The following is a 144,179-nucleotide window of genomic DNA, read 5'->3' on the forward strand; positions in this document are numbered from 1 at the left end:
ATAAGCTCTGAGATTGTCGTACTCCCGGCTAACTGTTTTGGGTAATCAGTATTTTGCATTTTCCTCGATACCAAACTGAAATCGTGATATCACAGCATAATTTCACGCATTTCCTACCCATATGCGTCTATTCCAGTGCAAAAGTCGACAGTTCCTACAAACGTACGAACAGAATCTCCACTACGGGTAGGTTTTAAATCCAGACTGCACACTTGCAGGAAAATTCCAAAAAGGTGATTTCCGACAATCAATAAACACAAACATGTGAAGATAATTTAATGCAGCAGGTGATATACTTGAATCATATCACTTTGAGGTAACTATCATATTAAGAGGTGATGTAAGTCACTATCACCATGGTCACTACAGAACTAAATCGGAAGCAATGTACAGAACTGGACACACCTTTTACTGAAAGAAACAGAGCGAACAAAGTCAGCACTACTTTGCTGCCAACAGCCTTCAAATACATCTTGTAGACGTCAAAATTCACAACACCCTGTCCCTTCTGTTCCTCCTCCACCAGTTTGCCGCTGCTCTTCTTTTCCTGGTCGCCTGCCCCGGCAGACCTGTCCCCATTACTGTTCGTGGTTGCCGATTCCTTGAATTGGAGTTCGGCAGTGTTTTGTGACCGGCTGAGAACACTGCCAGGTGGACCTGTGATAGGGATTGGCAGTAACTTAGAACACGTGTACAGATTACTCTCGCTTTGTCCAAAGCACTTTATCTACTAAACAAATATTAATAGTCGAACTCCACGTGGCTTAACTTCGTTTTGTCCACAACCTGTTCTACGACAAACTATGTGAACTGTTTGGTATGAATGCTATTCTCATCTAACCATGTCCCATAATTTGTGAAGAACACCTTAACGGAAACCAGGAAAAAAAAAAGTGAAAAACATCTGTATCCAATGTATCCGTACATGGCATGGTACTATGCGAATGATAAAAAAAACAATCACATGAGCACCAGGATAAAACAAATGAAAGAGTAGGTTGATATTAAAACGTAGCTTGCTAAAGATGAAACTGTACAAATTTCAGTAACTATGAACAGCATTAAGAAATACTATGCATACATGTGTAGAAGAAAAGGAAAACATTAGGGAAACATTACAGATTTCTCTCATTACTAGTTCCAAATTAAAATTACGAATAAGAAAAATGACACTGCAGGTTTTCCTTGATTTAAGAAGACAAATGTAGTTGAATGTGACAGGTTTGTATCTGCAAAATTGTGCTGGAGACCCTTCTATTTAACCAGAATCGCAATTTCAGCCAAAACAAGTTTCACCATGCGTGCAGTGATAGAGAGGTATCATATCAGAGCACACTCCTTCCTGTTCTCTCTTTGTTTTCCTGTGCAAGAAACCGCACTACTTCCTTCTCCCATTGTTTTTTTTTTTTATCTGTATGTTTTCTCTCTCTCAATCCAGGAAGCAGACCTTCTGGAAATTAAGAAAGGGGAACCAGAATTGTTTAGCCCAAATAAAGACAGTTCTGGAAATTGGACCAAGCGGGTTGAGTCCACATGCGCACTTTAAGGTCTACATATCGGCTCACCTGTACAATTGATCTACACATTTACCGTATAATATCGTAGTGTGTCTCCAAGAAGACTGTGCACAATTAGTCCCACCAAACATAATAAAAAAGAGACAATGAATAACAGTATTACCGAATATAATTATGAGGGGTTATTCCACGATATCGACAGCCCCGAGTTAGTCCACGAGACCGATATAACAAATAGGTCCATGAGTCATACAGCCCACGAGTTATACGACCCATGAATCATACAGTCCATGAGTTCGACACTACACAGAAAAGGCTCACGAGACCAACACTAGGTAAAGAAAACCGATGAGATCGACACTAGGCAAAGAAGACTCACGAGACTGACACTACGCAAAGAAGGCTCACGAGACCGATATGATGAGCAGCGCCATCAACATGTCAATGACAAACATGTATACCTCTACAGAGTCTTCCATGAAAATAAAATTATGTACTGGCGGGTGCAATTTCGACACGCAACCTGTTATCGAGCGAGAGATTGTAACTAATCAAGCATGTCCATCTAAATATCAACGGCATTAAGCATGGTTTTCTATATGCGTAACTTTTATGGTCAGTTCTGTCACGACATTGTTACCGATTTTTTTTTCAGATAAAATAACTTCTTCATGGGACCTCCGCCCCTTCCCCCAACCCAATGTATATATATATATATATATATATATATATATATATATATATATATATAGATATGTATAGATATAGATATATATATATATATATATATATATATATATATATATACTATGAAGACCTGCATATAAGAACGACCCAAGTCCAATTTTTGGCCAAATTCAGTTTGACATTAGAAATTGTACCGTATGCACGGACTCATCTTGTATATAAATGATAAATCCTAATTACCCCGGAAGCGTGTTTTTTTTAGACGGCACAGATTGGGGAAACTAAAAATCTATCGGGTACCCTATCCCTAAACCTAACCCTAATCCTAATCCTAACCCTAACCATCAAACCCTAACCCTAACCCTAACCCTAACCCTAACCCCAACCCTAACCCTAACCCTAACCATAACCATAACCAAAAACCCTAACCCAACGTTTTTCCCATAGGTTTAACACGCGCCATGCCCCAATCTGTGCCGTCTTAAAAAAAAACGCACCCCGGAAGTGCCTGAAATGAATGAGTTAAATCTGATATGAATGTAAGAATGAAGGACTTGGGTCATTCTTACATTCATATTATTGCGCCCTCTCTCATCCCTCTCTCATCTCTATAACAGAATATCATGTATATGATTCAAAGAACGACCCAAGTCCATATGATTCAAAGAACGACCCAAGTCCATCACACAAAATGGCCTCTCCACAATTACTGTAAATGTTAATTGTCTTAATAATAATATATGTTCTAATTTGTATATACAATGTTGCCTTCCCATCACATTTAAATAGAATATTATTGGACAAAGAAAAAAGATATGAAGTTTTTTTTTAAGTTTACTCGAAATGGTCTTCCATGGACTTGGGTCGTTCTTATATTCAGATACTCATATATATATATATATATATATATATATATATATGTATATATATGTATATATAAATAAATAAATAAATAAATATATATATGTATATATACATATATATATGTATATATAAATATAAATTATGTGTGTGTGTGTGTGTGTGTGTGTGTGTGTGTGTGTATTATATAATACCCGTGGTATAATTTAAGATCTTTGATAGTACCACTTTAATAGGCTTTTCTAATTTCTAGCTAGAAGATGAACAGGATTGAAGTTCTTCCCCTTTTTGTTTTTCGGTCTTTTTTTTTCACAAACACGCACGCAAACACAATTAAGGATCTTCAACCAGGAGGTGAGGGAGGGCAAATCGGCGGGCAACACCCTAGCAACTCTCCTTTTCCATTTCTCATATCTTCCTTATGGCGTTATCTCGACACCTATAGTCAAGTGGTCTACACATGGCGGTGTTCATCCTGTGGGTCTCTCTTTTTTTTTTTCCTAGTGTCGGTCTTGTGATCCTCTTTTCTGTAGTGTCGGTCTTCGTGAGCTTTGTTTGCGTAGTGTCGGTTTCGGGAGCCTTTTTATGGTTAGTGTCGACCTAATGGGCTGTACAACTCGTGGGCCATTTTTCTTGATATCGAACTCGTGGGTTGTATAACTAGTAGGTTGTATGAATTGTGAGCTGTGTGAATCGTGGGCTGTATAACTCGTGGGTGCCAGGTCTCTTCACGGTGGCGTGCATCCGTTTATAGAGTTGCTGATAAATTTTCCAATCCAATCCACTCCACCTGATTGCTCATAATCATTATCAAATTGTGATGTTATTAGGCAAAATCACATTAGGCTTTGCTATGGAGTTCAGTTCAGTTCAGTTCAGTTTTTATTTCTGCATTTCAAAATCAATACAAATCCACAAATCAACAAAATACTTACATAGTCATTTACACAGCTAATATTCGTAACGTTTGGATCTTGCATACATTTTTTTTTCAAGAACGAATATCATATATGAAAGGAAGCAATAGGAAATGATAAAAATGAAATGCAGGGGACCATCATCATAAGCTAAGCTTGACGAGGAAGATGGCCCCAGGTAAAGAGATACATAAAGAAAATCTTGCCACTCACTGAGTGGGGGGTAATTGTGCAAAGGGCACAACGAAGAGATACATAAAGAAAATCTTGCCACTCACTGAGTGGGAAGTAATTGTGCGAAGGACGTGCGGTGCAGTGCGGTGTGCATTGTGTTGGGATGAATCTTGGCTTGTACGTTGAGTGTTATTTTGTGTATCAGTGTGATGAGGTGAATGTTGCTTCAGTTATGGCCGTGAACTCATTGTTTAGGGTGTTTGTTGACCAGGTGGTATGAATATTTATGTGTCAGAAGTATACTGGATTATGAGGGTGTTTTTTAGTTCTCGTTTGAAAATGTTCAACGACGTACGTTGTTTTAAATTAGGGGGTAAAGAATTCCAAATATCTGGTCCATTGGGCTTTAATGATTTTTGAGCTAAAATGATTCTGGGGTTTTCGAGATGGTAATCGGACGACTGACGTGTTGGATATGAATGAACGGTGAAATTTGGAGTGAAGAAGCCTTCAAAAATTTTTGGAAGACAATTAAATGTATATTTATACATAAAAACAGCAGTTTGAAAGGTGTGAAGATCCTCAATGTTCAATGTTTTTTGTTGACGAAATAGGGGATTGGATGGGGATAAGTAACGGGAATTGGTTATCAAACGTACAGCACGTTTTTGGAGAGTAAGAATTGGATTAATTTTAGTTGAGCCACAGTTTCCCCAAACGATATTGCAGTATGTGATATGTGGTAAGATCAATGCATTGTATAGAATAGTCAGGGAATTTTGAGAAATGAAGTTTTTCAGTCGATATAAAATTCCTACAGTTCTTGAGACAGACGTGTGGATATTATGAAAGTGATCGTTCCAAGTTAAACTCGAGTCAATTGTAATTCCTAAAAATTTAGTAGATCTTACTTCAGTTAAAGATAATCCATCAATATTGATATTATAACTGCTGTTAATGTTCTGTGAAGCAGAGTTGGCTCGGATATTCATGTCAAAAATTAATGGCCATACTCGTCCCCATTTGGACAGACAGGGCCAATCCATCATTGTTTGACGTATCTCACTCATTTTGACGGTGCGTCACACTCACCAATATTGGTGACCTTGCAGCCGTCCATGACCACCACCATATCCGCCTCAGTGAGATACTTGGTGTGGTGGGTGCAGAGAATGCGGGTCTTGTGTCGCAGAAGTCCCATGATACACTTGGAGAAGATGTGATGCCCGACGTGGACGTCCACGGCGGCCAGAGGATCGTCAAGGAGGTAGATGTCGCTGTCCTGGATTTGGCCAGACACACGTCGGAATACATCATGTAATACTTTTATAACCCCATCTTACTAGGAAAACGATCGTGACGACCGTGGTGACTTGTGACAAATTCACAAATAGCGCACAGTCGCTCTCCATCTCCATTTTTTGGCCTGCAAGATAATTTTATACTACTGTTTCTCTACACTCAACCTGAAGGCGATAGAGCCATGACGACGGTGGGACTCTGTCACGTTGTTGCCGCTTTTCTAGGCCGACGCGACACGCTACGGTTGAACCGATCGTATTGCGATATTCGTATGCTTATTAACACATTGAAGACTAGTCCTGGGAATTCTCGGGAAGGTGTCTATGAGAAATGCAATTAAAGCCAAAACAGCCCGTCTTCAATGGGTTAAGACCTCGTTAAAACGGTGATACGATCAGAGCGACTGTGATACGGTAAAGCCGGAGCAATGCTACGATCTCAAGCGATCAGGGTATAAGTTGGGATACATGATTGAACTTTTTCAGTCAGATGTCAGTGTCAAACGAACATGGATGTCCAGAATATGCTTTCACTCCTAAATCTTGGTATTCTACATCTACACCTGTTAGAACCCGGTGTGAAATCGCAATGTTTGTTAAGTCATCCATCAAAGGGTTAAATGTGAATACACCTGTATACTACAAAACAGGCCTACGAGCAAAGTACACATCGTTTTGGGCGAATGGCGAAGTTTTTGAAGATAATGAAATGCTTTCAAGTTAAACTACTTGCATTGAGTAACTGTTGTAAATGAAAAGAAAAAAATAAGAAGTAAAGTTTCATACTGCGTGTACGTGGGGAAAACAATTGAAGACCTGAATAAAAGAACGACCCAAGTCCAATAATTGGCCAAATTCAGTTTGACATGGGAAATTGTAGCTTATGCATGGACTCATCTTGTGTATAATTGATAAATCCTAATTACCCCTGGAAGTGCCTGAAATAAATGAGTTAAATCTTATATGAATGTTAGAATGAAGGACTTGGGTCATTCTTACATTCATATTATTGCGCCCTCTCTCGTCCTTCTCTCATCTCTCTAGCAGAATATCATGTATATGAATCAAAGAACGACCCAAGTCCATCACACAAAATGGCCTCTCCACAATTAATGTAAATGTTAATTGTCATAATACTATATGTTCTAATTTGTATATACAGTGTTGCCTTCCCATCACAGTTAAATAGAATATTATTGGACAAATAAAAAAGATATGAAGTTTTTTTAAGTTTACTCGAAATGGTCTTCCATGGACTTGGGTCGTTCTTATATTCATATACTCAATTTTAAACGCTTTTCTCCATTTTCACCTCCCTGGCCTGGTACAATAAGTTCTTTTGTTCATAGTCGGTTCCTGGTATGTAATACAGGTACTGTAAAAGTGGACATTTCCATGGGCGATGGGGCGCTTAAAGCCCGGTCACACAGCGCTTTACGGATTAATCACGGCAAAAACACGTCAAAAAGTGGTCTCCCGTAAAGCAGACAATGTTGTTCGCGTTGATGTCGAGTTTAAGACGAGCTACGGTCGATTTATAGACTTGGCAGGACGCGGGGAAAATCGGAACGGCGTCGGACGTAGTAAAACGTTTTGAACTGCTCAAAATTTTATTCCGCGGACAACCACGGACGGCACACGTGGTAAAGACGTGCAACACACGTGAAAATCACGTGATAATCCGTGTTCCGGCAGTGATTAAAACTTCGTGAGACGCGGTAAGACGTGAGTAAGACGCGAAAGTTTAGCGGTCTGTCACGGGCAGAGCATGGTCATCTCACGCGCGCTACGCGTTGGTATCACGGGAAATAGCGTGGGTTTAACGGCTTATCACTGACAAATGGATTTTTCCGCGTACATACACGTGACTGGACGTGGTTAGCCGTGCTTAGGCAGTGCTTCAGCAGTGGAACAGCCGCCAAGGGCCATACCCCGTACAAAGCACGGCCAAACCAAAATTGGCCAAAAAATTGCCACTTAGACCGCGTCCACCAGATTTTCATAACTTTTTGTACGTGATTTAGACGTGGAGTGCTGTGTGACCGGGGCTTTACAATGTGCTTGAGTTACCTTGTCCGCGTTGCTACCACGTTGCAGCTACAAACTACCCGCTTTTAATATGCTAACTAGAACCACCATGCTCTCGCTACAGAAGTGCTGGACATGTTCAAAACTTGGAGATGGGAGATGGGAGATGGGGGCATCAACTGAGGGGGTCGGTGCAATATAGTGCTAACCCACACAATCGTCATTTTGAGATAATCGCTGTTGAATGTTTGCTAGTCTATACATTGTACATTAATAAAACATGAATGCACGCATTTTTTTACCATCTTATTGGTTGAATTCAAATATGACACTTTCATGCTCTGTTCAGTGCCAACACTTCTTTTTTTTCACACTGTTTGTAAATGCCATGGGTTGGACTGTAATGATGTTTCACCAGAGCAGACTGTCCTTATTTTCACTAATGTAGCAAGATGGAGCAAATAAATGTTAATGACAATAAGTTTATTCCACAAGCTATATAGTTAAGATTGGGAGCAAGCTCAGTCACATTGTTCATTACCTCATTAGTTATCGGAGGAGTGTCGTGCGGTTGTGTTGAAGAGTGCTGTATTAATCGGTTTCATTTTTTTTCCTTGCTTTCAGACTGTGCCGGATGATTATCCATTTACAGAAATGATCCTGCCTAATGGTCACTTATGTAAATTTGGGGTGGCAAGGGCAAAAAAGGGTCAAAGTTATAATTATATTCTTGGCTATCTTTGACTTTGTGAAGGAAAGTCTACGTTCTAAGAATGCAATTATTCCGGATGTTAATCTTCAAACTGAATATGAAACATTATGGTCATTGTTGTATTTTAAATGAATTCATGTAAAAGGTCAATATTTTGGTTACCAAAAAGTACCCGAAACGGAGATAAGTAAATGTATTGCAGCTTTTCAACTTTTTCAATCAAGAACTGTAGTACTGTACAACATGGCTGAAACGTGATCGTTGCAGTATGTGATCGTCTGGAAAGCTCAATAGAGTAAACTGGGACGGTAGAACTTCTATGACTGCAAGAGAGAACTTATTCCCTCTCTTAAAGGGACTGCACAGTACTGTTTGAGGAGGGGATTCATGTTTTGAACATTCCTAAGTGAGATAATGAGAAACCTCTTATGAAATATGAAAGAGCAAGTAATTTTGAGAAGGATTAAATGTTTATTTGATGAAAATTGGTTTTCAAATAGCTTAGATATCCAAATAGTGATGATAATAAAAGGCGACAGGCCACACCTTTTATTAGGATCTCTTTGTTTCACCTTGTTTTTTGGATATCTCAGCCATTTCAAACCCGATTTTCATCAAATAAACTTTTGAGACCCTTTATAGAATTGCATGCTCTTTGACATCTCGTACAGTGGTTTCTGAATATCTCGCAAAACATTAAAAGCTAAATCCTCACCTCGATCAGAACTACATGTATACACACCCTTTAACGTGTGAAAAAGCGATATGACTGAGCACGTGTTGAGTGGGCTCTCGTTGTGAGTTCCTGCAGAAACTCATGAAATAAAATTGTTGCTGTTGATATCTGACCTGAGATTTTAAAGAAATGTTTGATCCTGACATGACCATGGGAGGGCAACCTAATCTTAATACAATCAATGGTATAACATACCAAATTACGGGGCTGAGGATGTGTTTTGTAATCTGCCCTCTACTCCCGTGAGCATTATGATGGAGCATTTACCTGATAGACCGCCCTTGCTAGGGACACTCTCGCCTTCTGACCTCCGCTGAGTGTGGCCCCGCTTTCTCCTATCTCTGTCTCGTCTCCAGAGGGCAATATCTGTGACACATCGTGGAAAGGATCATCTCGATGAAGTACACAACTATTACTACAGCAGTTATACAAATACCCACTTGACAATTATGTAATCATCCCGCTCGGCCACTTATAATCCCCATATTTTTATAGATGAGGTAATGATGAGCAATTAGTTAATATTATTCCAAATGTTTTATCTATAATAGAATATGAAGAGTTTGTTCGCAAAAAACGATAAGTCCATTTTTCATGAAAATCAATCGACATATAGTACGGCTTATTCTTCTTAAGCAAATTCAAGGCGTATGTTGTTGTTGCCGTTTTCTGTGTTGTCATCGTCCATACCTCCGTAGTTTTGTTGTGTAATGATTACATTGTTTGGACTTGTTTTGTTTTGTCAACTCAACTGACATTTTTTTTTTTAATCTGTCAAAGGTATGTATGTTACATCAGATGGTTCAGATACTGACAAGGGCTTTTTTCTTTCTTGCTGCTTCCCCCACCAATGGCATTGTCATTGTATGTAGTCATAATGCCACATTATTTTCAATTGTATGTTGTATGTCCCATGGATTTTTCTCTATTTGTATCTCATTTTATATTTTCATGTTTTATTGTATGCTCTGTATATTTTTAATGCTTGGTGCAAAATAAACTAAACTGAAACTGAAACTGATTTAAGGAACTGTTGGACCAATCTAAAGATATAATCAGTTTATAACAAAACGCAATATAACTCGGACTATTTCAGTGTGAATTTAGGGTTTTGCAATAAAAACCGATAAGTCCACTTCTCCTTGTGTTGCAAAAGCAGATAAATCCTGATTAACCAATCAGCATGTCGTACATGTGTCAGTTGACTTCATTGATTATGCTGTGTAATGCATGCTGTACAGTAACTATGTAGGACTACATACGGAGAGTTTGTTCGCAAAAACCGATAAGTCCATATTTGCTAAATGGAGATATTTGCGATTGAAGGTCAAGAAAAAACAAAAGAATAATAAGAAAAAATGTGCTTCTTTTGACCATAACTTTAATAATGTGTCTTTATATGTAGTGACCAAGATATCATTTAAAAGGTATTATTTTGTACCTTATGACAGAGACCGTAATTCAAAATCTTCAAAAATGGACTTATCGATTTTTGCGAACAAACTCTTCAGTTATTACACTCATGATACATGATAAAAAGCATGCAAGCTGCTGCGCCAGCGTCGCTGCTACGCGTGTACTGCGTGCTGATCTAAATAACCGTGTATGTCGACAGTAAGCTTCTAGAGGCTACCCAGCTTTCGTCTAACCCGGGACGAAAACGGGAGCGCAAGAAATGAAATATATCGTTGCTATGGCAACGCACTTTCCAGACATTCGAAACATGGTGTCCTGCTTCCCTTGTTCCAAAGAACAGCATGTGTGCCGAATTGTATGAGCACTGCTACAAAGCATGAGGAAGTACTTTGATCGAAATATTTTGTCCTGATTTATTTTCATGATATTTGGTTGTCATAGCAACGCAGTTTCCATCACATTCAATGTGTGTGTACCAAAGTTCGTGACCATTTTGCTTGAGAAAATGAGGAAAAATATTTTCCCGATTTATTGTCAGAACATGTCGTTTACATATATTACCATAATGTGTTGTTATCATGGCAACGCAGTTTCCAACACGTTCGAAAAAAAAAAAAAATGTCCTGCACATCTTCATCCCGACACTAATATTTGTGTACCAAGCTTCGTAAGCATTTGCTTGAAAAATGATGACCTTTTTTAATCCCTAATATTTTCCCGATCAATCGCTGTAATATGCTGTTACCGTGGCAACGCAGTGTTTGAGCCATGAAAGAATGTGACTTGTACATTTACCAGAGGCCAATGTGCTCGCCAAATTCCATGATCATTGCTCGAAAAAAATGCGGAAGTACTGTGATTACAAAAAGCCATTCAGTGATATATGACCATTGTATGCCGTCACCATGGCAACGCAATTTCCAGTACATTCGACAAGAATAAAATGTCTTGCACATATCCATCCCAAAAACAGTGTGTGTATGTGTGCTAAACTTAATGAGCATTGCTAAAAACTTGAGAAGACTGGCAACGCACCTGTTTTATACTGCGAGCGGTGGACTTATCGGCTTTTGCAACAAAACGAGAAGTGGACTTATCGGCTTTTGCCGCAAAGGTACAAGATAAAAAAAAAAAAATCCCTTTGTGTAGATTTCTAAAAATTAAACCTTCTATTACGCAGGTAACCGACATTGATTTTTACATCATTGGCGTTCTACGCCAACAGAGTGAAACGAAAAATAGTGATTTAAAAGAATTGAACAAAATGGACTTATCTGTCTTTGCGAAAAAAAAAAACTCTTCATATGTCCCCTCCTCAATATAAGCCATTTTCATTCAGTCATCTGCACAGTAAATATCAGCTTTGACCTTCAGGATGGGGCTTAGATTAAGGCCTACCGATTCCTAATTCTAACCTAGTCAATGAATTAATGATAGAAACGAATTGAAATAACATGAAATGATATGAAGTGATTGGCGTGTCATGGTTTTCATTGTACCGAGCACATTTAGATGAATGTTCCCTTAGACTCACTTTGAGGTCATCCGTCAGCGCACAGGCCTCGATGACACGGTCGTACCACTGGGCGTTGAAGGCTTTCCCAAAGAGAATGTTTTCTTTGAGTGTTGCCTGCTGTAACCAGGGTTCCTGGGTGACCAGACCAAAGCCCTGGTCAAGGTGTGCCACTGCAATGCTGCCGCCCTCCATCACCATGTCAGCCGTGATAGCCGCAAAGAGGGAGCTCTTGCCTGACCCAACCTGACCCACGATGCCAACAAACTGACCCTTTACGATCCACGAGAAAGCACAGATGTTAGAAATTAGAATTTCCGATGACAGATTACAGTCTTACAAAAGTGCTGTTGTCAATTCCTGCAAATAAGAAACTACTATGGAGCTCGCAGTGATAATTATTTCCAATTCTTTCTTGAACCGACACTGTTCACAGGTGATACTTGCACAAAGAATTTCTAACACTAAATTGCCCGTATCAAGACCTGTATTATGAAGTTAGCACCAGGTATCTATCCATATTGTGGTGATAAACCAAGCAACATACAAACCAATTACAACAGAGATGACGTTAGTAAATAGACTCTGTAAATCATTGTCATGTACGTTTTCAGTCGATTTCTTGGGACATTTCACAAAGATGTTTGCAACTACTGTGAACATCTATGATTGTAGTTGCCATGAAAAGGACTTAAATGCTCACGCAGCTGATTGAGTATTTGCCTACTGCTGCCACGGTAACTACAAATCTGGCATTTCTGAAATAATTGCAAACCCTTTTATGAGAGCGGTCCTGGGTCATACCTTGTAAATGTTTAGATCAATGTCTTCCAACCTCACAATGTGATTCCCTCCTTTAACGTCTGAGTCGTTTACATTAGGAGCTTTTTCCTGTGTGCTATTGCTGTCGTCATTAGTCCTCTCCTTGGCCCGCTTTGGCCGCTCCCAGTGGAAGTTTCCTCCTGCAATCTTCATGCATTCACCTTCAGCAAGGCCTTCTTCTGATTTACGGTAAAAATTCACCAATGATTATGGACTGGTTTGCAAAAAAAAAAATAAATGCAGCAGGCTCTTTTCTGTTCTTTAAATCAAAGTTTTCGAATGCCTTTGGTTATGAAATCACATCAAAAGAGAAAATTTCAAAATGTAATGTGAAAGTATGTGGCACAATATGTATGAAAAACACAAACAAATAATATTTATGACCGTGCATCTTTAAAAAAAACAAACAAACAAATAGAATTATCACTGAAGGTGATCAATACCCCCGCCCCTAGTGTTGCTTTATAGTATGTGATGTCATGAGGGCAATGACGTTAATACCAAGTTTGTGCACTTGTCGAATTGGAAACAAGAATAATTTTAGTTTACTGTACAATTGCAAAGTTGACACTGAGTATAATACAGCAAATGAAAACATGCTTTCTCCCAGCATCACTACACTTAAAGACCATCGTACACACCAAATTTGACCTTCATAGCTTGAATGGTCTATTTTGATACAAAAATGAGTGGTTACCATGGCAACACATTTTACTTATACTAACACATTGGTGTCTTGCAAAACTACACTTCTAGATCATGATACATACTAAATTTGACTTTAATTGCTTGAATGATGGAAAAGTTATTCGATCTGCAAGGTTTTGGTAAAATTGTGGTTACCATGGCAACGGTTTGTGTGACAAACACAGAAATTATGTGTTCCTTATCTATACCTCAGGGCCATAATGCCTACCATTTTTGTTTTCAATTGCTTGAAAACTGTGTAAGAAGTTCACTCCACAGGATTAAAAACAAAAACAAAAACAAACAAAAAACATGCGGTTACCAGGGCCACGCATTGTCCGATACAAATACAAAGGACATTTTGTAAAACTACACTTAAAGAGCATCATTCACACCAAATTTCACCTTCATAGATTAAATGTTCAATTTGATGCAAAAATTAGTGGTTACAATGGCAACACATTTTTCTTATATTAACACATTGGTGTCTTCCATGATTACATCTCCCGATCATCATACATACTAAATTTGACCTTAATTGCTTGAATGATATAGAAGTTATTCAATCCACAAGGTTTTGGTAAATCTATGGTTACCATGGCAACGCTTTGTCCGACAAACACAAAAATTATGTGTTCCACATCTAAGCCTCAAGGCCATAATGCCTACCAAATTTGATTTCAAGTGCTTCAAAACTGTGGAAGTTGTTCACTCCACAGGATTTCGAAGAAAAGATGCGATAACTATGGCAACGCTTTGTCAAGTACAAACACAAAGAGTGTCTTGCATAACTACACCTATAGATCATCAAAGATACCAATTTTGAAATTGATTGCATAAATACTAGGGATCCACAAGGTTTTGGTAAAATTATGGTTACCATGGCAACGCATTGTTCAACAAACACAAAAAACATATCTTGCACATCTATACCTCAATATCATCATTCACCCTAAGTTTCATTTCAATTGCTTCAAAACTGTGGAAGGAGTTCTCGACGCAAGATTTTGAAACAGACCGACCGACCGACCGCCCGACCAACATCACAGTGGTTCCGATATACCCCCTTCACACTAAGTGTGGCGGGGGTAAAAAAAAAACGAAACAAAACAACAACAACAACAGGAAGTCGTGCCCAATCTTGAGTTTTTCATATTTTCTGAAGAGTAGTTGTTTTTTTTTTATATCATACTGGAGATTTGAATCGTGAAACAGGAAATTGTGTTTTTAGCAGTTTTTCACGAACATTGTTAGTAGAATAGTGTCATTAGGTGTGTCTTATAGAGTCCCCTTTTCATTTCTTCTGTCCATACTCTTCACTTTCAACTCTAATGACTTAAGGAAGGATGATGCTACTTCTTTGAAAGTTGACATAAATCATTTACAGAATGTGTTTATATACGTCTAATTGCAGCTTAATCTGATAATCCCTTCATTGTTGTTGCTCAGGTGGTTTACATCCTGTTGTTCCAGTCATCGCACGGCCAGCCTGGCTTGGTAAAGATTAAGCGATTGATTAGACCCTGTACGTCACACTTTCCAGTGTGCTTTCTTCCCAATATTGAAATAGGTTAGAAGAGCCCAATTGAATTGAATTATACATCATTTCAAAGCTAACAATCTGTTCTTTTAGAATCTGCTCTGAACTAAAAATCTATGTCTGGCGCGACTATTTGTGACCGTGCACCTCAAAATGAACATAAAGTCGCACACACCGATTTTGCGTGAGGACTGAAAATAAGTGAAATGGGTCAACTTAAATAGCTGATCTTGACTTTTTCATATTTTCTGAAAGAGCGGGTCTTCTTTTACATTATGCTAAAATTTGGTATCGTAAAACGGGCAGGAAAGTGTATTTTTTTAGCAGTTTATCTCCAACATTTTTGGTAGAATAGTGTGATTAGGTGTGTCTTTAGAATCCCTTTTTCATTTCTGAAAAAAAACCTTTTCACTTTTTCACTTTCAACTCTAATAACTTTTGAAAGGATAGTGCTACTGCTTTGAACGTTGGCATTGATTATGGACAGAATGTGTTAATGAGGCATGCTTAATTTCAGTTTAATCTAATAATCCCTTCATTGTTGTTACTCTGGTGGTTTACTTCCTGTTTTTTGTCCCATTCATCGCACAGCCAGCACGGTTTGGTAAAGATTAAGCGCTTGAATAGACACTGTACTTCAGAGCCTCTTTTCTCAGTTCACACTTTTCCTGAGTCTGCGCTTTCTTTCCAATATTTAGATTGGAAAGATTTGAGTTATACATCATTTTAAAGCTTAAAGGGTGTGTACAGTTCTGGTCGAGGTGAAGATTTAGCTTTTAACATTTTGCGAGATATTCAGAAACCACTCTATGAGATGTCAAAGAGCATGCAGTTCTAAGAGGTATCAAAAGTTTATTTGATGAAAATCGGTTTTGAAATGGCCGAGATATCCAAAAACAAGGTAAAGCAAAGAGATCCTAATAAAGTTGTGGCATGTCGCCTTTTATTATTAGCACTTTTTTTGGATATCTCAGCCATTTGAAAACCAATTTTCATCAAATAAACGTTGAATCCTTCTTGAAATTACATGCTCTTTCATATTTTTCAAGAGGCTTTTAATTATCTCATTTAGGAATATTCAAAACATGAATCCCTATCTCAACCAGAACTGTACAGTCACTTTAAAGTCTGCTCTTTCAGATTATGGTCATAACTAAAAATTCATGTCTGGCGACTTTTTGTTTGTTTTGAGGTGCAGGGTCACATTTGCTGGTTTTGTGATGCAGGGTCAAATTTGTTGTATTACATGCACACAATTCAAACTTATATGACAACTAGGACTTGGAATTTGTCAACACTGACAAATTAGGTGATCCGATATATTCGGAAATAAATGCAATGACATTTGACCCTACTTTACCTAGAAAAAGCAGTGTCTGATGAAGTAGTTGTTATTTTATGAAAAGATGTACTTCACCTGGACTAAACATGAGCAGAATGTGGGGGTGAAAGGGGGTGTTTTTCTTGAGCTATTGCAAAGAAAATCACCGAAAGAAAGACATCTCCCGACATTAAAGCTAAGCGTCAATTTCAACCAGAATATGGATCACATTAACGATAGCCCAAAGTTTCATCTACATCATATTAAAATCTGAGAGAAACTCACTGAACGATAAATTAGTTAGTGCTCGATAAAGACAGTCATGTGATTTTTCATTTCCTGGAAAAATGTACTCCCATAGAGATAATACCTCATTTGCACAGCCAAAATGGCGTCCGTCCAAAGCGTCGTTATTTTACAAAATGACCCATCTTTCGAGGTCCATGTGTGTGCAAAATATGACGGTGATACCCTATACAGTAATACACTAATGAGATTACAGAATGAAGTATATTTGACCTTTGACCCCACTTTACACAGCCAAGATGGCAATTGAACAAAATGTGGTTATTTTGTGAAATGATTCTTGCAACATGTTCCTTACGTGTGCAAAATGTGGGAAAGAAAGGACGTGTATTTACAAAGATACAGGATTAAACACCTTGGACCTTTGACACTAATTTACCTACCCAAGATGGTGTCGGAGGAAGAAGATGTTATTTTACGAAATGACGCTCGTGACATGAAATTAACATGTGCAAAATATGGGGTTGATAGCCGTTGTTGTTTTTGATCTATTGCTCAGAAAGTGGAAGACAGAAAGAAAAATAAAGAAAATGTTAGGGTACTGTATAGAAACTTGGAGAAGAATAAACAAAAAATCAGAAAGAGAAAAAGTTAGGAAGGGAGAATAATACTTACTAAAGATAAAGAAGAAAAAAGTGTTTTAAAAAAGCAAAAAGAAGGGGTGAGGCTCGAACCTGGGACCTTTTAATTAAAAGTCCGATGGGCTATGCACTGGCCTATTTCATCCCCCATAGGCTCTGTGTATTAAGCAAAATGACCCTACATCGAAGCCAAGTGCCAATTCTAACCAAGTTTTTCGACGTAATTCCGACGGCGTTATGAGAAAAAAAAAGCTGCATTATCGATAGCCCAAAGTCTCAGCTAGAACATATTAAAATTTGGGAGAAATTCACCGAAGGATAAGTGAGCTAGTGCTCGAAAAAGATAGTCATGTCAATTTTCATTTCCAGAAAAACTGCACTCCCATAGAGATAACACGTAAACTGGTCAAATTTAAAAAGGTTACTTTCAATCCATTTTCTAGGAGGTGATGCCGTCATCCGATCAATTTTTTTTTGATTAACATTTATGAAAGAGTATTTTATAAGCTACAACATACTGAAATCTAGGTGAAAATCGGCAAAGGATAAGTGAGATACGCTCGAGTGAACTTGAAATTTGATGACGTCATTTTGAAAATTTACTGTTTTAATTTTATTAAAAAGTTTGATATCTTTTAATCATTTTTCCAGCATCGCCAACCCATGAATTGACATGTACAACTCATCAGCTTTCAGAATATGTAAAGAAATTGGAGGGGGGGGGGGGGGGGGGGTCATCGTCCATCCTGATGAGCAAAATCGGATTTAAAATTGGCGGTTTTTGGGGCATAGTTGCACTGTTTATCGCCATTGACGCGCGCTCGGAATTTCAAATTTGACGGGCCCATATGACGTTATATTGTGTCAGATTGACTTGAAACTTGGTAGAATTATTCCATGACATTTCAGACATCCGATCCATGTGAAAAAAAATGGGACATTTCTATTGCATACGAGCTGTGCGTGCGTAAATGCGCGAGCGTACGCATCCGTCAATTTTGTTTTCATTTTTTTTTTGAAAAATGCTCACACTTTTCCAGTGTGTTTTTATTTGTCTTTTTTTTTAGTATTTAGATAGCTTAGGGGAGTCAATTTGAATTGAGGTATAAATACATTTAAAGTTTAGACTCTATCTTTCAGAATCTGCCTTGTTGAGCCCACTAATGTCAAGATTGACCACTGATGTCATAACAACCACTATTGTCATAACACGTCGACGACAGATGTCATAACGCCCACTAATTTCGTAACACGTCGACGACAAATGTGAAAATCGGATTAACCACAAATGTCATAACACATCGACGCCATACGTCAAAATTGTCATTTTTATTGCAAATGTCATAACACGTTTGCAACAAAATTAATGTGAAAATCGAATAAACCACAAAATGTCATAACACTTCGACCACATGTCAAAATTTCCAAATTTCCACGAACTCCGTAAAGGGGAGGCTCCTTTACAAAATTAAAGGCTGGTGCACCCCCCCCCCCCATGTTCTTCTTTTTATTTATGTTGTTTTAACAAAATATAGAGAGGGGGCACCAGAGGGGGATGCGCCCCCTCTCGATCCGCGATTGCGTAAACCACAAATGAAGAGTTCGGTTTCAAAAGACCCTACTACATCCATAATTTCAAGTTCTGAGAAAACGTGATTTTTTAATTATCATATTTAGGAAGCTCAGACTGGAATGATATTTCCCCCTATTATACTGCTAGATGATACAACACTAAAACCACTCTCTAAGAAAATCCAGGTCCATTTATTATTTTTTTTAATGAATTAAACATTTTTATATTTTTGTGGATGTAGTACCTTTTGTAACCGAAAGTGGATGTAGTACCTTTTGAAACCGAAATTTCACATGCCATAGATGTATTTAGTGTGATATTATGACATGTTACGCGGATTTATTTTTTTCAGCAATGGTGTTGATGGGGATGGGATACGAGGTCAAGGGGGCCTAGGTAATTGGCAATGCCCTGCCCTATTTAGCATCAAGAATAACAAACCAATGTGCATCGCTAATGCACCACTTCTCCCTAGCTGACTAATATTTTGAATGAATGACTGTCATTGGTCATAAGCATTGGGGGGGGGGGGGGGGTCCATTATGCGTAAACGGTTATATTTGGGGAGGGGTCACAATATCTCACCAGGTAATTTCTCTCTTCCCTTTTCTTTTGTTTTTCTCTCACGAGCTTTATCTCATAATTTATGTTTTTCCTCTATGTATTACATTTTTGGCTATTTTTCTCTCTGTGAATTCTCCCTTCACGTGTCTAAAGAATACTGTATTCAATATCTTTTCTTCATTTTTTTCCCATGTAACTTCTAAGGGAAAAGGTGGAAAAGCAGCATCTTAATGTGCTGTATTTTCTCAACACTGTAATTACATTCATTACATGAATTTCATTCTTGTATGTTCTTCATCAGGTAAGAGAAATCTGATAATCTAATAGCTGATAAAAATCAAGACCGTCGATGAGTAATATGACCACCACGTCGATGAGTAATAAACGCACATTTGGTATTACCTTTGTGACATTGTATAAGTAAAAGGTGTCATTTACAAGAATGAATATAAATCTAGTGTTCAAAGCAGCTGCTGTATGTCACTATGTACTTTCAAGCCCTGGTACTTGACATCATGCACGTATAGAATAGAACAGCATACCCACAGGTAAAGCACTGTTGGTAGGGATGTCAGAATTTCATGCAATTGTATGCATTTAACAAAGTAACTTTGCTTTCAGACTAGTTGTCAAACACTTATTAGCTGTGAAGCTATTTATGTAAGAAATAGATCATACCTACAAAGTGTCTGTACTTTATTCTGGGGACAATTTATGGCTCAAACTCAACACCCTAGCAGTAACGCACGGTACCGGTAACTAACAGTTAATGCAGTACGTGGGACTACATGAGAGTCGCATAATTTCTCCAGTTTCTCCGCCGTTTCTCCTTTACTCTTGTAGACTGCTTTTGATTCACAATCCTTCTCCTGGGATGGTTTGCTTTATCAATGAGTTCTCCCTCATTTTCCTACATTGCTTGATCGAAATGTGATGAGTTTTTCAAGATATTGGTCAGATTTGCGTGGTGATTTTAACAGAAAGCCAACAAGCCAAAAGCCAACTTCTATTGTTTACGGATTAAAGTCAGTAGACAATGGTAGAGGGTGAAGTCAATGCTGCTCTTTGATTGGTCAATTTTCCGATGATGTCATTGGAGTGAATGTAGTACCTTTTGCAACCCAAATAAAATGGATGTATAGTACCTTTTGAAACCGAACTGATTTTTAAATGTAATTTTAAACACTTTCTGGTTGGAAATTCAGCTTTTCATTAATATTGTAGGTGTAAAGAGGTCCTAAAAATGAGTAGACTAATGCCAAAAAGTGGATTTTGATGGAAAATTGATGTAGTACCTTTTGCAATTGAGCTCTTCCAATGTCAAAAGCGGATATCCACAAATGTCATAACACGTTGACCACAAATGTTGACATTTCCTAATTTACTGCAAATGTAATAACGCGTCACAGGGGTGGATCCAGAAATTCCGTAAAGGGGAGGCCCCCTTAGAAAATGAAAAGCTGGCGCAACCCCCTCCCATTTTTTTTTTATTTCATTTCTTGTGTTTAAACAACAATAGAGACGGGGAGGGGGCGCCGCGCCCCCTGTAGATCCGCGACTGCGTCAACCACAAATTCATAGCAAAACCCATTGCTTGCATTACAGGGGCGGATCTAGGAATTTCGCAAGGGGGGGGGGGGGCATCTTTTTTCTTTTGATATCTTTTGTTTTGACACAAAATGGACAGGGGCACCAGAGGGGAGTACGCCCCCTTTTGGTTCCGTAATTGCGTCAACTACAAATGTCAAAAACTCATTGCTTGTTTGTTTGTTTTTTTAAGAAAAAAAATAGAAAGGGGCACATCAGAGAGAGAGATGCGCCCCCTCTCGACCCGCGATTGCGTAAACCACAAATGTCAACAACCATTGCTTGCATTACGGGGGCGGATCCAGGAATTCTGTAAAGGGGAGGCCCTTAACAAAATTGATAGGCTGGCGCACACCCCCCCTCCCATTTCTTTTCTTTATATTTTTTGTTTTGATAAAAAATAATAAAAATGGGGCCACCAGAGGGCGATGCGCCCCCCTCTCGATTAATTAAAGGCTTAAAATCAAAGACTTGCGCATACCCCCTTTTTTCCTTGATATTTTTTTTTGTTTTTAAGAAAAAAAAATAGAAAGGTGCACACTAGAGTGGGATGCCCCCCCCCTTTCGACCCGCGATTGCGTCAACTACAAATGAGTATCTGAACATAAGAACGACCCAAGTCCATGGAAGACCATTTCGAGAAAAAAAAAAAAAAAAAAAAAAAAAAAAAAAAAAAAAAAAAAAAAAAAAAAAAAAAAAAAAAACTTCATATTCTTTTTTCTATTTGTCCTATAATATTCTATTTAACTGTGATGGGAAGGCAACATTGTATAATACGTAATGTGACCCTGCATCAAAAAACAAACAAAAAGTCGCCAGACATGAACTTATAGTCAGTCTTGCGTTACCTGCTGACCTGCTATATTTGTGGAGATAAGGCCTGGGAGACGTATTTTGCCTCCAGAGAATTAATTTGCCTACATTGCCTACATTGCTTACATTTGCCTCCATTTTTATGTCAGTGGACATTGGAATGGCAAAGCTGTGACGGGCCGGATTCCTAGCTGGACATTATTGCGTGAATCATCATTCACCGCATCGACTGGACGCGGTCGTCATAACGCCCGGATTTTGCACGCTTCGCTGTGAACGTATACCCTGGATTTTACCTTGGATTGATACCGTGGAATATTGTAACCTGAGCCTCTAGATTTACATCGGAGGAATCATTCATCGGTGCGCCAAGGATCATTCATCTGTGCATCGAACATCAATTTCCAGGGGATTACATGGACCTTGTGATTTAAGATTTGGCTGTATGCCTGTAAGTGATTCCATTACTGATTTCTAATTGTTTCTATTGGTCATTACTGTACTAATGTGAAAACTGATTACGAGTTTGTACCCACAATATCACTGTTAATAAACCGCCTGAACATTAGTTGATTGTTTCTTTTGTGCGATAATTCTCAGAGTGATTTTGGTCGTAGCATTTGCATGGAATTATAATTTCATGTTACGGAGAGTATTTCTAAGAAATTGAAAGTCGATCCGACTTGATATGACGCCATATGGGGAAGCCAAAGTTGAAATTGCGTGCCTGCGTGAGTATGAATGTGCGAAATTGTAGATCTATACGATGGACGATGACCCCTCCCCAATTTTTTTTCACGTTCTGAAAGCTGATAATTGGTATATCATAGCTTATATCTTTACAAGTGTTACAAAATAACTTAACGTTATAAAAATTCTGCATGAAGTCAAGATTTTGTAATGACGTCATCAGATTTGAAATTCATTCGAACATTTCTCGCTTATCATTGGAACAACTTATAGCCCATTTTCAATATGTTGCAGCTTATTAAATTCTCTTTCGAATCTTTGTCATTAGTTATTCTAGTAAATGACGTCACTTTATGGTGAACCCCCCCCCCCGAAAAAAAAAGAAACAAAAAAGAAAACGTATATGACACTATTCATTGAGCAGTGAACAGGCTAACTCATCCCTACTTAGATTTTTCCGAGAGTTCAATATTTGCAGCTGGCACTGTCGGCTGTCATTTCGTGATTATCCTTTGCTTTTCGCAAGATGAATTCATTTCTCAGACTATGGTCGAATTTCAAACTTGGGCTCCATTTAACATTGAAATGTTGTGCAGTACTAATTGCATGTGACAGGAACTTTAAGCTAGTCCCAAGATGCCAAGTTCGAAAATCGGTTCTCTTATTAACACACCAAAAGTTAAACGGATCACCTTATTCGCATTTTTTTTAAAACAAATGTGTAAGTCTAGTTCATTCTTATTAAACGTTTTTGTTTTCATTTTGTTCTCACTCAATTTTGTCTGTACATGCTGCGTTACATTCACAACATGCTTTTCTTTTGAAGATGATGGCTTCTCCCTTAAAATATTTTTTTTCTGTTGCTAACAAGAACTAAATAGCACATACAATTTTACGTGTAATTTTCATATTAAAAGGCAACGACTGCACACACTTAAACAAGAAAAAAAAAGAACATCTTATAGTATAGGACGAATATTGTTGGCAAACCTCCTCTTCACCCTTTAATAGCAAATGCGCCTAATAAATGACTGACTGATGCCAACTCCTCATAGTGCCACTGGAACTTACCAAACAGGTAGTATTCTTCAAAATCTGATTCCTTGAGGTCAAGAAACTTCTGGACACGTTTTAGTGCGACCCATGATTCTATGGTTTCATTTAGCTTTGTCGGGATGTCGAGGGATTCAGTCAGAATCTGGAATAGCGGCAAACACGTGAACACCTGCGCAGGGGGGGGGGGGGGGAGTGTAAATCAAAACCGTCATGTATGGAATACTTCTGGCTCTAACCACTTAGGAAAGAGCGATATGGGGGTCAGTGTGCAATTCGACATATACATAGGTCTCCTCTGTGTGCATGCTCCTTTTAATACAAGTTTTAACATTCTTCTCCCTGGCTACCTACATTGCACTTTGCATCCACATGTAATCATTACAGTTTGTTGTAATTGGACTCAAGGTGGAATAAAATTTTAACTATGAATATGCAGCATAAATGCAACAATAAATGCAATAATAAATGCAACAATAAATGCAACAATAAATGTAACAAATTGAATAGAGGTTTGAATGTTAAATGTGCAATTATCTGAAGAATTACCTTTAGGAACATTGATCACGAAATAGGTCAATAATTAATTCTTACCGTAAAGACTGCACGTAAACAATTGCACTGATCGCTGATATATATATATATATATTTTTTTTTTCTAAATACATGTGTTGTTTGAAAAGAAATGACACTTGATAAATAAAGGTGAAAAGTGAAGTGAAATTGAAACTGCTTCTTCATGATTTGAAGTACATTACGAGCTCTTGTGGTAACAGGTATATTGTAAGTCAACGTGGGTAATATCACCTTGGTACAATACACTTTAATGAACTAAAAATGAAGCAAAAGTGGCTACGTAAAAAAAAAAATAGTAATAATAATTTTGAAGCAAGTCTATAAAAATCTAAAACATATTCTCAGCTTTGTTTCCTAGTGGAAATTTTAGTGAATGGAACGGTTCCCAGAATAATAACTACTGATTTTGCAAATTGGTTTCTACGTGAAAATATTCTTACATTACTTTCAATCTTGAGAAAACTATCATGACCAACATAACTCACCTTTGTAGCGGTGAGTTCATTGCCAAGGAGAGTGTACATGGAGAAGGTGAGGAATGGGAGGAGGATGGGAATAGTGCCCCAGATAAAGCCTAAGAGGGCCTGCAGGTATTTCACTGTCTGAAGGCTGCACAGCTCCTTGGACCGCCAATTCCCCACGTGGGTCTTGAAGTGGGCCTCCCAGGTAGAGAACTTGATGATCCGGATACCTTTAAGGATCTCTGTCATTACCTACAGGAGCCAGGCGGGGAAAAAACAAACAAACAACAACAACAATTGTAATAATTTTTGTAGCGCGGAACATCACCACACTCTGTGATTGAAGCACATGCCATTTTTATTAATGAAATCTGATGCATGAACGTGGTCTCCATTTTAATCGATCAAGGTTTCCGTTCTTCTTTGTCACAACTGCAATGTTTTGTAAAAAAATTATGAAGAACTTTGATTTTTTCTTGCATTTTTTGCACTTTTCATGGTTAAGCAACTGTCATTTTGTGCAATTTCGAAGCAACTATGAATGTGAGGTATTATTTCTCTTTCGGGGAAGCACTGCTGTCCATCCTCTCCCAAGTATGGCATTCAGACAACTACATCAGAAATAATCCTGCCTCTCCTTTATATTGTTGGTTGAGATCCATATGAGGAGTTTGTTTCCAAAAACCGATAAGTCCATTTTTGAAGATTTTGAAGTACGGTCTCTGTTATAAAGTACAAAATAATACCTTTTAAATGATATATTGGTCACTACGAATAAAGGTACATTTTTGAAGTTATGGTCCAAAGAAGCAAACATTTTCTTATTATTCTCCTTATTTTTCTTGACCTTTAATCGCAAATATCTCCATTTGGCAAATATGGACTTATCGGTTTTTGCGAACAAACCCTTCATATGCTAACGTATCTTTCATTTGCTGCCAGCCCAGAAACCAAATGCGTGAGCAATCAGTACTGGTCAGAGTAACTAGTGTAGAGCCCAATAACTATATTTCCTTTTCTAGCATAACGAAAGAGCACTTGGCTAACCTCTTCAAGAAAAGAGCGGGAATATTATTAACATAGCAGACGACGGTATAACCAGTGGCTTGTGCCGAAAGGGTGGGTTGGGTGATGGCGCGTCGCGTTAATGGGAACACCACCCTTCGTCCAAAGCCCCCCCTTTTTCTCATGTAATATTAAAAGACGAGTTTTGAATTTATATTTAACCTTCAAACAACCATTTCAAAGAGGCTATCGTCCGGATCGGTTTACACTCTATTACCACTTAGTCTACAGCCAGTTGGTCTGATAGACTGTTTAATATTAGTTGGTCTAATAACCGGTTGGTCTAGTAATCATTTCGTCCAATTACTGTTTGGTCTAATTGTTATTTGATTTAATTACTATTTGGTCTACAGTCAATTCGTCTAATAATTTCATATCACTTATTTTCAGTCCTCACGCGAACTCAGTGTGTGCGACTTTTTGTTCGTTTTGTGATGCACGGTCACATATATATATAATATATATATATATATATATATATATATATATATATATATATGTGTGTGACCGTGCACCTCAAAACGAACATAAAGTCGCACACACTGATTTTGCGTGAGGACTGAAAATAAGTGAAATAGGTCAACCTAGCCGAACTTGACTTTTTCATATTTTCTGAAAGAGTGGGTCTTCTTTTACATTATGCTAAAATTTTGTATCATAAAACGGGCAGGAAAGTGTATTTTTTTAGCAGTTTATATTGAACATTTTTGGTAGAATAGTGTGATTAGGTGTGTCTTTAGAATCCCTTTTTCATTTCTGAAAAAAAACCTTTTCCACACTCTTCACTTTCAATTCTAATAACCTTTGAAAGGATAGCGCTACTGCTTTGAGAGTTGGCATTAATCATGGACAGAAAGTGTTAATGAGGCATGCTTAATTTCAGTTTAATCTGATAATCCCTTCATTGTTGTTACTCTGGTGGTTTACTTCCTGTTTTTTTGTCCCATTCATCGCACAGCCAGCACGGTTTGGTAAAGATTAAGGGCTTGAATAGACACTGTACTTCAGAACCTCTTTTCTCAGTTCACACTTCTCCTGAGTTTGTGCTTTCTTTCCAATATTTAGCTAGGTTAGGAGAGTCCATTTGATTTGAGTTATACATCATTTTAAAGCTTAAAGTCTGCTCTTTCAGAATATGGTCTTCACTAGAAATTCATGTATGGCGACTTTTTGTTTGTTTTGAGGTGCAGGGTCATATTTATTGTCATGTATAAAATAAAAATACATACAATTTGTTTTTGGACATACATAAAGATAAAGGTGCATAAATGAAGAATATAAATAATGAAAATAACTTAACCTGAGTTTTATACCATACATACATAAAATACATACATTTTATACAAAAAAATTAAAATATTGCATTGAAATTACAATGAAGAGGGAAGAGAAAGGCTAGGAGGACAGGAGAAGAATAAACGTATAGTGTATGCATTTTTTTTCCTTCGCCCCATCGCCACACCCAGGCACTTCCATGTGGTATGCCGGAGCACTCCTCCAGTTGAGACTTTGACACATGTTCTACACACCACCACTACCCCCCCCCCCCCTCCCCACTCTCACAGAGTACACTTTCACACACACACACACACACACACACACACACACACATACACGCACATACCCCACACTCGCGAGTTACACCCATATAAACTTACACATGCACACACACACACACACACACACCAGAACTATCACCTGATCAACGTAAAAGAGCGCTCCAGCACACAAAAAGCCTGGGCAAGGATAGGAGACAGTAAATTATCTCAAAGAGAATTTGCTGCGCGACAAAGGCTATAAAAAGACAGAGACATTCGTACAACATACTAAAATATAGCAGGCAGTGTGACATATTACAAATGCTCAATAATGTTATCATATTTGTATTTTGTTTAAAAGTTCTCTTAATTCTTTTTCCTTCTTTCCTTTTCTGCATATGTTCCAGTAACAAATACAATATACAATATATAATACATTAAAAATATTTCGTCGCAAAATCTAAAACATTCAAGTCAGTCATAGGTCATAGGATTGGCAAGACATGCGGCTCAAAACTTCCCAGGTCTACTGTTATCTCATCCACAATTACACTGCTGCTGTTTACAAATTTGTGTACAATTACTTTGCAATGAGTCAAAAATATGTAGCAATTCAACATAACTAACGAACAATACAATTATCATCAAGTGCACACATACTGGACTTTCACACCACAAATACATTGCACAAGGGGTAGTTAAGCTCAACACGTACAGTGCATGTAGGTAGGTCAAAGCCCTGCTTGGGCCGAGTCATCTGGCACTTGTCTTAAGATACGACTCATGAATCATGAATCATTAAAACAGTTCACATATTTTAAACATATAGCATGTACTGTAAATAAACAAAAAAACATAACCTCATCATATTAAATCTGCTTTTGAAAGCTTTACATGCTGCGATCAGAAATGACCGTCTGAACCTCTCCGTCTTTACTTTTAGAAGTCTAATTCTACCTGATCTGTTTACAGTCACCTCATCATGAAGCGGATGTGATTCATCTTTCATTACAATATCAAGTCTAGACAAAAGAGCAGATTGTACAATGTCCTCTAGATGTTGCACAGGCATTCCTATAATTTTACTGGCTTGTGATACAACCCTTTCCAATTTGGATATATTTTTCTCTGTTAGACTACTGAATCATGCTACTGAAGAGAAGCACATAGCAGACTGTATTACACTTTGATAGAACAGAACAAGTGTTTGACTCTTCACATTAAATGACCCGAGTTTTCTAAGGAAATAAAATCCCTGGTTTCCTTTTGACTGAATTTTCTTAGTATTTGCATCCCACTTTAGTTTATTATCTATAATTGTTCCAAGTTATTTGTACTCTGACATCTGTTCTATGGTATCTCCCCCAATGGAAATCCTCTCATGATTGTCTTTACCAGTTTTACCAAAATCAAAAATCATCTCTTTAGTTTTCCTAGTGTTTAAAATCAGTGATGTTTGTTTACACCATTCCACAAACTTCTCAACACTTCTCCTATAAACTGTTTCTTCATTGTTACGTATCGATCCTACAATCACGACAATACATGTGTCATCTGCGTATTTCACAGTATGACAAGATGGAATTACTGGGCTATCACTTGATATTTTAGTTAAGAACATATTCTGAAAGAGCAGACTTTTAGCTTTAAAATGATGTATAACTCAAATCAAATGGACTCTCCTAACCTATCTTAATATTGTAAAGAAGGCACACACTCAGGAAAAGTGTTAACTGAGAAACGAGGCTCTGAAGTACAGTGTCTATGCAAGCGCTTAATCTTTACCAAGCCGTGCTGGCTGTGCAATGAATGTGACAAAAAACAGGATGTAAACCACCGGAGTAACAATAATGAAGGGATTATCAGATTAAATTGAAAATTGATTATGCCTTATCAACACACTCTGCCCTTAATTAATGCCAACTTTCAAAGCAGTAGCGCCACCCTTCCAAAAGTTATAGGACTTGAAAGTGAAGAATGTGTACAAGGTTTTTAAGAAATGAAAACGGGACTCTAAAGACAGACCTAATCACACTATTCTGCCAAATAATGTTCCAGAAAAACGGCTAAAAAGCACACTTTTATGCCCGTTTTATGATCCCAAATTTTAGCATAATGTAAAAGAAGGCTTGCTCTTTCAGAAAATATGATAAAGTCAACATTAGCTGGGTTGACTCATTTCACCTATTTTCAGTTCTGACACAAAGTCAGTGTGTGCGACTTTTTGTTCGTTTTGTGGTGCACGGTCACATATGTATATCACTTTCCTGCAGCGACGTAAAAAAAAAAAAGTAGTAGTCTTCCCATGCAGCAATGGCAGCACCAAAACTTTTAACATTCATAACTTTTCAACAGATTACTGTCACATGTCTTATGACGTCTTACCTTGACTGTACTGTCTAGTTGTTTGCTCTTGAGCTGATGTGCTTCTATCATCCTCGCGCTGACATACCTGGTGATGGGTATGAGTATCATCATCAATCCTGGGCCAATCAGAAATAGCACGCCCACCTTCAAAACAAATTTAATGATTAAAAAAAAATGTGAGATAACTTCATAAGGAGGATAGATTAATATCATGGATACATTGTTCTCTAAACACATTCAATTGTTGTATTTACCTGTGACAGTTTTGACGACGGGCTGTCGTATTTTTCAAACGATGACTGGTCGGCGACTGATGTTTTGGCGCCAATAAACAATCACATAGGTGTACTATCCCAATGATATATCACCATCGTAAATGTTAGACAATTGGTATTCTCATCTCAATCCCGGTCCATGTTACCTCCAGTGAACTTATCACTCTTCATTCCAAGGATTTATTAGGTGTGTTGTAATTGTTATATTTCAGTTCAGTTCAAATTTATTTCATAAATCCATTTTCTCAATGATGAGATAACATAATTATTGACAATAAAACAAGAATACAAAATATATACAATCATGTCTTGTTGATTGAAGAAGAAAAGAAAAGAAAAACATTCTTGACACAAATGTACATGGTTATATCATGAAGATGTCACAAATAAGTATCAGAAATATGATGGGGCCTACATAAAAGCTTCAACGCTTGTAAAACTGTATAGGTTCCCAAATTCATAGGCATATCATTATACGGAGAACGGATACGTTTGTTTTTACCTACTAAAATTATATCAGTACAAAAATCGATAAAGAATAAAGTAATGAACCACATAGATATCGCACAAACCAGACTGTATACGGATCTCGCGGTGTTTGAAAAATAATGCTATGTGTTAAAAGATGTATCGGTACCATTAAATAACTTGAATAACTTGGTGCTGCGGACAATGACAAAAGACTGGGAGTATAAAAAAGTTGCTGCACACTTGGAAGTGTGTATCCATTAAGTAATAACTGTTTTAATTTGCGTTTGAAGGTGAATAAAGACAAAGAAGAAGTAATATCTTGAGGGAGGTCATTCCAATAACTGGGTCCAGTAAATATAATTGTTTTCTTTGCAAAAATAGTGCGAGTACGGGGAAGGTGATAGGCGTCACTCTGGCGAGTGGGATAACAGTGGATAGAGCGATTCCTTTTAAACATGTGGATAAAAGCAGAGGGTAATTCATTAGTTTTTAGTTTATACATGAAAATTCTGAGATTGTAATAAAATAGGTCAGGAATTTTCAGAATTCTATTTTGATGAAAAAAAAAAGACAGTTGGTATGAGCAAAATATCCGGCGTGGTTTATGATTCTTATTGCACGCTTTTGAACACGGAGAAGGGAATCTAATAATGAATGAATTGCATTTCCCCACACCAAAATTCCATGATTAAAGTGTGGAGATATTAAAGAAGAATATATACTCTGCAAAATATAAACAGGAAAAAAAATGTTTAAGCTTATTCAAAACTCCAATATTTCTAGACAAAATTTTACTTACAAAATGAATGTCAGTTTTCCAGGATAATTTTCGGTCAATTCAAAGCCCTAAAAACTTTGTGTTATTAACCTGCTTTAAACATAAATAATTTATTTTGATATCATTTGGGACAACAATCAAAGAATTACTGAATACCATATAATGAGTTTTTTCTATGTTCAAGGATAATTTGTTCGCATAAATCCAGGATTGCACAGACATGAGCTCAGTATTCATTATATCAATTAATGCATTAGGGTCTCGATGTGAAAACAAAAAAAACAAGCTTGTGTCATTGGCAAAACAAATGAATGATAACATTTGCGATGATTTTGGAAGATCGTTTATGTATAAAATAAATAAAAGTGGGCCCAAGAAGGAACCCTGCGGGACTCCACATGAAATAGGTTTTAATTGCGAATCATGGCCGTTAATATTAACACATTGCTTTCTTTCTGTTAAATAACTCTTAAACCATTCCAGGGGCGTCCCGCGGATTCTATAATGACACAATTTATAAAACAAAATTTCGTGATCTATCGTATCGAAAGCTTCAGAAAAATCAAGAAAAACTCCAATTGTATGTTAAAAACTATCTATAGCATGAGCTACCTTATCTGTAAAAGTAATTAAAAACATAAGTTGTGTTGTAGTGTTTTCTGAAACCAAACTGAGAATCCGACAAAATGTTATAATTTGTGAGAAATGTTAATAATCGTGTGTAAACCACCCTTTCAAGAATTTTAGAGATTGAAGTCAACAAAGAAATTGGTCGGTAATTATTCACCAAATATTTCTGTCCCTTCTTAAAAATGGGGACGACTTTGGCAACTTTCATCTTATTGGGGACTTTGCCATTAAATAAAGATTCATTAAGAATATATGTACGAGGAGCAATGATTTCACTTAAAACATTCTTTAAAAGAAAATTTGTAATTCCATCATATCCTGAACTTTTTTTTATCATTCAAATTCTCGATGATATCTATAATTTCTTCTACAGCAATAGGTTAAGAAAATATTGATCGAGCATTTCTATTACCTAAGTATGCATAAAATTCAGTTGATGATTTCGGGATTTTACTGGCAAAATGTGGACCAAGACTTGCAATATAATCATTGAAAGATTCCGCCATAATGACCGGGTCGTTAAACTGGCGGCCGTCCGCTAAAATATTATTTTGGAGGATTGGTATTAGTTTTGTGTTTGAGCGCCTCATTAATCACCTTCCACGTACTCTTCACATCAGATTTATATTTAACAAACTGCCGCGAAAAAAAAAAATAATTTCGCTTGACTATACGTATTAAAGATGTCAATATGTTCCGATAACGAGTACATCTTAATTTATTTAAAGCGGATGGATCTTTACGATACTTGTGAAAAAAGTTTATTCTTGCGGATAATGGACCTGAGAAGATATTTTGTAACCCATGGTTGTCTTGGTACTTTTTTATAATTAAAATGGTGAGGTCTTCGGAGAGGAACACAAAAATCATAATTAACAATTAAAATATTCATGAAATTTTCAAAGGCTAAATCAATGTCGCTTTGACTGTATACCGTGGACCAATCCTCTGAACATAATTTCTCCCGAAGTTTATTAAGGTTGGATTCAGACATTAAACGAATACCCGTATTGTGGGTGTGAGAAACATTAGCAGTCATAAAATTGGACACTAGGGCGTAAATTTGGAAATGATCAGTGACGTCAGAAACTATTATGCCAGATGTGATGTCAGAAAATGAGTCATTTACAGAAATGTGGTCAATAAGAGTAGATACATTATCAGTTATTCGAGTCGGTTTTCGTGTGAGGGGAATAAATGATTTCGACAACATAAGGTTAAGAAAATCTGCGCATATGGGATTATCACTGTAATCAAAGAGATTGAGATTAAATCACCCTTGACAAAATATGTCTTATTATCAAAATAACTGTTCCTGATAAGGCCGCAAAATAACTCTAAAAATTCAGCAGGGTTTGAGCTTGGGGGTCGATAAATCTCCCAATTATAATATTAAGTTTGTTTAAAGTTTTGACCTCGATAAATACACTCTCAAAAGTATCTGACATCACGCTGTATTTTTCCAAGAAGACACAGTCTTAATTCTGTGACACATAAAATCCTCCTCCTTTCTTTCATGTTCTATTATTTGCTATGAGTCTAAAACCGTCTATTGTAAGCATTATGTGACTATGCATCACAAAACCAACACAACGTCGCACGCACTTATCTTATCTTATTTTATTTTTATTTTTCGTGAGGACTAAAAATATAGGTTAATGGGTCAACTTAGCCAATATTGAGTTTTTCGTAATTTCCAAAGGAACAAGTATTCTTCTACATCATGATGAAGTATTGAATCACAGAACGAACCGAATATTACATGTGACCCTGCACCACAAAACAAACAAAAAGTCGCCAGACATGAATGTTTAGTTAAGACCATATTCTGAAAGAGCAGACTTTAAGCTTTAAAATATGTATAACTCAAATCAAATGGACTCTCCTAACCTATCTAAATATTGGAAAGAAAGCACAGACTCTGGAAAAGTGTGAACTGAGAAAATAGGCTTTGAATTACAGTGTCTTTTCAAGCGCTTAATCTTTACCAAACCGTGCTGGCTGTGCGATGAATGGGACAAAAAACAGGAAGTAAACCACCAGCGTAACAACAATGAAGGGATTATCAGATCAACTGAAATTAAGCATGCCTCATCAACACTTTCTGTCCATAATTAATGCCAACTTTCAGAGCAGTAGCACTATCCTTTCAAAAGTTATTAGAGTTGAAAGTGAAGAGTGTGTACAAGGTGTTTTTAGAAATGAAAAAGGGACTCTAAAGACACACCTAATCACCCTATTCTACCAAAAATGTTCGAGATAAACTGCTAAGAAACACACTTTCCCGCCCGTTTTATGATACCACATTCTAGCATAATGTAAAAGAAGACCGGCTCTTTCGGAATATATGAAAAAAAAATCAAGATCGGCTAGGTTGACCCATTTCACTTATTTTCAGTCCTCTCGCAAAATCAGTGTGTGCGACTTTATGTTCGTTTTGTGGTGCACGGTCATATATATATATATATATATATATATATATATATATGAGTATATGAATATAAGAACGACCCAAGTCCATGGAAGACCATTTCGAGTAAACTTAAAAAAAAACTTCATATCTTTTTTATTTGTCCAATAATATTCTATTTAACTGTGATGGGAAGGCAACATTGTATATACAAATTAGAACATATATTATTATGACAATTAATATTTACATTAATTGTGGTGAGGCCATGTTGTGTGATGGACTTGGGTCGTTCTTTGATTCATATACATGGTATTCTGCTATAGAGATGAGAGAAGGACGAGAGAGGGCGCTATAATATGAATGTAAGAATGACCCAAGTCCTTCATTCTTACATTCATATAAGATTTAACTAATTTATTTCAGGCACTTCCGGGGGTAATTAGGACTTATCATTCATGTGTGTGTGTGTGTGTGTGTGTGACCCGCTACAAGAAAAAGATCCGAAAGTCGGGGAAGGACATTTTTCTAAAATTGCATGACATTATTCCCTTACTCTTCTACTTTGATTTCATATATAGCTTAACTCATAAAAGTACTCGGTTGCGGAAATATCGATGATTTTATTAGCGCATGTCAAGTGGCTGAGGAAATCAGAGTTTCGAGAAAAACGCCTACAAAGTTATCCTTCTAACGCTATCATGATCATGGGGAGGTGAGACAGTTTTCACCGCTTGACAGTAGAAGGTATGCTCCCAGGAACCTCCGCAATGTTCATTCAAGATTAGCGCCAGCAATCTGCGCACGACCAACAAGTAACCAGGATGCCACGCACTGACCAATAAGATAACTCCCTCGTTGCTAGGGGCGGAGTCTAGCTGTGGCGCTAAATCCAAATCTTCGGACACGTTTCTGTTACGTTGAAAGTCGGAAATCATGGCCCAGAAAAACGCTGATTTCTTGCCTTTCCTTTGATCATTTAGCTTCAAAATTTCGGCAGATAGACAAAACATTAGAGTACAGAATTATGCAAAAAACAGATATCCAATTGTTTTGACCAATTTTGATAATGTGACTTCAAACTCAATTTTCTCGGCTCAGCCGTCAGCGACTTTAGGATCCTTTTGTTATAGCGGTTCACATATATACATTTTTTTTTTTTTTTTTAGAATAATGTAATTACGTGAGTTTCATGAAGTCCCCTTTCCATTTCTTACAAGCCTTTTACATTCTTTTCACTTTTAACTCTAATAACTTTTGAAAGGATAATGCTACTACTTTGAAAGTTGACAGTAATCATGGACAGAACGTGCTTATAAACAATGATTTATTTCAACTAGAAAATCCCTTCATTGCTGCTGCTCCGATGTTGCATCCTGTTTTTGTCCCTTTCATAACACAGCTGGTAAGGCACAGTCCTTGGTAAAGATTGAGCGGTTGAATAGACCCTGTACTTCATAGCCTTTTGTCTCAGTTCACATTTTCTACAAAATGTGTTTTCTTTCCAATATTAAAACAGGAGAGTCGATTAGAATTCGGTTATACATCGTTTTAAAGTCTTCTCTTTCAGAATCTATTATTGACTAAAAATCCATGTATGGCGACTTTTTGTTGGTTTTGTGAAGCAAGGCCCTATATTCATTTTATGTCGCGGACATACACTTGTCATGGAATTCCTGGGGAAAGCCACTTTCCCTACAAACTGCCTCAGTATTTGACAAAAGTTAACCTTACAAAAGCAACGATTTATCTGAAATATGCATGATATGGATTACATGGCAAGGAGACCGACACAAATAGTGTTGAATATCTAACAAATCTACTGAGGGACATTTTGCCTTGTTTTTACATTGATATATTCAAGCACTTCGCCTGAGTGTGATGCTGATCTGGAATTCAACGATTTTAGTAAACAAGATGGTAACCGTCATGTTGTCATAAAGTCGGTATGACGACGTTCGACAGTGCCCTCTGTGTAGAAGAACAGCAGCCACTGATAACGATAATTGTTAATTGATAACGATAATTGTGAACAATGTCTTCCCCTTCCGGACATGATTGGGTCCATTCAAAGTGGACTTGAATGTCTGGAATCCTTTCGACGTTCAGAACTGTACAATTGGGCAAATACCCTCCGATATAACTGGACACGATAATGTCAACTGCGCGGGACACGACTACACTGAAAAAAAAAAAAATGTTTAGTTTCTAAACACCTAACTAAACACTTTTTCTGCCAGAGTTTTAAAACACTGCGACGCGTTTTTCATATTGAATATGTTTAGGAGCTAAACATGCTGTGTTTACTTGCATCACACCCTAGGTGTTTATCACACACACACATGTTTATGTTTTAAACGGTTTTGATGTTTAAAAACTAAACACCTGCTCTGTGTATAGCCTAAACACCAAACGTTTACACCATAATCACTCACAGTGTTGAAATACTAAACACCGCACAGTCACATAATCACCCACAATGTTTAAGATCTAAACGCTGAACCAAAAAATAAACATGACGCACTGTTTACGACGTAAACACTGAGACATGTTTATTCGCTGTGACAGATTAAAAACACTGCGACATGTTTATTTGCCATTTTAGTGTTTATTCTTAGAACACGTCTGATTTTTTAGATCGATCACAAATTTGCATTCACTAAACATGTGACATGTTTACATAATACATGGCAATTTCTCAGTGTTTGTATGAGACATGTTTACACATCAGACAGTGATGATGATCTACCTCTCACCCAGTTCATCAGGAAGGATAAGCCAACAGAATCCAATGAACAGAACAACTTACACCAGGGAGAGCAACTAGACAGTGATAACGATTTGTCTCTTGCTCAGTTTACTGAGAAGTGTAAGTTATCTTCAGCCTCATAGGTTATATTCATGTCCCAGTTTATAATGATTTTTATAATAATAATAATAATAATAATAATAATGACACTAATAATAATGATCATAATAATACTAATGACAATAATAATAATAATAATAATAATAATAATAATAATAATAATAAAAACGTGGGTTAAGAAGACCAATCATTGCCACCACCACGAGAATATCAGACTACCCTACTTCAGGAAGCAGGATGTGTTTGCTGGCCTCTCCTCTCCCTGTTAAGTCCAAATTATGCTGCTTGACTTCTGGGACACAAATTGTATTGTTTGCCAGCAGCCTGGAGTTCATGACTGAAATTTTAGCAAAGCATGACAGGGAGCAACCTTGTGGGAGGGTGTCTTCAGTTTTTTTAAAGTGGGAAACATGATAATATTAGCACCTGCAGTGCCACACTATTGCTATTGGAAACCCTTCAGTTCCATTTTAAGCCAAATGTAATGCTTGTATATTAATGTACAAAACTTCTTATGTTTGCTCAGTATCACTGTCTTGTCACTAAGACCCTAGCTAGGAATAATGCATAGAATAGCAGTATATTCTTCAGGGGCAGTTCCCTCAAGGCAAATTCATGTTAAAAGGAACATCAATTCTTTTAGGGCCCTTGTTTACTTTTAGACAGAGATAGCAAGTAGTTTCACATAGATTGCAAGGCTTTCTGTCACAATTCTTAAAGCTGTTTTGAATTATGTAATTTGATTTATTTGTGCTGAAGAAAAGATTTTTCTTTTTTAAATCACAATATCTTTTCCCCTTGAACTTCTACAATTTCCCAACAGCAAAGGGACGTGCAGATTGCCAACAATGACGTATCTGCGTTAGAGAACCAACTGTCTTCAAACCAGAAAATGCCATTTCCAGCATCACAAAACGAACTCTCTGAAACAAATTGTCAGCCTTGAACAACGACACTTCACCAACACTCCTGTGTAAATGATCATTCTTGTGTAGCTAAGCTTCCATCCTTATCTGTGAGAGGTAATTAGCACAATTCTTGTATCTCCATTGTAGATGTGCTTTTTTGTGGTTGTATTGCGCATGTAGCGGAAGCGAAACAGAGGTGTCACTTTTCTGTCGTTGTCATTGTTGTCGTAGGTGTTGTCAGCGTCGTCAACAATTTGATGTAATCTCTCTAACTTTTCGCGGCTTTGATCTATGACCGCCAAACCCTCACCACAGGTACATAACCTGAAAATGCCTGTCAGGTTCAAATATGGGTGCAGTCCTATAAGTTCAAAGGTCAAATGTGACCGTGCATCACAAAACCAACAAAAAATCATACGCCCTGATTTTATGTGAGGACTCAGAAAAGGTGAAATGGGTAATCCTAGTCAATCTTGACTTTTTCATATTTTCTGAAAGAACAGTTCTTCTGCATTATTCTATAGTTTGGGTTCATAAAACAATTGGAAAATTGTGTTTTCAGCAGTTTTTCTTGAGCACTTTTTTGTAGAATGGTGAAATGGGTTTCTCTTACACACTCTTCATATTCAGCTCTAATAACTTTTTGAAAGGATGATGCTACCGCTTTGAAAGTTGACATTGGTCATGATACATGTAGAATGTGTTAATAGAGCACTCTTTATTTCAGTTTAATCTTATAATTCCTTCATTAGCTCACCTGAGCCGAAGGCTTAAGTGAGCTATTGCAATCACCCTTCGGCCGGCATCCGTCGTGCGTCGTGCATAAACCTTGAGAACCCCTTGACCGATCTTCATCAAACTTGGCAGGTAGCATCCCTAGGGGGATAGGATCTCAATTTGTTCAAGTGGGCACGATACCCCACTTGGGGGCCCCCAGAGGGGCCCAACCGCCCCCCCCCCCAAAGTAAGGAATCTCCTTTTCTAGAACCAGAAGTGATAGCGCTACGTTAATACTATGAATTAGTACATTGATGACTGTAGTTTCAAGTTTGTTCATGGCGGAATCAGGGGTACCCCCCTTGGGACCCAGGGGAGGGGGTGGGGAGGGGTCCTTATGGGGCCCCAATCGTACATTTTCATCTTTTTCTTGAAAATGCCATTATGAATTTTCACCCAGGGAGTCCAAACCTCCTGACTCAATAAATATTAAATAATATTTCACTCTAGTTCTAATTAAAAGTGATAGGGCTTTATGTCTTTTTTTTCCAAGCTGCATAATCCAACGTTCTATAAAGTACAGTGTACTCGGCAGGTATTTTTACCAGTGTGATTGAATATGTAAATGACACCATGCCCCCATTCTCAAAGCTACCCCCATTATAAGTTTCCAGTGTTCTCAGGTAAGAGTCTGCAAGAATGCATGGCAAGTGAACTTGCGATACTCAGGTGAGCGCGTGACCCCCGGGTCTCTTGTTGTTGTTGCTATGGAGTTTGGCATCCTGTTTTCTTGTCCCATGCATGCACAGAATACAGGTTGGTAAGATTAAGCGCTTGAATAGATCCCATACCTCAGAGCCTCTTTTCTCAGTACACCCTTTTCGAGAGTGAGTGCTTTCTTTCCAATACTTAGGTAGGTAAGGAGAGTCCATTTAAATTGAGTTACCATACATCATTTTAAAGTTCAAAGTCTGCTCTTACAGGAACTGGTCTTAACTAAAAATTCATGTCTGACGACTTTGTGTTGGTTTTGTGATTCGGGGTCACAAATAGTCAATGAACTTACATTGAAAAACGCTATAATCACAAACTGTGATATGTTAGCAAGTCATTGTTGTTGCATAATGTTTTCAAGATATCTTGATGGAGTCAACAAGTAAAGTAGCCTTGAGAAATTCCAACAGGGATTTTCAAGTGTTGCTTGAATATTTGTGACCCGCTACAACAAAATGATCCTAAAGTCGGGAGAGGTCGATTATTTGAAAATTGCATGGTATAATCCCCAAACTTTCTGCTTTAAATTGATATATAACACATTTTATAAAAATAATCGGCTGCGGAGATATCGATGTTTAAAAGAGAGCATGTCGACACGTCTGGAAAATCACTGTTTCGAGAAAAGCGCCCTAAAAATCTTCCTTTCGACGCAATCGCGATCAAGGGACACGCAAGTCAGTTTTCACCTCTGGACAATAGAAGGTAAGCCCTAGGAACCCCCGAAGAGTTCATTCAAACACATCAGCGTCGGCGGTCTCCTCACCAACCAATCAGTGACCAGGATGTGAGAAGCGGCTGAGCATAGCGCACCCCGCCCGCACGCACCAGTCGACTGGGCAGTGTGCGAGCTTCACGCTTCGGTTAGCAGCAAGCAGCAAACTGACCAATGAGATCACTCTGGTCGTTGTTAGGGGCGGAACCCATCTGTGGCGCTCAATCCAAATTTTCGAACCAGTTTCTGCTTCGTTGAAACGCCAAAAAACATGGCTCAGAAAAACGCAATTTTTTGGTCTTTCCTTTTACCATTTTGCTTCAAAATTTCGACAGATGATAGAAGACATGTTAGACTCCAATAATATATCAAAATCAGAATATCGTAAGTTTTGACCAATTTTAATGCTCTGACTTCAAACTCGATTTCAACGGCTTCGACCGTGCGCGACTTTAGGACATTTTTGTTGTAGCGGGTCACATTTATGCCACATTAATATAAAAACGCGGTTTGACTGTCAATATAATTTTTAATTTTCATATTGAGACATTGAAAACCTGATTAATGGATGCCTTGAACAAGTCTGTGAACACAAGGGCTGCAAGCTGGAGAAAACCAAGGAATGTACAAAGTGTGAGGCTGCTTTGTGTAATTTCCACTCTACCGGAGAAGACCCCTGCAGCAAGCATACACTGCAGTTGGTGAGAAAATATGTCATCTCTTTTGTTGATCAGTTTATTCTTTCTAACCTTGAAAAGTCATTGATATCCTTTTTCCATCTAGAAATCACTGGGAATAAGTTACCTTCTCAAAATTGCTTAGCAATTTTAGTCACTGGGTAAATTCAGAACAAAATAGTACATAATCCTCTGTACATAATATTGCTACGCAGATGAAATTTTGAATAACAGTCATGTCCAAACTGCATAGCTAATTGTTATGTGATACCTGGAAAATTATGCCCTGAATCATGTACTACTTATTACTCCATGCTTTTTAACAATGATTATATCTCGAGAAATGCAGTAAGTGGAATGGAAGTACACTGTAACTTTAGAGGTTATTTTTATTGTAACGATGATTTCTTTACTAAGTTATTTATCTTTCCTTACAAGAGAGCCGCCTTGTGTTTGTCAATGTGCGTTGGTATGTGTTCATGTATGTCTGTCTTTTTTTTTAATCTTTTATTACCGCTTAGGGAAATTGTTGTTGTTGCTTTTGCTACTATATGTCTTTTTTCTGTACAAGGGGACTGAATCCTACAAGCTCTCTTTTTAGCCGTCCCCTCCATTTCCAGCAATATTGTTTATGCAATTACCACATTGGCATAAGTTATTTGTTTGTATCTCTGTTGGAAATTTGCCTGTATCTGTTTTACAATGTCATTTCTGTTCATCGCATTGTGGCACTGATTTTCTGACATCTGTGTATATGAATGTTCATTGTACTTTCAATTATTTTGTTTCCTGGAAATGAAATAAATGAACTTGAACTTGAAGTTTGTCTCCAGAGTATGTCTGGAGATATAGATGACAGTTAAATCAAACTATATCTAGGTAAAACATTGCTCTAAATCGTCAAATGTATTTCGAAAGAAGAATTAATAACTTAATAAGTAAATATTTAATTTTTTTCAGATGATATGTTAAAGGCCCTGATACGCAAAGGTGTGTTATTCAATTAGATTATGTTTTAATTTGTGCTGTTTCCAAATGTAGGATGACATTCTTGAAGGGGATTTGGTGAGTGACACCTCAGAAGGCACACCGGAGGACACACCTGAAACTGCTCCCAGGAATCCAGAATGCAACAAAATGCATCCAAAGTGTCATGTAAGATCACATTTTTCAGAAAGGATTAGAGGTGTGGATGTTCCTAAGCTATCTTTTCCAGTGAAAGTCATTTTGTTGGTTCACTATTTATCACATTTCCTTTCTTAAACAGCTTATCTTTTTCAACATTCTTTCAAACAAGAATATTGTAGAAAGTAGGTATAGTTAACCTGGCATACCTTGAAGTAAAAGGCCCGAATTTTCTTTATGCATTTCCTCTTCTATTTGCGTTCGCATACCTCAAGCCAATTTCGTCATTCCAGACTGATTCGGGGTTTGCGAGGTTGACTGTATATTATTAACTAAACCTCGATTTCCTGATAGCACCATCACCAACTCTACCATGAACCAAGTTTGGAAATTTAGAATATCAACACTTACTCAGTTTTCATTATGATCATAATTTATGGTGATAACTTTGCCAAGTGAAAGGAAGTGATCACACAAATGTGTAAGTTATCGAGATCAGTTTTGTTTAAGGTTTTCTTTGTAATAATGTACATGTGCATTATTTGCTAGTGAATTGTATTAGGAATAATAAAAATAGCTTTTGTAATTGTCATGGTAGTCCAGCATCAGAATGACAGTAGTTTTATGCATCAGAAGGTTTGCTGGGTAACATTGGCATTTTGCAACATTTTGGCCCTGGTTAGTTGACCTTAATATAGATATAGAGGAGTTTTAATATTTCAGTTTTTGTCATCTATACGTTGCACCTTTTTTTTTTCCTATCTGCAGACACCAAGAAAAAGGCGCCGCGGAAATGTCGACAACTGGAAACAAAACATTAGGAAAAAGCAGCGCTGTAGTAGCCAGACATACAGGACAAGATCTGGTCAGGAGGTACCTGCCAAAACACTCGGTCCCTCATGTAGTGAAAGATGCTATCTACATTGTAGTGATAGGTTCAGCGAAGAGAAGTACGGAGAGAAATCTTTAAGATGTATTGGAGTACTGGTGATAGGCCACGGCAAAGAGATTTCCTTATCCACCACACTGAAGTCCCAGTAAAGAAAAAAAAATGAGTAAAAACTACAAGGAAAAGAAAGGCAGAAAGAACCAACTAAAAAAGAGAAACAGAAGGAAGTACTTTTTCCCATTGAATGGTCAGAGGGTCCAGGTTTGCTTCCATTTCTTCACCAATACCCTAGCTGTTGGGGAAAAGGTAATAAGAGGTGCTGTCAAAGAGCATCGCCCTCCTGAAAAGAAAATTCCTTGCCGCCACCATAACCTAACTCCAGATGCTACACTAGATGAGATTAGACAGCACATAATGCGTTTTCCTACAGTTGACTCACATTACTGTAGAAAATCGACCAAGCGACAGTACTTGTCTCCTGACCTAAATGTCGCCAAAATGTATGACATGTTCAAAGAAGAATCAAACGCAAAAGTGTCGTTGAAAATCTACAGAAAGGTTTTTAATGAGGAATTCAATCTAGCATTCCACAAACCTAAAAAAGACCAATGTCAAAGGTGTGTTTCATTTGCTAACCTCTCCAAAGAGGAACTGGCTAAGCAGAAAGAACAGCAGGAAATTCACCTGGCAAATAAAGAACATTGCCGTGCAGAAAAAAGTAGTGATAAGGCAAGAGCTATTGAAGAAGACGATTTTGCCAGCTACACAATGGACTTGCAGCAGGTTCTTCCAACTCCGTCTGGAAATGCTTCCTCACTCTACTACAAGAGGAAGCTTTCATCATATAACTTCACATTGTATGATCAGGGAACTGGCAAAGGTCACTGCTATTTCTGGACTGAAGCCAATGGCAAACGAGGGTCATGTGAAGTAGGATCCTGCATCATGCATCATTTGCAGAATTTGCCTTCCACAATCCACGAAGTATCGTTGTATTCAGGTTGCTGCGGGGGTCAGAATCGAAACAAAAACCTGACGGCTGCACTAAAGTATTTCACTATGACAAGTCCAAATGTCCATGTAGTAGACCACAAATACTTGGAAAGTGGCCATACGCAGATGGAGGTTGAGAACATGCATTCGATGATTGAGAGATCACAGAAGGGAATTACGATTAACCATCCTGATGAGTGGGTTACCGTGATAAAGTTGGCAAGAAGGAAGAATCCCTACGAAGTAGTTCACATGGGCTACTCAGACTTCTATGATCTGCACAGGATGTCAGCTCTCCTGATGAGAAATCCCAAAAGAGACACTGAGGGTGAGACCATTAACTGGATGAAAATAAAGCACATGCGCTATGAAAAGGGCGAAGCCTACGTAAAGTTCCGCTACAACTTCACAGATGACTTCAGGAAGATGAGAGTCGCAGGATGTCGTCGAACCTTTGCGTATGAGACGCTGAAGCTGGAACAGCTGTACAGTGCACCTCTCCGCATCAGTAAGGCCAAGCATGCGGATCTGCTTGACCTTTGCAGGTGTAATGTAATTCCCAGCTGTCACCATAACTTCTATAAGCAGCTTGCTTGTTTGGAGGCTGATGTGTCTGATGAAGAGGAAGTTACACTTGCCGAAGATTAATTTGTTGTTCAACCAACAGTCTGCATAACAGCAATGGTGATGTTGACAACCAGAAAATTATTGTGCAGACAGTGTGATGAAACAAAATACCAACTCATGTGTGGACTCATTTTGCCCTAATCTGATTTCTGTGACTTCTCACATCTCCATCTGTAAGACATGGTCAGTTCAACCTGGTGAATTGCCTCTCATGTAGGAAGTCGGACAATTCAAAAAACCACTGAGAAATAACATGTTAATTCCAAAAACTTACTTCAGACATTTCCAACATACCGAAATAGCTGATTTGTAGCATAAATCCAAACATTTTTAAGCATTTTGTTCAACACACGCCACACATGGTACATTGTGTTTGATTTTGATTTTGGCTATTTCTTTTTAATGACACTCTGGAGTGAAAAATAAAAATGTGTCCCATTTACTACCTGATTAATCTTATTATTTCTTTAGAATATCTGTGCCAAAAGAAAGTCGTGATATACAGATAAATTGAGAAATTATTGTTTAATTGTATCAATGATTTTTGAAAGTAAGAAACCAAACATGTTTGAAAAGATGCATGAACTTGAAACCAGACCAAACTTGTCATGTCAAAGTGTCTATGAGACACTTGTCTGAAATGTGCATTGGACATTTTCATGTTGTTATGCCAACATATTTTGATGTGTAATCCTCTTGAGCAATTTGAGAAATAATTCTTTATCCAGTTGTTCATAAAATATTGGAAGGCTGAATTCAAGGGGAATAAAGCACAACAGTTGTCTAAGGTCACCTGGTCTTCAAAATGACTGTGTACACCTAACAATACATTTTTTCCCATTATTTTGACTAGACATGACTTTTCATATCGTGTTGTTATACCAACATATTTTGATACGTAACCCTCTTGAATACTTTGAGATATTGTATTTTATCCAATAATATTGTTCATGAAATCTTAGAGGGTTGACTTGAAAGGGAATAAAGCACAAACATCTGTGTGCTAGTACAGGTGATGAATGCAGAAAACTAACAAAATAAGGAAAACAGTGAAAGTTGATTGGGTTTGGACAGTGCCGTATAACCGTAAAGATTTTCGGCTCATGAATTTGGACGCCTGTGATTGGTCAAAACTGGTCACGTGATCTTCAAGGAGCCATGTCATTACCAAAGTGTGCTCATATGCAGTGCCCATTGTTAACTACCCCTTATTTGGCTTGGTTATTTTGTTACGTCTGAGCGTACATGCTTACCATGTAAAGCGTACTGTAATCCATGCGATAACGACATGGCGTCCAATTCAGCAGTTGGCCAGACTCTCTTCATATACTGCACTGGGTTTGGATAATCCAGTTTGACATGTCAGTTTACCTTATGCTTTGAGAAAGGCATGCAGCATCATTTATTAGCTCTGACCTAATCAGAATGATGAGCAAGGGAGAATCATGCAAAGGAAAGCAAAGAGAGGCATGAATAATGTACCAAAGTGATACATGTATATTAATGTACTGGCAAAACTTCCAACAGAAATTTCTCTTTTCTCAAGGAAATCTATTCTCCAGGAACCTTGAACCTTGAACCTTAATAATTTGGTAATCCCTCTTGCAGCTCCAAGAAGCTGTACTAGGATGAACTGCACATGTGTCGTGGGGAGGTGCTACAGTGATGATCTCTACTGACAATAAAAGTGTGCACTGTGCGAGTAAAATCTGAATACATGTACAGCCTTCTTTAAAGGATGAGGGAGTCAGGAGAAGGCTGCCAGGTTGTAATACGGGGGAGAGCAGCTTCTCTCAATGTTGTCAGGGTGGTGGCATGTACAACATGACTAGGTAGGCGGTTCCAGATCAAAATTGTCCTTGGAAAGAATGAGTACTTGATTGCATCAGTGGATGTCTTGGGTATGATGAACTGAAGGTCATGATCCTTTCCTACATGGTAGGTTGCAGGGATAACTGCTGAATGCACTGATAGGCTATCTAGTCCATACTGGGTTTTGGAACCTCCGTTCCAAAGGACAGTTCCAAGGAACAACAGTTCCTTGTCTAAAGTCACACTAGTCTTCAGGATGACTGTGTACACCTTGCCATACATGTTTTTCCAAAGTACATGACGTTTTGCCACAAGGACTCAAAATAATTTTGTCTGTGAATTATTTTGACTACATATGAATTTTCAAACTGAACGCTCCGAAGAATTCTTTACCTCTGGTTGTGGGACTTGCATTTTCACTCACCACTAATCGTGAGTTTGAACGATGTAAACATTGTCAAATTTTAGATCCCATCAAAAGTGTTTATAAAATTTGGTGAGAGCATATTGCCCTGGCTAATGATAGTCATTAGTAATGCTGACATATTGTGTTAGAAGAAAGTGTAACTATATTCTTGGCAGATGTAGGGGGTAATGAGAGAGTGGTGCAGATTTTACCCTTTTATTCCAAAGTTTAACTAACACAATTTTGAAATAAGAATCACTTTTGAAAATGGTAACGTGCGACTGACATGTCACTAACTCAAGAGAGAGAGAGAGAGAGAGAGAGAGAGAGAGAAGTAAAACTGCAATGTTTTCTATGCCTCTGACGTCTCGTGGCTATGGAAACACCATGCTTCCTCCATAGCCCGTACACTAGAGCTGCTTCTGAAAACCATTGAGGCAAGGAATACTTTCTTTCATTTCAGTGACTTATTTGAATGTTACCAGTCGTGTTTCACAAGTTGTACAGCTTACCACCCTTTTGGATTTTATATATCATTTATTTATTGTTTATTACATTACTCTTGCCAAAAATGTGTACCAGGTATGTGTTCTGCATTTTTATCTCTGTCTCCTTAGGCAAACATGTAGAAATAGCAGGTAAAAAGATGTGTCCATCATTGTACACAATATTACGATGTCTGTAATTCAATTGATTTCCAATGCGGATAAATTTCAAGTTCTGTTTTCAAACAGGAGAGTTTGAATCTGAATTTGTTTCAAAGAGTTGATTTTCATGTGCCTGTGTATATTTCAAATGTTGAAGAAAGTGTTTGAGATCACTGTATTATGCACTTTCTGATGGTCCTATTGCAATTTGTTGATACAGTGCAAGTCAATAAATTTGTAATTGGGTGACCAAATAACATTGTCTGTTTTTATAATTCATTAAACTGCATCAAGCAAATGTGAATATTGTTTTTTTTTTTCTGGAACAAGAATGAGTGGGATTATTTTCTATATTCATGAAAGAAGGGATTTTTCTCTTTTTCTTGTCTTTTTTTTTTGCAATTAATGCAAAAGATGGGAAAAATGCTCAATTCTTCAGTCCCTTGAAAACAGTTCATAATTATATTTTCTGAATTCATTCATTTCTTCTTCTTTTTTTTTCCACACGGGTACTTGCTTCAGTTAAAGGCTGTTTTTCCACAAGTCTGTGCATCTAAACAGTTACATAACATGATACAGGAACAGTCAGGAACATAAAAAATGAAATAATATATTTTTGTATACAATAAAAAACACAAATCATCATCGACAAGCAACATCAACAAAATCTTTTGAAAATAGTTCAGTACCGGTGTTGCAACAAACTAACCGACAATTCTGCCTCACCTAGTTAGATCAATAAAAATGAGTACATACTATCAGAATTTCAATGGCATCAGACTGATCTTACGGGTCATGTACAGTATGAAGCTGAAAAACCAATTTTGCACCTTGTATTTACGTGCACATTTATTGTATGTCTGTGTATGAGTGTGTCTGCGGCGTGTTGACGCCTGAAGATACATGTATGTTATTCTTCCTGTCTGATCCAAGTACAGTAAAATCCAATAATCAACTTCGAAATTAATCTCACTGCTCACTAAATTCATGGACTATGTTGTTAGTGGCATGTGAATATCCTGCTCATACTGTACACAATTCCTATGCAAACGCCGCTAACGCGTTTTGCTGCATTAGTGGCATTATACGGTAATTGCAGAGCAACGCTTGTGAACCCGTGGACGGCCGTTAACGCTAAATTCACTACTACTCTTTAAATAAAGCAAATTGATTTGCAGTTTTTAGGGAGGATTTGCAGATGTGTAATGTCTTCACGTTCATTGCATTTTTAAGAATGTATACGAGATAATCTGCAAAATAAATAGAGCCAAACTCGCGAATTTTCTTCAAACGCGATTTTCTCGAGATGTACGTTGGTTCTGCGCGTGCACCGCGTTAACGGCCTTTGCATGGTCACTCGACGAAATGATGTATTACTCAGATCAAATGGACTCTCCTAACCTATCTAAATATTGAAAACAATGAAAGCGTTTCTCGCGCTTCCGTTCCTCTCACATATAGCTTGCATTTCATGTAGTGATTGACTATCAAGAGACCTGTGTTCGTTACTGGAGTTGAGAGTAAGTTTCTGTCACTTTTTTGTATGCAAAAGTCATGCCTTTGCCGTAATGTAGCTCCTGGTCATGTGAAAGAAAAACAATCATAGATTTGTCAAACAATCTATACATCAAAGCAAAGCTTGACATTTTCTTTACAACTTTACTCACTATTTGCCCCAGCTCAACAGAAATGTAAAGAAGTTAAAGAGACTTGAAAAACAGAATGTTTTCTCAAAGCATGAAACCCTTAGTGTCTCAGAATAATGTGGCACAAAGGGGGTTTCCACCATGGCACGTGAAGAGCTAAAAGATGAGACTTTAAGGTTTAAAATAATGTATAACTCAAATCAAATGGACTGTATTAACCTATTTAAATAGTGGAAAGAAAGCACACACAGGAAAAGCGTGAACTGAGAAAAGAGGCTCTGAAATACAGTGTCTATTTTATAGCGTTTTAAACTTATTTTAAACTGAAATTGAGCATGCCTTTTTAACACATTCTGTCCATAATTAACGCCAACTATCAAGGAATTATCCTTTCAAAAGTTATTAGATTTGAAAGTGAAGAGTGTGTACAAGGTTTTAGAAATGAAAATGGGACTCTAAAGACACACCTAATCACACTAGTCTACAAAAGAAACAAAAATCATGTTAAAGATCAAGTGGTTAAAAAAATATTGTCCTATGATCCCCAAAGTTAGCATAATGTAGAAGAATTACCCTTTCAGAAAATATGAAAAAGTCAAGATCGGCTAGGTTGATCCATTTCACCTATTTTCAGTCCTAACACAAAATCAGTGTGTGCGACATTTTGTTTGTTTTGTGATGCACGGTCACATATGTCTTACCGTTCTTACCATTAATTGACTCATATATCTAGCCAGTAAAATCTTCAAATAGCTATGAAGCATACCAACAAATCTACATGAATATTTTTATTTATTTTTTTTTTTTTGAGGAATGAATGATCCATTAATGGTTCGGGTGGCTGTGAAAGACAACAAGTGATAATAAGGATGTGTGGAACGCAAACCTGTCGGTAAATCAGGTAGAGAGAGCAAGCCACCGTTACAAGCAGAGCCCACATAAGCTGCATCTGGTAGGGGAGTTCGACTATGACATCAGAGTCCGACCTCATGAAGTTCACGATCTGCCCCCTAGTAAAAGCAGAGAGCGTGGTTGCGCTTACCGCCAAAGACTTGCGATAGATGACGGAGACGATGGCGGGGTGGACTTTGTACACGAGCATCCTCAGCTGGTGGTAGTAGTGACAATTGAGGGTACCAAAGAGGAATATGGCCAGGGTAAATTTAATGGCATAGTAGTAGCCGTGGTGTTTGGGTTCCGTGCCATTCTCTATAAAGAAGACCAATTCACCGAGCATAAGCGGACCAGTAAATCTCAACACAATTATCCCGACCTTGAAGAACGCTAGGAGACACATCTGAGGACCAAACATCTTCATTATTGCCCAGAGGAGAGAGGGTCTGTCGGTCTGTACTTTGGAGATGGTAGCTTCTGAGTGGTCCCCACCTCCTCTGCTGGCACCCAACTCTTTCGCTGCAAACACGTCTTCAACAAATGCAGATGAACTCTGGGGATACACGGTGGCAAAACGAGCTTCTACATGACTAGGTAAAAGTTGGCGTGGCAGGTGGGAAACATCCTCGGGCCGACACAGCTGAACAGCAGCACCCTTTCGCAGCAGTGGAAAGATCCACCAGAATGTCAGTTTGGACAGTAGACTTGCAGAGTCCTCTCCCGCTCCAAGATCCAGCTTGAGTGTTTCATAGGTGGATGGAAATGGCGCCTGCAACGGCTCCTCTTCGCCTGTAGTCTTGCGCGCACTACCAGATGACCCATCATCAGCTCCACTTTCTCTGTAATTTTGGGTGTGTTTCGGGACGGGGAACAGAGAAATCAGGTAGAGAAAGTGGAAAGCTGTGCAAACAAAGACAAGACCATCTTCACTGACTGATATGGCTCTGCTGTTACTCAACACGTGCAAAAGGATAATGATAAGGCGAGAAAACATTGCCAGCAGTGTCAAGAACAACGCAGCGATGACCGGCTTGTGGGCTCTGACAGAATTGGTGCCGTGGTATCGCAGCTTCCACTCGTACAACGCCAGCAAGAACCAGGCCACGAACGCCAATCCGTCAACCCGGTCCTCCACAGAGGGGAAGTCTGCATCCATCGGAAACTGCCTCAGCAACACGTTGAGCAGTTGGAGCAAGGCGTACAGGCTGGCGATGACAAACCTGATGCGCAGAACGGCAGACTGCTTAACACTGGGACTGTTCGGCTCATTGGTGATCTGGATGACGTAGAAGGCACTGACGATGGCCAGCAAACAGTGACTCGGAAGAAATATCATTAGTTTCCAGTAGCAGTGGCTCTCATAAAAATCGTTCTGCCAGGTGTTGTTGCCTGGAGCTCTTCTACACAATCCGTCCATCGAGTTACCCATCATATTTGCTATGATCTGGAAAACAAGCAAACACACAAATATGGAATTATAATATGCATCATTTTAAGTGATAAGAACAGTACAGAACTCTTCATAAGATTTCAAGGAATTAAAGTTTGAGTCATTACGTAATTTCATTTTGTACATTCATTTTTGAGATCTCTTTATAATGATATATTGCACATATGTGACCCGCGACAACGGTTTCAGGCGAAAATCGCACGAGCAAATTCCCTCCTAGGCGGGGTACAAAGATTTTGACCATTTTTTTTTTTTTTGTCGATTTAGGTTTTTGGAAGAAATCGAATCTTTGATATGTTTTCTACATGTACATCTACACTTAATTTCATAGCATAAGACTAAGTTTTTCCTATCGAAAATGGAATTTTAAGCACCTTATGTTGGATCGCTGCATTCGTCAGTTTCGAGCTTCTTTCGAACGCCGCGCCAATATAGTGGGGCAGATATGTGATAAAAATGCTCACATCCGGCGGAAATTATGAAATTTTGCATATAGGGGTATTTTGAGGCGCTGATTTAAAAAACTGCCGGATCCAAGAGATCTGATCACGGGGTCGGCCGCCATTTTGAATTCCAAAATGGCCGCCGTCAAAGATCCCTATCTTCAGTTCTGAATGACATTAGCCATTGGAATTTGATATATAAAAGCATGAAGATATGATGACTTCAATAACAGACTTATTTGATATTTCTGACAAGCTGCACGGCAGCCAATTTGAATTTAATACATATTTGCCATGTTGGAGTGTTGAAAATCTCTAGCTCGGGTTTGTAAATTAGGCTACCTGATTGAGCGCGCGTTTGTAACTGATAGAGTGCGCGCTGATGTATTTACACTAAGACGTCAGTGAAAGGTGCATTATGCTTCCTTTTTGCTGCACTTTTTGACATGCCCGTGAATGTTAGTCGTGATGTTTGTCTTCGTAGCCACATTGGAATTCAAAATAGCAGGCATTGCGTTTGTCAGACACATCACATCAGTTAATAGTTTAACTCAGTATGTTAAAATACTTGTTTACACCTAATTTCAGAGTCACTCACCACTTAGAAATCGAGATAGAGATTTTTAATATTTCGTCGAGGCGGCCATATTGGAATTCAAAATGGCGGCCATTCGATGTTTGTCAGACACTCCGAATCAATCTGTCATCAAATTCAATGTGTCAAAACGCTCATGTGTACCAATTTTTGGTGCCACAGGTCATTCAGAACTGAAGATAGGGATCTTTGAATTTGTTTTGTGCTGGCGGCCATATTGGAATTCAAAATGGCGGCCGACCCCGTGGTCAAATCTCTTGGATCCGGCAATATTTGAAATCAGCGCCCCAAAATACCCCTATATGCAAAATTTCATACTTTCCGCCGGATGTGAGCATTTCGACCAATTTTTGTTACATATCTGCCCTACTAATATTCCCGGTGTTCCTACGGCGCAGGGTCTCGCATGCGATTGGCTGGTGCGTCACATGCATTTACATAATTCGGCTTTCGGAGACACCAGATGCAGCGTTTGGGGAATGCTTTGTCCACGCGTGCACGATTTCATGCTCCATTGTCCTTGCTATATAGACCATGGGATGACATGGAAAAATCAGCCTAGTTTTTGAGTTTCGTAGTCCGTATTTAGGCTCCACCTGAAAATGTGCCAACTTAGGGTAATTTAGGGTGCTGAATCCAAATATCAATGTTGCCAAGTCAGCAACATGCACGTTCTAATGATATTAGTGCTTAATTATGGAAATTTATGCAAGAATGTGATATTTTCAGTTTGTGTTGGTGGGTCTGCATTTGGATCACTCAAAATTAGCAAAGTGGGATGATTTTTGTGTGCTGAGTCCATATATGAATGTCATTTAGTCAGAAATGTGTGCCCTTTTTCATAATAATGCTTAATTATGCAAATTTCAGGCATTCTATGCAAAATTCCTATTATTTCTATTTAATCTTGGTATCATGCGTGTGAACCAATGAAAATTCATACATTGGAGTTATTTGGGATGCTGAGTTCATTTATGAATGGTGAAAAATCATTAGCCATCATGTTAACTTGGTATCAGTGCTTGATTATGCAAATTAGATTAATTTATGTAGAACATAGTATTTTCATTCTTTCAGAGCGAGTCTTCATTTGTGGAGCAATGAAAATTAGCACAGTTGTTAAATTGGGGGTGCTGATTCCAAATATAAATGTGGTAAAATCAGTCACCTGCATGATTGTACTTGATTAGGTAAATTTAATTAATTTATGCAAGATTGAGTAATTTCCTCTTTCTTGATTGGTCTGTGTATTTTGATCACGGGGGGAAAAATGCCCAGTGGGGTTATAAGGGTTAGGGTCTGTATGTACAGGAAATGTTTCCAAGTTAAGCTGCATGTGATCAGAGCTTAATGACACAGAGTACAAACTGCAGTGATGCACTGCATTTGGTTTGCAAATTAAGTGCTTAATTAAAGCTTTTCCACATCCACACATTATCCAGGGGTAAATTACGTGTATACTCAGATCTTGGTCATTGTAATAACAAATAATTAATAATCATATTGCCAGCTGATATGATCTCTTATTATTAAAAAAATTAATCTATTCAATCACACAGTCTCTGTATCTCTGTCTGGCTGTCTGTCTGGCTGTCTGTCTCTGTTTCTCTCTCTCTCTCGATATTTTATATATATATATATATATCGCACATCAGACCTTTGTGCAACACAGGCAAAATAGTGCACAAGGTACTTTAAAGTCAAATGAGAACTTACAAAATGTTTCACATCGGAATACCTATGCTATATTGCATGTTCAGTTTACAAATCACTTTTATTTCACTTTAATTTGATCTAAATTTCAGTCACACAAAGTGGTCCATAAGTATCATTAGATCAATGGACATAAACGTAATGGTGAACCAAGAAATATAAACATACATTGTAGATAGTGCAAACAGAAAAAAAGGCTGTATGGTTGTGTGGTTTCTTTAATCTTTACATTCAAGAACACTCTTTTTTTTTCTTTTCTATTGTTTTTACTCTCTAAAAAAAGTCGAGTGAAAATATTCACTCTTAAAAGAGTGAATTCAAAAAAGAGTGAATTTCGAGTAGAATTGGAGTGAATTTTGAGTGAAAATGCTCTTTTTCACTCGTTTTAGAGTGACGTCAGGGATCACTCCAAAATCTTCGAGTGATCCCTGACGTCACTCCAAAATGAGTGAAAATGAACATTTTCACTCAAAACTTCACTCCAATTTCAATCTCAATTTACTCTTTTTTGTATTCACTCTTTTAAGTGTGAATATTTTCACTCGACTTTTTTTTTTTAGAGAGTACAGATGTACCTTTAATAGAGATTATTTATTTGTGAATATGGGAATCCAAATTTCATATTCTTTTACTGGCATAGGGCAAGTTCAACATCGCAAGAAAGAGGAAATAATTGTCAAGAAAGTAACTGATTCTATTACATATATAAAATGGAAATTACACTTATACCAAATATTATCAATTCATCACCTCTGTGTTCTATTCATTAAATGTATAGGCCTACTTTGCTTTGTAACACAAACTAAAAAGTGTGTTTTCATAGTATCTTCAACAGTATCATAAACAATAACTCTGATTGCTACAAATTTTGATTTATCTTTAAGACTATTTTGCCACAAAAGTCTATCAAGATGCAAATTTTTTACAATGTCACATATGCACGAACTCTTAGTACAAAGTCACTTCTTTGAACCAGTTTAACAGCCGTTTTCTTATTATTATGATGTACATGTACAATGAAAAATATTCAGGGATACAAATCTCATACTCAGTATTGTATGTAAATACGCGATTTACAGGTGAAGGCCTACATGTGTATTTTCACTGCTAAATAATGCGAACATATCTTGACATATTGTTGTAATTAATGTGAAGGAAAAGTTCAATCTTCAGCATATGCTTTCAGCCACTTCTTGTTACAAAAAGATGCACCCACGGTGAGATTATTTGCTGTGCATATCATTAAGTATGAGACAGTGTCCAACCAAATGCATATCTATTTGATGTATATGCATTGTGCAAATACCTAGATTCTGCTCTTTGGAGTTTCCCAACATGACAAAACTTCAGATAACAGCCACGATGGTATCCAGCACTCTTTTTCCTTTCACTAGAGAAACACACTGGTATCGATGTAATGACGTGAATGCCACATTTCTTGGCAAAATTCTTTGCTGCATCTCCTTCTAACGAGTCAGCAATCTTAGCCCAACGAAGACAGCAACCAACAATTTTTGTCCAACTTTTTTCTTGATATGGTATGACTTTTCCTATTTCTTTTGAGGACACATGAATACAACGCTCAGCTGAATTTCCAGAGTCTGAAGAGTCAGAAGATGCATAAACCCCTGTCAAATTAGGCAAAGCTTCCATGATGTGATTGTGTGCATTGTCAACAGTACAATGATACTACCACTGAGCTCTGTTGTATAATGATATTCTATTCCCTTGCTAACTCCTTACATCCATCCCACTATGATGACCAGAACTGTCTCTTTTTCTCCGGCCAGTCATTGACCTCCAGCAATACTCTATCTCCACTTGCAGTGAATCACAGACCTCTTTCATCCCTCGAGTAGAGGCGTACCACTAGAATGTTAGAATGACCCCATTGTACATCAGACAACATCCAGCCATGGTAACTTAGGACAAAGTGTATCAGTTAAACCATGATTTACGACCAGGGTGATTTAATCACCTCCCTGGTCAATCCCAAACATTCTGTCCTTCCATAACTTAGAATTGTTGTTGAGCCAAGAGTTAATGCAGTAGGCCTATGGCTCTATGAATATATACTACCTCCTAGTCACGTCTTTGTTTCCATAGCGACTAAAATTTTGTCTCAACCCCCATTCACCCCGTCATTGTAAGTTTCGTTGTCTTTGAATATAACCCCCTAATACAAACACGCTATTCGAAATAAAATTTCATTTGAATTGAACTGAAAATTGCATGTTTACAAGTTGTGTATCATTGATGTATACAAATGAATTGTGACATGCTGGACGACTTCAGATTCAAATCAAATCAATTCATTTATTTTATTCTTTTCTCTTTTTCAGCATAACGTACCACAGAATAAGTCAGGAATTATAACATAGAAATGAATTCAACTTTTCATGATTGATAATGGTTAACAAATAAAATCATACATGCATACCGGCGAAACAAAAAGTTATGGTTCGAGAAAAAAAAAGGAACTGCATGAGATTGAGAGGCCCACTGAAAAGCATGCTTTTATACTGTCAACCACTCAAAAGGATTCTTCTGAAAATATTTGTTTACAAAGCTGAGAGAACATATATCACACATTACATCAGAAAAGAAGCCTCTTTAAGAGAATACACTACAAAACTACATTCATTGTGCATCAGAAGTCTAGTCCATGATACACAAACTATCCCTGTAGTAATACATACAGTTTATGTGCATGAAGATATGAAACACACTGAAAGAGGATGCGAATCCCATTGACTCCTGTACCTAACACACACACACACAACACACACACACACACACACACACACACACACACATATGTACCGATGCACACGGCTGACCACTCAGGCATGTCACTGCACACACGTCTATGATGACCTCGTTCATGCTGATTCAAAGCCTCTTATTTTGTGGCTTTAAAAATCATTTTTGAAGTAAAATGCAACTTTAGCAAAAAAGCCAACAACTTTTTGGATGCAGTATATTTTAAACTAAATTGTTAAAGAAAAATTAGGTCAAGCTCTCTGACGGACAACGAAAAGTCAGAATTTTGAGGGTCATCCCATGGTCTAATAGTGGTTTATAGCTCGCTCTGTTGTGCGTGCTCTTCGTTTGGCTTCCTATCCAAACTATTCTACCGCAATGTTCGACAACGGAAGTGAAACAAAAATCATGTAGCATGACATAATCGTGTGAAAAGAAAACTAAATATTCTTAAATTTGTCTACTTGTACATGTACTAAAAATTATGACAGCAGACTGACTCAATTGAAGGTAGAGGAGAGGAAATGAGCGGTCACATGTGACCAATTATATTCAAATACTACACGTCAAGATCGCACCAAACTAACGAGTCGTGTTTAATTGTTTGTCTGTTTGTTTGTTTGTTTGTTTGTTTTAATTTAATTAGCACCACCGAACAAAGCAACATATGCATGTCTTGTAAAAGCAAAACAAACAAGAAGCGTGACCCTTGCCAGCACTAGCAATTTTCTGCCTTCAAAAGAGTCGCCAATGATGAAGACAAATCAACACTGAAAACGCGATTTGTAAATGTGTGGATTCGCCACCGCTCCTGTTTCATGCACTTGGTCATGGCGTGTGGATGCCATTGCGTAATGCGTGCCCCATATGCATGTACATGTTGTACACCATACGTGCAATTATCGTATTCGCCATCTTGAAAGACGTACTGGTAAATAAACCCGAGCGAAACGCATTGCTTTTCGGCTCAATACGCTGAGCTCCGAGGAAGGTGCCCTGGAAATTTGACTCTCTCAGTGAGCCAATCAGAAGGCGATGTGGTTGCTAGAGGCGGAGCTTAACATCGATTGGCACCATTGTACGGATGGGTGATTCTCCCCTCGCATCGCCGCTCGGACATTGTCTTTGAGAAAGAGGTGAATCTTAAAAGCCTGGTTTCTCGCAATTTTGTCAGGCTAGCAACTTAAAAAGTGCATTTTATTTCTCTTTTTTATGCCAACTTATGGCGCCGAAGAATAAAAGTGTTTTATATTAGTGCAATGCTTAGGAAATGGGCAATGTGATTCAGTGAAAAAAATGAATTTTCAAAATTCCCGACTTTTGCCTGAAACCGTTGTCGCCGGTCACATATGTTTTCTAACAATTACCTTTGTTGATGGTGCTGTTTTCAGACAATACTGCTAGGAGAGAACTCCCCTCATGAAATCACTCTCATTTACTATCCAAAACTACGACAAAAACAAATAAACAAAAAACAAACACGTGGCTTCTCACACACGGTACCCTTCTGTCCATTACCCTTTTCCACCTGATGTTTATTAGCTCAAATATATACATATAAAAGAATGAAGAAGGAAATTGATTAAAATATATTCAGTGAATGGAGTAAAGATTAGAGAAACACATAAATGAATTTTTAGACAATTTGTAAATCAGACGATCAGATACAAAATTATTGGTTGAACAAAAAACAAAAACAAAAAAACTGTTGGTTGAACCCATGTGGTGTCATGAGAAGGCTGCAATAATTCCTGTTGTCACACTGAAGTGGGAACGAAAATTCTACCCAATTGTATTTTCTATGTGAAATGTACATACTTTTTTGCATTTGTTTCTGACATTTATGTATACATAGTGTCAATTCCCGAACTGTTGGAAGAAGGCAAGTCGAGTGCTTTTTTTATTATGCTAAAACTTGCTGATGCTAAAATGTAACTATGCTGGATTTTAAGCTACACACTCTCTGTACGCTCTATGATGCAACAGCTGAAACTGTCCACCGGTCATGCCAATAAGAAACATCAAGACTATTTCGATGACAATAGGCGCGGTCAGACTGGCAAAAGATCGAGAAGTTTAAGATCGCGAAGTTTGAGCCATTGGTACTTGCGCAAGCAACAGCGCGCCGTCCGATGGCTAGTGATTGTGACGAAACAATGCACATCTGCACATGACCATGGCCTCACGCTTCGGAGGCACCGCCCGCAAACAGATCGAGAAATTTCGCGGGAAGTTTCGCAGGAAGTTTGCAGTCACACTGGCAAAATTTCGACATCTTAAAGATCGCGATCTGAAACTTCTCGATCTTTTGCCAGTCTGACCGCGCCTAATGACTCCTCTCTTCAAAAGGCGCGGTCAGACGTCGTATCAATTCCAGAACTGTTGGAAGAAGGCAAGTCGAGTGCTTTTTTTATTATGCTAAAACTTGCTAATGCTAAAATGTAACTATGCTAGATTTTAAGCTACACACTCTCTGTACGCTCTACGATGCAGCAGCTGAAACTGTCCACCGGTCATGCCAATAAGAAACATCAAGACTATTTCGATGACAATAGGCGCGGTCAGACTGGCAAAAGATCGAGAAGTTTAAGATCGCGAAGTTTGAGCCATTGGTACTTGCGCAAGCAACAGCGCGCTGTCCGATGGCTAGTGATTGTGACGAAACAATGCACATCTGCACATGACAATAATGGCCTCACGCTTCGGAGGCACCGCCCGCAAACAGATCGAGAAGTTTCGCAGGAAGTTTCGCAGGAAGTTTGCAGTCACACTGGCAAAATTTCGACATCTTAAAGATCGCGATCTGAAACTTCTCGATCTTTTGCCAGCTAATGACTCCTCTCTTCAAAAGGCGCGGTCAGACCGGCAAAAGATCGCGAAGTTTAAGATCGCGATCTTTATGATCTCGATGTTTTGCCAGTGTGACCGCAAACTTCCCGCGAAACTTCTCGCGAAACTTCTCGATCTGTTTGCGGGCGGTGTCTCCGAAGCGCGAGGCCATTGTCATGTACAGATATGCATTGTTACATCACAATCACTAGCCATCGGACGGCGTACTCTTTCTTGCGCGCGTAAGAATGGCCCAAACTTCGCGATCTTAAACTTCTCGATCTTTTGCCAGTCTGACCCGCGCCTATTGACAAAGGAGGAAAGAAAGGCCCACATCTAGTTACTAGCTTGTCACGCATCTTCAGAGAACAAGAGGAACTTCTTTAAAAGTATACTTTCTCCGTACAGAAAGACATACGTGAGACGAAGGATTCATGGTGGTTCAAAGAAACTTCAAACATGCAATTAGCTGCAAACAGACATGACGCAAAGGCTCTCTTTGAGGGGATAAAACATGTGCACATAAGGTCCACCATGAAATAATACTCAGGTTTCTCCTTAGCCAGGATGGTACTCCTATCAGCTCGTGTAATGATGTAGAGAATAAAGGGGCTGGACATTTGAGTGGTTTCCTCAAAAAAAAAAAAAAAAAAAAAAAAAAAAAAAAAACGTTCTGTAATAGACGACGAAATAATAAATCAAATACCTCAGCATCCTACCATCAATTCAATGAATCAGACACCATATGTTAACCCTATAAAGCCCTATAAAGCCCAAGCTATTTTGACCCTTTCCAGGCCCAAGGATGGTACATTGCCTCCCCCCCCCCCCCCCATATAACTTTTGTTATTGTCTGATGTTTCATCGTCATATTTGGTACATGGGTAGATCAACTCGATCATACTCTACATGAACGCATACTTGAATTTTTTTAAGGTCACCCGTAGAGGGCGCTATTTACCAAAATATAAAGAATTACAAATTAAATATACCAAAAACATGATTTTTCTGTATAACCTCTTTATCCCCAGTATATTATGTCTTATCATAGACCAATATTTTTCATATTTGCCATAAATGATGTGCAAGTCAAAGCTCATTATTTGTTACGGTTGAAATTTCTTAAGGTCACCATATGGGGGAGCTATTCATAACAATATAAAGACATACATTAATATGAGACCTGTGATTTATTGTTTTGGAAAGATACATGCATAGTTATCATATTTCATATTCCCATAATATTGGAATTTAAAGTTTATAAATTGATAATGTGATAACAACAAATGATATTAGAGGTATAACTTTGGTGAAGGAATCAAAATGACACAAAATAGAATGGCAATCTTTAGAAAATACTGTTATTTTCTAGTATCTCTATTATATCTATTGTTTTATGCCGTTGTCACAGAAAAACAAAGGAAATAATAGGAAAAATATTTCAGGGCTATAATTACTTCACATTTTGCTTCTTCAGCAAATTTCAGCCAAGAAACACCCATTCCATACATTATAATATTGTTAATTGGAATAGGAACAGAAAAATATGCAAAATCTGACTGACATAGTTGTCAGTTTCTGGTTGCCATGGCAACTACTAACATCAAATATAGCTAAATTATATATCAAAATGTTCGGAATAAGATTTCAAGAAAAGTCACCAAATTTGGTTAAATTTGAAGTGAGGGCAAAATAGGGCTTTATATGGTTAATGAAGTGGAAACAGCTATAAAAAAGATGGAACTAGAAATGTCGCCAGGGCGACTGGTATGCCTCTGCCATAATGCATGGTTCTCCTAATTGTACGATGTCTTGACAATGTGTGATGACAGTTTCCCATAATTGGCAAAATATTGGAATGACAGGTTTGTCACAAATGTGTTGAATATTCACCTTCCTTGAACTAGATATAATTGGAGAAATGGCTATATTATTTATTGAGTGCAGGTATTTGGGGATTTGAGGATTTTTACCTGACTTTTGCCCCTTTGATAAGTTTATGCATTAAGTAATTTTCAGAGTATGGAGATAAAAGTGTTCAGTATCAAGTAGTAACATTTTGGCATTCTAACTTGACCTTTGTCCCTTGACCTTTGATTCTATACCATAAATTTTCAATAGAATCACTGTCATGTAGAACATGCATACATATCTAATAAGTTTAATTATGATACCTTGAGTCACTTCTAAAATATGGTGGAAAGAGTGAAATTTAGCACTTTCATTTGACCTTTGAATTTTTTACCTTTAACCTTTCGGCAAGAAACTTCCAAGAGAATCTCTATTAGGTAAGACATGTATATATATATTCTGTTTTAAGAAAATTCCTGCAGGCATTGCATAAATATGAGGGAAATAGTGACATTCTGAGGAGTTGAACTTTACCTTTGACCCATGACAGCAAATTCCCTAGATAATCACTGCCAGTCAGTACATGCATGCATATGTACAAAGTTTCATGGAGATACCTTGAAACCATTGCGATATTTTAACATTTTCACTCGACCTTTGACCTTTGTCCCAAACTCTCTCTGAAAAAAAAATAATCCTTGCTTAGCAGTTCACGTATACACCACGTTTCAAGAAAATATCTTCAGAAAATTGCATAGATATGGGGGAAATAGTTAGGTTTTTAGTATTTGACCTTGACCTTTTGAACTTTGCCCAGGAGCATGTGCACCCAAAAGTTGATAGGCACAACTTCAATTCCTCATACATACACATGCCAAGTTTCATTGGGATACCTCAAATGGTTTTTTAGTTACGCTGTCCACAAAATTGATTACGGCCGGACGGAAGGACGGACAACCCGAAAACATAATGCCTCCGGCGACACTTCGTGGTTGAGGCATAAAAAGAGCGGGAAGTCAACAGGCCCTGTGCCCCGTTGCTAAAAACTTTTCGTTTAGGCGCAACTCCAAAAATCAAACGCAAGTCCTTCAAATCTCACACAACTTTGTGTTACAACGGAAATCTGTTGTTGAAAGGACTTACGTTTAAAAACAAGTTTCCCAAACCAAAAGCAACTCTGCGTTTCGTTGAGATCAAATGCAAAGTTGCGTTTGATTCGTAATGGTCAGTAAAACTGCCTACATTGTAGCTAAAAAAAAAAAAAAAAAACGCATTGTCACCACCGGTATGCTGATATTTTGTTCAACAAAGCGTTATCGAATTGTGCAAAGTAAAATAAGTCCCTACACCCCTGCAGACATTTATATTAAGGTCGTATTTCATTAACTGCAAAAATGTACCCGGTTGATAGCTAACCCTCACCCTGCACTATCTACAGTCCGGAAGCGAACACAGCCGCCCCCCCCCCCCCCCCCCACCCGCCTTGATTGTTCAAAGATAACATTTAGGCGCACGTACGTATTCATGCCTACGTACAGCAATGTATTTAGCTGCATGTAGGCAACCTTGCAATGACACCCCCCCCCCCCCCCCGAAATTAAAAGCATACACTTTCTATCGGAAGTAGCGATTTTTCCCACTGTGGCACAGTATTTTCAATCTTATGTAATAACGATCTCGTAATTCACACATGTCAGAACTATCAGCATTATTCGAAATGTAAACTACACGCTGCAATGAATGCGATCGCAAAAAAAAAAAAAAAAATCCTAAAATCCTTGCCAACGTACTCCCCATAGCTTTGTATGATTCTATAGTCCAACTTATTGATTTCAATGTCACATCGGAGAATGTGCTTTAATGAGATTGAAGTTGGCATGAACGTGAGTTCATTCCTTGTGTAAATTTTGCGCATATTGAGGTATCCTACAGCCATTTAAATTCTTAAGTAGCATTCTGTAAAACTTTATTATTCAAGGTATTTGACACTTATTTGAGTATTTTAGCGTATTTTACAATATTTGCCGCCGTTCCTCGCTGCGATGTATAGACGATGCGCTTGCTATTTAAAAGGATTTATTTCGGCTAATTTCAGAGTATTCTCGTCCACAATAATTGACATCTGAATAATTAACGGAAATTAAACGCAAATTGCGTTCAACCTCAAGAATCTTCTAGCAACGGAATCAAACGCAATTTGCGGGCGACACTTGCGTTCCATGTGAAGTTGCCTTTCAACGAAATTTTAGTTTCTAGCAACGAAGTCTTGATCGACTACCAGGTGAGAACTTTAAATATGGGGGACTTCAACTTTTCCATCAATGGAAAGACATGGGAAGCAGACCATCCCTAATGAATGGAGAGAGACAAACATTGTAACCATCTTCACGAAATGTGACAGAGCAGACTGCACCAACAGAGGAATCTCTCTGCTTGCTGTCACATGAAATATCTTTGCTCGTATCACCCGCCAGCAACTTGTGCAACAGGTACCAAAATGCTATTTTTTTCCCGAATCTTAGTGTGGCTTCCGGCGAGATCGCATAATGACATTATTGAAATTATCTTTGCATGTCCCAAATTTGTGGCAACTTCCTCAGCTGTGATTCAATGGTGCCACGACATTATTGTTCCGTAAATTGTTACTTTTGCTCTGAAAAAAAAAGGCTTCCCGACGTTTGCTCAGCCGATATTTGCTCGGCCAACATTTGCTCCGCAGACAATTGCTCCGCCGACATTTTGCTCTGCCGTCAATTGCTCCAACGTCATTTTTTTTCGAAGGTACATTTGCTCCACCGATATCTGCTTCGTCGAAAATTTACTCCGGCACCTTTGTCAACGGTTGCATTTTCTATTAGACTGTAAAATGCTTTTTTATTTATAGATACGTTTTAATTTCATGAATTATATCTAGTACTATGCTAGTCTACATTATTTTGTTATCGTTTCAAGTTATTTGGCTCGATTGTTTCTTTCTTTAACCCTTTCTGTGCCAATTAGTTAAATTTAAGCAAATTTCACACACGTACCAATTGACAGGAAATAAACGTAGCACATAAAGTGTTAATCAATGTCTTTACAGTTATAAAATACAGACGAGTCAGGAAGCACCGATCCATTCAAAAGACTCATGCTTTCAGTATCCCAGAATGCTATGATAATCATGGTTTTGGTTAGTATTTATCAAGAGAAGAGTACGACAGGGACAGGAGTCTCGTGTCAAGATCCATCCCGAGGAAAAAAACAAAACAACAACAAACAAGCAAAGAAAAAAAAACAGGAGCTGTTCTGTGTTTAAGTCTATTTTCCTCTGATGTAGGGGATGCTACAAACATAACGAACCATCTTTCTACAAAGTCTCCAGCTACCATCACAGCAGATAATTACGTCTTTAGTATGGGTATGGCTTCTGGCCATCTCTTATATCGGTCTATGCACTTTAACAGGTATATGGTCGATTGAGGGGGTAATACCGACTATGTCTAAGTGTACGTGCGTTAAACGCGGGTCATGGTTCCTAATCGTACCAATTGACGCATACACATGTTTGTAAATCTTTGAATTATGGAACAGGAGACATTCTTGTGTCCATTCCATCACCGGGCAAGACAAAGCGAACAGTGATTGCGCGTTGCGTTACAAGGACTCACTAGGTTTGGACAGCTCATAGCATTGAAAAATTGCCTTCCGGTGACCCTTCGGCACGAGCGGACGAGTGCGGCCGTGAGAAATGTCACAAATAATTGTGCTACCTGTGTAGATTCGAAGCACTGCCTTCAATAACATAGGATTTATGAGCTTTGGCCTGAGTGTGAAGTCGACACGTGAGTTGTTGCGAAGAGCGCTAACCTGTAGGCCAATGAAGGGTAGCTGGCACAACGTTCTCTGGAAAATTTGTGTGTCTTTGGTCGGTTCTGAATTACGATATGAAGTCGAGCTGCTTTGTACCGCATGGTCTGTAGGGTTGGTGTCGCTTTTAAATTCATAGATTAACAGCTTAAGGTCAATATTGATTATACGCAAAACGATCTACCCTAGCATGTACATGAAGTGTCTGATCGCGACGAAAACAGCTGAGAGCTTACGTCCGAATGCGCAGTACCTGGTCTCGGCAGGCTTCAGCTTATGCGGATCCCCCCCCCCCCCCCTCTCAAACAACAAAAACAAACAAAAACAAAGTGGAAAACAACGAAGTTGTCATGCGTCGCCTTAGAATTTTTGGACCACTCCACCAACTGCGTCGTCGGATGATTCGACTATCAAGTTCAACGGACAGTAGGCATTAGGGCAAGCCACCATCCTGCTGCCGATCACCTGTCTTTAGTCTTGGTAAACGCAGCGTCGGATCGGAGAGTCCAATTCAACGGTGTTCGCGATCATGGGGCGTGACTATGGAGGTATGCGAGCGGTAGAATTTTAGCGCAGCTGGGGATAAACCTTCGGTAAAATTTCAATAGCTCCACGAATCCTCGTAGTTGCTTTGAGTGAAGCCAGAATTTTGCAGTTGCGTACAACATCTACGGGTTTTTTTTTTTTAAGAAGTTGGCTAACACCGGGTAATGCATGAATATACACCAAGTTTGAAGAAAAATCCTGCAGGCATTGCATATGATGAAGAAAGGAAAATTGAATGAGTTGTCCTTGAGCTTTGACCCCTGATCTTTCATCTCATAACCCCAAAATTCCCTAGATAACCACTGCCAGTCAGTACATGCATATGTACTATGTTCCATGAAGATACCTTGAACCATATCTGAGATATGGAGAAAAAAAGGTGAAATGTCAACGTTTTTACTTCACCTTTTACCTCATGACCATAAACTCTCACTCAAGAATCTTCATCGGGTAATGGATGTATATACCAAGTTTCAAGAAAATACCTTCAGGCATTGCATAGATATGGGGGAACGAGTGACATTTTGAGCATCTGACCTTGACTTTTGACCTTTGACCTTGAGTATCTGCACCGAAAAGTTGATAGAAACTACTTCATCCCCTTATAGGCCTACCTCTCAAGTTTCATTAGGACACCTCAAATGTTTTTTTAGTTACGCTATCCACAAAACTGATTACGGATCAAGCCTCCGGCGACACTTCGTGGTAGAGGCATACAAACGAAAAAAAAAAATCAAACAAACAATAAAAAACAACAACTAAACGAATACCCCCCTCAGAAAAAGACAAAGCCATTTTTATTGTTATTATTTAAGCATCTGAGCATCTGACCTTGACTTTTGACCTTTGACCTTGAGTATCTGCACCGAAAAGTTGATAGAAACTACTTCATCCCCTTGTAGGCCTACCTCTCAAGTTCCATTAGGACACCTCAAATGTTTTTTTAGTTACGCTAACCACAAAACTGATTACGGATCAGGCCTCCGGCGACACTTCGTGGTAGAGGCATACAATTGAAAAAAAAAATCAAACAAACAATAAAAAACAACAACTAAACGAATACCCCCCTCAAAAAAAGACAAAGCCATTTTTATTGTTATTATTAAAAAAAAAAATCAAAGACAGAATCATTGTGTACTTTGAAGTGCCAATTGTCACCGGAAACTCTATTGCGTCGTATACACTGTCCCATTTTACCCTAATCGATCAGTGCGTGCGAATTCGAATACTTATCAGGCACTGCGGGTTTGACGGCATTTTATTTCCGATACTGTACTGCGCGCATGTGTGAGATTTCACGTTAGGATGCGTCTGTGTATGTGTCAACGTGTGTGACGTGCGTCATGAAGCACTTACGGTACGCAAATATTTTTTTCCGTACATGGAAACGCTACAGGACATGAATTATTCATAAGTTTAGCTGAAATTTTGAAGTGCGCAGGCGCGTGGACTTCGCTAAATTTCTATGGCTTGGCCAATTTGTACAGGATGAACGGACTCGCATACTGTACATTATCTACATACATGATCACGTGTAATCACTCGCGGGCGTAAGACCAGGCGTCCACTAGGGCGCGGACAAGACGCGGACAAGACTCGGAATGCAAATTTGGTATTCCGCACTCCTTCGGCAACCTGTCCGCACGTTCCTGAACGTGTCCGCTCACTGTCCTAAACATGTCCGGGCGTTTCCGCACCTTCGGGAGAGAGAAAAATTTCCGCGTCCAAATTTTGATCGAGACCAAAATTTGGACGCGGAAACGAACTTCCTGACACCTTCGGCGACTTGTCCTGACGATGTCCTGATGATGTCCCGCTTGTCCGGAACCCTTCCGCTCCTTCCGCACACGATCCGGAAAGAATCCCGCGGTGTGGGGAAGCTTCGCGAATGAAAGCGGAAGACACCAGGAATGTTTTAGGACAGCGCGGAGCCGATGCAGATCTATATATGCAAGTGTCCGGAACCGATGCGGAAATTTTGTGATCCAGACACGAAAATGTCGACACTTTCCGCGAGCGTCATGCCAATGAAACGCAAAATGAGCAAGAAGGGAGGTAAGGCCCCCATGCAAATATCCCCATCACAGGCACACCTTTCGTCTAGTTATGAAGAACAGGTAAATCTAAGGAATTTCCCGTCCCAGAAGGCAAAGAAGAAGGTAGTAGAGACTGTGCCAAAAGCAACCAGAAAGAAGTGAAATCAGCCCCCTAACTTCCTAGTAAGTTTATGTTGTTTTGTTCTTTTCAGAAATTATTTTTCATCTGAGTGACTTTCCTGGTTCCTATTTCTTATTATGGTACATTTTCCTTCATGTTGTTTTCGTATTTTATTTGCAAACAAACTAGGTTGTCCCATGTGACAGCCCAGCTGAAAAATCACAAAAGTAGGTGGAAGTACACTCAGAAAAAAAAAGCATAATTTTTTTGGCTAAATGTTAATGTATTGTATAAACATTGACAAGTTGTTATTCATACGTAAATGATTGTTAATGATACAACATATTAGAACAAAAGACAAATTCATCACACTAAAAAGCATGAATTCAATTGCCAAGATATACCTGTTGTCTCATTACAATGTAATATCTTTGAAGCCCAAAATAATAATGAAGGCTAAAGATGATGGAGGAAAATGAAGAATTTTCTGTCAATTCAAAATTCAAGCGAAATGGGAGAAAAAGCAATGAATTATGAACTCGAAAAAGTGTTAAATTTCTGTCTTTCTTTTCTTTTCTTTTTTTTTTGCTGAGTGTATATATTAAAGTACACACTAAGCATCACAAATCATTTCACAAATATTCTTTACCTGAATGATTTTCGTAGTTGTTATTACCTAATAATTCTATCTTCTCTTTTTGTTTTAGTTGCAAATAAACTCGATTGTAAAATTTGACAGCCCAGCTGACCCCCCCCCCCCAAAGTAAATTAAAGTAGGTTGAAAATATGTCCCCATTTTTACACTTCATTGACAATAGGCTAGTAAGCTCTAAGCATGAAAAAAAAATCTCGGACTTGAATCATTGCAAAATGTTCAAAAGTGATTAAAATAAGAGAGAGTTAGAGATGCACAAGGGTAAACATGAGAGAAAGAAAAACAAATGTAATGATTAGGATCATTTTGGCATGCTCTGCAGAAGTATCAGACAAAACATGTATATACTTCACGATGGATAAAGCACAGGTCTAGAAAAAGGGAATAAAGAATATATATATATATATATATATATATATATATATATATATAAGTAACAAAAATGCAACAAAGTTCATGCTGTATTCACCAACGGTTTATTTCTTGTGAAGAAATAAACCGTTGGTGAATACAGCATGAACTTTGTTGCAGTTTTGTTACTTATCTTTTAATCTTGCCAACACGTGGACTACCTTATCAACATTTATATCTATCTATCTATGACCATTATATACATATACATATGTATCATGTACATTTTATGTATATATATATATATATATATATATATATGGTTCAAAAAGTTTGCGAACATCATCCATGTGACTGTAGGCAGAGAAAAGATTGTCCTCCCAGATGAGAAAAAAAAAATGAGTCGTCAGCCGACATGCAGACAATCCTATTCTTCGACTTTTGGTGGTCACATTTATAAAATAATATTGACCAATCATATCAATATAATATCAGCAGCTATCCTGCGGAATCACAACAAGGAGCATCAATGACGGCTAGCAGTCAAATGAGGAAAAGTCAAAGTCAGGGCCAAATTTATACCTTTCCATTTTCCTGGTATTGTCCGCAGTTTGTCCGCATGCCTAACTTGTGTTGTCCGGAAGGCATCCTGATTGTCCGCGTTCATTCCTGGTGTAATCCTAGACATTTCCGCGCTGCCCGGCTGCGATTAGCATATTCCGAGGTATTTCGCGCTCTTCCGGAGTGATTCCTAGGAATGTCCGCAGTCAGTCCGCGGACAGTCCGCGGACAATCCTAGGAATGTCCCAGGACAAGCCGATTCACAAAGTTATTCCTCGTCTGTCGCGGACAGGATGCCGAAATGACAAAATTTGCTTCCGCAACCCTTCCGGAGCTTGTCCGCGCCCAAGTGGACGTCCGCCCCAAGTACGTGCTCGCTATTCAGTTTACATTCGATTCGCAGTTCATGAGCGCCCTACGTAACCGAGCTGGAAATATGCGGGGAGCTAGCGGCGCGGCGGAGAGCATCGTGATTGCCAGCCAGGGCAGCTAGCGTGGATAGGAGAGCAGGTACAGGAGAGCAGGATATTGTCAGCGTGATTGTACCAGACGTACAAGGTCATTTTCCTGCATGTTATTCATTGAGATCGGACGAACCTCGATCGTGAGTGTAGTGAAATGTTTACGCTCGAATGTATGTACATGCACAACACACACACATACGTCTACACACACACACACAAACACACACACACACACACACATACACAGGTACTACTACTACTGCATGTGTACACAGAGAGTAGGGCTGTGCGGCGAGTCTCACTAGTCGAGTCCGTTCATTGTGTTCAAGTTGGCCAAGCTGGCGAAGTCCACGCGCCTGCGCACTTCAAAATTTCAGCTAAACTTATGAATAATTCATGTCCTGTAGCGTTTCCACGTATGGAAAAAATATTCGCCTACGGCACGCCACATGGTTGGTCAAACGCTGTTCCAAAGCGCGGCGTGATCGCGATCGAGCGCGAGCAGAGACAAACAGGGTGCTGTGCAGATTTGGCACGGCAACGGAACGCAACGAGTGGTAAACTTTCGTCTTTCATTTATGGTTTTAAATGAATGTATGCTGCGTTATATCTGAACTCTTAACGTGCCATTGTCGCGGAACGGCGACTTTAGTCCTGACGTGCCATGGTCGCTGATCGGCGACCAGGAAACATCAGGAAACTGCCACTGATATGTATTGCTAGCTGATAAGCATACCCATCGTTACCACTAAAAAAAGTATGAGTGCACTTACATCAGAAAATTTTGAGTAAATTCGTGATTTTTCAGCTAAATATTTTTTGTTTTTGTTTGGTTTTTTTTTTTTCGCGTCGGGAAAATCCGCAGACAGCGCACCCTCTGCGAGCTGTGCATAGATCAAATTCTCCTTGATAAACCACGCATGTGTTTGCTACTTAATCTGCGTGTGTTGTCTACGCATTTCCACTGGCATTGTTCTGCTTGGGTGCTCTCCTGCGGGAGCGGCTTTCATTTTGTCCCTCAAAGAGGGTCAAGCTTTCGTTCGTCGGTCAAGTCTTTCATCCTTTTGTCTTGGTGAACTTCACTCATCATCCCCACGCTAGGCACACACAAAAGAAGAATTTGCTTTTGTTCTTGTGATGAATTGGGCGAGCACAATCCCCTCGTGGACAAAGACCTGCCGATTTCAATAGAGCACGCCAGCCCGTAGTATATAGAGACACACACACACAAAAGGATTAGTAGGTACTTGCTTCTCAAGTGGACAAAAGACACTCTACCAGGACATGGGATTATCTTTAGTTTCAAATACAGGATCTGGGGCTAAAGGACTCAGATTTTGGAATGAATTCCCGAGGCAGAAAAAGAAATAAAAAAGACGAATTGAACTGCTAATATCTTTGGAATTATACAACTCTAGAAGACAAAAATTGTTATCATTTAAAAGAGGAAATGAAGCTCTAAACCTTTTTCGTTCTATTGAAGAAGAGTCACGGTTGACTCTTTCTTTTCATACTACACAAAAATTAATAATACTTTTTTAATGATATCGATTATTTCTGCAATATTTCAAGTTCAGAAGATATTACAGCAAACTAACAACATGACACGAAAGAACAATCATTTCTTGATATTTGTTGTGTAGAACTTAAATTCAAAACAGTCAATGGTTTTAAAGATATGGCAGTTTTGAATTACATTGTCAATCCAGTTAGCAAACTTTCTGCATGGCGATTGGTACAAACGTCTGGCACCCTAGGGGTTTTGGGTCTTGCACATTAAGAGTTAAGCAGTGATTACAAATGAACCCAATGCAGATGACATAAATATGTCCATTCGCCGCCTTGGCGAAATTATAATGTGAAATAATAATAATAATAATAATAATAATAATAATAACAATAATAACAATGAAAAATAACAATAACAACAAAAGATGTTATCCCGATTCGTCAGTCTGTTAGCGTCTATAACGTCTACACAGTTATAACGTTTTACTAGCCCAACCATACGCCTTGCAAAGCGCCAAGCACGCACTTGTGTGCAGCGACAGGACAATGTATAGCTACCAATTTACATACAGCTACTACATGGAGAGTCACACACACACACACACACACACACACACACACACACACACAAACACACACAAGCCTCGCCCGCTTGTTTGGTTGGCGCGATTTGTTATGGGGTCGGATCGGGATGGATGAAGGAGGCAAAAATATTCACGTTACTATTGTGCCGAGCAGGCGTGAGCTAGGATGTCAAAAATGGAAATCTATTTATCGGAGAATACTGCCAACATCCTCACAGTTTGCACCATGATCATCGCAATTATCAGCGATGCAACATTGTCACTGTAAAGCTCGATAATTCTGCAGCGGAGAGCAAAAGCACGCGATATTGCGATTGCAGTGTTCAATGTGTCAGCTCCACAGAAGCGCAATGAGAGAGGCGGGCTTTTAGTATTATAGTGACCTTATCACTTGTTAAATGGCTTTCCATATAGAGCAGAAGCTCGCGAGCTGATCAGTGCGTGGTGGTTCATGTGATATCACCTAGGCGTACGGCGAATGAGGTGCCGATGATTTGCCAACGTGAAAGCGCCAAATTGAACACATGGAGCTTTATTCCACCCACAACTGGAAAGTTCATTTGTGACCGTGCAACTCAAAACGAACGTAAAGTCGCACACACTGATTTTGCGTGAGGACTGAAAATAAGTGAAATGGGTCAACCTAGCCGAACTTGACTTTTTCATATTTTCTGAAAGAACGGGTCTTCTTTTACATTATGCTAAAATTTGGTATCATAAAACGGGCAGGAAAGTGTGTTTTTTAGCAGTTTATCTCGAACATTTTTGGTAGAATGGTGTGATTAGGTGTGTCTTTAGAATCCCTTTTTCATTTCTAAAAAACCTTGTCCACACTCTTCACTTTCAACTCTAATAACTTTTGAAAGGATAGTGTTACTGCTTTGAAAGTTGACATTAATTATGGACAGAATGTGTTAATGAGGCATGCTTAATTTCAGTTAATCTGACAATCCTTTCATTGATGTTACTCTGGTGGTTTACTTCCTGTTTTTTGTCCCATTCATCGCACAGCCATCACAGTTTGGTAAAGATTAAGCGCTTGAATAGACACTGTACTTCAGAGCCTCTTTTCTCAGTTCCCACTTTTCCTGAGTTTGTGCTTTCTTTCCAATATTTAGATAGGTTAGGAGAGTCCATTTGATTTGAGTTATACATCATTTTAAAGCTTAAAGTCTGCTCTTTCAGAATATGGTCTTAACTAAAAATTCATGTCTGGCAATTTTTTGTTTGTTTTGAGGTGCAGGGTCACATTTAGTCACGACGCAATTAACCCTTTGTGTGTGTCATTGTTTAATGCCCCTAGGATGCGGGACCACCGCAACCTTCTCAGCGTATAGTCATGCGACAATACCGACACTGATGTGGAAGCTAACGTACACCACAATAACACGGATTTTTGCTTCTACGTTAGTAGCAAATAAAAGAATGTAACATCATAAAGTCTCTCGCTAGCCACAGCGATCGAGCAATGATTTCACCCACTGTCCATCATATTAACAGTGTACAGAATTAAGATTAAGTTAACTACTATCACACAATATTAGTTCAGTGTACATGAAAAGTAATAACTTACAATGTAACATTACCTTTCAGCTCTCTGCACACATAAACCTTAAGTTCAGTGATAATAGTGGGCAATCGCCAGACGTTCGCGTGCACATTTCAGGGGCCTCACGAGACGAGTATATACATGTAGATACATCGCAATGTATTGTAAAATGCGATCTAACGAAAGGGGCTTTCTGCTGGGGATTCACCGCTAAAGCTTCAGATTTCGTCATTGATGGAGCGGCGGGGAGACCTGCGTGCGCAAAGTAACACACTGAAGCAATGTCCTTTGTTGTGTTCCATAATATGTCACCCGTCATGTGTTTAATTTTGCTTTTGATTTCCTCTAAACAATAAGCACGAAACATGTTTTCTCATTATTTCTTGATATCCATACATATTCTTTTATATCGATTACCTCAAAAAGATCAATATGTCTTCCCCGATAGCAGACTGACGTCAATAAGACTTTTGAATTTGGTCGCAACTGGTAAAACTGGTCGTACGTCAAGAGACCACTGAATGACGTAAAACGTCAGTTATGTGACGTATTTTTCACGTCCTGTTAGCGACGTATTAATGTCGTATAATTCACATCAGTTTTGTGACCTGTTTATCACGTCATATAAACGATATACCCATAACGTAAATTTCATGTCAGTTTTGAGACATATTTATCACGTCATGAAAGCGACGTATCATTTATGACGTAAATTTCACGTCATGTAAGCGACGTGTTTTATCACGTCATGTTAGCGATGTATTTATCATGACGTCAGTTTCACGTCAGTTGTATGTGATATGTTCATCACGTCATACTAGCGACGTATCAATGACGTAAATTTCAGGTCATGTTAACGACGTACATATAATGTGAAAGCCACGTCAGCTTCATGACTATTTATGATCACGCATATTTCCGACGTATTTATGTCGTTTTTACGTCAGTTTTGTGACGTGCTCATCAAGTAATAATACACTTAGCGATGAAGTTATGACGTAAAGCACGTTAGTTTTTCGACGAACTTATGACGAAGATTTCACGCCAGTTTTGTCACGTCATATTACCCACGTATCTATGGCGTAATATTTACGTAAGTTTTTCGACATAGGCCTCTATTAGTGCCTTCTTAGATAGCGCAGACTGATGATGTCTTCAATACGTCACAACGGCGTAAATCCGTACTGAGGAGTGGGAAGGATGATAGGCGATAGTTACCTACCATCACCACAATTACAAGTCAATAACTGGACCGGCGCAGCACATACACACCCTTTACTTGGATCAAATATGTGTATCCCCCACTCTTTTGCATGAAATATAACGTGGGATTGTAGTGCAAGTTTGTTTGTTTGTTTGTTTTATTTTGTTTGTTTGTTTGTTTGTTTGTTTTTGCTTGTCAGCCAACTTTCTTCGGAAATTCACACTTTAAAAGTATTAGGACTTTTTTGTTGTTGTTTCTCTTGTCTTTTTCTAATTTCCTTTCTTCTTGACTGACAGGCAATTTTGTGTCGCCCTGAATAATGGCCAAACGAAATCAATACAATCGTAATATGGATCTCCACTAAATGTAGTAGATATTTTCCTGTAGCTATTTTTCAAGTGTATTTAAATCAATGGAGCAATCATCCCCAGGGGTATCGTCCCGTTTTAAAGATGGCGGGTGTTGGAGGGGGAGAGAACTTTTTGCATTTTGATGTTGCTAATGGTGCTTTTTTTGCGTGTTTTATCGAATCGAAACAGTCCCACATGCTTAAAGTAGCAGTACATTTTGATGTAGATCATTATTGGACAATTTTGCCTGTAAAATTATACCATTAAAATAAACTTCTTGTTAAGCGAGGGGTGGGGGATGGGGGTTGGGTGTCCCCCTAACACGGTGAGAACTTTTTGCATTTTGATGTTGTACATGGTGCAATTTGATGCATGTTTTTTGCGCGTTTTGTCGAGTTGAAACAGTCCCACTTGTTTAAGGTAGCAACATATTTTGATGTAGATTATTATCAAACGATTTGGCTATATAAAATGATATTATTTAAATAAACTTCTTGTATTAATTCTTACCCTGGATATCATGAACGCGACAGAACCCGAGCAAGTAGATTGAGCGAGGAGGGAGGAGGAAAGGTGTGGGATGGGGGTTTTCCTCCTCCCACGTAAAAAACTTTTTTGCCTTTTATTCTTACACCGAATATCACAAACGTTATATCATTTCTGACTAATATACGAACAAAATTCTCTTTGGAAACAGTGTGTTAGACAAGGAGCAAAAGCAGAAAGATTTCTTCTTGAGTTCCGCAGGTAAACTTCGTATTTCCATAACGGAGCACATTTTTTTTTTCTTTGTCACTTCTTTGTCATATTCATGTCTGACCGTGTTTGTTATAAGCAGAATTTACATCGTAGACTTTAGATAACAAATTTAGGATCTGAATCTTTACTTCGTTATTGCAAAATTTTGATAAACAAATTCGTTCTCAATGACATGCACTTAATGGCAGTTGCATGGGAGCGTCACATTTTGGAAATCAGTCAACTCTTAAAGCGATCTTCTATGTTTTTGTTTTTTTTTTTCATACGGACTTAATAACCCATCTTCGGTTAAGACATCTTTATAGAGATATAATAAAACATGTTGTCAAAAACATCATAAAATTTATTTGGTTAATGGTAGTGAAAGAAATGTGTGTGGAAAATAGCTTTTTTCCCCAATTTGCAGAGGTTACCGATGGCCTGCTTACAACTGACAAGACATAGCATTTCATTTGATTTTTTAAACCTGAAGTGTAAATTTACAAACGGTAGTCATTATAATTACCGAGTTAACTGATTTGCTTAATGGAAAATATTAACGACAAGGCATAATGGTTCATCAGATGGGCTACGTGAGTTACTACACGTATACGTTTGCACGTTCATCTACGAGAGATCGAAAAAAAGTGTTTTCTTTGATTTCTCAGAATGAAAAGATTAAACAAGCTTGTATGATTGAGAACTGGTAATAACATTTAGGATTTTGCAGAGGAGTTTGTTCTTGACATGAAATCGCTGTTTGTTATTAGTAGAATGCGTTTCCAACTCCAGAGAACTGTATTGTTCAATAGCTTGTTTGTTCCGAACGTCCGTGAGCTATATGCGAACCTCCGTGATGAAAAATATGCAAAGTTTTTTTTAGTTATAGAGACTGCCTAGATCAGATACATCTTAAAAACAGCCTCTTATTATTTGGGAGTATAAAGGCTGAAAGTATGGGATAGTGAAATAAAAGGTCAAAATATTGAGTTTCTTTAAAATGCGCGGAAAGTGGAGAAAGTGTTTAACAAAACAGTAATGTTTCAACAGAAATAACGAATTTGGTTAAATCTTCAGTTGTCCACCATTACGAACAGGTTAAGAGTACAATCTTAACCCGTTCCTTCCGCAATGCTAGATTCTTTTTGCCCGTAGACAGAGAGGCAGACAGGTTGGTAATCCACCTGTGTGAAAGCAGTCAAGCGGTACATTGTATTCCCCTTTCCACGGTCAACTACATGGGCCAATGAACAATGGAAATATCGATCGGGTGCGAGGTATGAATAGAGCGTTCGCTGATGAGCTCACAAACCCTTTGTTCTACACAAAACCAGGTACGTGAAGGAGGTGACTGGGGTCAGCGAACCTAGATATTTAACTGATCTCCGCCTTAATCGCTATGCATGTTCGTGACAGTTTACAGCAGAACAAGCGTAAAACTAAATAAAGAAAAAGGTAAATAATACTGTGAAATACGCATTTTTTTTTTCAAACAGAAGAAGAATGCTGATAGAATAAACTCTGATATTTTTATCAAACCCACTTTTCTGGGCATTTTGACAAAAAGAAACATGAAATCAGGCCACTAAAAAAAAAGGGCACTCTTGTCTTCATTTTGGGAACCTGGACCAGGTTCCCGTATATCATCAGTTGTTCCCACGGGAACCTGGTATACCAGGTTCCCGTAAGGAACAGGTTGATATTCTGCGAACACATACACATATCCCTTAAGATATTTCGTCACGATTATGAACTGAATCAGATCTTTGCAAACTATGTTAAATGGTATTTAATGGTATGTACAGTATTACTCCTCACGGACGTTCGCTGCTCTGGACATGGTAAACTTACGCTGTGAATAAAAATTTGTTCCTCTTGGAAGATCCTTGTATAATTGGGTTCATATTAAAGCTTGAATGATACTCTTTCAAGTAATATAAATGGTTTTGAGTAATTTCTATATTTAACATTTGGTGTTGCTTAGGCTCAATTGTACATCGTTCAAAATTCTGACTACTAAACAGGGTGTCTCTAAAAAAGGTAAACCCAACTTCAACGGCAAATTTTCAGAAAACTATTAAATATTTACACACTATTTTTTCATGATTACATAGTCCAATAAGTCCTCTGTCCAATGATACCACGTAGGTTATATATCTCTCATGCATGACTGAGCATGATTCAACTTAGTGAATGGGTGTGAAATCATCACTGTGGCAAGTTCCGTGGTCAGCATACTTTCTCACATTGTACCAAATGACTCTTTGTGTTGGAGGCTGCCTGTCGGGGAACTGCATACGAAAAGCCTCTTGAACTTTCACGCAACTTCTTGTTTCCTGGTATCGAGTTACCAGGAATACTCTCTGCTCAATTGTCAACTGTACCATGTTTGGAAAGTATGTGAAGTGTGCCTGTGTCAGGAACAACCTTTGCCTACAAAAATTTAACTTCAAATATGCTCTGAATGCATGACAATAGCAAGGAATAACTTGCCACAGTGATGATTTCACACCCATTCACTAAGTTGAATCATGCTCAGTCATGCATGAGAGTTACATAACCTATGTGGTATCATTGGATAGAGGACTTATTGAACTATCTAACCATGAAAAATTAATGTGCAAATATTTTATAGTTTTCTGAAAATTTGCTGTTGAAGTTGGGATTACCTTTTTTAGAGACACACTGTATATATATATATATATATATATATATATATATCTCTTTGAAAATATCATCTTGAATCCACTAAAATATTAATGCAATAAATTTCTTCAAGTAACTCTTCAATCTTAAGTATGTGAATGTTCATAAAGCAAACAATTGACCCTCTCCAATCATTGACCTGATCCATAGATTTTTTTTCTTTTTAACTTTCAAAAGCGATGACTATTGTGTGGGTTAGCACTTTGTTGCACCGACACCCTCAATTAATCTATGTATCTATTCATCACCCCCCCCCCCACACACACACACACACACAACCCCGTGTCTGCGTCTTCGCCTTGCATATATGTACATAAGGGGAGGGTTTGGAAGTAGTTATTTCTTCTCCCTCATTGAGAGTTTTTGCATTTATAGGACTAAAATCAACGATCAGCTAAACACTTCACAGGAAATACCTGGAAAAAATGTATTGAAGCAAATGCAGATAGCCAATAATTTACTCTTACTTGTTTTCATTCTTTCTTTTTTTTTCGTGCGTGTGTCTTCACTGTGAACTAAGCCGGTGGATATTGACCAAACGGGAGAGTGTGAGAGGGGTTATGCCCACACCCCCTACACGAGGGAGACTTTGCACTTCTACAAGTGAAATCTGACGATCTGGTGCACAATTTTCTATGGAATATTTGGGAAGTTGTCAATTAAAAACAAACAAAAAAAAACAAAAAAAAAACAGACAGTTAACTTAAATTTCAAAGAACATCCGATACCAACTGTTGTCTGTATACGTCCTCACTGTTTTTACTAAGTCTGCGGAGATGGTCAAAAACGGAAAGTGGCTTATGCGGCATAGTCACCTCTTTTACTTATCTTTTTTTTTTTCTCAGTGTGTGTGAATTGTCTTCGGATATTAACAAGTTCGAAGTTTTTTGTTTTGTTTTGTTTTGTTTTGTTTTTTTTTTTTCCCGCGTGTGTGACTCCACCGAGTGCACAGCTTATGGAGATTGGCCAAAGTGGGAGGGGATGTCCCCTTTAATGAAGGTAGAGACTATCAGTTTTTCGAGTAAAATTTAACCGATACGATGTGGTGTCCACTTTGGTGGAATTGTAAGAAAAGTTTCAAGTAAAAAATAATAAAAATATTTAGCAAAACAAACACGGCTATTAGGATTGTGTAATCTCTCGCGTCTTCTTTTGTGTGTGTCTTCACTGTGTAGGCCCTACTAAGTCTTTGCATGTCTATGGATGCAATGAAAAAAAAAAAATATGGACGGCAGGAAATGGAGTGGTGACAGATTTTACGATAATATCACGTGTCACGTCACGAAGAAGGATAACGTCATGAGAGCTATGTAATGAAGAAATATAAAGGACATGATTATTTTGTAATATCTGCCCGATTTCTCTAATCTAATGAGCTCGGCACACGGCAAACACTGGCCTTGATACCGACTCTATGCGAAAACAAAAAGAAAAAAGATAAACGGCGTCATATCACGGACGCTGCAGTGCTCGTCTTCATTGTCTAGTGTCGAACTTTCATTTTTTCCTTTGTTTGTTTGTTTCGTATTTCCTTGTTTGAAGGTGGCTGGATAGCCCTTATACATCTGCCCTGGCAGGTCTTCCGTTGAGTCCAGTTGCATGCTTTTATTAATGAGAACACTTCGTCGGATTATACACCAAGCCTGCTCTTTGCAATAAAAAAGTAAAGTGGGATCTTTTACACGCAAGACTTGTGGACACAGGTTCTCTCATATATGGGACCTTTTGTATGTCCTAATTGAGTGACAGAATTGGTCTAATGATCCATGTTTGCCTAGTGTCGATCTGGTGGGCCTACAGTGTTCTTTGTGTCGGGCTGTTGGGCCAGTTGGGTTAATGTCGAACTTGTGGGGTGTATAATGTGGGTGCACGTCAAGAGTTTGACAACCGCATGTTATGCAGCCCTCGACTTACACAGCCCACGAGTAACACAGACGATGAGTCACTCTGTCTATTCATAGCCCGACCAGACGCCGTCAGTACGCTGTGCGAATACAGCGTCTGACAAACGAGGTATGCACCTTCAAAGTGGGGAACCACAACACGACTACAAGGCTTATGGAAATGTATACGTTTCTTATTAAAATGTATACGTTACTCATAAAAATGTATACGTTACTCACGTTAAAGATAATAAAAAGTTCTAGTACCTCAAAAGTTTCCCTGAATTTCCTTGTCTTGGTTTGTGTTTCACGTTAAAGTACATTCTCTGTGAGAATTACTCGCCCCAGAGTGCTCTCATGTCTTAGTAATCATGCAATAATGGTTTCGTACCAGAGCCCGCGCCGTACGGCGTCGATAAATATTGTACGAAACCACTGACTGCGACCAGCAGCGTGCAGCCCATTGTACGCATAGCTAACTGCGACCAGCAGCCCCATACGCATAGTGTAATGGGGCTTCGCATTGTAGCATTCAGGATCACGACAGAATTACTATCGCGGGTAAATGGCAACTTAAAATCCAAAAATTTATTCGATTTGAAGACTTACCAATTAAGTTGAAGTATTGAAAACAGGCTTCGAACAACGTTTGGTTCTGCCAATAGTCCCTTTCTGTTCGAATTGATGACTGAATGTGACTCGGTCGAGAAGACCTTGGGAGAGCTACTACACTGACTACTACGGCCAGCGCATGCGCACACAAACATCTTATCCGTTGATGGATTTGAAATTTGTGCGCATGTGATGTGTTCGCATGCACTGGCTGTAGTATTCAGTGCATGATAGCTCTCCCAAGGTCCTCTCGATCGAGTCACATTGAGTCATCAATTCGAACAGAAAGGGACTATAGGCAGAACCAAACGTTGCCCGAAGCCTGTTTTCAATACTTCACCTTAATAAATGGTAAGTCTTCAAATTGAAGAATTTTTGGGATTTAAGTTGACATTTATCCTGCGATACTAAATCTGTCATGATCCTGAATGCTACAATGCGAAGCCCAATTACGCTATGCGTATGGGACTGCTGGTCGCTATGCGTATGGGGCGGCTGGTCGCAGTTAATTGCATGATTACTAAAACATGAGAGCACTTTGGGGCGAGTAAGTCTCACAGTGTTAATTATATGAAAGGTACTTTAACCTGAGACAAGGACATTCAAGGAAACTTTTGAGGTACCAAAACTTTTTATTATCTTTAAGCGCCAGCTTGTATTACAGAAGACTTTCATAGAGAGTCCTCACGATAAATCCACTGAACAAAAAAAAAAAAAAAAAAAAAAAAAAAAAAAAATGGCACTTTCTGGCACAATAGAACAGTGCAGGTCCGGAGTCCCCGACCGTCGGGGTTCATCGTTGCAGAATTTAAAAATGGCGAGTTGACTACTCAGCAAATTATGCGTGCACGTGCGTGGCTGGAAGTGCAGCGATCTATGCGTGCGTGCGCAGCTCTTTGGTAGCAGCACGCACGGTCGACAGATCGAGTGAACTGCCAATTATCAGATGTACCGTTCGCACATGCTGCATATTGTAGCATCATTTTCGGTAAGTTTTAAAATTTGAATTTCAATATTGATAGCATAGATATGAAGTCTCATTATTGATGATTTGCATTAGATTGAGTTTGAGGTGACAAAAGAAATGATATAAAGTATCAAAAATCAAAGCGATCGCATGCGATCGCTGAACTCTCTTCGTGTTTGTAGGTCCATTGGTACAGCCCTGTCGCGCGACGTACAGCGACTCGGCTGTGTATAGTTACTGTCTATTAGTCATACAACCCGGATCTAGACACTGATGAACCAAGTTCAGTACTTCGACATTAAAAAGGAACCCATGAATTACAATTATGGTCCATCTCTCTCTACTACACAAACTAGGTCTATATAATACGATACCAACACTATGCAAATAAGTCGAATTAGTTTGACACTAAGCCACAACAAAAAAAAAAAAGACGCACGAAACTGGCATTTACCAATAAAAACCAATACCTAGTAATAAACGCCCGATGAGTTCTACAGGATAAACAGCGCCATCTATAAACCAAGTAATCTTGCCTAATTGTGCAGCAATCTAGACACTAATGAACAAGGTTCAGTACTTCGACATTAAGTTAAAGGAACCCATGAATTATAGTTATGGTCCACCTCTCGATACTAGACAAATTAGGTCTACATGATACGATACCAACACTATGCAAACAAGTCCAGTTAGTTTGACACTATGACAAAAAAAAAAAAAAAAAGACGCACGACACTGGCATTTACCAATAAAAACCGGTACTTAGTAATAAAGGCCCTACGAGTTCTACGGGATGAACAGCGCCATCTATAAACCAAGTAATCTTGCCCATAAATTGTGCAGCATATACATAAGTAGTTACACAAAATGACATTTGCATAATTAAACTGCCAAAATATGTTTAACGTGATTGAATTTCAACATTTGACACGTTCGTTCTCATTTCTTAAATTCAATCTTGGATTGTCACTTGGATTGTCAAGCTTGTTTTCGGACTCATGGTACTTTTGGAAAAGTGTCGAGCTTTTGGGTTGTATGAATCATGGGCTGTATGACTCTTGGACCGATATGTATACAGGGAATGAATAATTAGTATTTAGAGTAACTCATATTAATATTGGTTCTTTAGGTCCGGATAAAAGGAAATATGAATCTTCACTCTTATGATATGCTAGGTTTTGTGCTCCACCGGGTTCATATCATCTGTCATGGTTCTTACTTATGCTCATGAAATGTCTTAAAAAGACACAAAGGAAATGGGTTTCAGCGCTTCGATTAATGTTCAATATATAACTTTTCAAACAGAAATATCACGCGGGAAGCACGCTGGATAATATGCTTACTTTTACGCGGCTGCCCTTTCAAAATGCAGACTTTCTGGAGGAACGCTACACAAATAACGCACCGATGACTCCGTGCACCATGATGGGGAAAACCTACAAAACAAGGATATGGTTTAGTTGATAAACCATGCAAAGGAATACATGACGCGTCTGCTCTAGTTTCATTCATTGATCACTTTCATAGAGGAACAATCAATCAGTGTGCAGTTGTAGAAAAAAACAACAACAACATCTAATGACACTACTAGTTGAAGCAGTTGCCGCACCGCTTACCTATTTGTTCCCATATTTGAACATGAGTCGATTATGATATGAACACAGAAAGAAAGGATAAGACTGTAAAAGCAAATAAGATGAATTATTGTGTGAAATTGGTTTGGATTGATAATGATGATAATATGAGATCGGTGATTGCCCCTTGACACCACCCCCCCCCCCCCCCATCGGTCTGATGCACGGTCACCTACTGTGACCATGTTATGAAACCCATTAAAAAGTCGCATGCCCTGATTCTACGTTAGAACTCAAAATAGGTAAACGGTTCAACCTGGTCAACATGTTTTTTTTTTCTTCACATTTTCTGGACGTGTAGTTTGTTTTTCTGCATCATTCTAGTGTTTCGGATTATCGAATAAATGGGAAATCATGTTTAAATCATTTTTTCAAACATTTTTGTTGTAGAACGGTGTAATTAGGTTTGACTTTAGAGACTTTTTTTTCAATTTTCTACAAACCCTAACATACTATTCAATGTTAATAACTCTTAAAATAATGATTCTACTGCTTTGAATGTTGGTAATATTCATGAATAGAATTTGTTGACAGAACATGCTTAATTGCAGCTCATTAACAATGAGAGCGACTGCAATAGCTCGCTTTAGCCTTCTTCTCATGTGAGGTTAAAAAAGAAATAAAAATAAGTATAAAAATGTCTGTCTCTGCTGGCCAATTTGGGCAACTTAAACTTTTAGGATTTGAGTCAACCTCTTCCCTCCCCTAAAAAAGTATAATAAATGAATGAATAAATAAATAAATAAATAAATAAATTTAGAGGACTGAAAAAAGAAAGTAAAATAGCAATCCTACTGAACTAGAAATGCCCAACCGGGCCTCCAAAAGATAGCCTTTTAGAAAATTTGGTGGCCTGACTTTGATAATTAGAGGCCCCGGGTCACTGCTAATGTCGAGCCCTGCAGCCTAACCCGAGGTTGTGCCTTGGAAATTCATCAAAACAATCATTCCATGTATTATAGCATGATACTCTTCACCTGTGTAACATAGGAGGCATATACCTTGCACAAAACACCCTATAACACTGGGTACATGACAATGTGTGTCTTCACGGTATGATGTAGCCTGTACAGATCAGGCATAAATTATTTACCATTTGGGTCTTCTTTTAACAAGCCACAAACCTCAACTTCACACCTTGGTAACAAAACATTTATCATGAAACAAACACATGCATAAATTAGACACAATAGATCCAATCCTTTACAGTGTAACGATATAACCCTTGTTATTAACCATCTTATAATGGTGTGACCCTTAGACATTTCATACTCCCACCCCTTTGACATGTAACACCTTTCTCTAACCTTCTTCTATGCACATGTGCGACTTACAATGCCAAATTGTTCCCTGCTCAATAACGGAAAAAACTGGGATTTTTCACACACACACACACACACCAAACACACGCACAACACACACACACACACACACACACACACACACATACGCATATACATACAGACAAACCACTACCACTGCACAACCACAACACATACACACAAGATTCCACACATATTATCATACTCTAAAACGCATAATACACAACACATACCATGTACCCCCCCCCCCCCCCAACACACACTCATTACACTTCACTTTCATACTGACCCACTCAACACTGGAGTCAAGCATAACACAGAAACACCCACCCAACCACACAATTCGTAGTGCATCTTAGCATGATCTTATGCAGCTTGAAGAAAACCCCGACGACAGTTTGTGCAGCTGCGTTTCATTTACGTGCGCGAAATGTCGCCATTGAGGTCAAACATTGGGAACTGAACGAGCAGCACAATTTGTCGCCGGCGAAAAATATGCAGAGACGACAATTTGTGACGTCACTCCCTTAAAAAAAAATAGTCGCCCACGTAAGCTGGCGCGAGCTAAGATGTTGTTCATGGGATATTACCTCGGCGTACGGCGAATGTGGTACCGATAATATAGAGCGGTTGTAAAGTGCACACTTGCCAACATGATTGCGACAATTTGAGCACACTGAGCTTTATTCCAACCACAACTGCAAAGTTCATTTGCTCGCAACGCAATTAATGTCCCTGGGGTACGGGACCACTGCTGCACCCTTTTCAGCGTATAGTCATGCGACAATACCGACACTCTTATGTGTACGCTAACGTACACCACAATAACATGGATTTCAGCTTCTACGTTAGTAGCAAATACAAGAATATAACATCATAAAGTCTCTCGCTAGTCACAGCGTTCGAGCAATGATTTCACCCGCTGTCCATCATGTTAATAGTGTACAGATTTAGAAATTAGGTTACCTACTATCACACAATACATTAGTTCAGTGTACGTGAAAAAGAAATAATTTGACATTACCTTTCAGATCTCTGCACACATAAACATGAAAGTTCAGTGATAATGGCGGGCAATCGTCAAACGTTCTGATGCACAGCTCGGGGACCTCACGAGTCAAGTATATAGACTGTAGAGACAGCGCAATGCATTGCAAAATGCGATAACGAAAGGGGCTTGGTACTGGGGATTCCCCGCTTTTAGCTTCAGATTTCGTCATTGATGAGCGGCGGAGAGACCTGCGTGCGCAAGGTAGCACACTGAAGCAATGTCCTTCGATCGATCTCTTCCATATTTCACCGGTCATGTGCGTAATCACGCGTTTGATTTCTTCCTATAAATCCCTAGGACCTTAACATGTTTTCTCGTTATTTCTTTCTTTCCGTACATTTTTTTTTATATTGATTATCTCAAAAAGTTCAATGTCTTAACACTTGAAATTTACGTCATTTCTATGTCATGATCGAAGGATGATTTTTTTTCCCTAGTTATCACTCACCGTGAAGTCAGTATGACGTCATTTCTAAAACCAATTCCTCGACCACATCTCCTTAACGGAATCTAAAATAGGCCTACCTGTTAAATTCACGGGTCATTAAAAAAAAAATGGAATTGATCTGGACACTGGTAAAAAACGTGAAAAAGCGCGTTTTGAATGCTCAAATCAAGTTATTATTATTATTATTATTTATTTATTTATTTATCTATTTATTTATTTTTTTTTTTTTTTGGGGGGGGGGCATCCGTTTCAGGCCATTACCAACATATAACACAAAAGTAATTCGCGCTTACGCACGCGCGCAAATGCGCATGCGCAGGTCGTATGCAATCGAAATTTCACCCTTTTTTTGCATGAATCAGATGCGTATGACATTTTGAAATATGTTTACCAAGTTTCAACTTGATATGTCTTCAGGCAGACCATTTAAATTTGAAATGATGCGTGCGTTGTTACTTCGTGACCTCACCGATACAAAGATAGCAGAGCTGAACGAAAACCTACCTAAAATGAGATCCATGACAGGAAACAGAACCTGCTCATTTACGGTGTTCCAACGAAACCAAACGAAATCATTCATGAAACCATCAATGAAGTGTTCAGCAGCTTCCTGAACATTCCCAGGAAGAATGCCTCGTCCATACCGCTTATCAACGTCCATCGCCTACCTACATCGAACCGTGGTAACCTAGACTCGGAGCCCCAGCTGCCTGCAATAATCGTTAGATTCGCTCGCATGCTGGACAGAGACAGGCTTCTGTATGCCTACGACCATCGTCTGCAACAGCACAAGCAACGTTGTAGAGCCCACCCATGTCAAAATTAACTACTGATGCCAAAATACCGCAAATGTCATAGCACGTCAACCACAATGTCAAAATTACCACAAATGTCATAACACGTCAACCACAATGACAAAATTACTACTAATGTCATAATACGTCAACCATATTAAAAGTGTAAAAATTAAAACATTTCATAACACGTCAACCACAAACAAACAAACAAAAAAAAATGTCAAAATTACCACTAATGTCATAACACGTAAATCACAAATCCCCAAATCTGATTAACCACAATGTTATAACACGTCGAGCACAAATTTCAACAGTATTACATGTACCATGCTGCTGGCAGGGAGGTTACCTCCCTGCTATTACATACTGATGGTATACATTGATGAACTCGATGTCAAACGAATCTTTTCATGAACCTTTACCGTGTTTATTTTCTTGCAGGGGTGCCCTTATTAAAAAAGGGGGTAGGGGGAGAAGGGGATTTTCCACGTTTACTGCATCTTCTAAAAAAAAAACAAAAAAAAAACCACAAATCTATGACTGATTTTCACCAAATTTGGCAGAAAGCATTTTTATGGTGATATGATCTTAACTGTTTATGTGCCACGTCCGACTCAGTCGACTGCGTTCCAACTTGGCATATTCTGCTCAAACGCACAATCCCGTCCAAACCGATTGATAAATCGTCAAATGCCGCAATACAATAAAAGCGCTTCTCGTGCTTCAGTTCCTCTCACATATAGCTTACATGTTATGTTGTGATGACTAACATGTGGTGTTCCGTATTTGATTTGCGTGTTAATTCTAAATCTCTGTCACTGTTTTGTGTGCAAAAGCAATGCCTTTACAATAATCTAGTTACTAGTCATGTGAATGAAACACAATCATAGATTTGTCACACAATTTTAATCAAAGGAAAGCTTGGCATTTTCTCTACAACTTTACTCACTGTTTGTCCAGCCCATTAGAAATATGTAGCAGTAATATAGATTTGAAACCAAATAAACAAACAAACAAATAACAAACAAAAAATACCGGTGTGGGGGAGGGGGGGGGGCGGGGGCGAGGGTGAAGCCTCAGAGTCCCTTATGAACTCTGGAATTAGTCAATTATCTTTCGTCGAACAGAATAATTGAGCTAAGTTAGTGCTGTAAAAACATTCAAGATTGAAATTGCATGTTTGATTATGGCGGATTATGCCCGGATAAGGGGGGGGGGGGGGGGGTAGGGGATTTTCCAGATTTTCTCCGTCTTCTTGATAAATGTCATGACCGATTTTCACCAAACTTGGCATATATCATATTTACGGCGATATAATCTTTATTTCTTAAAATGAACCCCACCCCCATCCTCATCGTAAACTGTAGTCTTTTTGTTTTAATCTTCTTGTTGAACCGAAGAAGATTAAGGAAGAGAAGAAGAGCTAATTTAGTGCTCTTAAAGACAGTAATTACTGAAATGTCATGTTTGATTATGGCGGATCCAGGGGTGCCCTGATCGGGTGGGGGCTGAGGGGGAGGAGGGGACTTTCCGCATTTACTGCATCTTCTTGATAAATCTCTGACGGATTTTCACCAAACATGGCAGATAGCATCTTTACTGTGATACAATCTTTATTTGTGACCCTGCATCACAATACCAACAAAAAGCTGCAAGACCTGAATGTTTAGTTAAGGGCAGATTCTGAAAGCGCAGACTCTAAGCTTTAATGATGTATGTCGCGATTCACATGGACTCTCCTAACCTCTTTGAAAGAAAGAACATACTCTGGAAAAGTGTGAACAGAGAACAGAGGCTCTAAAGTTCAGGGTCTATTCAAGCGTTTACTCTTTACCAAGCTGTGTGTGCTAGCAGTGTGATGACTGAGACAAACAACAAGATGTAAACCACCGGAGCAACAACAATGAAGTGATTATCAAATTAAGTCGGAATAAGGTCTGTATGTCAGCACGTTCTGTCTATGATTAATGCCAACTTTCAAAGCAGTAGCATTATGCTTTCAAAAGTTATTCGAGTCAAAATGAAGAATGTCCGAAGAATGTCCGAAAAGAAATTGCATAACAAGTACTGCCAAAATATGTTTAACGTGATTGAATTTAACATTTTACACGTTCAAACTCATTTCTGATATTCAATCTGGAATTATCACTTTTCGTCAAGCTTGCTGTCGGACCCATTGGACTTTTTGAAAAGTGTGGAGGTTATAAGCTTTATGACTCTTGGACTGCCTACTATCGTCATGTACATACAGGGAATGAATAATTAGTTTTAAGAATGACTCATAATATAAGTTCTTTAGGTCCGGGTAAAAGGAAGTATGAAACTTAACCTGTTGGATACATTAGGCTTTGTGCTCCATCAGGTTCATCTCGTCTTTCATGGTTCTTACTTATTGGCTGATGAAATGTCTTAAAAAGGACACAAAAGGGTTACAGCGCTTCGATTGAAGATCAATATATAACTTTTCAAACACAATATGACGCGAGAAGCACGCTAGATATGCTTACTTTGACGCGGCTGCCCTTTCAAAATGCAGACTTTCTGGAGGATCGCTACACAAGTAACGCACCGATGACGCCGTGCACCATGATGGGGAAAACCCACAAAACAAGGACATGGTTACGTTGATAAACCATGCAACGGAATAAATCGCGTTGGCACTAGTTTCATTCATTGATTAATATAAAGAGGAACAAGCAATCAGTGTGTAGCTGCAGAAAAACAAACAAACAAACAAACCTCTAATGACACTACTAGTTAAACAGCTGCCGCAACGCCGACCTATTTGTTCTCATATTTGAACATTGTATTGTCTTGTGGAGATTGCGTGTAGGGCAGTTAAATGAGTCAAGTATGATATGGGCAATTCCGTAAATACGGATGTACATTTCACAGCCTTTAAAGGTAGGGGATACCTTTTACAGACCTCCCAAAATGGAGCAAAACATTAAATATGAACCTCAGGGGACTTGCTTAGGCCACTGCTTAGAAATTTGGAAGTCAACAGTTATCTAAAATTTGAATAATGCACAAAACTCAACTACTCAGTAGTTCTGTGTGTCAGCAACACTTAAGCCTTTTTGTTGCATTCATCTGTATTTGTGATCTATAAACACAAATCTAAAACTACAAGAGCTGATGTAATAACATATAGAGTATGTGGCAAGAATGTATATAGAAATGTTTGCAAGTGTTGATGAACTTTCTTCACAAAATATACATGATGGACATACATGCAGTACATGGGTCTGCAAAGGTAGCCTAGTAATGTACTGGAATTTACGGTGAGCCCCGAAAACAATTCAATTCAAAATCTAACGGTCAAAAAAATGTACTAAATGTTACCTCTCATTTTCAATACTTTATGGGAGTTTCTAAAATGATGCTCTCTTCAACATACCACTGTATTTATACAGCTCTTCATTTAAGGCGTGCAAATGGGATTCCCTACCTTTAATGAAGTTTGAAAAAAAAAATATTATTAAGACAAGTTTTTTCCTACCAAAAGATGTACCTCTATGAAAAGAAAACATTCACATAAAATTTTGGGGCAACACCCTTCCTGTGACCTTCAAAAAGTGGGAAAACACCCTCTGGTTGGACGTACACAAATGGACGCTGTTTTCCAATCTCTTGATTTCAAATAAAAATTTCTGTGATTCATTCAGATTTTTTCTTCAAACTCAGGTATGACTGTAAGAAGGAGATGTCAAATGATAGTAAGGTACTAAAATCAAGCTTTGTTTATTCATTCATATGGAGATATTCTACGTTTTATTATCGTGACGGGCGTACACGGTTGGACGTACAATTTGTCCGTGGTGGACGTACATGTATTATGGAAATTGAGCATTTTTATCATATTGTAACCACAATTAACTATCACTCTCTTAAATATGAGCTGGCATTTATCAAAAAGAAATATACAAGCCAAGGTAATTTTTTCTTTGCATTTCCTTGTTTTTCCATCTTATCATACATTTTTTTTTGTATTGCTATAAATTTTAGAAGCCATCGCTCAATATGTCCTTAACATACCAAAGAAAACTAAGCCAGAGTAAAAATTTTAACAATTCTCCTCATATAGTAACTCATTTAAGGCAATATCTATATTAAAATGGGGGGGGGGGTCAAAAGACAAACAAGTTATCATGATATATGGATTTTATATCTTCGACGACATCATGTACGTACTACATGAGAGTTGCGACATACAAACACTGAGCAAACGGTTGCAAAAGAAAATGAAAAAGAATAGGTAAATGTACATGTATACCTAAAAAGGACTGACAGTGTGACTTAGATTAATACTTTCATATACAATAGTTTTAATTCAAGTCGTGATGTGTATACAAGAATGTACATGTAATCATACACATGAAAAACTATAGTAGGAGTGATGTATACAGTAAGTAAGCAGAATATAAGAGGTAACCCGAGTGTAATATCAGGCTTAAACCTGGAAACAACAGAAAGTTGAAATACTACTAAAAAGTCTTAAACTACAGTTAGAACTAGCATATAAGTATCCAGTGGCGGGTTATTATACAAAAGTAAAGTTCATGTACATTATCACATGTATAACGTACAAAAAGAGCATTTCATATGATAAAAATTAAACAATGTTTCAGAAAAAAAAACACAGTTTAAGCAAAACATACCTTGTTTCTTAAATATTGGAATTACAGCCATGCATGATTGTAATACTCTCCTTAAGAGCAGTTTTTTTTTTTTTTTTTACATGAATGGACTGTATATTGACTTTGTATGATTACTAATACTATGGATAATCACGATTGAATGAATGCATAAAACAGTCTGTTAATTTACCAACAATTAATGTCTGTAAAGAACTTTGCAAAGTCTGGGGAGGAAACACCAAACCATAAGAAGCTGAATGGATTCATACATACATGTAGTTGTTGGAACATTTGAGGAGTTGAGATAATTTGCCTCTTACTTCCATGCATATAAATGTTATTTTCCCCTTGCAAAATCAAAATAAAGTGGTTGAATTAGCCATCATCCAGCAAAGTGTTACAGTATATATTTGACTTCCTCCTGTAATTGGAAACAATAAGCCTAGAATGTGAAACTGAATTGACCCCTACTTCCAGCAACTACAGGTGCTGCTATTTTTGGACATCTTTTTTGAGGTAGAATATCTGATATGGTGGCTCTGGCCATCTCCAGAATCCCCCTGTTGGGTGCATGACAGTGACCTTTACATCAGCATTGTTTGCCCCAAATTCCATGACTTCTCCAGGGAAGGATTCGCCTTGGTAATCTACCAACACCCAGTCTCCAATGTTTATTTCTAGGTCTTTGCTCTCCTCGTCTGATGTTTCAGACAGATCCATATGTATCATTTATACTGTCAAGCGAATCATCTTGCTCGGTCTCTTCTCTTATTCGCACATGTCTGTAGTCTTGCGCGCCTGAAACTTCGCTGACGAGCAAATGAAATGTCAAATAACTTCTTTAAGACAGTTCATCATCCTGCAGTGGCCCATTCATTTGGCCATACACGTTTTTAGTTTTACTCCACTTTTTCTGTCCATTCAAATTCCTTAGTGTATTTTGTGAAACCCTACAAACGTCTCCTTTGTCCCTTCATTGATATACGATCTTGACCACCAAACTCCACCAGCTTATCTGGTGTGTCATTTTTCTTTCATAGAATATCTCGACTTAATTATCATCACATCATCATCCAAACACAATTCAACCAACAACAACACACACACACACACCTTTCATAACAATTTATTTCCCACAATCCCAAACAATGTCACATACATTACCTAAAAAAAAAAAAAAAAAAAAAAAAAAAAAAAAAAAAAAAAAAAACTCTTCCTTTTTTCACTAAAGCCCAAACTTTTATGACTGAAGAAAGTTTAGACAGCTAAATTCCAGTTCCATTCTAATTAGTGACTAATGAACTAATTAATCTGCCCTGTAACAATTTTGACCATCTCTCCAGTCATTGTCAACAAAGGAGAACAATTATACAAGATGCTTAGGCAAATTGAAATGGGGAAATGAGAGCTATATACACCGTGATGGACGTACAAATTAGGTGCGGTTGGACGTACAAAAAAAGTGTACGTCCAACCGCTCATTAATAACTTAATTAACAGGAGTGAAAACAAAATTTTGTGACAAGTATGTAGATACCCTAAAGCTTATTTAGCATTGACATTATAACATCAGTTGAATACTTTGTCTTTCTGAAATCTTAAAACTAGTTTTTTTTTTTTTTTTTTTGTGACGGACGTACACGAACGTATGTGTAATGCAATTAAGTGGCAATTAGTCATTAAAAGAAAATTAAATCAAAAGTGAAATATTGCATTTATAAGAGATGGATATAAACTACTTTTACCATAAAGAAAGAAACAATTCCATGAAGTCAGTTCTGGAAATACAGAAAAAATGTCAGGTATACCTTGTGTTAAAAAAAAAAAATACAATTATCTGAAATGTCTCAATAAACTGAGGCATGATGACCTTGACCTTGGTCATACCTAATTGAAAGTCACAAATTTGGACAATTCATTGTCTCAGCTTTCAAATGATGTGCAACTTAGGTTTAGCCTATGAGTTTTGAAATTTCACCCTGAGGTTGTCACATATGGAATTGCCCATATGCAAACAGAATTATTGTGTGAAATTGGTTTGGATTGATAATAATGATAATATGGGATCGGTGATTGCCCCTTGACACCAACCCCCCCCCCCCCCCAATCGACCTGATCCACGGTCACCTAATGTGACCGTGTTATGAAAACCAAAAAACAAAGTCGCATGCCCTGATTTTACGCTAGAACTCAAAATAGGTAAACGGTTCAACCTGGTCAAAATTTTTTTCACATTTTCTTGACGTGCAATTTGTTTTTCTGCATCAATAGTGTTTCGGGTTATCGAATAAATGGGAAATCATGTTTTTAGCATTTTTTCAAACATTCTTTGTAGAACGGTGTGATTAGGTTTGACTTTAGAGACCTTTTTTTATTTCCTAGAAACCCTTTACACACGCTTCAATGTTAATAACTCTTGAAATAATTATTCTACTGCTTTAAATGTTGGTATTATTAATTAATAGAATTTGTTGACAGAGCATGCTTAATTGTAGTTCAATTGTAGGATGGAGAGCGATTGCAATTGCTCGCTTTAGCCTTCGGCTCATGTGAGGTAAAAAAAATAAAAATTAATACGAAAAAAAAATGATAAAACAAAATGTCTGGCAACATCTTGTTGGTTTCTGGGTGCCGGGTCACATAAACCGTATAGACGTTTAAAGATTGTATTTGGGTTACCTCGCTGCAAAGATATGAGGAAAAGAAAAAAAAAAATGACGGCCAATATTATATTCCAATATTCAAGGAGAACCTTTGGTTTATACACCTACGACCTTCTTGCAAAGTTATGAACAAGAAAACGGGGAATGGCACCACAGACAGTGACTTTTGGACGCTATCTGTGTGTGTGTGTGTTTTTTTTTTTCTCTCTCTCTCTTTTCTTTACATGGATCAGATGCCTATGACATCTCGAAACCGGTTTAGAAACCCTTTACACACTATTCAATGTTAATAACTCTTGAAATAATGATTCTACTGCCTTAAATGTTGGTATTATTAATTAATAGACTTTGTTGACAGAGCATGCTTAATTGCACTTCAATTGTAGGATGGAGAGCGATTGCAATAGCTCGCTTTAGCCTTCGGCTCATGTGAGGTAAAAAAAAATAAAAATTAATAAGAAAAAAAAATAATAAAAAAAAAAAACATGTCTGGCAACATCTTGTTGGTTTCTGGGTGCCTGGTCACATAAACCGTATAGACGTTTGAAGATTGTATTTGGGTTACCTCGCTGCAAAGATATGAGGAAAAGAAAAAAAAAATGACGGCCAATATTATATTCCGATATTCAAGGAGAACCTTTGGTTTATACACCTACGACCTTCTTGCAAAGTTATTAACAAGAAAACGGGGAATGGCACCACTTTTGGACGCTATCTGTGTGTGTGTGTGTGTGTTTTCTCTCTCTCTTTTCCTTGCATGGATCAGATGCCTATGACATCTCGAAACAGGTTTAGCCACTTCCAATTCAATTAGATTTAATGTGTCGTAGTGAGGTGTCGTTGAAGTTGAAATTTCACTTGTGTTAATTGCGAAATACAGCGCAAATATGCTAAAAACCTGTTCATATTAAATCCATTAACCGAGGGCTCAACAGTTGCTACTTAATTCTCTGCTGGCCAATTCGGGCAACTTAAATCTTTACGTTTTGTTGCTCCCCCCCCCCCCCCCCCACCTAAGAAATAATATAAATGAATAAATAAATAAATTAATGTAGTGGCCTGAAACGAGAACCCCCTCCCAAAAAAAAACAAAAACAAAAACAAAAACAAAAACAAAAACAAAAACAAAAACAAAAACAAAAACAAAACAAAACAAAACAAACAAACAAACAAAACAAACAAAAACAAACAAAAACAAACAAAAACAAACAAACAAACAAACAAAACAAAACAACAAGAAAAAAATAAACATAGCAATCCTTCTGAACTAGAAGTGCCCAACCGGGCCTCCAAAATAATATAGCCTTTTAGAAAATTTGGTGGCCGGACTTTGATAATTAGTGGCCCCGGGTCACTGCTAATGTCGAGCAATCATCCCATGTATGAGCATCGTAAATGAGAAGCAAACACAACTCGAGTTACCAAGTAAACAGTCACCTTGAAGGCATTTAATAGAACGCAGCTACGGACCAGATAACCAGCAGTGCCATGCATAGAATAATCCTACAGTCACCACGAGGTGGCGCTATGTAACAAGCTTGAATTGTAACATTGGCAATCATTAACAACACTGGCGTGATTGCCCTTCTTCTTTACTCTTTTGTTTTTCACCTGAATAATAATGAGAATATAAAAGCTCTACAGTACTTGAGCTTAACAAACCATTATCTTTAAAATGAATAAGGGTGTGAACTTTTTTAACATACAAGTAGTTGCACTGTTCATGACCTATGATACTTTCAAGAGTAAACTGCCAAGAACTATAATAGGTTGGCTTATAAAAACACTAAGCTAACACCTGAAAATAATAATTACACTAGCATCTGCCTTAGACACCAAGAGTGTAATCATAAAAAAAACGTATTAGGTACATTTAACAATAACACCAGATACGCATCCCACCATCAGTTCATCTCGTCAACGTTAACGAAAACAAGAACAATCACGAATTGTTACAAGCATATAACCATCACATCATATTAATACCTCTCCCAGACATGCTGACATGTATTTCTCAGACATGCTGACATTTCATATCAATCAGGCCTGAGTCATACAGGCATGATTGATATGAAACATAACGTTCAGCAAAAACAACCGGTTTGACAATCATGTACAACCTGATAGGACAAGCTAGGATGGCATAAAATAAGAAGCTCCTACAAAGGCATTAACTTACACAGCATAAACACAATTATAAAATGATATGAATGTTCATGTGGGGACACAGGAAATACACATATTATCTATGTATCATAAAATAGAATTACATATGCACGTAGCAGAGAACATTGAAAGTTACGAGTAAAGGTGCAATTAGGGACAAGCAGTATGAGTAGCTATTCATAACACTAAAGATGTAAGTATAGAAGGGTAACTGGAAGATATTAAGAAGATGAGGATAAGTGGTAGAGATAAACCTGGTATTACACTCAGAAACAAGAGGGCGTATGCACCCACCAGAAATATAAGCATCACAATGTTATGCATAGCACAAAGGGGCAAATCACTGAGACATAAGCATGCAGGGTGACTTTAAAATAATACACCTATAGAACATATCCACGACTAAATTGTAGTACAGAGAACATACCAAGACAGCCAAGGTAGAGACAAAGATAAACAGGAATGTCATACAAATACGAACTGGTAGAAATGAAGAATAAACATGATACGAGTACAGAGTAAAAAAAAAAAAAAAAACGCCTGTTTGGGACACCTCAGAAAAAAAATAAAATATAGTTAATAGGGACATAATGTAATAAACCAGATAGGGGGAATTGAAATAACATATGTGGCACCGAAATAACATAGCTATACCAGTTTATAAGAGGAGTATGAATACTCGATGAGTGAAGGGGGCCATTAGTCTGAGGTAGCCAGCAGTTCACACACAAAAAAAAAACAAAATATATCATTGATTAATACATCAAATAATCATCAAACCTAAGTGGAAGGCGTCGGGAGCGCTGAGGGCGCCCAGTGGGGGTCACATGTGTGGGGGGACAACCTGGACTGTTAATAGTCGGAGCAGTGGGGGCAGGTTCCTGGGGCAGAGGGGGAAGGGGGGCTTCAAGAGGGGGTTCCTGCAGGGGGACACACGGGACATCTGGCCCAGGAGGCAATGAGAGTTCCTGTGGAATGTCTCTGCAGGTGTCTTGGGGGGAGCAAATCTCGCTCGTCGTCTGGGGGAAGCAAGTCTGTCTCATCGTCGTCAGACATCTGGTGCTGGGGAGGAGCCACAAGGGGAACAGGGACCCTCATGCATTGCAATGTCTTTACACGATATGACGACTTTCTGAGCTGAGAGCCACCTCATAAATGAGAAGCAGACACAAATCGAGTTTCCGAGTAAACAGTCACCTTGAAGGCATTTAATAGAACGCAGCTTCAGACCAGATAACCAGCAGTGCCATGCATAGAATAATCATACAGTCACCACGAGGAGGCGCTAAGTAACAAGCTTGAATTGTAACATTGACAATCATTAACAACACTGGCGCATGATACTCCTCACCTGTGTAACATAGGAGGCATAAACCTCGCACAAAGCACCCGCTATAACACTGGGTACTTGACAATGTGTGTCTTCACGGTATGATGTAGCCTGTACAGATCACGTCTATTCACCTTTTGGGTCTTCTTTTCACAAGCCACAAAGCTCAACTTCACACCTTGGTAACACAACATTTGCTATCATGAAACAAACACATGTATAAATTAGATATAATAGATCTAATCTTTTACAGTGTAACGATATGACCCTTGTTATTAACCATCTTATAATGGTGTGACACTTGACATTTCATACTCCCACCCCTTTCACATGTAACACCTTTCTCTAACCTTCTTCTATGTATACATGTGCGACTTACAATGCCAATTTGCTCTCTGCTCAATAACGAAAAAAAATGCGATTTTTTACACACATACACACCAAACACACATACACACACACAGACAAACCACTACCACTGCACAACCACAACACATAGGCCTACACACAAGATTCCACATATATTATCATACTCTAAACCCATACTCAACACATACCATGTAGCCCCCCCCCCCCCCCAACACACACTCATACACTTCACTTTCATCCTACTGACCCCACTTAACAAGCATAACACAGGAACACCCACCCCAGCCACACAATATCGTAGTGCATCTTAGCATGATCTTATGCAGCTTGAAGAACACGACCGACGACAGTTTGTGCAGCTGCGTTTCATTTTACGTGCGCGAAATGTCGCCATTGAGGTCAACAATTGGGAACTGCACGAGCAGCACAATTTGTCGCCGGCGACAAATATGCAGAGACGACAATCTGTGCCGTCACTCCCTTTAAAAAAAAAAAAAAAAAAAAAAAACCACAAAAAAAAAAAAAAAAAAAACCAAAAAACAAAAAACGTCGCCCACGTAACTGTTGTGGCGAGCTGGCGCGAGCTAGGATGCTGTTCATGGGATATTGCATGTACCTTGGCGTACGGCGAATGAGGTACCGATAATATAGGGCCGTTGTAAGGTGCACACTTGCCAACATGATTGCAGGGGCGGATCCAGGGAGGACCGCAACCGGCACACGCCCCCCCCCCCCCTTTTTTGTTGAAACAAAAGAAATAAAAAGAAAAAATGGGGGGAGGGGTGGGTGCGCCCCCCCCCCCTTTAATTTTTTAAGCGCACCCCCTCTTTACGGAATTCCTGGATCCGCCCCTGTGATTGCGACAATTTGAGCACATGGAGCTTTATTCCAACCACAACTGCAAAGTTAATTTGCTCGCCACGCAATTAATGTCCCTGGGGTACGGGACACTGCTGCACCCTTTTCAGCGTATAGTCATGCGACAATACCGACACTCTTATGTGTACGCTAACGTACACTGCAATAACATGGATTTCAGCTTCTACGTTAGTAGCAAATACAAGAATGTAACATTATGAAGTCTCTCGCTAACCACAGCGTTCGAGCAATGATTTCACCCGCTGTCCATCATATCAATAGTGTACAATATTATAAACTAGGTATAGGCCTGCTACTATCATACAATACGTGATTAGTTCAGTGTACATGAAAAAAAAATAATTTGACATTACCTTTCAGCTCTCTGAACACATAAAAATGAAAGTTCAGTGTAATGGCGGGCAATCGTCAGACAATTGGGTGCACAGCTCAAGGGCCTCACGAGACAAACTGTACACACTGTAGATACAACGCAATGCACTGCAAAATGCGATCCAGCGGAAGGGGATTTCTGCTGGGGATTCCCCGCTGTAGCTTGAGATTTCTTCATTGATGAAGCGGCGGAGAGACCTGAGTGCGCAAAGTAGCACACTGAAGCAATGTCCTTCGTGCTGTTTCATATTATTTTGTAAGTGTAATCATGCGTTTGTTTCCTGCTATATGGGCCTACGCCCTAAATATGCTTTCTCGTTATTTCTTTCTTTCCGTACATATTTCTTTTTTTTTTATATCGATTATCTGTAAAACTAGACTAGTAGCTTATATTATAATTTTTTCGTAGTACGAAAGATTTATTCAAATTCTAACGGTCAATTTATCTAAACAAATAAAGACCCTCTTGAGTTCAAAATTTACAGGAGGTTTCCAAATAGTGTTTTTTCGATACCTAAGTGTTCTCACCAATTATTCAAAATTTTCATGCAAAAGGGACTGGCTGTCTTTAACACTTTAAATTTACGTTACTTCTATGTCATGATTTATGGGTGGTACGACTTTTTTAAATAGTTATCACTCAACTATGAAGTCAGTATGACGTCATTTCTAAAATCAAATCCTCGACCACATCTCTTTAACGGAATGAAAAATTCCTGTGAAATTCAAAGGTCATAACAAGAATTCAAATTGATCTGGACACTAGTAAAAACGCGAATAGGCTCGTTTTAAAATTTTAGGCCTAAAATGCTCCAATCATTTTTTCTTCTTTTTTTTTTTCTTTTTTGCATCCGTTTCAGGCCATTACCATTAGACCGATTCGAGCGACTGCTCATGGAAGTGCGCCCTCTACAGGCGCCGCCATTACTGGGGGCTTCTTTTTAGTTTACATATAGTGTGCATCTTCTGGTTTTTCTTGTTGATGCATTAGCGAACAGTCCGATCGAAGTCTTTTTGTTGCTGAAGACAAATGCCACAGATAGCATATAGCACAAACAGATTGTACTCTTTGAAAATCTCGTCATAGGAGTGACATCATTTTGCAAAAAGTATCTGAACTTCATGGAGTTTCAAACATGCCAACGCTCTAACATAGCTGAAAATACGTAATCACGTGGAGCTCGTTCTTGAATAAACTGCTTTCATGTACAATGTTTTTGTAATAATGAAACTCATTGAATATGAATTGTACTGTGTCACATTGTTTCTTATTACTCCTAGAACAATTAGTTGTTTGAGGATGACAGATTGATTTAATCAAGTCATGACTGGTGACAAAATTATGTGTCAGTTGATGATTGTCTTTATTGGATGTATACAGTTTTTACATGATGGTATGACAGCTGTGATGTCAGTAACATTATCAAGAGTAATGACTAATGTCGATAGGAAAGACGGTAATGTGATTGATATGTCTACATGTTAACTACAACCAACCATGCATTACTCAACATCATCAGGACTGAGAAAATTTCCTTATTTACACATTGAAATTTGTTTTTTTTTTTTTTTAAAGTAGGAAGAACAAACATTGACATGGAAATATTGGTTTAAAAGTGTCAACTTACATTGAAAACAAGAATCGACGTACACTATCTACTCTGTCCTCCTTTCCCCCATTCTTTACTTCTTTCAGTATTTTTGATCAACTTTTCTCTTTATCCTTCTTTATACCCCCGCCAAACGAAGTTTGAAGGGGGTATATAGGAATCAGCGGACGGGCGGTCGGGCGGTCGGGCGGTCGGGCGGTCGGGCGGTCGGTCGGTCGGTCGGTCGGGCGGTCGGTCCGTTGCAAATCTTGCGTCGCGAACTACTTCCTCAGTTTTCAACCGATTCCCATAAAACTTGGCACAGATGTGTGCCTTGGGTTGTAGATGTGCAAGACGTATTTTTTGACAGTACCCAAAAGTACGTTGCCATGGTAACGGCATATTATGGGCAAAAATGGGTACAAATCTTGCGTCGCGAACTCCTCCCACAGTTTTTGATCAATTTTTATGAAATTAGGTACAGATGTTCATCTGAATATGTTAATGTGCAAGACACATATTTCCGCAGTGGCAAAAAGTGCGTTGCCATGGTAACGGCATGTTATTGGTAAAATATAGGGCAAAATGCTTCATGGCAAAACTGCTTCATCAGTGTTCTTCCAATTCTCATGGAATTCATATTGAATGTTTGTCTTAGGATATAGGTCAGCATGACACATTTCTTGACAGTGACAAAAAGTATGTTGCCATGGTAACAGCTCACATATTATGAGCCAAAATGATGGAAAATTTTGTGTTGCAAACTACTTCCTCAGTTTTTGCCCAATTTCCATGAAACTTGGTACAGATGTGTGCCTTTGGTTGTAGATGTGCAAGACGCATTTTTCGACAGTACCCGAAAGTACGTTGCCATGGTAACGGCATATATAATGGCAGAAGATCAAGGAAAGATCTTGCGGATTTAACTACTTCCTCAGTTTTTTGACCAAAGCTTATGAAATGTTGTTTTGACCAAAGCTTATGAAATGTTGTTTGGTGGGGGTATAACCAGTCGCTGTAGCGACATTTCTAGTTTTCTTTTAACATATATATCCATCTCTATCATCTCTTTTTTTTCTCTCTCTTTGTACATGTATATATTTTTTTCTACTCTGTCCTTTCCCCCAAATCATCTCTGTCTGCATATTTTCTGATTGACTCTTCTTTCCTTCTTCATCCCTCTCCTCTTCTCTATTGGTCTACCTACTCTACCTACTTTCTCTGTCTGTTTTATTTTTATTTCTGTTTCCTCTTTTTCTCCTTCAAAAACACCCGCAAACACAAAAATTCATACATTGGCTGCACACAAATACATGTTAAGATGAACAGGGCGCGGACAGGGTAGAAATAGTACAGTGTCATCACAATTTATGAAATTAACTTGAAAATCACTTGAAGTTGATTGTATATTGGACTGTTTGCCCCACAGTTTTGAAATGTGAAAATCCCAAATTCTGAAATAAATATTTCAGAAAAAAAAAGGAAATACAGATTTAGTGAATAATATATTCACGGCATCTCAGTTAAACAGTGTATTTCTATCTAAAGGTCCACATTAACACCAATTTGATTTGAATGAACTCATTGGCATACTGTCCGTGTTACGCTTATCACTGTTTTGAAAACTATGCAAAACTTCAAAATACAATAGCATTCTTATTTCACATCCAGTTTTGATGCAAATTTCCACAGTTATGTTTGTTTGATTTTATTTTGTTCATTCAAATCAACTTGATGTAGAGGTGGAATTGGCCTTTAAGTTAAACTATAGATGTACACTTCAAATCTCTTTAAACTATTACTCGAGCAATCCCAAAATTTGACAAAGTCAGAATAAGGGTTGACCTTGCTATAATAGAGAACATAATAGTATGTAGAAGTGGAGGTGTTTAAGGAATTGGTTTGTGATTGATCCCATTTTTGAAAATCTGAGACATTTGGCCACATATGCTATTTGAAAGTCTGGTGTGGTGCACAAATGAAACCTTCATAACATTTTAGCATCCATCTTGATATTCATCATTAATGTCCATGGAAATTTCTTCCTCAATTGCAACCTCACTTTGACTTTCCCTTGACAAAGTTCCCTCACTTATCAGAAGGGGTAAGTTGTAAGTTGTAAGTTGTAAGTTGCATAACCCAGCACAAACAATTAAAATGTTATCAACATTTTGAGCCGTTCCTGGAATTACACTTCTCAAAATCTTGAAGCACTTCAGGAGTCGAATAGCCCTCTCTACATGGATTCGTACATTGGCCATTCTTCTCGTTTCCGTAACACTTTGTTCAGGTAGACGTCTGTCTTTACACCCTTTTGTAACCGCTGGAATTGATAATTCTGCCCCAGGTGGCAGAATATCTGTGATGGTATACCCTCTGTCGGCAAGGACTTCATCTCCTGGCAATAAATGTTCACCAAATCCACTACTTTGAAGATGAAAGTGACACTTACCCTTCCACCGAAGAGTTTAGAAACAAAGGCTGCAAAGCCAATTGGGGCTATACAATACAGCGCCCTGTAGGTATTGTGGCTTTTGTAATTCTGTGCCCTTTTTTTTCGATTAAGATGGTCTCTGTACAAATATTTCGGTATAGTCTATAATACATGTGGGTTTTTATTCGGCAAGAAGCAAAGCTTTGAGGTCGAATTCTTGCCAAAGTGTCACGTGCTGGCCAGAAGATTAAGTTGGTTTTCACATACTTGGCAATTATTGTTAACCACGTAGAAAATACTGCGCATGATTTGGTTCTAGAGATTAAGAATCTTGTGCCAAGGTCAGTAGACATAAAGTCAAGTCGAAGTCTCATAAGAACAAGCCAAATCTGATCACGCACATCAATTTGGAAATTTGGTACAGATGACAAAGTCATGAGGAGAGCATTGACAAACTAATTAACACAGCTTTACTCAGTCATGTGTAAAACTTGACAACACCATCACTCATCTTTGTTATCGATACTTCAGGACAATGATCTGTTTGTGCTGCTTTAGACTTTACATTTCACGATTGATCTTCCATTGCATAGCTGTGATCATGTAGAGTGACATCTTTCCACTGAAAAAAAATAATTATTCATCTGAAGTGTATCTGTCTGCACAGAGTTGCGGTTTATCCCCTTGTCTCTCTCATCATCATCATGCTCTTCAATGTGCTGTTCAACATCAGCTGCCATGTTTGTCGTTTTGGTTGGAGTACGTTGTTTTGGTTGGTCCTCAAGAATACATAAATCATAAACGATTAAAACACTGGTTTTCATGTCACTGTTATTCTCTGCCAGACAATTCATTTTACATTCATTAATATTAAGACGTTGAAAAAAAAATGCTGGACTTATTTCAAAACTTTGACCACCCCAAATTTAATGGTAACACCATGTAACAATATACAACAATAACATTACATGTTGCGTGAAAATGATAGACCTACTCTAATTAAGTGCTCATTCTACCTAAAATGATACTCATGTGGCTGCAGAACAGTATTTTACAACGTATGCATACAGCTGAACAATTACATGTAAAAATATCTAGTTATTACATTTCCTGAAAAAATAAAATGCTTTTGTATTGAAATGAGTCAATAACGTCTAGCAGTAGGCCCTACTGTGTATAACCAATCAACTAACATAGTTCTTGTGGCCCAGACACCTGCCTGGATACGGATGATCAGCAGTTGATTTTCCATCTTTGAAGTGAACTAAACACACCTGCCGGGGAGAAAAGTTACAGGAACCAACAGATAAGTTCTGCAAATGCGTTTAAAGTTCATGACAATGACATGTAATGTAATAATCTCACACTCAATGTTCTACAATTAATTTCTGTTCAACTCATTTCACTTTTTGGTAGAAAAATGATCAAATTCATGGTGAACAATTTGGTCTAGTAGTAAAAGTAGAAGCAGAATTACCTTTTCAAACCATTTTACACAGTATGATTGAGGGTACCACCTATCATCACCCTAAGGATCTGCAGCTTATTTATTCCAAAAGCATCGAACAAATTCGCCTACGTATTGCAGTTTCGAATATCATTACCATCCTGTTGATTCTGGATCTCCTTAGTGAAATAAAGCCATTTTAGTGCGTGCAATGTATTTTTCTTAGTGCGACTTAATTAGGGTACCTCAACATCGGAACCCTTCCCTCCATAGGAAATTCACATGAATTCACAGACGGTCATGCATTGTGTTCGCAATTTACTAAACGGATGTGTACTGTAACTCAACCGTGTTTAGTTTAGTTTGTTAGTTTGCTTATGAGCTTGTTTTTTTCCTGTCTTCGTTATTATTATTATAATTGCATATGTCCCATAATCCCATGCATCCCTTTTCGTTTAATATGCCAACAACTATAGGTACCCTGCCGATACGTGTTATGGTCGCATTGGTCTTGTACCTAACCCCGGGGCGCTCCTTGTACACAGTTATGTATACTGTGGGCTACGCGTTGGGGCTGGTCGCAGTGTTATAATAGGTCTTACAACTCCAATCATACATCTGGAAACCTGAATTCATCTTTTATCTACATCTAGAAAACATATAATAGATGCACACTTGAAGAGTGCTTACTGGTAGATCTAAGGCCTGGACCTATACAGTAGCTATACATGATGTACTTAGTTTAATATTCTAACTGGATTATCTTTTATCTTGTCGAAGCGGTTTCAATGTGCTTGACACTGGAAACACTGCCCATAATTAAGTTTAATTTGAGAACGATAATATTCAATTTTAGGTTGCATTTTATAAAGTAGTCGTCTAAGGCATAGTTGGACAACTCAAGCTCACCCTGCTGTTGGCTTTAGGAATAAAATTCTAGCGATTCATATTCTTCAACCATTCCTGAAGTTTTGCAGTAGTGCATTTCAGCTGAAGCTCCGTTTGGAAATCTATGCATTCGGTAAGGCTGTGAGCACTCACACTCATCGTGAGTCAAAGGAGAATGAAGTTCACACACCGATAGTTTCAATCTTCTAGGTTCTTGCTATTGTTTGTGCATAGTGTTTCCCTGTTTCTTGCTTCGCTGTTTTCATTGCAGATTAAAGCTATTTCGTCCAACAAAACAATCACGAGTGCACAACAATGTAAACCAGCAGGGGAAGACTCCTGTGTGCACGCCGATCATCGTGGTTGGTATACGGTCCTGTATTGTACCAACAATGAGCGGGGAACGGGCCGCTGCGCTGCTAAGGCCCCCATCTCACTAGAAAGGCGACCATGGCGACCATGGTGATCTGTGACGATTTAACAAATCGTGGCGCGATCGCCGTCCGTCTCCATTTTTGGCCTTCAAGGCGATTACACTACGCTTTCTTCACGCTCAACCATGCGCTGTAGGCGATAGCGCCACGATGATAATACGACTCTGTCACGTTGTTGCCGCGTTTCCAGGCCGACGGGACGCGCTGCTTCTGCGATTGTACCGACTGTGTTGCGATATTTGTACGCTTATCAAGACCTCGCTACAACAGTGATACGATCGGAGCGACAGTGATACGTTCACGCCGGGCTCATGCTACGATCTCAAGCGATCGGGGTATAAAATGTGTTTCATGATTGAATTTCTTCACGCAAATTTCAGTGTCAAATTAACATGGATATGCCGAATATGGTTCTACCCTTACATCTAAGCATTCTAGAACACACCAGTTAGAACCTGATGTGAAATTGCACTATAAGTTAAGTCATCCATTCAATTAAAAGGGTAAAACGTGTATGATATTAAAGAACCGGCTTACGAGCAAACTACAAATTGTATCCTAGAATGAGACAATTTTATGAAGATATATGTGAAAAGATTACAACTTATTTACTTTCATTGTCTTGCAATGGTTATACGTATGACAAACAAACAATTAAATAAACAGAGCAGATTCGTACCGAGTGTACGTGGAAAAAGTGAATTTTATACGTTTTTCTCCATGTCCACCTTCCTTGTCTGTGCATCACTTTCTAGCGTTCATGGTTGGTTCCTGTTACGTAATACTGTAGGGGCCTACAAGTGGAAATTTTCATGGGCGATGGGAGCCGCTTTTGATGCGCTTGAGTTACGCTTTGCGCGATGCTACCACAGAACTCTTACACACAGTTCCGTGGATGCTACCCCGTCAAAGCTACGAATGTGGCGCTTTTAATGCGCTCGTGAGGCGATTGTGATACGCTCTAAAACAACGGCGATCGGTCGCGACCTTGCTACGGAAGTTTTGGACATGTTCAAAATTCCCGTAGCGAGGTCGCCTACCAAGGCGATGGTGACGATCCTTCGCGCTTCTGAACCGCTCAAGATACGATGGGGAAAATTTAAAGATTAAAAGATTTAAAATTGACTTTTGATGATCGTAGCGGAATCGCCGTCTAGTGAGATGGGGGTATAACTAGCAAATCGCTCACTCGTTCACTTTCCTTCTGCTGCTATGGAGAAGCCCCCCCCCCCCCCCCCCCGTACTGGCGGCGTTATGGCGCCGCCAACAACTGAAAGGATAAAAAGTCACCGAAACCGAATCGGTCTATATATAGCACAAAAGTAACTCGCGCTTACGCGCGCGCGCACATGCGCATGCGCAGGTCGTTTGCAATCAAAATTTCATTTTTTTTCAGGAATCAGATGCTTATAACATTTTGAAATAGGTTTACCAAGTTTCAACGGTTGCACGTCACGAGACCGACACCCACACATCCCACAAGTCATACAGCTCACAAGTCATACAGAAAACGAGTCATACAGCTCACAAGTCATACAGCCCATGAGTTCGACACTAAGCCAACAAGGACCACAAGACCGACGGGTTACGTGTTGTATCTGTCGAACTCAGTCTACTTAGTGTCGAACTCATGGGCTTTATTTGCCTAGTGTCGAACTCACGGGCTGTATGATTCGTGAGCTGTATGACTCATGGACGTGTTTTTAATGTAAAACTCGTGGGCCGTGTGACTCGTGGGTATCGGTCTAGTGGGATGACCCCGTTTCAACTCAATTTGACTTGATATGTCTTCAGGCGGACCATTTAAATTTAAAATGATGCGTGCGTTGCTACCTCGTGACCTCATCGATACTAAGAAAGCAGAGCTGAACGAAAAAAAAAAAACTTACCTTGAATGAGATCCATAACAGAAAACAGAACCTGCTCATTTATTTTTTTTATTTGATTTGTTTTATTTCTGCATTCAGTCAGATAAAACTTGAATACAAATTTTAAAAAGTACAAAGACAAAGAATAGCAAGTGCAGTGATATAAATCGATAACAGTACACAAATAGACACACATAGGTGATTGCATTGAGCAGTGTATATATATATATATACAGAAACATTAAAAAAAGGATATATGTGACCCTGCACCTCAAAACAAACAAAAAGTCGCCAGACATGAATTTTTACTTAAGACAATATTCTGAAAGAGCAGACTTTAAGCTTTAAAATGGTGTATAACTCAAATCAAATTGACTCTCCTAACCTATCTAAATGTTGGAAAGAAAGCACAAACTCAGGAAAAGTGTGAACTGAGAAAAGAGGCTCTGAAGTACAGTGTCAATTCAAGCGCTTAATCTTTACCAAACCGTACTGGCTGTGCGATGAATGGGACAAAAACAGGAAGTAAACCACCAGAGTAACAACAATGAAAGGATTATCAGATTAAACTGAAATTAAGCGTGCCTCATTAACACATTCTGTCCATAATTAATGCCAACTTCAAAGCAATTGTTGGCAGTAGCGCTATCCTTTCAAAAGTTATTAGAGTTGAAAGTGAAGAGTGTGGACAAGGTTTTTCAGAAATGAAAAAGGGATTCTAAAGACACACCTAATCACACTATTCTACCAAAAATGTTCGAGATAAACTGCTAAAAAACACACTTTCCTGCCCGTTTTATGATACCAAACTTTAGCATAATGCAAAAGAAGACCTGCTCTTTCAGAAAATATGAAAAAGTCAAGTTCGGCTGGGTTGACCCATTTCACTTATTTTCAGTCCTCACACAAAATCAGTGTGTGTGACTTTATGTTCGTTTTGAGGTACACGGTCACATATACAGGATTTTTTCGTAAATAACAGAGATCATTGAATGCAGGAGACCACCATCGTAAGCGATTAAGCTTGAAATGGAGGAATGTTTTAACTTAACCGAACGAATTCATTCTTAACACCGTCAGTTAAGTCTTCAGCAGCTTCCTGAACATTGCCAGGAAGGATGCCTCCTCCATACCGCTCATCAACGTCCATCGCCTACCCACGTCGAACCATGGTACCCCAGACTCGGAGCCCCAGCCGCCTGCAATAATCGTTAGACTCGCTCGCATGCTGGACAGAGACAAGCTTCTGTATGCCTGCGACCATAGTCTGCAACAGCACAATCAACCTTGTAGAGCCCACAAATGTCAAAATCGACTGCTGGTGTCAAAATAACCACAAATGTCACAACATAGATGTTACAGACAATTTTCACACGAGAATTTTATCAATATGTTACGAAACTTACCTTTTTTAGATATTGTAGATGATACCGATCCGAATCACGCTATAAAAAGGTGGTATAAATTGTATATGACAGCTGTCAATGAACACGCTCCCCTGAAGAGGAAGCGCCTTAGGTCAAAGTTATGTCCGTGGGTGACTGGTGACTTGATAGACACCATGAATAAGCGTGACTGGTACTACAAGATGTCTAAAAAAGCAAGCAGCCCACAAAACTCTCATTTCTGGCTCATGTATAAATCCCTGAGGAATGAAATTTCCACTAAAATCAAGGAAGCCAAAAATGATTACATAAATGCTTTATTAAGGGAAAATGGTGGTACTCCGAACGCCATGTGGAAAACATTAAAGCTTATTTCATCATCGAAGAATGAAAATCAAATTAAGCTTGAGTTAAATGGTGAAGAAGTGTTTGATGCAGAAGAAATAGCTCAGCAATTCAATGATTACTTTGTAAATTCTGTTGATATGTTGTTTAATCCAACAAACTTTGATATCCGTGAAAATAGCGGTGGTAATAATGAGTTTTGTAATGAAAGGGCTCTTGGTTATGTTCCCCCTGACATCTCATTTGATCTCCCTGATGTGACAGATGATTTTATTGTTAATGAAATCAACCGTATTCCAGTTAAAAAAGCCGCTGGTCCTGACGATGTTTCTACAAAATTATTGAAATATGCTTGCAATGCCCCGAATGTAATTCAAAGCTTAACGCATATTCTTAATTTATCTTTGGACCAGGGTGAATTTTTGGAAGATTGGAAAATTGCACGAGTCCAACCCATACACAAAGCCGGAAGTAAATCAAGTGTTGAAAATTATCGACCTGTTTCATTATTATCAATATTGTCTAAGATACTAGAAAAAATTGTTAATGTATCATTTCAAGATTATTTGATCGGAAACAAGGTATTATCAGATAGACAGTTCGGTTTCCGACCTAATCATTCGTACGAAACCGCCTCTCTTTGTATGGTTGATCAGTGGTCTCGGAATGTAGATCACGGATACGTAAATGGTGTTGCATTTATTGACATGAGAAAAGCTTTTGATGCAGTAAACCACGAAATATTGTTACTGAAATTGAAGTCTGTAGGTTGCACAAATAGAAGTGTACGATGGTTTACTTCATATTTGAAAGGTAGAAGTCAATTTGTATCTGTAAAAGGGAAAAAGTCATCCATTAGAGCAATACAACACGGAGTTCCACAGGGTTCAGTGTTAGCGCCAATACTTTTCTCCGTATTCATTAATGATTTACCCATGAGTATCCACAACGGAGAAATGTTTCTTTTCGCAGACGACGCGACTTTATCTGTGCGAGGTAGAAGCGTGGATGAAATTCAGTCAAAACTGAACCATGCTCTTGAGGAGGTTTACATATGGACCCCAAAAAATAAACTGCTTCTGAATATTAATAAAACTAAAGTAATGGTAATTGGGTCTAGGCAAAAAGTTCAAAGTTTAAATGTCAGCAGATTATATGTACAGATAAGATCAACCCCAGTTGAATGTGTTTCTCAGTATAAATGTCTTGGAATTGTGATTGACGATAATATTGCAGTTGAACAAGCATGTTGATAGAGTCGCCCTGCAAGTAAAGCAAAAATTAGGTATTCTTAGAAGGCTCAAGGGAGCGTTCAACACTCACTATCTCAGCCTATTATACTGGGGTTATATCCTCCCACATGCCTTGTATTGTTGCAATGTATGGACCAACAGGTCACAACAAAACTACGAAACCATCAACAGGTTACACAAGCGAGCCGCTTACATTATAGCTGGCTGTTCATGGGAAACCCCACATCCGCGCAAGTGCTCAATCAGCTTAATTGGCCAACGTTACAAACATTGTATTCAAAAGCAATGGCATGCATGACATTTAAATGTGTGCACCATCTTGCACCTTTTTTACTCGCAAATAAGTTTGTTATGCATGATGCAGTAGCCCACGCGTTACACGCAACTCGGGGCAGTGCAAACTTGAGATCCCGAGATGTAATACCGAATTTTACAGGAGATCATTTGTGTGCACAGCGGTATCTCACTGGAATAATTTGCCATTAGAGACAAGATGTTCCCCCAACTTAGGTTTGTTCAAAAGCAGATTATGATATGTGAATCTTAAAGACACGATGTTCCCCCAACTTAGAATTGTTCAAAAGGAGCCTAAGATATGTGTGTTTTATTATCGAGATTTTTTTTTTTTTTGTAATCAATGACTAACACGGTCTTTCACAGTTTTATAGGTTGTTTGAATTGTGCAATAAATGTTATAGTTGTAGTTTTTCCCAATTCATTTCTGTTCATTTAGAAACGTTGTAGTATTTACATGTCTTTGAAATTGTTCTATAAGCGCTATATGTTTGATTTTGATTGTATTGAATGTATATAATATTTTTTCTATGTCTGTTAGTAAATGTAATTCTGGAATGTTTATGTGTTGTGTTTTTAAAGGGCCCCGATGAAAACCAGCAAATGCTGACTTGGGCTACCCTTTTTAAATATGTGAAATAAATAAATAAAATAAATAAATAAACACGTCAACTACAATGTTAAAATTACCACAAATGTCATTACACGTCAATCAAAATGTCAAAATTACCACAAATCATAACACGTCAACCACAATGACAAAATCAATACTAATGTCATAACACGTCAACCACTAATGTCATTTTTTTTTCTTTTACAAATTTATGTATTTCCTCTTCATTATACAACATAACATACAAAATCATATTACAAAATCATGTTTTGTTTAACAAATTAACAACAACAACAACAACAACAGTAAAAGATGGGTATCAAACTCTTCAACAATTGAACAATATCCTAAAGATACAGTCAGCTCTCGTTACAATAAACTCCTTGGGCCCAGCGAAATCACCGTGATCTTGTCACTTTTGAAACCTTGCCGTATCCAGGGCGCAAATACCTCTGAATAGGAAAATTTTCAAACCCTGGGACCCCCAAAAAACTACCCCATCACGTCGGGGTTCTGCCATATGGATATTCTTTATCACGAGAGTCGACTGTATGTTCTTCTACAATGACCTAAAAAATATTTTCTACAGGGGACCATTTCTTATAATGAACATTTAATTTGTTTGTTCGTTTTGCAATGTTGGATTCTATATATCGGATATTAACAATAAATGCTGTCAATCCATGAAATTTCACACCTGTATCTTTGCATCTCTGAATATATAAGTACCTTTTGTATAACAATATTAAATGATTCAATAAACTCCTGTGGGGCCCTTTCCAGTCTTTGATGAATCCAAACATTACTCTAATTCTTGTACAATCCTCTAATTTGACATGAAAGATCGTACCAATTTCATCCACAAATTTTTGAAGTAATTCTTTGGCAGCTTTACAATCAAAAAACAGATGTACAGGGGTCTCAGCACATGACTTACAAAGCGTACACAACTCTGATTCTGATATTTTCATCTTAAACAATCTTTCATTTGTGTAAAGTATATTATGCGACAACTTGAACTGAAATTCTCTCAGTTTTACTTCAATTGTACAAGTAAATGGCAACATATATATTTGTGTCCAATCTTCTGGTTGAATTCCATACTTGCCAGCAAAAACTGTTTCGCAAACAGGTCTTGATTTAATCTCTTTTAAAAATTCCTCATATATTGGTTTTGATTTCACATTTTGTAACTGTGAAATAATAAGATCCTTTTGTTTTTGAGCCACTTCTTCTTTCCAAAACATCTCCAATAGGAGTGTATTGAAGGAACATTTCGAGTATTTTTGAACAGAGTCTTCAATTGCCATATACATCATATGTGACCCTGCACCTCAAAACGAACATAAAGTCGCACACACTGATTTTGAGTGAGGACTGAAAATAAGTGAAATGGGTCAACCTAGCCGAACTTGACTTTTTCATATTTTCTGAAAAAGCGGGTCTTCTTTTACATTATGCTAAAATTTGGTATCATAAAACGGGCAGGAAAGTGTGTTTTTTAGCAGTTTATCTCGAACATTTTTGGTAGAATAGTGTGATTAGGTGTGTCTTTAGAATCCCTTTTTCATTTCTGAAAAACCTTGTCCACACTCTTCGCTTTCAACTCTAATAACTTTTGAAAAGATAGTGCTACTGCTTTGAAAATTGGCAATAATTATTGACAGAATGTGTTAATGAGGCATGTTTAATTTAGGTTTAATCCAATAATCCCTTCATTGTTGTTACTCTGGTGATTTACTTCCTGTTTTTTGTCCCATGCATCACACAGCCAGCACGGTTTGGTAAAGATTAAGCACTTGAATAGACACTGTACTTCAGAGCCTCTTTTCTCAGTTCACAGTTTTCCCGAGTTTGTGCTTTCTTTCCGATATTTAGATAGGTTAGGAGAGTCCATTTGATTTGAGTTATACATCATTTTAAAGCTTAAAGTCTGCCCTTTCAGAATATGGTCTTAACTAAAAATTCATGTCTGGCGACTTTTTGTTTGTTTTGAGGTGCAGGGTCACATATTATATTTGCTTGGCACTCCTTTCCTTAACCAAAATTCAAAATCAATGAGCCGTCCATCAATACTAAATATTTGATATATATAACATAAACCTGCTTCAAAAAACGGCCTGCAGAATATTGAGTGCTTATCAATCAAAATATTCTGGTTATTCCATACTGGTTGTTGTAGGATGTCTGCTTGGCTATTTTCATCACCAATAAAATCCTCATGTATGTTTGTCTTTAACCATATTTGTAGAATATTCTCATAGAATGGAGGGATACCCCTCTTATCAATAGTTTCAAGGGAATAATTACTTTGAAACACTAGAATTCCACCAAGCCTTTTTAAGAAATAATCTCCCAATAGCACCCATTGATGGTTACGATTTCCATAATATCTTTTAACCCACTTAACTAACTGCGTATCAATCATACATTGTAAATTAGGGAATTTGAGACCACCCTCAGCATATTGTGCATACATAGTTGACCTTGAAATCTTATCTGGGCCATTCCATAAAAATGAAAACATTAACTTCTCTACTTCTTTCACAAAATCTTGAGGAATTTCAATGTTTGACATCAAATAAATTATCTTAGACATAATAAATGTTTTCAAAATTTGAATTTTACCAATTAACGTTAAATTACGATTTTTCCAAATAAAAAAATGTTCTCTTAATCTCACCCAATCGATCTTCAAAGTTTCTTCGGATTGCTTCTTTTTTGTCATATGAAAACCAGATTCCAAGAATTCTAAGACCATTGTCTGTCCACTTTATCATCTGTGGCTTTTCTTTCGATAGTCTATCATTTCCTATCCACATTCCTTCTGATTTGCTTCGGTTGAGGCAAAGGCCTGATATCTCAGAAAATTCTTGAAAGCTTTCTAGTAATACTGATAATGATTCTGTATCCTTACAAAAACATGTTATATCATCAGCGTAAGCTGTATATTTAATCTGTTTTCCGAGCATCTCCATTCCAATAATATTTGGATTATTTAACAATCTCATTAGATATATCTCGAGCCCTAATATGAATAAAAGGGGGGCAAGGGGGTCGCCTTGGCGAACACCCCTTCCAATTTCAAAATAACCAGTGGTAAAGCCATTTATCAATACACAGCTATTTATACCTGCATGCAATGTTCTCACCCATTGTATCATTGACGGACCAAAATTAAGACATTCTAAACACTGTAATAAATACCTATGACTGAGTGAATCAAATGCTTTGGTAAGATCTAATGCTAACACAATTCCAGATACATTGTTGGCATCTGCATAAAACATTAAATCTGAAATCAGTCTTATACCTTCACCTATATATCTGCCTTTAATAAATGCTGTTTGCTGAGGATTTATCAAATTACCAATAATTTTGGACATACGTTTCGCTAAACATTTAGAAAGTATCTTTGCATCCACATTTATTAAAGTGATTGGTCGCCAATTGCCCAATAATCTCTTATCTTTATTGGATTTAGGTATCAATTTAATTATTCCTTGCCTCTGTGACACGGACATACTTCCTTTTTCAAAAGCATGATTAAATGATCCTATTAGTTCTTTAGAAATCAAAGGCCAAAATGTCTCATAAAATTCCACCGATAAGCCATCATTACCAGGTGTTTTATTTTTTGACATCCCAAGGAGGACTTCCCTTGCCTCTTCATGTGTTATCAGGCCTTCACAAGAGGCCTTTTCATCTTCCGTGAGGTGTTTTAAGCAGGAACTTTTTATGTAATCATAACTCACTTTGTCAGACACTGTATCCCTGTTTTCAAACTGTTTACCAAAAGATTTCATCACAAAATTTCGTATATGATGGGGATGTTCAATAAGTTCCTCACCTGTATCTAATACATCTATGTTTGTACTCTGTGCTTGTGTCTTTTCCAATGATAAAAAATATTTTGTACTCTTCTCTCCTTTCTCGTACCAGGTACATCTTGAACGTAATATGGCCCCCTCTGCTAAATAATTGTACATGCAGTTAAGTTCCTGTTCAATTTTCTCTTTCTTATCCCATTTTTGCTCATTCATTTCTGTCGGGTCCATGTCATTTATTATTTTCAATTCTTGTTCTAATTCTTTTCTTCTAATTTCTTTTATATTTTTCTTCCTTTTAGAAAATGTGATTGTAAATTCTCGTATTTTGAATTTTAACCAATCCCATAATTTTCCTTTATCATTTTTATCTTCCCATTCATTTACCCACATCTCATAATGTCCCTTTAAATTTTCAACATACTCAACATCACTAAGTAAACTGTTATTAAACTTCCAATAAGATGGGCCCACAGTGTACTCTTTAATTCTCAGATGTAAATTCACAAAATCATGATCTGACAAAACACAGGGGACCATATCACAATTTGTCACCATATTTTGTACAGACTCATGGATTAACCAGAAATCCAGTCTTGACTGAACACAAGGATTGGAGCGTCTCCAAGTAAATCGTCTTAATAACGGGTTCTTGTCTCTCCAGATATCTATTACATGATAAACGTTTTTAATATTTTCTATTATTTCACAAGAGTGCTTCCAAGTGGACTTCATATTACCGCCCTCTCGGTCCAATGCCAAATTTTGAATAAAATTAAAATCTCCCCCTATTAATATTGTCTGTTCAGCATCATAATATTCTTGTATAGTCAAGTCTACAGCTTTGAAAAAATGCATGTGGTCTTTTTCATTATTTGGTGCATATACATTACATATCATGAATTTTTTTCCATATACTTCCATTTTAACCAACAAAAATCTCCCGTTAGAATCTTTCACTGTCTCTATCAATTTTATATGTGGGGTTTTCCGAATTATGATACACACTCCCCTACTAGAGGAGGTTCCATGACTGAATACAATATCGGCTCTTAATTGGTTCTTCCATAAACTTTCATCCTTATCAGTCGAATGGGTTTCCTGTAATAAAATAATATCCTTTTTAATTTGGATAAAAAACAAAAATATTTTTTCCTGGCTTTAAAGTCCCCTAGCCCATTAACATTATGGGTCATTAACTTCAGATCCTTATACATATTTCACAAGTAGGTAACCTTGTAAATTCTTATGACCCACCATGATCAAGACAAAACAGACAACAAAACATTGGCAATGGAAAAAACACACATACAATTTGCATGAAATCGAATAAAACATGATCACAAGGAATCCAAGTGCCCCTGGGCATCTTCACAGTTATTTTTTTCCTCAGGTTGGCAAAAACAAATGATTTTCCTTATCACTTAATCACATGAATAGTGTATCTTGTCTTCGGAGATATCAACTGTTAATATACTGCTGGCATGACAGGGTGCTGACTGCTGAGCTATCGCAGTCGTGTCAAAAGTTTTTCAAAGTATTTCGTATTTTGTTAGACCATTGTCTACTGTGCAAAAGCAAACTGCCAATATCCATTCTATCTTGTGGTGTGCTGCATGTACTCCACTTCTTTTCCGCTCTCAGTCTCCCTGTAAAACAATCGCGCCGGATATTTGAAGTACACCTTTCGCTTTGGGTCCTCCTCTTTCAGCTTTCGTTTCAGTGGCAGCAATTTCCTCCTGCTTTCTCGCACTTCTACCGGCAGCATCTCATCGACAAATATCTGGTGATCCTTTCCGTTGTGCTGAAAAGGCCTCTCCTTCAAATATCTGCGGGCACTGCTGATCACTGTTTGTCTGGTTGTGTATCTACTGAAAGCTACCACAACTGGGCGAGGAGGGCCGGGTTTTGGCCTGATGCGGCCTGTGCGATGAGCTCTTTCAATGCTCACTTCACCTTCCATTTGCATATTTGACTTGGCAAATTCTTTGATCAATTGCTCACACTTCCCAGCGTTTTCAGCACCTTCAGGAAACCCGTAAAACACAGCCGTATTCCTCATCTCTCTCGCAGTGAGGTCAACAAGACGCTCTCTCAATTTCATATTCTCCTTTTCTTGCTTGTTTACTTGGTCCTGTAACTGTTTGATATCAAAACGGCACGACTCTTGCTCCTCTTTCAAGTTACTGATTTCTTTCTCATTTGTTTCAATCTTACCAAGAGCTGTGTCCAACCTGGATGTGAGATTGGAGTTCATTTCGTCTATCTTGTGGATAAGGGCCGCGAGTAGTTCATCTGTGGTTGACTTCTCCCCGTCTACTCGTCGTTTTTTCTCAAGCGAGGAGCGTGGAGGTGATTCCGCCGACGCGCCCGGGCTGGTTCCCTCCATATCTCGGTGAAGTGGTTTCACTACCGTGTGCACTGCCGAGTCAATTAAGCCGTGTGCATTATCACTGTCACTGTGTTCTTGCGTAGCCTTCTCCGTAGTAGCGTCGCTAAAATCCATCTTAGGGTCAGAATCCTCCTTTTCCTTGAAATAATGGGAGATTGTAACGACTCCTTGGTCTAAGCTCCTTTTTCTCGATGTCATTTTGACTTTTCAAACTGTAATAGGCGAAATGAGCTGCAATTTTATTTCCTCCTGATGCCTCCGTAACACTCAGGCACGTCCTAACCGCACAGCGCCATCTTGGATTCCAAATGTCAAAATTACCACTAATGTCATAACATATAAATCACAAATGCCAAAATCTGTTTAGCGACAAATGTTATAACACAACGAACAGAAATTACAACAGTGTTTCATGTAGCATGAAGGGAGGTCACCTCGCTGGTATTACGTATTGATGCTACATGGATAAATTCGATGTCCAACGAAACTGCTCATGTACCTTTACCGTGTTTATTTTCTTGCAGGGTTGCTTTTATGAGGGGATTAAGGGGAGAAGGGGGTTTTCGACGTTCACTGCATCTTCTGAAAAAATAATATCTATGACTCATTTTCACCAAATTTGGCAGAGAACATTTTTATGGTGACATGATCTTAACTCTTTATGTGCCACGTTCGCACGTCCGACTCAGTCGACTGCGTGCCAACTTCGCATATTCTGCTCAAACGCACAATCCGTCCAAACCGATCAATAAATCAACAAATGCCGCAGTATTATTACGCGTTTCCCGTGCTTCAGTTCCACTCACATATAGCTCATTCTTATGTTGTGATTGACTAGAATGTGGTGCTCCGAAGTTGATTTGCGTGTGAAGTTTTTTCACTGTTTCGTAGGCAAAAGCAATGCCTTTACAGTAAATTAGATACTAGGCATTTGAAAGAAAAGAACATCATAGATTTGTCATACAATTTTAATCAAAGAAAAGCTCGGCATTTTCTCTACATTTTTACTCACTGAATGTCCAGCTTAATGGAAATATGTAGAAGTGATGTAGATTTGAAAAACAGAACGTCTCATCAAAGCATAACAACGTTGGTGTCCCAGAATAATGTGGCATACAGGGGCTGCCACCATACCACATAAATAATTAATTTTCAAAAAATGAGCTTCCCCCCACCCCCTCCCCCAAAAAGGGAGAACCAAACAACAACAACAACAAAATACACAAAAATACCTGTGTTGGGGAGGGGGAGGACGAGGGTGAAACCTCAGAGTCCCCTATAAACTGTGAAATTATTTAATCATCCTTCGTCGAACCGAAAAAATAGAGCTAAGTTAGTGCTGTGAAAACATTCAAGATTGAAAATGCATGTTTGATTATTGCAGATTCCGGGGTGCTCGGATCGGGGGGGGGGGGGGGTAGGGCAGTGAGGGTGAGGGAAAGGAGGGTATTTTCAGGATTTCCTCCGTCTTCTTGATAAATCTCACGACGGATTTTCACCAAACGTGGCAGATAGCATCTTTACGGCGATACAATCTGTATTTCTTAAAATGAACCCCATCTCAATAATCCTCACCGCCGTAGTTGGCAGGGGGGGGGGGGGTGATGCCACAGAGAGCCTAAACTGTAGTCTTGTTGTTTTAATCTTCTTTTCGAATCAAATGAGATTAAAGAAGAGAAGAAGAGCTAAGTTAGTGCTATGAAGACATTAATGACTGAAATGTCATGTTTAATTATGGCGGATCCAGGGGTGGATTGTTAGTTTAACGGCAGATTCTGAAAGAGTACATGACACAAATCTCTCGTTTGAAGAGGCTACACCCCCGTAAATAATGCCAGTGTATATCTTGGCAATCAATGACTTGAAATCAAAGATATAAAACACCTGTTTCTTGACCCTGGCCTAATCTAAGCATCAGTCATCGCCACAGCGCCACAGGAGGGGGGGGGGGGGGGGCACCGCGAGAGGAGGAGATTGTTTTGGTTTTGGCATGGGCTATGTAGCTCCATGGTGCGTGTGTATGTGTGTACGTGTGTGTGTGTGTGAGTGTAGACATTCAGCGTATGCAGACAGAGCACGCCTGTACTGCAGTGACCGGAACTATTGTCATTCCATTTTGTCTCTCCCCTTCTCCCTCCCCCATCTCTCCTCCCCCCCCCCTCTCTCTCTCTCTCTCTCTCTCTCTCCCTCTCGCTCTCCCTCTCTCTCTCTCTCTCTCTCTCTCTCCCTCTCTCTCTCTCTCTCTCCCTCTCTCTCTCTTTCTCAATGATCCAGTCAGCATGCTAATTGTAACCAGGGAGGTAGTCTCACCTCCCCGTTGTAACTCACTGCCAAATAGCACATTGTCAGCACCGGCAAACTGGCAATGCTTGCCTTCTTATTCCTGTATTTTCGTTATTTACGGGTCATTTTTTTTCGTTCGAAATGTAAAATGGATGACCATAGAATTTCTCAATAGAATATAAAATTGAAAACTTCACAAAGAATAGAGAAAATTGAGTTCACTTTGAATGGTCTGCCACAGGCAGATATCCTTATCATGCTCTTACGTAATACGACAGCTGCAAGAGTCATCAAACCCTGGCTTGGCCTCCAGGTTTGTCACGCCTGAGCAGAAAGTTTATTTGCAATGGACAAATACTTCGACTCCCAACTCCCAAACGAAAAATCTTGAACGAGGTATAGCACCCCACTTTCTTCGTGGAAGTTGGGGTCTCGGCTCAAACGAGGGATTGACGGCATGAGATTCTAAGCTTTAATAATGTATGACGCAATTCACATAGGGTGCGTTTATAAGATTTTTCTTCTGGCCAGAAACAGTGTTTTGAAACACTATTTCAGGCCAAACAGTGTTTCTAGCAAGAAAAAAATCTTATAAACGCTAACCGTGATTTGAAACACTGTTTTAAAACGCACAAAATAGTGCGTTTCAAAACAGTGTTTCTGTAGAATCAGTGTTTCAAAAATCTTATAAACGCAACCGCGATCTCAAACACTGTATAAATGTCGTCACAATGCCTTGCGCGCACCCTGTTTGACCTTTTGCCGAGGAAAAATTGCGCAGAGTGAGTTGCGCAACTAATTATCAATGTAAGAAACATGGTTTTTCATATTATATTGATACAATCATAGGTGAATAATTCAGAAACAAAATGCTGTCGCAAGAATAATCTTTGATCAGTATACTTTAATACCGTTACATCTGTTTGATAGTGAAATACAGTAAACATTCTTTTTTAAGGAGTGTTAAAAAGAATTGGAAGTTAATTAACAAAAAAAAAAAAAACATGATATTGTTATCCGTTTCCAGATGACCTGCTGTCTTCTCCAGTGGCGCATTTTATACGCACAACCACGAGTAGTGAGGTATATCACTGTTATAAGCATAAGATAAAGGCGTCAGACATATCAGTCAAAGTGTTTGCAGCAAAGTGCAACAATAACATCCACATAAATGATTTCGATCCAAGGACACACACACACACACAAACTGACACAAATAATAAGAACATGAAATTTATCAGCTCATTACAAAACAGACATTTTTATTATTCTATGGGTTCATTACAAAACAGACATTTTTATTCCACTCCAGAGAATTTACCTGTATTCCTAACATGATTATTGCTTGCAGAATAATTCATTAATAAAAGGAAAAGTACGCGAACAACAATTCTTTCGTTCAAAAATCATATTAACTCTTTATGTGCCATGGTGGAAACCCCCTGTGTGCCACGTTATTCTGAGACACGAAGGTAGTCATGCTTTGAGAAAGAATTCTGTTTTTCCAATCTGTATAACTTCTACAAATTTCTGCGAAGCTGGACATAATATTGAGCAAAGTTAAAGAGGAATGCCAAACTTTGCTTCTATATACAGTGTATAACAATTCTTTTTTTTTTCCAATTTTTCTTTTGAATTAGCAATTGCTACATTACTGTAAATGCATGACTTTTGCACATAAAATAGTGACAAAAACTTGTTGGGAACACCGCTTGATAGTCAATCACCACATAGAATGCAAGCCGTATGTGAGAGGAACAAAAGCGCGAGAAACGCTTTGATTAGCGATTTATCGATCAGTATTGGCGGCTTTGTTTGTTGAGCAAAATATGCGAAGTTGGCACGCCGTCGACTGAGTCGGACGTGCGAACGTGGCACATAAAGAGTTAAAGCGACATTGAAATAGTCTTACTTAAGTTCTGAACGTAGCATTCTATCCTGGACTACATTATTACGCAGTGAGACTAGCGAGATATTTCTTTTCATGTAGAGAACAAAATATGCATGAAAAGACGAAATTAGTTTTTATATTTTTTCTTTAATTCAGTTTTCTGCCAATGCATTCGAGTAATTACAAGCTGTCAAACTCCGCATTTAACGATAACTGTGCATACAGTGAATATAAAAATAAAATAATGACGTGTCGGTCTTGTTTAAAGTATGCACGTTTTACTACATGTCTATTTAGCCGGCCCGATAGAAACATGTTTTTAAATTATGCACGAAATCACGGGAAACGACAAACCTAAGCAGATATTGGCATTCTAGTCACAAACAGTTTACTTCGTTGTGCATAATGATTTCCTAAATTCTTTCTTCTTTTATGTTTTAAATACAGACATATTATGTTACCTACGGCTCCATAACCCAAAAGGCCACAGATAAAGGATAACCTGCAATGCACAAAAAAAAAAAAAAAAAATGTCATTTCGCTAGACAGGATTTTTTTAATACTTTTTTATCTTACTCGATAGAGTAGTCATTTATTCAGCTATTGTTCAAATTTGTCCTCATTATCAAAAATCTAATCAGGTGTTGCTTTCACTGTGAAATGAATAATGTTTTATCGATACTTCTGCACAGCACGCCTGCGTTGCGGTGTTGTCTTTCACACCCCCCTTCCATGAAATTTCTAGCTTTCTTTCATTAAAATCTTATCTTATAAATCCCATTTGAATATGTTATATATCATTCCAAGTTCATTACTCTGTTATACTACGTGGAAAGGTTAACATGAATTTGGTCTATTTTCTATGGGCTTTGAGCTGGGCGGTCACTTGTAATCATGTTAATGGTTTATTTGTTATATCTTAGTTGATCACATTTATACATTATGAACAGGTTATATGTGACTGTGCACCTCAAAACGAACATAAAGTCGCACACACTGATTTTGCGTGAGGACTGAAAATAAGTGAAATGGGTCAACCTAGCCAACTTGACTTTTTCATATTTTCTGAAAGAGCGGGTCTTCTTTTACATTATGCTAAAATTTGGTATCATAAAACGGGCAGGAAAGTGTGTTTTTTTAGCAGTTTATCTCGAACATTTTTGGTAGAATAGTGTGATTAGCTGTGTCTTCAAAATCCCTTTTTCATTTCTGAAAAACCTTGTCCACACTCTTTACTTTCAACTCTGATAACTTTTGAAAGGATAGTGCTACTGCTTTGAAAGTTGGCATTAATTATGGACAGATTGTGTTAATGAGGCATGCTTAATTTCACTTTAATCTGATAATCTCTTCATTGTTGTTACTCTGGTGGTTTTCTTCCTGTTTTTTGTCCCATTCATCGCACAGCCAGCACGGTTTGGTAAAGATTAAGCGCTTGAATAGACACTGTACTTAAGAGCTTCTTTTCTCAGTTCACACTTTTCCTGAGTTTGTGCTTTCTTTCCAATATTTAGATAGGTGAGGAGAGTCCATTTGATTTGAGTTATACATCATTTTAAAGCTTAAAGTCTGCTCTTTCAGAATATGGTCTTATCTAAAAATTCATGTCTGGCGACTTTTTGTTTGTTTTGAAGTGCAGGGTCACATATAGTGCGCAATGTAAATCTGAACACATAAAAGAAGCAAGACGTGATCTATGATATAATCTGATTAAATGTGATTTATATTCTATATGGCACTGCTATTGCGACTCCGTTTTTTTAAGCAATTGTGTCAAGCATTATATTATATATTTACAAATGTGATAAAGCAAAGCATTTTTATTTGGTATGATTTCAACATTTTGCTATACCAATGTGCACCTGCAAAGTGATTGCTTACAGAGGAGAACCTATATAACAATGATCTTTAAGAAAAAAGAGGAAGGGTGATATAAAACTAACCATTTGCGTCTACTACTACAGTTTTACATTACGACAACATGCGCAGATGAGTGAGAGACTAGACAGTTAACCCATCAAGGGATCACAAATTGTGTTTTAAGCCATACTTAATCGCGAGACTTGTAACTGAAAACAGGGAAACGAAGAATCTGAGAGAATCGCTATCATTCTGACGATATCGAACTTCACACTATGTTACTACACTGCAAAAAGTGAGGTGTTAGATATGAAACACCGAGCTGGCGGTAATTTCCGGTGCTCATTCATGGTGTTAGGTACACACCTCCGGGTGTCATTTCAAAATACAACATGTTTTCTTGAATAGTTTCTTAGTTACTGCACTCTTTGTAAATTTTGAACATCAACAAGACGATAAAGAATTTTTCGATAAAGTACTTGATTTTTTAAGAAAAAAAATCTTTAACACATTTACACCACAGTAACACCTGTTGGTGTGGTCTCCTAATGAAGCTTGACGGGTGTTATACCATTGAAATTAACGCTACCAATATCAAATCAAATCCATGCGGTGTCATTATTGTATTTACTCCAGCGCAGTGTCAAAAATATCACCAGCCACAGTGTCAAATTAACACTACGAAGTACCAGGTGAACACTTTTTAACACCATCACAATACATTTTCTACACCTGTGGTGTGGTCATCTATTGAAACTTGATCGGTGTTAGATTTAAATCCATGGTGTTAAATCTAACACCGATGTTTTTACAGTGTATTATTATTGTTGTTTTTTCGGTTTATAATCAGAAATATCAATATTATATCACCCAAAATAAGAACATACAATGTGGAGTAATGGGTGCTCCAGGCTGAGCAGCCCGGGTCTGGAAAGAGCAAACTAAATGACCTCGGCCCAAGGTCATCCTGCCAAACCTGCCTGGTGCACGCAAAACATTACAATAAAAGTCATTACATATAAAAAAAAGAAACACTCAAAACAAAAGAAACGAAAATTTCATTAAGTGGACTGCTTCATAACTAAAAACAAAAATCAATGACCTTAAAATGTTTTGATTTGATTTGATTTGATTTGATATGGTTTTACCTTTTTGTTCCTGAATTGTTATTGACCATGCACGTATATGTAAATGTACACGTATAGACACATTGCTTGAGGCATGTATATAGGCCTCTGTATAAATATAATGTGGTCGTGTATGTTAATATTTATTATCTCGGGCGAGATGGTATTCTCACATGAAATATAATATATATCATTTATATTATAAAATTGTACAACATAACGTTTTTAATTTGAATACGTAAAGATGTGACCCAGTTGTTAACAACTCAAGTCGTTGAAAATCCAATATCTCCTATAGTATTTACCTGAAAAAAACCCAAAGAACATATACACATTTCGTTGTTTTTTTTTTTTTTTATTGTCAAAATTATAGTATGTACACTTGATTCCGTAAAATTAGTCATATGGAACGTATGAGTTTATCTGCGTACTGTATATATGCAAAACCCCGGGACGCTCAATCGTGAGTCGCAAGAGGAAGGTGATTGAAAAGGACACTTTTTCAAAGACATTGGAACAGTCTTCATGAGTGCAAGTTTTACGTCAGTTATGACATAGATATAAACATTTAGAACCTGTCACAGCAGCTTATTGCCTTTGAAAGTATTGAACTTTGAGGGGTTCCCTATTTGTTAATTGATATTTTCTATTTTCTTATTATTTATTTCATTCATTCATTCTTTCTTTAATCATACCTAGACAACACTCTGGGCGCTCCCACTATGGAGAGCCCCGGGGCTAAAAATGTGGTGTTGCTTACAAAGTAACCCATGGATTAACTCATGGATTAACAATTTGTTACAAAAGTATACAAGCGGTAAAAGGAATAATACAAAAGTGAAACATATAAATGTATTTGCTTGCAATAAGATTAAAAGTGATGATGAATATACAAATATGGAAAAAATGATATTGAATGGAGTAATGCTAATTGAAAAATTTCTTAAATCTTACATTTTCACCACAGCATAAATGAGACATTGACCATGAATAAAGGTCAAGATGAAAGGCTGACGGTTGTCAACATTAGATGAAGGGGGGGGGGGAGACAGTTGTCCCTTGCTCCCTCTTCCTATACCACTGCGACGTCTCTAGCAATCAACACATGAATTATGATACAAACGACGAATTTACTTTTTTTGCCTTTTTGGCAATCAAAAAATTAAATCAACACACAAAGAAACAAACAAACAGACAAACTATATTTTGAATAACATCAGGTACTGTGATACTTTAATCTGTATTTTAGTCTAATCCATTAGATATTTGGTAAAGTCGTATGTAAATAGACACAGTCCTGGTTAATGAACATTAAGGCTGACGAACATCACCCAAATTTGCAATCACTTATCAGTTATGATAGTCGCTTTTGTACTTGACGGTATAATCCATCTGACCTTACCAAAACGCCACAGAAGTGTCTTTATTTATCTTATATTTGCCACGTACACAAATGGATGTAAGGACCAGTGGACAGAAAAAAAAAAAACAACAACAACAACACATCGTATATATTCATATGTGACCTTCCATCACAAGACCAACAAAAACTCGCCAGACATGCATTTTCAGTTATGGGAACAGGTTCTGTAAGTGCAGACATTTAAGTGGAGTCTCCTCACTTGCTGTAGCTTAATACAAATTATTGGAGAGAAGTCACACATTCTGGAAAAGTGTGAACTGAGAAAAGAGGATCTGAAGTACAGGGCTATTCAAGCGCCTAGTCTATACCAAGTTGTTGTGGCTGTGCGATGAATGAGGAAAAAAAGAAAAGAAAGCAAAAAGAAAACCAAACAAATAAGATATAAACTACCGGACAACAATAATGAATTATTTATCAGATGAAGCTGAAATCGAGAATGCTTTATCAACAAATCTGTCCATGACTGAAGGCAACTTTAAATGCTGTGGCACCATCCTTTCCTTGCTATTTACATCGCATGGTGGAAACCCCTGTGTACCACATTATTCTGAGTTACTAACGTATAGTCATGCTTTGAGCAAACATTTCGTTTTTCAAATCTTTGTAACTTCCACACATCTTTGTAAAACTGGACATAATAGTGAGCAAAGTTTTGGAGAAAATACCAAGCTTTGCTTTGCTGTAAATTTTATTACAAATTCGTGATTGCTTTTCATTTTCTTTCAAATGACCGATCGCTACATTTCTGTAAACGCATAACTTCTGCAAGAAAGAGGAAAATATGGGGCTGGTGAAATTTAGAATTCACTCTCAAATCTAGTCGGAAGCAAGGCTTGATAGTCAATCACAACATAGAATGCAAGCTATGTGCGAGAGAAATGGTAGTGCAATAAACGCATTAATTGCATCGCGGCATGTGGCGATCATTTTAGATATGTTTGTGAGTTTGAGAAGAATATTCAAAAATGGCACTCCGTCAACTGAGTCGGACGTGCGAACGTTGCATAAAAAATTTATTAGTGGTGAAATATACGTGATTAGTTTGTTAAGGGTTTCAATAAATCTGATCGAGAAAAACGGCTCAAAACACAATTTTATTTTCGTTTTATGATGCAAAATTTTAGCACAATGTAGAAGACAACTTGAAATATGCAATACTCAAGATTGGCTATATTGACCAATTCATTAATTTCGAGTACTCATGCAAAATTTATTGTTCTCGTGATGCACGGTAATAGATGTATATATCGATATAGTTTATATATATATATATATATATATATATATATATATACATATATATACATACATATATATATATATATATATATATATATATATATATATACATATGAAGAGTTTGTTAGCAAAAACCGATAAGTCCACTTTTGAAGATTTTGAAGTACGGTCTCTGTCATAAAATACAAAATAATAACTTTTAAATAATATATTGGTCACTACATATTAAGGTACATTTTTGAAGTTATGGTCAAAAGAAGCAAAAATTGTCTTATTATTCGTATCGCATGGAAAGGTAAGTGATAAATTGTGTTTTAAAATTATTGGTGCGCCCAATATCAAACGTTCAAATCTAGGGCATTCTTCATCTGATACCGTCAGGGTACCTGGGTAAAGGGAGGCATTCCTTTCCCTTGAAATCAACTTTGTATTGTGACTGTGATAACATGTTTCCACACCAATGCAACAAATAACTGATGAGTGAAATGGGTAGCACGTTAAACAACAGCGATTTAAATTTGTGTCAAACTAGGCAAAGGGAGGAGCTAGGTACGGGAGAAGAAGTCACCATACATTAGCACAGGGTAATGTTTATGTGTGCTGTTGGTCTATATTACTCATCTTATCATTAGGAGTGTACAAAATGTAAGGTAGTAAATAGACGAAAACCTCACAACTCAATCAACTGGAAGATGAGCGGGGTCTTGTTGCAGCTGACCCAGAATTTCTAGCCGCGTTTACAGTTACAAGTTGTAGCATGTTCAATTCGAGGAAAGATGGTTATGGTGGTTGTTGGTGGCAAAGGCTGAAATTTGGTAGAGGTGTGGCGATTCTCTTCTTCTTCTTCTCTATATTTTCCTGTTTCTAAGGCGCCGTGGCCGATGGTGGGTCGACTAGTTAACGATGGAGAGAGAGAGAGAGAGAGGTTTATGAAAAAAAAAAGAAAATGCAACGTTACTTGTAAAAAACAAAACGCAAATGCATTGCAGTGCAGTATTGTCTCTCCCTGTTCTTGCTTTATTTTGTGGAATCTGATTTGTACTGGTATAGCAGTGCTCAATTACACATTACCCAATCGTGTTACTTCTCTGCCGTCACTGCCGGCCAGTAAGTAAATCAGTTTCGCAAAATGCTCATTTTTACCGACCACTGTAACACAGCATTTTTTTTTTTTTTGGAACATCGATATGCATTTTTTAAAAGGAAGACACAAGAAACGAATTGTATTTTTTGTTTTGCTTTGTTTTGGTTTTTTTGTGTTGTTGTTGTTTTCTTAAGTGAAGGAATGCACAAACACCTGACGTCTTCCAAACTATGCAGCCCGCCTCAGAAGAAACTGTGCAGACCATTTTGACGATTTTTTTTCTTAAATGTAGGGCCCTTGTCTTTTTTTCTTTGTAGTTTGCACATGTGTCTATGTGTGTCAGCATGTTTGTGTCGTTTTGCTGTTTCGTAAGCGTGTACCAGAGTGAGGCAAAATGTTGGGGCAATGGCAGGCGTGTGTATTTTAGGCAAAGTAATTGAGTAAAAAGAAATGACAAAGCTACATACATGTATTTTGACAAATGACTACATGGATTCATGGACATTGCTTTAATTTTCCTAAAAGGGTCATAAACAGTTCAAGATTATTCATCAAGTAGTAGACCTACCAGTTTTATTATCCTTTCTTAGTGGAATTGCAGCAGAAAATTTACTAGAAATAAACGTCTTTACGTACGATTCTAGTACTATTTCCGATGAGAAAAAAAAAATCATCAAATGAATTTATAACTGCATACTATCACACCATCATGTGAATTGTAGCACTCACTGTGTATAGTATGCGTTTTATATCATCAACATCATTGATCCTTTCTTTTTTACTACGATGTATAAATATCAGAAGGTTCCTCAATTATTGTACATTTTTCCTTCTATAGTATTCTTTCTACCTTATTCTCTGTAATCAAAGAAAGTGAAATAAATATAATTTGTAGAAGAATGAAAAAACAAACAAACTTTGAATTGAATTGAATAATATAAAGACGCGGGAAAAATGACCCTTGAAATAATCACCCATCATATTTCATTTGAGGCCATCTGTGTATCAAAGGTCATTGCGCTTCTGCTGACAACTTTGTCACTGCTTAAAGACTTCGTGTATTCGTAATTTTGATTGTATTCGGGTTTTTTTTCTTATTATGCCCACAATTCCGTCTTAAATTAGAAATCCAGAGTAAACATCCATATGCCTTTTAATAACGAACTAAAATCACGACTTAAAATTTGATTTTTCTTTGAAAGCTCCGGATATATTTAAAACAAACAAACAAACAAGCAAACAAACAAAACCACGAGCAGAAATCCTCTGGATAATACCAAAGTTTTATAATAAGCCTTCAGAAAAAATGACCAACAAAAAAAAAACCGCAACGAAAACATATCAAAAAGAAAAAAAAATGTGGCAAGGTGGAGAAGGGCATTCAAAAGCAATAGAGAAATATTCCTTTTAATCACAGAAGACTGAAGTACACACTTTTATATATATTTTTTTCACGGACTATGTTTTGACGTTAGCAACATCACAATTACTAACAGCGAAGATCTTGTTTTATTACCTCGCATACGTTCTTATATTTGTACCCTGGCTAGACTTCCACCTTTCGATGCTTTAACTTCTTCTTTTTTTTCTACATGTGCATCAATTGAGACGATTTTTTTTTTTCGTTTTAAATAGTTGAAATGGATTTTTGCAGACATATAAAACTTCATTGTTCTGTTATGTTGGTTATTAATGCTTTGCTAAACTAATGAAACCTACCTTTAATGACACATCGACGTCGTTCCTTCCAAACTAAATAAATTGGTAACAGGGCCCAGGAACCGACCAAGATTGCGACGGCTACTGCGGATAGCACTCGATACGGAACTGTAAAAAACAAACATTTTCTTTTCTTTTCTTTTATTCGTATTTCATTTTTTTGTAGCATTTACAGGCAAAACAGGAACAGAGTCCAGTATCTGAATATATACAATTCCATGGCACGTCATTTCGAGTAAACTAAAAAAAAAAAAAATAATAAGAAAAATAAGAAAAACAAATAAAAAAAAGCAAAACACCCCCTAACCGTCCCCCCCCCCCCCCCCAAAAAAAAAATCCTATTCGATTTTTCCAATAATATTATATTCATTTATTAAATTAAGCAACTGAAATACAATTAATAACTACGTATATCATTATCATAATTAACATGTACACTACTTGTTGAGGTGTCAGTTTGTTTGATGGACTTGGGTCATTACTGCAATCGTGTGGGCTTAGCTCGTTCCTTTAAAATCCTATCAGAATAGGCTGCCATATTAAGTGGTATGGTCAAAAATATAAGAGGGTTGCGTTATTTTGTTTTTCAACTTTGTAGTCTGTATGGCCATAAATAATAATAGTAATACAGCCCGACCTCTCCTATCCAGACATGTCAGGACCGGCGCTCATCCGGATAAGGTATTTGGCCAGATACGAGAGACTTAATGTTTAATACACGCAGCTACATACATACCCAATGGTAGCTACATGCACAGGTATTATTGTATTAGTTTTACGTGAACATGTCACGTTCTCGTCAGCTGGTCTGCTTTCAGAATTTCTGATTATTTGCTCAATGAACGATCGCCTGTACCGTGCCGTGATTTAATGAAAATGTTTCTGTCTATGCTCTTGCGGTGCTCAGTAGGGGTAGTGTATACGTGTGAATGTATGTAATTTAGATGAAAATTAGATGTGAATGTATGTTAATTATGTTGGGAATAACATGCAATTCATGTGAGTTTGTGTAGGAATTTTGTTTGAGTTTGAAATCCCCAAGTTTCCCCGTGATTATCAGAATGGAAAAGAAAAAAACAACAAAACAAAACATCGCGCCGAGATCGCATCCGGATAATAGAGACATCCGGATAAAGGGAGGCCAGATAGGAGAGGTCGGACTGTAATAATAGTAATAGTAATAATAATAATAATAATAATAATAATAATAATAATAATAATAATAATAATGAGTTTCCTATCCATCAGAATGTCCCACATTACTATACTAATCAACCATGCGTGTGTGTGCGTGTATATATATATATATATATATATATATATATATATATACATATGAAGAGTTTGTTTGCAAAAACCGATAAGTCCATATTTGTCAAATGGAGATATTTGCCATTAAAGGTCAAGAAAAATAAAGAGAATAATAAGACAATTTTTGCTTCTTTTGACCATAACTTCAAAAATGTACCTTTATATGTAGTGACCAATATATTATTTAAAAGGTATTATTTTGTACTTTATGACAAAGACCGTACTTCAAAATCTTCAAAAATGGACTTATCGGTTTTTGCAAACAAACTCTTCATATATATATATATATATATATATATATATATATATATATATTAGGTGTAGTTCCACAGGTGTGTAAAAAAGCAGTTATTCATCCAACTTTGATAAAAGCAGGCTTAGATCAGGAGTGTCTAAAAAATTACCGCCCAATTTCAAATTTACCTTATTTGAGTAAATTGCTTGAAAAGGTTGTTTTCTCACAACTGACAATGTATCTGCAAGATAATGAATTGCTTGATTCATTTCAATCTGCGTAGAAGCCTGGTCATAGTGTAGAAACACTGTTAGTCAACTTATCAGATATTGTGTTCAGAGAATTAGATAGTGGTAAAATCACTGCTCTTATCATGCTTGATATGAGCTCAGCTTTTGACACAGTCGATCATACTATTCTGATTCAACGACTGAGATATTTTGGCATCAAGGAACTGTTCTTGATTGGTTTATATCCTAGTTATGAGATCGATCTCATTATGTCAGAATTGGTGATTCTACCTCTTGTAAAACTATGACAAAGTTTCGTGTACCTCAAGGTTCTGTTGGATGCCCGCTGCTTTTTTCTCTGTATATGCAACCAATTAGTGAAGTATTTCGCAAGCATTGTACTAGTTATCATTGTTATGCGGATGCTATACAACTATATTTGTCTTTTAAACCCACTGTGTCTTCATTGTCATCTGCCATTGCAAAACTCGAAGCATGTTTGCAAGACCTGAAAATCTGGCTTACATCCAATGGCCTTAAACTAAATGATGATAAATCTGAGTTTCTGTTATTGGGATCAAAGCATATGTTAAGCAAAGTTGATTATCAGTCATGTCATGTCAACATCGGTAGCACTTTCATTACTCCGTCGAAAACAGCCCGTAATTTAGGTGTCATATTTGATCAGGAAATGTCATTTCGAAGTCATGTAACTCATATTCAGCGGAATGTTCGATATCAGTTGCGTAATTTAAGTTTCATAAGGAAATATTTGTCTAAATCTACAGCTGAGATACTTATTCATTCTTTGCTTTCTTCTCGGTTGGATTTTTCGAATTCATTGTTGTGTAATCTTTCAAAATAAGATGTCACAAAACTTCAACGGTTGCAAAATTCTGCTGCCCGATTGTTAACTTTTATTAATTAGTTTGATTCCATGTCACCAGTTCTCCGTTCCTTACATTGGTTACCTGTAGAAAAAAAAGGATTATTTTCAAGATTCTGTTATTAGTACATCATTCAGTTCATTCTTTTTCCCCAATATACATAAGTAATTCTGTTCAAAAATACAATCCGACACGAAGGCTACGTTCATCATCAGATGCATTCTTACTCCAAACACCCAGAGTAAAACATGGTTATGGTGATCGTGCTTTTTCCGTTTTGGGACCAAAATTGTGGAATCAGTTACCTCTTCAGTTAAGGGAACTGTCATCGACAGAGTCATTCAAATCCAAACTTAAAACTTATCTGTAACTTTCATACTGAGGACTGTAATTGCTGTATGTCATTAATATTGGATCAATATTGTATTTCTAATTGGTATATGTTGTATTCTTTATTTGTTATATATTTGTTTTTGTTTACCATTTTCTTATTTGTTGAATGTTTGAATATGCATGTAAATATATGATATCTGTTCATTTTTGAAGCGCCATGAGCACTGAAAAGTGGAACTGTGCGCTATACAAGTATCCACTATTATTATTATTATTATTATTATTATATATATATATATATATATATATATATATATATATGAATGCATGTTCCCATGCGTGGACATGCAATGTGCATGTGTACATGTGTTACATGTGTGCACATGTTTTTCATCTGTCCGTAAGCAATAGTTTATATGCACAATCTAAACAAGGAACAGCTAGAAGGATCCGCTGTGAAATGTGGATATGAGTTAATGAGTGATAAAGCTGCGTCTGTCAACTGTTGGGTCACATACTAAAGGTCAAAACTCATTCGTCAAGCTTAAATTCTAAAATGTCGTAATTTCCTCCGTATTTCTGAAGTGTTGTCAATGTATCTTCATGATGTTTTGTTTATACACATATTTCAGATATTGATTCTCTGATATTACCCCGTTTCTTCAAAAGGTCAGGTGAAAATACTGTCATTTTACTGTTTTCCTGTCTCCTAAAATGGCTTGATTGGTACATTTCTAGTTATTCCCAAATCCAGACCTACGTAGGCCTATTACTGAGTCCCATGTGCATTGCAAACATGTACCACATGTTCTACGTGATGCCATCAGTTCTTTTGTGTTATTCAAATGGACTGTCCTAATCTAAATATTGAAAACTGAGCAAAGAGGCACTCAGGTACAGGGTGTATTCAAGCACTTCAACAAACTACTAGATGCTATGAATGGAACAAAAGAAAATATTGTTATCCACCAGGGCAACAACAATAGAAAGATCATCAGATTAACCTGAAATTCCGCATGATTTATCAAAGACAATAAAAAGTTTTGGTACCTCAAAAGTTTCATTGAATATTTCCTTGTCTTAGTTTGTGTTTCAGGTTACAGTACCTTTCAAATAACTAACACTGTGAGACTTACTCGCCCCAAAGTGCTCTCATGTCTTAGTAATCATGCAATTAACTGCGACCAGCAGTCCCATACGCATAGCGTAATCGGGCTTCGCATTGTAGCATTCAGGATCATGACAGATTTAGTATCGCAGGGTAAATGTCAACTTAAAATCCCAAAAATTCTTCAATTTGAAGACTTACCAATTAAGTTGAAGTATTGAAAACAGGCCTCGGGCAACGTTTGGTTCTGCCTATAGTCCCTTTCTGTTCGAATTGATGACTGAATGTGACTCGGTCGACAGGACCTTAGGAGAGCTACACATTGAATACTACAGCATGCGATCACATCACATGCGCACAAATTTCAAATCCATGAACGGATAAGATGTTTGTGTGCGCATGCGCTGGCCGTAGTATTCAGTGTATGTAGCTCTCCCAAGGTCCTCTCGACCGAGTCACATTCAGTCATCAAATCGAACAGAAAGGGACTATTGGCAGAACCAAACGTTGTTCGAAGCCTGTTTTCAATACCTCAACTTAACTCTTTATGTCCCATGGTGGAAACCCCCTGTGTGCCACGTTATTCTGAGACATGAAGGTAGTCATGCTTTGAGAAAGAATTCTGTTTTTCCAATTTGTATAACTTCTACAAATTTCTGTTAAGATGGGCATAATAGTAGGCAAAGTTACAGAGGAATGCCAAGCTTTGTTTCGATATAAATTGAATGACGACCCTATTTTCCATTTTTCTTTTGAATGACCAAATGTGACCGTGCACCTCAAAACGAACATAAAGTCGCACACACTGGTTTTGCGTGAGGACTGAAAATAAGTGAAATGGGTAAACCTAGCCGAACTTGACTTTTTCATATTTTCTGACAGAGCGGGTCTTCTTTTACATTATGCTAAAATTTGGGATCATAAAACGGGCAGGAAAGTGTGTTTTTTTAGCAGTTTATCTCGAACATTTTTTGTAGAATAGTGTGATTAGGTGTGTCTTTAGAATCCCTTTTTCATTTCTGAAAAACCTTGTCCACACTCTTCACTTTCGACTCTAATAACTTTTGAAAGGATAGTGCTACTGCTTTGAAAGTTGGCATTAATTACGGACAGAATGTGTTAATAAGGCATGCTTAATTTCAGTTAAATCTGATAATCCCTTCATTGTTGCTACTCTGATGGTTTACTTCCTGTTTTTTGTCCCATTCATTGCACAGCCAGCACGGTTTGGTAAAGATTAAGCGCTTGAATAGACACTGTACTTCAGAGCCTCTTTTCTCGGTTCACACTTTTCCTGAGTTTGTGCTTTCTTTCCAATATTTAGATAGGTTGGGAGAGTCCATTTGATTTGAGTTATACATCATTTTAAAGCTTAATGTCTGCTCTTTCAGAATATGATCTTAACTTAAAATTCATGCCTGGAGACTTTTTGTTTGTTTTGAGGTGCACTGTCACAAATGCTACATTACTGTAAAGGCATGACTTTTGCACATAAAACCGTGACAGAAACTTAGAATGTACGAGCAAATCTAGTTTGGAACATCGCTTAATAGTCTATCACCACATATAATGCAAGCCGTAAATGAGAGGAACAAAAGCACGAGAAACGCTTTCATTGTGCCGCGGGATTAGCAGTAATTAGCGGTTTATCGATTGGTCTTGGCGGCTTTGTTTGTTGAGCAGAATATGCGAAGTTGGCACGCCGTCGACTGAGTCGGACGTGTGAACGTGGCACATAAAGAGTTAATTGGTAAGTCTTCAAATCGAAGAAATTTTTGGATTTTAAGTTGACATTTACCCACGATACTAATTCTGTCATGATCCTGAATGCTACAATGCGAAGCCCCATTACGCTATGCGTATGGGGCTGCTGGTCGCAGTTAGCTATGCGTACAATGGGCTGCACGCTGCTGGTCGCAGTCAGTGGTTTGATACAATAGTTATCGACGCGGTACCGCGACGGCTCTGGTACGAAACCATTAATGCATGATTACTAAGACATGAGAGCTCTTTGGGGCGAGTAATTCTCACAGACAACGTACTATAACCTGAAACACAAACCAAGACAAGGAAATTCAGGGAAACTTTTGAGGTACCAAAACTTTTTATTATCTTTAACACACTCTGTTTGAAATTAATGAAAACTTTCAAATAAGTAGCAATATTTTTTCTCAAAATTTAGTTGATTTGAAAGTGAAGAATATGCGATGGATTTTCAACAAATGAAAAGGGGCCTCTGAAATATACCTGATCGCACTGCCCTAAAAAAAAAAAAAAAAACAAACAGAAAAACCTAGTGAATACGCACTTTACCATTCATTTTATGATCCAAAATATAAGAATAATGTGGAAGAATATCTCTTTCAAACTATGATAAACTTGATATTTACTATGTTGACCAAGTTCACTTTTTTGAGTCCTCGCGTAAAATCAACGCGTGTTGTTATATGTGATTTTTTTTTTTGTAATACACGGTCACATAAAAAGTATTACTTCCTGTTTTTCTGCCATTCATTACACATAGCACAGTTTCGTTATCTTGATCACTAGTAAACATCCATCAAACTTCAGAGCCTCTCTTTTCAGTTAATACTTTACCAGAGTTTGTACTTCATTTCAATTTTGAATAGGTTAGAAAAAAAATAGATATATCGCTACGGCAACTGATATGCTTCCGCATAGTAGTACAATGTCTTGACAATGTGTGATGACAGTTTCACACAATTTGCAAAGTATTAAAATGACAGGTTTGCCACAAATATGCTGAATGTTCACTTTCCTAGAACTAGGTTCAATTGGATGAATGATTAAAATGTCAAAGTGTAGGTATTTGGGGAACTGATGATTTTTACTTGACTTTTGACCCTTTTATAAGTTTATGCATTGAGTAATTTTCAAGGTATTGAGAAAAAGTATAATTTCAGTATCAAATGGGAAAATGGCATTTTCTAAACCTGGCCTTTGACCTTTGACCTCACAGTACCAAAGAGAATCACTGTTAGGTTGAACATGCATAAATATGTAAGTTTCATGATGATACCTTGAGTTACTTTTGAGATATGGAGGAAAAAGTGCAATTCAGCACTTTCACTTGACCTTTGACCTTTTGACCTTTGACCTTTTGGCAAGAAACTTCCCACAGAATATATATTGGATAATACATGCATACATCAGGTTAAAAAAAAAAAAAAAACCTTCAGGCATTGCATAAATATAAGGAAAGTAGTGATATTTTGAGGAGTTGACCTTAGTTGACTCTAATAACTTTTGAAAGGATAGTGCTACTGCTTTGAAAGTTGGCATTAATTATTGACAGAATGTGTTAATGAGGCATGCTTAATTTCAGTTTAATCTGATAATCCCTTCATTGTTGTTACTCTGGTGGTTTACTTCCTGTTTTTTGTCCCATTCATCGCTCAGCCAGCACGGTTTGGTGAAGATTAAGCGCTTGAATAAACACTGTACTTCAGAGCATCTTTTCTCAGTTCACACTTTTCCTGAGTTTGTGCTTTCTTTCCAATATTTAGATAGGTTAGGAGAGTCCATTTGATTTGAGTTATACATCATTTTAAAGCTTAAAGACTGCTCTTTCATAATGTGGTCTTAACTAAAAATTAATGTCTGGCGACTTTTTGTTTGTTTTGAGGTGCAGGGTCACATATACTAAGTTCCATGAAGATACCTTGAACATTTGCGAGATATGGAGAAAAACATGAATTGTCAACCTTTTTTTTTTTTTTTTTTACAAAATAACCTGTGACCTTTGACCTTTGGCCCCGTGACCCTAAAATCTAAACAAAGTATCATCCCCCAGGATATACCCTCATATCAAGTTTGATGTAAAACCACCACACGGTTCTTGAGATATCGACAAAAAAAACAAAAAAAAAACGGGACGGACGTACGGACGTACGGACGGACGGATGGACGGACGACCCGAAAACATAATGCCTCCGGCCACTTCGTTGGCGGAGGCATAAAAATCTATTTACCTTCAATTTTACATCAATTCAAAGCTGAGAGTGTGATATTGTAGAATATGTCCTTAACTAAAAATTCATACATTGCGACTTATTTGATTATTTGTTCTTGTTGCAGAGGTTTAATGAAAATATTTCGCAGAAAAGGTAGGATATGAATACGTTATGAAGTTTGAATTAATCGTATTTTTCGTATTTTTCGCCAACTTCGCATATTTCGCTCAACAAACAAAGCCGCCAAAACCGATCGATAAACCGCTAATTACTACTAATCCCGCGGCACAATGAAAGCGTTTCTCATGCTTTTATTCCTCTCATATACGGCTTCCATTCTACGTGGTGATAGACTATTAAGCGATGTTCCCAACTAGATTTGCTCGTACATTCTAAGTTTCTGTCACGGTTTAATGTGCAAAAGTCATGCCTTTACAGTAATGTAGCAACAGGTCATTCAGAAGAAAAATTGAAAATAGAGTCGTCATACAATTTATATCGAAACAAAGCTTGGCATTCCTCTTTAACTTTGCCTACTATTATGCCCATCTTAACAGAAATTTGTAGAAGTTATACAAATTGGAAAAACAGAATTCTTTCTCAAAGCATGACTACCTTCGTGTCTCAGAATAACGCGGCACACAGGGGGTTTCCACCATGGCACATAAAGAGTTAAATAATACGGGGAGCAGTAGCTGTTGACTGGTACATTCAGACATGAATATTTCGGTTAGCCTTTTCTCTTTATCAGTGATTGTGAGAGTCATTTAGTGTCGAAGATACGATGAATAACACCAAACTTTTGTTTTCATCTATTCAAGTTAAGGCTCTCATACATTTCATATTAGAGAAAGAAAATGACAATTTTCTGTTTGATAACCCAATGATAATTATGACGGAAATTCCACATGCACAAGATACTGATGATTTCTAGACATTTCTATAAGATTCACATTAACTTTCATTTACTTTGATGGTAGAGAATGTATGTGACCCTGCACCTCAAAACAAACAAAAAGTCGCCAGACATGAATTTTTAGTTAAGACCATATTCTGAAAGAGCAGACTTTAAGCTTTAAAATGATGTATAACTCAAATCAAATGGACTCTCCTCACCTATCTAAATATTGGAAAGAAAGCACAAACTCAGGAAAAGTGTGAACTGAGAAAAGAGGCTCTGAAGTACAGTGTCTATTCAAGCGCTTAATCTTTACCAAACCGTGCTGGCTGTGCGATGGGACAAAATGGGACAAAAAACAGGAAGTAAACAACCAGAGTAACAACAATGAAGGGATTATTAGATTAAATTGAAATTAAGCATGCCTCATTAACACTCTGTCCATGATTAACGCCAACTTTCAAAGCAGTAGCACTATCCCTTCAAAAGTTATTAGAGTTGAAAGTGAAGAGTGTGGACAAGGTTTTTCAGAAATGAAAAAGGGATTCTAAAGACACACCTAATCACACTATTCTACCAAAAGTGTTCGAGATAAACTGCTAAAAAACACACTTTCCTGCCCGTTTTATGATACCAAATTTTAGCATAATGTAAAAGAAGACCCGCTCTTTCAGAAAATAAGAAAAAGTCAAGTTCGACTAGGTTGATCCATTTCACTTGTTTTCAGTCCTCACGCAAAATCAGTGTGTGCGACTTTATGTTCGTTTTGAGGTGCACAGTCACATATACACACACTCACACATAAACCTAAATAGAGGCAACTGTAAATGCATGCATTAAACGCATGAACTAGGCAGCATATCTTATTGCCTTCTCCGAAACACCAGAAATTTAAATCTCATTAAGTTAACAAAAATATCTAAACCATTAAAGACAAAAAAGAAATAGAAAGAAGAAATATAATTATTTGAAATAGTGTTTCGAAGAATTCAATCCATTCACAATTATCCAACAAGGCTGGTTTGAAGAACTTTGCTTGCTCTGAACATCTTCATCTACAATGGACCTGTCCTAAATTGAACAAATACAAATCTTTTATTTTCTATATTTTGTGTTAAAAAAGAAAGCACTTGTCAGTATGTGACGAAAAAATGCAGGATGACATTTTCATACGGAGTAATTTCTCTTGTAATAAAAGTTTAAAGTTTGAAGTTTACTAACAAAAACCATGTGAATGAGTAATGAGTACACGGATACAACAATACATCAATGCATATAAAAGCTTAAGTAATTTCTCTAAGAGTGTTGGATGTTTATTTAATCATGAAAGAGTAGCATAATTCAAATAAGGCAATATTAGGGATGAATATAAGGCAGGCAAGGGCGATAAAGGAAGACACAAGAGATATGCGGTTCAGGTTTTTGCAACTTTTTTTCAAAAATAAAAAATGGTTAGAAACCACTTGTATGGAATATGAAACAGTTCACAATTCCAAGAGGAATTAAAATGTCATTTGTTGAAAATCGGCTCTGAAATGGCAGAGATATCAACAACAAAAAAAAAGGAGATCCTAACAAAAGGTAGGTCCTATCTTTGTCTCACTTTGTTTTCAGATATGCCAGCCGTTTCACGTTTCAAATGCAATTTTCTACAATTAAACGTTGAAATCGTCTTAGAACTGTATGCTCGTTTAATATCCATTTAAATAGTTCCTATTTTTCCAACACACCCGAAACTATACCATGCTTTGAAGATATGACATGGATATACGCTAAAAAGAGAATGATCCCACTCTTCTTTCTCAAACTTACCGCCAGGTGGGCACTCTGTCTTTGGCGTAAATTCTTTACTCGCTGTTACCGGTGGAAAAGCATGGAGAAAATAGAGTTACCAAATATTTGACGCTGAACATTTCAATGCATCGACTTTATACTCCAAGAACTCCATCACCATAGTATCATATATATATATATATATATATATATATATATATACACTCAGCAAAAAAAAAGAAGAAAGTAAACATTTTTTTCAATTTCATCTTTCTCATAGACTATCTGGCTAAAAGTGGTGTTTTATACACCATGTTAAACATAATTTAATTAGCTATCGAAGTCGTAGGTCAATGAAAATATTAACTTTGCGCATGAGTGAACATATTCGTTTTTCTCCTCCAAGGCACAAAGGTAAAAATTGCAAAATGGAAATGTGGACAATAATCTTTGATATGGTATATAACACATTGATTTTTATCAAAATCTTCTATGAAAAATATTAACTGGAAGAAGTTTTTACTTCTTTTTTTGCTAAGTGTATATATATATATATATATATATATGAAGATTTTGTACGCAAAAAACCGATAAGTCCTTTTTTAAAGATTGTAAAGTACAGTCTCTGACATAAAGTACAAAATAATACATTTTAAATGGTATATTGGTCACTACATAATGAAGGTACCTTTTTTTAAGTTATGGTCAAAAGAAGCAAAAAATGTCTTATTATTCCCCTTATTTTTCTTGACCTGTAATCGCAAATATCTCCATTTGGCAAATATGGACTTATCGGTTTTTGCGAACAAACTCTTCATATGTACATATACATATACACATATACATACATACATACATCCTCCCATATTATCATATCTAGAAAAGAAAAACACATGCATGGCTTTATTTTCCAATTGTAGCCGTTCTTCACAACGACCCCTCACTGCAAATTTCCATTTTTGCACTTGGGTTGACAGACACATCGTGGATGAACATTTTTTTTCCACGGACTTGAACACTTGCCAGAAGTCAAATCCGCCATTTAGGCAAGGGTCTAACCTATACAAATCATTGTTTACCCAATAGGTAGACATAATGGTATACAATATGCTGAATATATATATATATATATATATATATATATATATATACATTCGCAAAAACCGATAAGTCCATAATTGCCAAATGGAGATATTTGCGATTATAGGTGAATCTCTTCATATGTAAATACGCATTATAAGTATGTAACAGATTAAAAATGATGTACTTCAATGCGCGCTTCCGCACCTTGGTTTATTAAATGACTAAGGGGTTTTGCGTGAACAATGTTATTCTCGTCACAACATAAGTTATTACAAAGAAGAAACATAAAAAGTGAAGTTGCCCTCAAAATACATACTTTGATGTTCAGACTCACTCACTGCCAGAGTAGATCGAGTGTTCACTGGGAAATGGTTCGTCGAGGTATTTCTCTTGGGGATTCCTAGTTTAGTAAAATGTTAATGATAGAATGTAATAATTATTACTCATTATCTGTGACTTCTCAAGAAAACAGACAGCTCTTAACCCGTTCCTTCCGCAATTCTCTGAGTGCCTTTAATGCCCCCAAACGAGATTCTTTTCGCCCGCCGACAGACAGGCACACAGGTTGGTAATCCATCTGTGTGGAGGCAGTCAAGCGGTTCATTGTGTCCCCCTTTCTATGGTCAACTACATGTACCCGTGAACAATGGAAATATCGATCGGGTGCGAGGGTATGGATAGAGCGTGCGCTGATCAGCTCTCAGAATCTTTTGTTCTACACAAAACCAGGTACCTGAATGAGGTGACTGGGATCAGCGAACCCGCATTTCTAACTGATCTCAGCCTTGATCATTATGTACATGTTCGTACGAGTTTACAGCAGAACAAGCAAAAAACTAAATCAGGAAAAGGTACTTAATACTGTAAAAACCCCTTTTTTAAACAGCAGGAGAACAGATCCGGATAGAATAAACTCTGATCTTTTTATCAAACCCACTTTTTCTGAGCATTTTAACACAAAGAAACATGAATTTAGGCCACTGAAGCAGGAACCTGGTAAACCAGGTTCCCGTAAGGAACGGGTTAATAGTATGCCTTAAAAGTAAAAAGTTAATAAAGTTTTACAGAAATGTCCATATCGCATAAAACACACACACACACACGAACAAACACAGACGCAGTCACAAACACTCAAATACATAAACGTGACCTTAAAAAAAAAAAAACAACAAAAAAAAAACGTTGCATTGCTCTGGCCTCTTGGAATAACCAGGTGAAACAGATAAACTTAGTCAATCTTTTTTTTTTTTTTCAAATGTGACCTAAAGTGATCCTAAAGTCGC

The 144,179-nt window shown here is 37.8% G+C and overlaps 3 protein-coding genes across 5 annotated transcripts; all 3 read right to left on the reverse strand.

Annotated features, from left to right (window-relative positions):
- Nucleotides 1-5,222: 5,222 nt before the first annotated feature.
- Nucleotides 5,223-24,685, reverse strand: LOC139720277 (ATP-binding cassette sub-family C member 10-like). The gene is made up of 6 exons (XM_071631636.1): nt 24,461-24,685; nt 23,418-23,571; nt 12,667-12,863; nt 11,884-12,135; nt 9,201-9,299; nt 5,223-5,438 (listed from the first exon to the last, which is right to left on the reverse strand). Exons 1-6 carry the CDS (start codon nt 24,683-24,685, stop codon nt 5,223-5,225), a joined length of 1,143 nt encoding a protein of 380 aa, XP_071487737.1.
- A 4,179-nt stretch (nt 24,686-28,864) lies between these two features.
- On the reverse strand, nt 28,865-99,786 carry LOC139720257 (ATP-binding cassette sub-family C member 10-like). Of its 3 annotated transcripts, none has more exons than XM_071631621.1 (3): nt 99,651-99,786; nt 49,662-51,113; nt 28,865-29,550 (listed from the first exon to the last, which is right to left on the reverse strand). In XM_071631621.1, exons 2-3 carry the CDS (start codon nt 51,099-51,101, stop codon nt 29,371-29,373), a joined length of 1,620 nt encoding a protein of 539 aa, XP_071487722.1. In that variant the 5' UTR covers nt 51,102-51,113; nt 99,651-99,786; the 3' UTR covers nt 28,865-29,370. The 3 variants fall into 3 exon arrangements, with proteins under 3 accessions (XP_071487722.1, XP_071487721.1, XP_071487720.1); XM_071631620.1 differs by lacking the exon at nt 99,651-99,786 and adding an exon at nt 85,979-86,581; XM_071631619.1 differs by lacking the exon at nt 99,651-99,786 and adding an exon at nt 73,576-73,672.
- A 17,572-nt stretch (nt 99,787-117,358) lies between these two features.
- On the reverse strand, nt 117,359-118,680 carry LOC139720248 (uncharacterized). Its single transcript, XM_071631612.1, has one exon. It carries the CDS (start codon nt 118,634-118,636, stop codon nt 117,644-117,646), a length of 993 nt encoding a protein of 330 aa, XP_071487713.1. The 5' UTR covers nt 118,637-118,680; the 3' UTR covers nt 117,359-117,643.
- Between the last annotated feature and the right edge of the window lie 25,499 nt (nt 118,681-144,179).

Source organism: Diadema antillarum, unplaced genomic scaffold (assembly GCF_040938485.1).
Source record: "Diadema antillarum isolate AM-2024a unplaced genomic scaffold, OU_Dant_1.0 scf00000125, whole genome shotgun sequence".
NCBI classification, from domain to species: Eukaryota; Metazoa; Echinodermata; class Echinoidea; order Diadematoida; family Diadematidae; genus Diadema; species Diadema antillarum.

Coding starts and splice junctions, on each gene's coding strand:
- LOC139720257 (XM_071631621.1), bottom strand. CDS start 51,101: ATGATGGGTAACTCGATGGACGGATTGTGTAGAAGAGCTCCAGGCAAC. Junction 29,551..49,661: donor TCTACCTGATTTACCGACAG/GTTTGCGTTCCA, acceptor TTTGTTTTGAAG/GTGGGCGTGCTATTTCTGAT.
- LOC139720248 (XM_071631612.1), bottom strand. CDS start 118,636: ATGACATCGAGAAAAAGGAGCTTAGACCAAGGAGTCGTTACAATCTCC.
- LOC139720277 (XM_071631636.1), bottom strand. CDS start 24,685: ATGACAGAGATCCTTAAAGGTATCCGGATCATCAAGTTCTCTACCTGG. Junction 12,136..12,666: donor TTGATCTAAACATTTACAAG/GTATGACCCAGG, acceptor TGGATCGTAAAG/GGTCAGTTTGTTGGCATCGT. Junction 5,439..9,200: donor TAGCAAGGGCGGTCTATCAG/GTAAATGCTCCA, acceptor GGCCAAATCCAG/GACAGCGACATCTACCTCCT.